Below are 144,179 nucleotides of genomic sequence, written 5' to 3'. Positions count from 1 at the left end.
CAGAACTTAGTCACATGCTACCCCTAATGGCAAGGAAGACTGGAATATGCAACCTGGCTGTGTGTCCAGTAGAAAGAGGATTGAGGCTTGGTAAACAGCTACTCAATCTCCTCAGGAGATATGAAAAATATGCAAAAGGCCAGAATGACTGTTGCTGAGTGAATAAAAGATGAATTCAAGAGATGGGCAAGTGCTAGGGCAGGTAAGGTCTTGAGGTGTTGCTAGGGACTTTGTGTTGTTTTCCTAAGTAAATTGGGATGCTACTGGAGGATTTTAAATAAAGTGATATGCTTAGATTTAAATATTTTAAAAACACCTTGAAATCTCTTTGGAGACTATCTAGAGGGGGTAAGAAAGGCTATGGCAATCTTTCATGGGAGAAGTGATAGCCTGGAGCAGATCATGGCTGTAGTGAAGTGCTGAGAAGTTTGATTTGGAAGATATTTTTGAGGGAAAAACCAACACAAGTTCTGTCAAACTGGATGTGGAGAATGAAAGAGAGGAATCAATGAAGTGTGCTGTTTGTTGTAGGACCTAGGTAAATGGTTGTGTCATTTACTGAGATGGGGAAGAATAGAGAGGGTATGGAGACAGAAGTGAAGGAGTCTTTTCTAGACATTTAGTTTATAAAGCCTATGAAGTAGTCAGCTGACGATATCAAGTGGGCAATTGGATATGGGGAGCTCATAGGGGGAGAAATGGGAGACTGGGGCTGGAGCAATGCAGTGTGTAGTTATCAGTGTGTTGGTATATGAAACCAATACTAACAGACCGCTGTCAGTAGAGAAGAGAAGAATTTTGAGGGCCATGCCCAGGAGTATTCCAACATTTAAAGCTCAAATCATAGGCTTATGGACTCAGAAAAAAAAAGGCTCTAAGAGGTTATGAGGTTCAACCCCTCGTTTATTCAGCAAAGAAATGAAAGCCCAAATGGTTAAATTGCTCATACAAGGTCAATTTGTGCTGCAGAATCAGGCAATAATCCAGACCCTTGGGTTACATGCCTGCTGCTTCTTTATCTATCTTATAATCAAAATAGTAATTCCTGGGATGAAGGATAGCAGAGGGAGAGGATCAATGGGATAAGAGGAAAAGAGAGGAAAACAAACTGCTGGACCGTCCATTTGCCCTTCATCCTTGCAATAGATGCAGAACATATGCTATGTGAAGCACACAGTTTTAGGTGACTTTTGTATTATTTCAACTACGAGGGGGAAGGGAGAGTACTAAACATCAGCCAATACTGCAGGAATATTGCAGGAAACACATTTCGGATTCAACTGAGGGAGAATATGATGAGTTCCTGAAAGACAAAGAAAACTGTCTCCGTTGTCTTCATATTATCAAGCAGAAATTACTCCGTGTCTTCCCTTGTCTGAGGGCTCCGTATGTAGGGTATGGTTGGCGATGAGGGGAGGTGAGGGCATGGCAAGAACATAAAGGAAGCCATGAGGGAGGTGAAAACAGGGAATATTGCATTGAGGGCAGGTCCCACCTAATCAAACTGGGAGGAGGTTAAATTTGGAGACTAAATAATAACTACAGATGCTGGGCATGTTGGCTCACGCCTGTAATCCCAGCACTTTGGGAGGCCTAGGTGGGTGGATCATGAGGTCAAGAGATGGAGACCATTCTGGCCAACATGGTGAAACCCCGTCTCTACTAAAAATACAAAAATTAGTTGGGAGTGGTGGTGGGTGCCTATAGTCCCAGCAACTTGGGAGGCTGAGACAGGAGAATCACTTGAACCTGGGAGGTGGAGGTTATAGTGAGCTGAGATTGCACCACTGCACTCCAGCCTGGAGATAGAGTGAGACTCCGTCTAAATAAATAAATAAATAAATAACTACAAATAGTGATAAGATCAACAGTATACCAAGAAAATATTCAGGATGATAAATAAAGTGCATGTAGTGGAGAGAAAAATGAACCTCACCAGGGAGAAGAGGGAGAATATTCCTATCTGCTGCCTCTGATTATCGTAGTGGGTGAACCAGGCAATGGCAAATAATTTAACTCCGTTATTCCTTCTGGATTTGTGAATTGGCAATCTACTGCAGGGTGGAGCTTGCTCTTCCCCTTCATTTTTTTTTTCATTTATATCAGCCTGTACTCACGGGTTCTTATTTTACTCGAGGGGTTACAATATGCTACAGTCATTATTTAACACTCCAATTGTCCTGGACTTTGCCAAGAGGAGCCTCTTTAAGCTGGTTCTTGTGCCCCTTTGATATCCCCATCATTACCCTCTGGCACAAAATGTTTTCATTTCATTATGAATTTTTCTTGCCCTAGCCCTGGAGAGACCCATTTCTCCAAGAAGGCTTGGTTTCTTGTAATGGAGAAAGATATTAAGAAACAAGATGTGACCTCCAGTGCTGTTGCTTCTAGAGTCTCTCATAGGGCAGTGCTAGGAAATCTATGTAAGTATGCACATATATACACCTGTATCTGTATCTGTATCTATCTATCTGTCTGTCTATCTATCTATAATCTATCATCTATCTGTCTATCTATCTATCTATCTATCTATCTATAATCTATCTATCATCTATCTATCTATCTATCTGAAGTCCGTTTATTATAAGCCAATTTGGTCCAGCACTATAAGGCTTATTAGCATTCTATTTTTCTTAATTGTAATTCCCTTATCTGACAGTGAAAAACCAGACTCCCATTATTCTCAAAATATTTATTCATTTGCTGAATCTGCTGGCCACACCAGCTGAAAATAAGGTCCTGGATAAGCTAGTGCCTCCCATCACAATTCAAGCCTCACTGAGTATAGGTACACTGAGTGTACTTTGAACCTGATGAAGGGGAAGGGGAAGGAGGAAGCTGCCTATTATTTGAGAAACTGTCATTGAAGGGGTTTTCTCATGTGCTTCCAGCTATATCCTCCCTGCTTGTTTTTTTCTGGTTTCTCTTCTATTGTCCACTTCCATGGCTTGCAAGGCCATGGCTTGCAAGGTTTGTTGAGACCTTACTGTTACAATTGCCACAGGGTGAACACAGCTTTGCTCTCAGAGCCAGTGTTGCTCAGCAATCTTGCAGCCTCAGGACACAGCGCCCCATGCTCTCTGCTCTGCCCTTTTTCCACCTTTCACCCCTAGGCCACTCAGCCTAAGCTCAGAAGGACAGGGATCCATCAGCTTCTGGCTTTCACCTTGCCCTGATGTCTCTCCATTACTTTCATTAAACAACAAGGAAACACACCAACAAAACCAGTTTTATTTGTTTCTGGGTCTTGTCTTATAATTGTAACTGTAATAGGTTCATTGACTGATGCACACATCAAGTCAATATGTGGAGACACCGGGTTGCAGTAAAGAGATTTAATCATAGGGCCACTGCATGAGGAGAGGGGAGGAAACCTCAAGTCCATCTCCTTGAGGAATTTCAGGTTAGGGATTTAAGGGCTTTGGAGAGGGCCCAGTGTGCAGGTCCTTGATTAGTCAAGAGTGCAAGGTGAAGTTAAGGGGCAGGGAGATGAAGAAGCTGCATTCTCATGCTGCTCCGTTCCTCTGTGGGGGTCTTCAAACTGGTTGCTGGAACTCAGGGCCTGAAAAAACATCTTAAACCTTCCTTAAACAAAAATCTGGTTCTAACGTCAGAGATCCTGTCTAAAGGAACAATGAGGATGCAAATCAATTCCTAAACAGTCTTATGACCCTAGTGTTAGAAATCCCACCTATAGGAACACTGGAGATGAAAATGGTCTTTTTTTTTTTTAACTACCCCCGCCCCCCGCCCTCTGCCCCCTGCATGCCACTACACCTGGCTAAATTTTTGTATTTTTGATAGAAACAGGGTTTCACCATGTTGCTCAGGTTGGTCTCGAACTCCTGAGCTTAAGTGATTTGCCCACCTCGGCCTCTCGAAGTACAGGTTTTACAGGTGTGGGCTGTTGTTCCCAGTCAGTACCCGACTTTTAGCAACAAGGAGGTGGGCCAGAGTGTAGCCTGATTAGTGCCTCATTGTAGCTATATTTCTGTCCAGAACCTGGCATGCAATTCTTGTTAACCCTGTGGGGACAGTTTCACAATTCTAGTGATAGAGACTCAAATCTAGTCTGTTGACTGAGTGGGGAGCAATGCCTTTCTGCTCTTAGTCTCTTAGCTCCCCACTCAGGGCTTCCTCATCCACTCCTACTCCTCTCTGAATAGCATCCTCCTCCCCTCCTCTCCTCTTCCCTCTCCTCTCAATAACAAAGCTCATGCCAAGCAAACTAATGAATGTAAACAGATCCTGGAGGAAAGAAGGTGGAGCAAAGTCTTGTCTTGAACTCAGCCAACCCCACGTCCCTATCTCCCTGATCTGATGTTCTTTTGTTGCTTTTAGCAACACCTGAAGAATAGGTCGGGTAACATCCCATAGCCAGCAATGCCCCGTGGTACTCTGGAGAAAAGCACTCTTCTTCAGAGCTGAGCCAGATACCAAGTGATTCACGCAGAGCTAGGCTGAATGGAGTAACAAAGCTGTGGACTGAGGGGACCCCTTGGATCATACCATGAGATGTTCAGCTTCCATATCTCTTTAATTTATAGCACATTTCCGAGTAATTCCTGTGTTTCGGACACAGTGCCAAATAGTAAAAATGTAGGATTGAATAGCAATAATCTTAACATTAGCAATAATAATAGTCTATTTCCTCAGTTTACTACCTAGATTAAGAGACAGACAAACGAACAAGTAAACGCAATGTATTATATTTTGGGGGATGCCAGAGTTATGATGAAAACACAGAACAAAGGGAACCTGGCAGAGATGGTGAGGCAATGCTTTCAAGACAAGGTCATGGGCATTGGAAGGGGAGTAGAAGTTAGCCAGGCTGAGTATATGACAGAAACAAAGGCATTCAGGGGACGAAAACTCAACACTTGGAGGGGAGGCTTATGTCAATTAGCAAAATGTCAAGAAACCAGCAGAATTGTGCACTGAGGGTCGGCCTGTACAGTGAAAATTGGTACAGTCTTTCTCGAGGACAATTTATGTGTCAGTAGTCTTGGTCTTTGACCCATTAATTCTACCTTTATAAATTTATGCTGAGGCAATAGTCAGAGAGGTAGAAAAAAACTTATGCACAAAAACTGTTTATCTCAGTATTATTTATAATAGCATAGCAACACATTAGAAATAACTTCTTTGCCGAAGAAAATTAGGCATGCATAATCATGGAGTAGAACACTACTCCACAGTGGCTGTGAAGACTTTAAATGTAGTGTTTTAGCTCATGATTAAATCAAATGGGAAGTGTTCATATTTTGTTATTGTAGTACACAGTTGGTTGTTTTCCCAGCATTCAAGTCTCTGCTCCTTCTGCCAAAGTGGCCTCATCTTCCAATTCAGAAATTCAATCCTTCCCTTGGTGAAGCAGCCATGGAATCTGGGAATAACAGACCCTGCTTCTCCCATCCCTCAGCTGCCAACCCGAGGGTGAGCTCTGATGGGCTTAAGCCCTCTAGCCCACCCACTTCCTCAATGGGGAGAAGCACCTCTCCTAAGTAGGGCCATGAGAATAGAAACTAAGGGCTTGTGTTTCATGATTCTTCTCTTGATTCCCTTCTGGATGAAGTGGCATATAGATACCAAGTCTAAAACTGATGTTAAATTAAGTTTAGCCTAAAGCTGGCTCCTAAAACTTTTAAGGTTGGCTTAAAGGTTTCTCTGTGCATAGTGAATTGTGATCTAAATGGATGCTTAAACGACTGCAACCTACTCTTATGTCAGTCTCCAAGTTTTGGCCAATCAAAGGAGGCCAACTATTCAAACTGTGTTCTAATTAGGCAAACACCAACTATAACCCAGTCCGGCTGTTTCTATACCTCACTTCCATTTTCTGTACCTCACTTTCCTTTTACTGTCCATAACTCTTCTTTGACCATGCGGTTGCACTGGAGCCTCTCTGAATCTATTCTGATCTGGGGCAACCTGATTCTTGAATCATTCTTTGCTCAATTAAACTCTGTTAAATTTAATTTGTCTAAGGCTTTTCTTTTAACACTGACAAGACTATTTTTTGCTTTTACAAATACTGAAGTGAGCCTGAGAATGAAGCCAACTGATGGGAAGGGCAAAGGTGACAGAATTGCAGAAAAAATTAGCTGGATTCTTAAAACAGCCCTATTTCGGGGATTTTGTATTACATGAATTAAGAGATTTATTTCATGTTTTAAGCCAGTCTGATTTGGAATTTGGGTTACTTACACATGAGAACATCTTAGCTGATACAGTTAAGTGAAAATAGAAGTAAATTGCAGTAAATGAAACTGCAAGTACACATAGATAATTTCCTACTTTTGTACACAATTTATTCCTCCAAATGTTTTTAGAAGTCAAATAATAGAGGAGGTGACAACTGGGCGGAAGTGGGAAGGTTTACTGTAAGTTGATGAAGGGACATGCAGAGGACAGTGTGAGGACAGAGGCAGGAAAGAGTTTGATGATTACCAGGGACTCAAAGACAACCAAGGTGGCCGAAGGGACTGAAGGTGGGGAGGTGGGGCCAAGTGAGCCTGGGAAAGTTGGGGATCAGACCAGGCACACATTGTCTTTTAAGTTAATTAAAGAGAGGTGTCTTCATTCAAAGAACAATGGCAAGTAAATAAAGGATTTAAATAAGGGGTTGGGGAACCCAAAACTGGGACAGTATGAAGAGAGGATCAGATTTACATTTTGAAAGAGAAAGATAATTCCAGCTGCAGAGTGGAGAATGAATTCAAGGGGAGGGCCAAGATGGAATGAGACAGACATGTATGCTTACATCCCTGCACACAGGGTGGGTAATGGCCGGAGCACATGTGGTTAGTGGAGAGGGAGAGGTGTGGGTGATTGGAAAGCAAAAATCAATGAGACTGCCAGATGGACAGGATATAGGAGGTGAGGGAGACTCCTCTGTCTGGGTCTATAAGATTTAGAACTTATTATCAATAAATAGAAAAGATATGAAGTTTCATATGGTAAGATATTTTGACAAAATTCACATGGAGATCATAGACCATAGTGACACTGCAGTGGGCAGGAGGTGTGGGACATGGTATAGGCCACAATGACCAGAGGAGATTCAGGGAGGAGCAGGGCCTTGAAGGAGTGGTGGAGTTTGAACAGGTGATGAAATTACGTGATTAAAATATTGAAGTGGACTTTTTGCTATCTTAAAGTAAGCAGGAACTATCTGTTATCTGAGGGTGACTGGAAAAGCCCAAGATTTCCTCCAGGCGAGAGAAAAGAAAACGTGGTTCATAGATCAGGCAGGAGGGCAGTGACAGCAAGAATCAAGTTGGTTTCTGCTTGCATCCTACTGAGTCCAGTTCATTGAAAAATGGATTGCGGCCAGGCACAGTGGCTCACGCCTGTAATATCAACACGTTGGGAGGCTGAGGCACGTGGATCACTTGAGCCCAGGACTTTGAGACCAGCCTGGGCAGCATGGCAAACCCCATCTCTACAAAAAATACAAAAATTAGCTGGGCATGGTAATGTGTGCCTGTAGTCCCAGCAACTTGGGAGGCTGACTGGGGAGGATCACTTGAGCCTGGGAGTTTAAGGCTGCAGTAAGCCGAGATTGTGCTACTGCACTCCAGCCTGGGCAACAGAATAAGACCCTATACTCCCCCCCGCCCCCCCAAAATGGATTGCATGCCCATCTTTTGGCAGAGCTAGTCATTTGTGGGAATCTATACCCCAGGATTAGCAGCAGGTCTGTTGGAATTTCGTCTAGAGCAAGGGTTGGCAAATGAAGGCCCAAGGGCCAAATCTGGCCCAAAGCCCACTTTTGTGAATGAGTTTTACTGGACCACAGCTCCGTCCATTCTTGAGTATCACCTAGAGCTGCTCTAGCTACAGTGGTAGGCTTGAGTTTTGACAGAGATTCTTTGGCTCACAAAGCAAAAAATATTTACTATCTTGCCCTTTGAGAGGGAAATTTGCTGATTCTTGACCTAGAGATACTGAGGTACTAGAATATTGCTTCCTAGTGCAACACAATTTTAGAGAGATACACTAATTTAATGAAAAAACTCAAAAATTTTTTATCGAACGATATTTGAGGAGTCAAATAACAAGTATAAGAAGAAAGAAAAAAACTAATGAATATTTTATCCATATTCCTCCTATGGCAGTTAGCTACTATTCATTCGATCTCTCATTCTCCCGATAATTATTTACTGAGTGCATACTATCTGCCACGCACACGGCTAGATGTAGGTGATTAGCTAAGAAGACAAAACAAAGCTCCTTTCCCCTTGGAGCTTTATTCTTGGGAGTGGGGAAGAGAAATAAGAAAAATGAAAGTAAAAATATTCAGAATGTAGATGGTGCTACAAACTGTGGGGAAAAATAGGGCAGGAAAGGAGCATAGATAATGGGGATGAGGATGGTGTATTAGCCCATTCTTGCATTGCTATAAAGAAATACCTGAGACTGGGTAATTTATAAAGAAAAGAGATTTAATTGGCTCATGGTTCTACAGGTTGTATAGGAAGCATGGCTTCTGAGGTGGCCTCTCGAGGCTTTTACTCATGGTGGAGGGTGAAGCAGGAGCTTGCATGTTACATGGTAAAAGCAGGAGCAAGAGAGTCATGGAATGGGGGTAAGGGGATGTGTCACACTCTTTTAAATAACCAGATCTCACGAGAACCCACTATTGCAAAGACAGCACCAAGCGATGAGGAATCCACCCCCTTGACCCAAACGCCTCCCACCAGGCCCCACCTCCGGCACTGGGGATTACAATTCAACATGAGATTTGAGTAGGGACAAATATCCAAACTATATCAGATGGCTAGGGTGGCCTCACTTGACGAGAGAACATTAGAGCAGAGATTCAAGGACGTGAAGGAGACAGCCATGTGACTCTGGGGGTAGAAGTCTTCCACAGAGAGGACGGGAGGGCAAGTGTCCCAAGGCAGGGACATGCCAGCTGGGTTTGCAGAAGAGGAGAAGGTGAGTGGAGCTGTGGTAGAGCTGAAGGAAATGAGATTAGAGAAGTAGAGGGGTCAGATGGTGAGGTGTAGGCACTTTGGTTTTTCCTCTGAATGAGAAAGTAGTCTTATGAATTGTGGACAGTGGAGGAGCATGATCTGCCTTACATTCTGAAGGATCACTGCCTGCTGCTTGAGAATGGACTGTAAGAGTCCTGGATAGAGAATGAGAGCTGGTTAGGAGGCACTCATCCAGGCCAGAGGGGATGTGGTTTGGAATACAGGGATACAGTGCAAATGGCAGGTCCAAATAGGGCTCGTATTTGGATTGGATATGAGGTGTGAGAAAAAGAGCAGTAAAGTATGACTCAAAGTTTTGGGGGCTGAGCAAATGGAAAGATGACGGAGGCCAGTATATGACCAGACTTTGGATGTAGGACTAGAGTTTGAACTTGGACCTGTTCAGGTTGAAATGCTTACTGTGAATCTACACGGAGATGATGAATAGACAGTGGGATGTATGGGTCTGGGGTTCAGGTGAGAGATCCTCTTTGTTTTAGCCCTGGACATGGCTGTTCAAGAAATTTGGGGAAAATAGAAGTCTTAGAAGGTTAAGATACTGTTAAACATGATGCACTCAAAGGCCTGCAGACTTAAGGACTATTTAAAACTTCTTTAAGCACCTAGAGGCACAAGCTTTCTTTCTTTTAATGAAACTGAATTTCGAAAATAGCTTAAAACTAGTTTTACCTAATTAATAAAAATGACTCAACAAATATGACACCGATATTCTATTGCCTGATTTTCTGGGGAAGACCTTCTAGCTGACAATTTAATGCAGAAACAAAAACGAATAAACCAAAACAAAAACAAATTATAGCATATAAAACTATAGAGGGTCTTATAAAATGTAAAGGCATATTATAAAATTTTCTACAAAAAATTAGAATAATACCTTGTGGAGAACCCAAGTGTGGCAGTTTTTATTGAAATGGTGGAAGAGTGAGATGGTTAGCAAAGACACCGTCCTGGTGAGTAACGTTTAGAAAACCATTTCCCAGTTGACATCTGAGAGGCACATTTTTCTCATACCTACGAATCTGGATTTTCTGTTCATTTTTTTTTTTAAATTGAATCCCAATAATGGCGCCTCATACTCTGAATAACACGCCTTAAGGGACACTATTTTCTTCCTGTCTGGTTTTCTCCATTTGCTGCTACCTCCCTCAAACCCATTCAAACTCTGCCTTCTTTGCCTTGTTTTGTCCCATGAGATTCTATTTATTTATTTATTTATATTTTGAGATTGAGTCTTGCTTTGTCAACTAGGCTGGAGTACAGTGGCATGATCTTGGCTCACTGCAACCTCCACCTCCTGGCTTCAAGCAATTCTCCTGCCTCAGCCTCCCGAGTAGCTGGGTTTACAGGTATATGCCACCATACCCAGCTAATTTTTTATTTTTCGTAGAGATGGGGTTTTGCCATGTTGGCCAGGCTGGTCTCGAACTCCTCACTTTATGTGATCCACCCACCTCAGCCTCCCAAAGTTCTGGGATTACAGGTGTGAGCCACCGTGCCCAGCCTTGTCCCATGAGATTCTGACCTCTACATATTACACCTTGTGGTATCCATTGCTTATTGGCTCGTGGCTGGATTGATTAGTGGACGGCACCAACAGATTAGAAGGCAGGAGGAGAGAAAAGTGGCAGTGTTTCTTCCTCTCTTTTCTCCTTGCTCCTAGCTGAGGTTCTGGTAGTGCAGGATGTGTTTTGAAATCCCTGATGGCTGCAGTTCTTGTCTGTCATCCCCTCTCCCATAGTTTCATCTCACTGAGCTTTTGTAATGCTGTTTCCTTCCTTTCTCCTTCAAGCCTGGGGTAGTGAGGACTTCCTGTGGATGACTTCCCTGGATGTCTCAACAACTCTTGGTAGTTACCCTACTCTTGCAATTCCTCTGTAAATAGTCCCTTTATTAAATTTCTTTCAAAATACCTCTTCAGGGTATCGTCTGTTCCTGCTGGAATACTGACCAATACATCAGCTAAGCTTTTAAAGAACCATTTGACAGGTGAACTCTTATTAATTCTACAATTATGGCCCTTAATGGATGCACCCAGAACATTGTGTCTCTACTGAACTAAACTAAACATAAGTTATTGAGCACACCAGGGGTCACTTTAGTTAGTACTAGGGAGAAACAATGAACAAAAACAATGAAGGGCCTGGCAGCTGCGGCTCATGCCTGTAATTCCAACAATTTGGGAGGTTGACGTGGGTGGATTACTTGAGGTCAGGAGTTTGAGACCAGCCTGGCCAACATGGCGAAACCCTGTCTCAACTAAAAATAAAAAATTAGCCAGGTGTGTTGGCACATGCTTGTAATCCTAGCTACTCAAGAGGCTGAGGCAGGAGAATAATTCGAACCTGGGAGGCAGAGGTTGCAGTGAGCTGAGATCTCACCACTGCATTCCATCTTGGGCAGCAAAGTAAGACTCTGTCTCTAAGTAAATAAATACAAACAAAAACAATGAAGAAGAAATCCACAATCTGAGGAAGCCGGAAGCCCAGCCCCTTGTTTATACAACTTATGTACCCATTATTTATCATTGCATCAACACTGTACCCTTACCCTGGCCAGATATCTCATAGCTAAAGTTATATCTCAAGTCAACATCTTGTATGTAGCACGTGGTCTTCAGACACAGCTATTCTGCCATGTTATATTCATTACCATCTTATAAAAAAGTCAAGTAAAAATAATATTCAGTTATAATTATTTTTGGTTTCATTGACATGTCCTTGAACTAAGGTGCTAACACTCAGCATGGAACCCCCTATGTTGATACTCAAACAGAATCGGTATGAGAGTCAGTTTGAGAAGATTTGGGGATAAAAGAGTTAAGAATTTCCAATTGGGTAACACCAAGATGTGTTTTGAAACGTTCCCCTTCACTGTTTCTTACATAATTATATTATTTGTGAGTGAGTTAATTGCCTGATCTCGCTCTGTCCCTCACTACTGTGAACAGAAAGATAATCATTTTTTCTATGCAGTTGATAGGGTTTTATTATATTGAGTTAGAAAAGACCTGAAAAAACAACGCCTTCCTGATTTTTGCCAAAAAGAAAGGCTGCCGTTTATTTCTTAACTACAGTTGTTATTTTTGGTAAATGTCCTCAATAAATAATCATGCTTTATTGCCAAATAACTTTATTTACTTCCTTTGGCATACATTTTGGAAATAGTTTGTTCTGTAGAATACATCAGAAAATAGCCTTGCTGAAAGCTGGGCAATTGATGGGTGCTTTGTGAAGAGTTTGTTTGGGGAAGGGTAGCTATCTAGTTTCTTCTGCCTTAGAATGATTTTCAAATCCAAACTATTCCAACTATGCTTTGTGCAATAAAATGTTGCACACTCTTCTATGAGTGCACACTATTCTATAAGTTGGTGAGAATTAAAAATAACCTCTGTTAAATGTTACTCACCTGCCTTTGGTAGACTTGTCTCAGCAGGATTTTCTTTCACATCGTCAATTTATATGACTGTGCAAAATTCTGTTGCATAGAAGTGCCTCAATATTTTTAACAATCCTATCTGAAAACTTCAGTTGTTTCTAACATGTCCATGTTAATGCTCATGCTCCAGAGAGTATCCTCATCACTTAATCTTTATGCTTATCTATGACTGGCTTCTTAGCAATGCAGCAGCTGGGTCAAAGAATAAGCAAAGCCTGTAAGGCTTTTGAAAATATTGCCAAATTCTCTTTCAGAAAGCGGACTATGAGAAAGTTTGCTTTCTTCCATACCTTTCAACTTGGTCAATATTTTTTAAATTTTCAATTTGTTAGGTGAAAAACAAACCTTCATTTGCATTAATTTGACAATAGTGAGGGCAAAAGCTTTTCACATATTTACTAACCATTTATCTTCCGCACCCTTCCTTCCACCCTCCGTCTTGAGCTCTTTCCCCTCTTACTCCCTCCATCCTATAATTTCTCCCTCCTCTCCTTCCTCCCCCCATCCGTTCCTTCTTTCCTTTCTTCTTCCCTTGAATGACAGGCTCATGCTTCTGGTTCAACTGTAACTTGCTTCCCCAGTATCCATCCCCTGCTTCTTTTTTAGTGAAAATACTTCAATTTTATTCAGGGCTGTCATCTGTCAAATTAAATGACAACAACAACTGAATTTCTCAGCCTACCTTGCAGCTAGGGTTGGCCATATGGCACAGTTCTGGCTAATGAGAACTGGAAGTTGCCAAGAGGAACTTTGGGGAAAGCCCTTTAAAATGAGGGTGGATATGCCAGCTTGTTTCATTTTGCTTTTGCCCTGTGTCTCTTCCTTCTGCCTGATATAAGACTGCATTTTTGCTACAGGTTGTCACCATCAAGTGAGAAGGGGATAAAAGCCACCTGCTAAGGCTGGCACAGCAGGAAAAGCCTGGCCCCTGTCGGCAAGGCTGCGTCATGATGCTCCATAACAACTCCAGACAGCTTACCCCCAGACTTATATTACCCGCAAAAAATAAAAACTTTGTTAGCTTAAATCATCCTAAGTTGGGTTTTCTGTTGGGTGCAGCTAATATAATGTTCTCTGTCTATATTATTGTGGAGAATATATTTTGATTATTGACTAGAAGGGGTCTTTAGACTTAAAGGGTATTAACACTTTATTTAATGAGTGCTGCCACTTTCCAGTTTTTCTTTTCTTTTTGCCTTTTTTTTTGTGGCCTGTTCCCATATTTTAAAAATTTAGTTGTCAAATTTATTGCTGTTTTGTTTAATGGCTCCTGCTTTGGTGATGTATTTGGAAAGACCTGTTTTTTTGAGACAGAGTCTTGCTCTGTCACCCAGTCTAGAGTGAGGTGGCATTATCTCAGCTCACTGCAACCTCTGCCTCCCAGGCTCAAGTGATTCTCCTGCCTTAGCCTCCTGAGTAGCTGGGACTACAGGCACGCACCAACGTGCCGGGCTAATTTTGTATTTTTAGTAGAGATGGGGTTTCACCATATTAGCCAGGCTGGTCTCGAACTCCTGAACTTACGATCTGCTTGCCTCGCCCTCTCAAAGTGCCGGGATTACAAGCGTGAACTACCAGGTCAGGCCAGAAAGCCCTTTTATAAATTTATATGAGTATTCATTTTTACTTTTACATGATTATTTTAAAAAATTTAGTTATCAAATGTATCAGTCTTTTGTTTTATGGCTCCCACTTTAGTGTTGAATATGGAAAGATCTTTAATAAATTTACATGATTATTCATTTATGCTTTTATGTGATTATTCACTTACATTTTCCTTAAAAATTTGGTTTTATTTATTTATTTATTTATTTATTTATTTATTTATTTTGAGACAGTCTCACTCTGTTGCCCAGGCTGGAGTGCAGTGGCGTGATCTCGGCTCACTACAAGCTCCGCCTCCCGGGTTCACACCATTCTAGTGCCTCAGCCTCCAGAGTAGCTAATTTTTTGAATTTTTTTTTAGTAGAGATGGGCTTTCACTGTGTTGGCCAGGATGGTCTCGATCTCCTGACCTCGTGATCCGCCCGCCTCAGCCTCCCAAAGTGCTGGGATTACAAGCATGAGCCACCGCGCCTGGCCTGGTTTTATTTTTTATATATACTAAACTAGAATGGCATATGCACTGACTCCCCTTCCCATACCCACGCAGACTCTGCTAATCGATTATGCCACTCATTCTTAGTGAGCAACAATGTAGGCTGCAAATCTATTTTTACAAGCCACTTTAAATGCTTTCTTGGACAGATGGCGTGTAAGTAAATAAGCAGTTGTAGACCGATCCACTGTTATCTTTAATAATATTGGTAAAGCACCACTGGGGGCAAACAACCTACTAATATTTCACAGGCTGGAAAAGAAGCTGAGAGGAAATCTTTTATTTTTTCTTTAATTGTGTAGCTTCCAGTCTAAACAGAAAGTCAGTACAATTCAAATGACGATATCCTTCAAATGACAAAATTACTGATCCACCTAAAGGAATCAGCAACAATTATTTAGACAGACACATAGGCTTTTTTTTTTTTTTGACCTCTTAGTTTTACAGTATAGGGTGGTGTTGGGTACTCTAAATGTTTATGGAGGATTGGCGCTTGCAGTATTCATAATAGTGTCAATTTAATTGGAAAGGCTTAAGGAAGAGATGACTTTTTCTTTGCAAAACAGCTCAGAAGTAGGAAGTAGTTATTCATGAGTTAAAAGTAATACAAGTCTTCAGGTAACAAAATGTTTTTCAGAAGGACGTGAGGAGCTAAAAGTAAGGGGAATATCAAGAGTAGACCCAGGAAATAAATTATCAAGAGCATGGTATTCGGGAGTGATGCAGATGTTTTCCTTGACTGTCAGTTTGGCCCATTCCCTTCATTCTCCCTCTTGTAACCTGCCGGCCTCCTATTTAACACACCATAAGCTGACGCCTATTACGACTTTTCCTCTCGCTTTTTGCTTAAAATGGCAAACAAAGGGGCACTGCAGGTATAGCTGCACATACAATTTAAAGGAAATATTTTTTAAAAATATGTATTCCATAGTTGCTTTCAGGGCTTAATTTATATTATTGGGTCCTGAAAGGAAATGCTTAGGCAACCTCTAAAACCTTCCTTCTAGTCTGCCACTTTGCTACTAACTGAAGATGAGTGGCTGGCTGCTCTGATGTTATCGATGGTGATAACCACAGCATAAAGTAGGAAGAAATAAATAGGACTGGGCTTTACTGGTTTAACCTCCAGAAGAATCATGGAGCTAAGAAGAGAGGTTGTGGGAGGGGATCAATAGTTGACAAATGAAAAGAGTCTCAGTCAGTTGGAAAGGGCATTTGTTTTCCCATGACGTAGCAGAATAAATCACTTGTAGAATCCAACAACTCAGGATTGTCTTTTGCAAAATAGCACTCTCTGTTTTACGTTACCTAAAATCTTTGAGAACTATAGCGCAAAGTATTTTTCTACATTATATGACTGGGAAAGTAGAAGTACAACAATCCAAATTGATGCTAAAAGAGATGCAAATCTACTATCAGTGTCATTATCCAGATGAAGTACTTACTGTAACACACAAAATTCATGAAACGATGCTAGGTAACATGGAATCTCTTTGGTAAAATGTGATTCCTGTTTTATTGGAAGGGATTCATTTAAGTAAAGAAACTTTTAGCTTACTAGTAACATATGATCTCTATGCTCATTTTGAGAAATTTTTCTGAAATTGTTATGTTCCTGTAATTCTTCATGTAAATCAAATTTATGTTTGGCATTAGGACTCTTGATCGGCTGCATGTAACATAAGCCAATTTGAACTGCTTTTTTGGGTTATTCTACATTTTCCCTTCTCCTAGTTTCCATCCATTCTCTGCTATTGGCAAGTGGCTGGTGTGTGGTTGGTGTCTGGCCACTCTCTTGCTCTATGCTCTGGGATGCTGAGCCCTGTGGACTCAGTCTCTTGGGTCATCATGTTGGTTGACTTCCGTTTGGGCTTGGCAGTGGGAAGGGTTGTCAAATTTGAGAGTAAGAAGAAAGAGAGATCTGGATGCTTCCTTCTTTGCTCTCATTTGAGCAGTAACTACACTCCTCGATCATAGCTCCCACCAGGATAGACAGCCTTTTCTTCACACTCTTGTTCTCGCTGGCTCTCAGAATACATTTTCTTCTCTTATCTTTGGCCTAACAATGGCAAGGGCCTTCAGCTGTTGCTAATCTATGGGCCCTTCGCTGTATTTGTCAGCTGTTATTGTGACAACAAACAACTCCAACGTTTTGGTAGTTTAAAACAATAGGCATTAGTATTTTTCTCATGAAACATCAGAGCTATGGATTTGGCTGTGGCCCAGGTTCAAGTGTCTTCTCATTCTGGATCCCAGGTTGAAAGAATATGACGTTCTCTTGGTATCGGCAAAAACACAAGACAGAGCTCAACTCAAGCCCTACAAGTGCATGTAAAGCTTCTACCTGGATAGTGAAAATGTCAAGTTTAGTCACATTCAAGTGGCCAAAGCATGTAACACAGTCAAACCCGAAGTCAAACCACTGGGGATGTATACTTCTCCCACAGGAGTATTTGAGTGACCTTTGTTTTCTGTTAGGTCTCTAATACAGTTATCTATAGAAAAAATATTTTTAAGGAAAGCTTATTACAATGATACATAGAGCTCCTTTGCTGCACCCAAAGGCAGAAATTGCAGCCAGCCTTCAGGAATGAACCGGAATGAGAGACTGGAGTAGTTTCTGGACTTGCCTTTTCTCCTCTCTGCTCCTTTCTGACTGTTTGCTTCCATTTTTCTCTTTTTGCAGGACAACTTCACTTGCTTCTCTTACTTAGATTTTGGAAAACATTATGTCCAACATCTCGTAAGTGTAATGTTCCAAGATGAACTGTCTGTTGGTCTTCACTCTAAATTCACAGAGAAGGCTTCTGACTGGCCGAGTGTGGGTGAGATGCTCGTTCCCAGTGCTACAGACAGGGCACAATGGGCAAGTCCACACTGTATAAAGTAGCTGCTGGGACCCTACAATGTAACATGGATTATGCTGACATAAAATTAAAAGTAAAGGGCAAGATTATCGACCAGGTGCCCAGCATGTCCAGACCTCTTTTTGCCGTACGTTTTCCTTTGGTGATCGCTGTTTTGTTAAGCGGCATCTACTAAGTAAAATTGGAGTTTTTTGCTTTGCTTTTTTGTTAAGTGCAATATTTATTTTCTGCCTAAAAGAAATCTGGACTTTGTAATATGAAGGCCCTTTTTTTAAAAAAAAATCTTTGATTTTCTCTGTGCAATACGCTAGGTGTAAATTTTCAATTTCTTTTAAATATGGATGGAAAGTAGACATCTCTCTGAAGACAAGGGAGAAGTGTACCTGCAAATATGGATTTCAGCCTAGTAATGAAGATATTCGTAATGATATATCCGGTAATTTTGGAGGGAGAGATTTTGAATAAAAATAATGACATTTAATTATTTACATTGACCTTGGTATGTCTATACAATATAAAAGTAATTGGTAGCAAAAAAAAATACTAAGAGTATTGTAGTTTAAAGTTCTTATCTTCCTTTACTGCTCATAATCTGTGTGATATAAACAACACTGTGAGACAGTTATTATAACTCCATTTTGCAGGTAAGTAAACAAACTCAAAGAGGTTGAGTAACTGGCTTAAATTCATAGCGCTATTAAATGGCAGATTCAAGACGTAAATCCAGGTTGGATTAACTCCAAAGACTGTGCTCATTTGTAAATTATCTAGGATGATGGCCGACCAGAGTAGGCATCAATAAATATTAGCTTCTTTTCTCTGCAAAGTTTCTTTCACTTCTATAATGCTATGATTTGCATGGTTCTTTCATAAAGTGAGTGGAGTGGGATTATGATAATGATAGGTTCTATTTGCCAAAATGGATGTCACAGGGACGCTGAGAATGAGTTGGCTTCCCAGATTCTATTGGGAGTGGGATCTGAGCTTAATCTTCCTAAAACAGATTTGTTATTGAAAAACATTTTTTTTTTAAATTTTCTTAGAGAAAGGGTCTTGCCCTGTCACTCACGCTGCGATGCAGTGGTGCAATCAGAGCTCATGGCAATCTTGAACTCCTGAGTTCAAGTGGTCCTCCCGCCTCAGCCTCCTAAGTAGCTAGGACTACAGGTGTGCACCACCACATCCAGCTAATTTGTTAATTTTTTTTTTTTGGTAGAGGTCTCACTATGTTGCTTAGGCTCATCTGGAACTCCTAGCTTCAATCAATACTTTTCCCTTGGTCTCCCTAAGTGCTGGGATTACAGGCATAAACAACCACCCCCAGCTTGTACTTTCTGTTTTGACCCACCAAGTTTTGCAAAATTATGTTTCAGGGACTAGAATAATTATATTGGACTTCTCTTTATCCTAGGGTGGATAACAAGAAAGAAGGTAGAGGGCATCCCATTATTCACACAATCCTGGGGGTATTCCATTTGTGACTTCATATCCAGCCATGCACTATTTTCCACATAGTTTTCTCAGGAAGTGTTCTTAGTGTCTTTTTATTCTAGTCAAAAGTTTTAAATATCAGATATAATGTTGTATTTATTACATTACCACATAGTACATGATTGCAACTCCATAAAAACTCCATACACACAGACACACAGACACACACACACATACACAAAACTACATATATACACATAGATACACACACAAACACATCCATATATAGATAAAACTGAGAAGAAAAACATAGAACAAATATATTTAATTTATTAGTAATGGGATTATAGGTAGTGTTTTTAAATCAAAATTTTCTTTTTTTTTTAACATTTAAAAGCGATGTATTTAAAGGAAACAATAACGAATTAGTGCGTCACAATGCTTCAACTAGCTAGAATACACACAAAATGGAGCATCCCAGGCAATGGAAGGAAACATTCGTAATAATTTAAAATACCTCCAAAACCCACGCCTGTAATCCCAGCTACTTGGGAGGCTGAGGCAGGAGAATTGCTTGAACCTGGGAGACAGAGGTTACAGTGAGCCGAGATTGCACCACTGTACTCCAGTCTGACTGACAGAGTGAGACTTCATCTCAAAATAAATAAATAAAAATAAAACACTTAAAAAACCTATAATTTAAAAAATATATATTTTTATTGATACCTGATCTTTGTACATATTTATGGGGTACGTGTGATATTTTATTACACGGATAGAATACCTAACGATCAGGCCAGAATATTTAAGGTATCACCTTGAGTATTTACCATTCCTTTGTGTTGGGAACATTTCACGTCCTCTCTTTAGGTGTAGTCACCCTATCCTGCTACAGAACATTAAAACTTATTCCTTCTCTGTAACTGTATGTGCCCATTAACCAAGCCCTCTCATCACCTCCAATACCCTTTCCAGCCTCAGATAACTATCAAACTACATCTTCACCTTCATGAGATCAACTTTTTTTTTTTTTAACTGCCACTGAGAACACAAAGCATACTAATTTATCTCTGCCAGGATAGACAAGAAATGTATACTCTGGCTTGTCTCTGGAGAAAGGCACAAGGTAGCTATGGAAAAGAAGTAGGAAGGAGGCCTTCCTCTGTATACCATTTTGGTACCTTTTGAATTAGAAATTAATGTAGTGCATTACCAACAAGAAGAAAGATAGAAAAAAATGTATACTCGTCTTCCTTGCCTTAGTACGGGAACTGGAATTAGCATGATTCTTGAATTTTTGTTTCCTTATCTTAAGAATTCTCCACCTCTATTTTATATGGATCTTTTGGAAAACACATGTATTTAAGTAAACAACGTCCCTACATATCTTTCAATGCAGTTTAATACCATATATATGACACTTTTTAAGATAACAGATTTATCTGGGCATTGTGAAACATTCAGAAAGTATAAAATATGGAGAACCTATTTTTTAGGTGATGGAACACAAAAACAAGTATAAGTAATAGGCCAAACTCAAAGCTGTGCACATTAATTACTGCAATGCCTAGCATAGACTCAAACACACAATTCAACTAGACAAAGATCAGAGTGTGCTAGAGTATATAGATAGAGAAGATTTTGTGCAATGTTGTTGTTAGGTCATGCCAAGCTGCCGTAACCCATTCATCCTAATATTTTAATGATTAAAGAACAATGTATTTGCTTATCTCTCATATAGCAGTCCAGAGTACGTTTGGGGTTAGTTGAGTGACCCTTTTCCATTACCAGAAAAGTATTCAAACTGGGGATTGCTTTGTCTCTACCAATGTGTCCTCAGGGCATCTATCCCAGTCAGCCAAAGGGAAAGGAACACAGAGAAGCATGGGAACACTCTTGGGTGAGTCCACTCCTAAAAGTGCACACACCCTTTCCTCTCACACTCCACTAGCTGTGGCTCAGCAACAAGGCCACACCACGCTACATGAGATGCAGGGCTAGCCACACAGTTGACTTTCCCATTGCAATAGAAAAGTAGAATGGATTTCGGTGCGCAGCTGGGAGTTTCTATCCCAGATATGGAACATCAGTGATTTTTAGGAATAAAGAAGATGACGAATGGCTTTGCCTAGGCAGGAAAAAGAGTAAATATAACAAGACCATTAAACCTAGCCAGGACTCCATTTCTTTAGCTGATAAAGAAAACTTATTCTAGATGTTTTCTAAAATTGTTTCTGGTTTTTAAATTTCTGTGTTTCTGAGAGCTAACATTCTGTGGGTATTGGATTCAGCTGAAGCAAGGTGCTCATGTTTGAAATGGTGCAAGATAACTCTTATGATGTGGGTAGAGCGGGTCTTGAATAATCAATGAATTTTACTGGAGATTTTTTTTAAAAATCAAGCAACAGATATTGATCAAGTACCTACTTGTGATGGTTAATTTTAAGTGTCAACTTGACTGGGTGAAAGATACCCATATAGCTGGTAAAACATTATTTCTAGGGGTGTAAGGGTGTTTCTGGAAGAGATGAGCATTTAAATCAGTACACTGAGTAAAGAAGATCCACCCTTAGAAATATGTGTAGGCACCATCCTATCTAGTGAGGGCCTGGATAGAACACAAAGGTGAAGGAACAGCAAGTTTGCTCTCATTCTCTTGCTGAGCTGGGATGTCCATATTCTCCTGCCCTTGGACATTGGAACTCCTAGTCTCGGGCCTTTGACCTTGAACCATGAGCTTTCCTGGTTCTCCGGCTTGCAGAGGGTATATGATTGAACTTCTTAGCCTCCATAATTGTGTGGACAAATTCTCTCCATGCATGAGGATAATACATCTTCTCATACATTTTTCTACATGTCATATTGGTTCCATTTCTCTGGAGAACCTTGACTAACATATGATACACTTTACCAGGTGCTGTGGAGAACACAAAAGAGTTAACTCATTATTTTAGATAATAGATTAAGTACTACAGATGCACCTCAACTTATCACGGGGTTACGTCTTGATAAATCCATTGTACTTTGAAAATCCTAAATTAAAAATGCATTTAATATACCTAATCTACTGATCACCACAGCTCAGCCTAGCCTACCTTTAATGTGCTCAGACACATCAGCCTATAACTATAAGGTAAAATAATCTAACTCAAAGCCTATTTTATAATAGTGTGGTGAATATTTCATGTAATTTATTGAATACTTTACTGAAAGTGAAAAACAGAATGGTTGTACGAGTACTCAAAATTCTACTGAATGCGTATGGCTATTGCAACATCGTAAAGTCAAAAAATTGTAAGTTGAACCATTGTATATCAGGGACTGTCTGTATTTATGGGACAGTTGAGTTGAATGTAGAGAAGGGAAGTTTAAAAATGAAGCAGAATGGGGTATGTTCCTAGGATTCCAGACCTCACTATACGGGGTAGGAGATTGGGGTGAAGATGAAATGATCTTTGAGTATCATCTACAAGACTTTTCTGAAGAAAAAATAATCTCAAATATGAACTTGTTTTCCTGATGTCTCTTGCAATTGGCAATATTAAGTTGTCATTCATTGAGAGTTCCGATTAATCAACATTGAGTTTACTTTAGTTTCACTGCAAGTAAGAATGCACGACTCCATCCTCTATATTTTACAGGCCAGTTAATTAATGTAAAATTCTTTATGAGGTGAAATCAAACCTTTAGGCAATCAAGATATTCCCCAAAACATACCAATTCCTATGAAAATACATTCTCAGGTGACATAATCACCTGAAAACTACCCAATGTAGTGTTCTACTGCTGTTAATTCTTACCCAGTCATTTTGCTAATGTATTCCAGGACTCTTATCTTTGGATATAAGGATTTAACCTGACTTACTTTGGATTTATCCTGACTTACTTTTCTGTAGTTTCAGTTTTTAAAAAATTTGTGATCACAGATAAATTATTATCCAAAATATTTTAGGGGGAGGTTATTTCCACCGTTTTCAGGTTCAGTTTTGGCTACTGGGTCCTGTCTTGTTATAAACTCATTGCAATTATTTTCGTTGTCTTGAATACGTGCTTCAATTTACCTTTCTTATGTAACACAAGAGCTGGGACTAGGAGTCAGGAGAAATGCATTTCAGTTGGGTTTGCCATTTACTAGTAGGCACATCATTATCTTGATGGGGACTTGGGTTTTCTTGTATGTCAAATAAGAGGATTAAGAAGGTAGTATAGGTTGCACTCTCTTTGAAATATTACTCTTCTGTATGTTAATATGTCTATACGTTTAAAAGTTCTGTTGCTTTAGTGTTTAAACAGTTTGTGACTGAGTGCAAAATTAGCTTCCATGAATGTCCTTTTTCTCAATAGCAGTACTAAAGGGCAAAAAATGGTTTTGTAGAAACGCATGTATTTGCATGCTTAAGTGGGCTTTGATTTATATTGTGCCAAGTACCATTACTGACAATTAAGTATGCTTTGAAATGAAATTATGACTTAGAAATATATGTGGCATATATTCTACTCCAACTTACAAACAAGCTTATGGGAAACTTTAAAAAAATTCCACAAACCCTGCTAACATCTAAGAACTGTATAAATCGATTTTTGGTTTTTTTTTTTAGCATAGAAATAATGTTCACATCTCTCAACTTTTGAACACCAGATAGTTTTAAACTTCATTATTTCATGTCAAAACAATAATAATCATATGGCAGCTCACAAGTAGAGTTCTTTCTTACTAGATGCCATGCTATGTACAAAATGTTTTATGTGAGTTATTCTTTTGCCCTACTTTAAAATCTCCACAGCCAAGCTGCCTATTTAACATGTATCTAAGGGAAACCTTCATGTTCAATTGGTATCACACACACACACACACACAAACACACGTGCGCGCGCGTGCAGAATAAGCCCTTGTGAGGAACAGAAACAAGGAGAACAGAGTCTTTAAAAAATAACCACCCAGGATTAATGTGACAGATCTAGCAAATTCTTTTTATTTACATAGAAATGTGTACACATACTTTCTCTGTACACAGAAAATTCTAAGTATATATATACATACATGATTCCCACATATTTTACAATAAATAATATTTTACTCTTGTTTCTAGGTGAAAATAAAAAGATGTCTCAAAATATTAATCACCAACCACAAAATTACAAAAACACGTGGTGAACCCAGAGCAAGAACTTCAAGCCTGTACTACCGCACACTAAGCTTAGTACAATGTTTACAAAAGACAAAAATTGAACACTGCAGATATTATTGGTAAAAGGAAAGAAATGAAGATATAAAATAGAGAACAGAGCTCTTGGTTTTTTGAACAGTGTGCTAAGAGTATTTCTTGTTGTTTAGGACTTCTCTTCCTTTAGTCCTGAATTTAATGTTTTACTTTAATTAATATTTTACAGATAAGAAGGGAGAAAGAAGTTAACATCTATTGTAAAAAGACTGACCATTCCATGAGCGTCCTGAGTTCTAGAAGCCTTTTTCTTGGCCAGCCAGACCCCTGTTTCTGTTCTAATTTGACGATCATTCAGTTCTACCATATAGGACTGCTATTCACCCCCACAGGGAAGATGAGAAGGGCACTGACTGTGAAGTGACATTAATTTGGAAGTCATTTCAAAAGTCTAGTAAGCCAGGTATCTTGGTTGTCAGCACTTAATAATTAGAAATGTTTAAATATAACTCTCTATTTCCACATAGAGTTTGATCTCTTATTCAAATATTAACTAAATGCAAGGAGAACTTAATCTGGGAGGCTAGAAATAATGAATCCATAATCCTGAAATTTCCTCCCTCTACTTCCCACTTTTGTTTTCTATGCCAGTCTAGGAAACAAGCACTTTCTCTCAACTTCAGAGCTGTTCTACACATGTGTAAAGAATCACATTATCGAATGAATTGAATAAAGCTCTAAGCTATAGGAGGCATACAAATTTTGTTATTTTTTGATTAATTCCGCAGCATTAGAATTTATCAGAAGAGTCTAAAAGCATCGTGATTTTTGTTATTGTTGAACAAACTTATTCTCAGATTTGCTTTCCCATTACATCAGTATTCAAATTCAGGGGGAATCATAAGAATGGTGACCAACACAGGGCTAAGTGCTTAAATCACATTCCACTCAACTCTAGCTCAGATGATAAGGAACTTGGTTCCACTGTGGCACTGTAACTTCACACACGAATTTTGAAACAAATTTTACCTTTTTTTCTCTCATATCAATAACAGCACAGATGGATGGGGGAAAAGATAGAAATATAAAAAAAAGTTCCAATGTCAAAAACACAATTCATCTATCAAATACAATCTTTTCCTTTACTGCATCTGCTATTTCTGCAGTAACCTTCCAAAACATATTTCAAAGGCAGGCTCATTTCAAGAGCAATGTTTATCACATGCATAATTTTGTTCCTTCTTGTCACATATTGCTATCATTGATGTTTCTTTCAGAGAAACAATAAGATTTCTAGAACTCAGTCATCTTGCATGAAAGTGATGGTTTCATAAACAGTTTAACTTTTTAGATAAAGGTACCTACGATAGAAACAAACAAATTTCACATTTAAAGATGTCTTTTTCTTTTTTAAAATTTGAAAACCTGATAGGGAACTATTGTTCACTGCCAGAAACAAAAGGGATCCTTTATCATAAAGAGCTAGGCTTGTTTCTTGGTCATTCTAATCAAATATATATGTATCCCTCATTTCCACCACAGCAGGAAGATCAGCCAGAAGATAAGTATGGGGTCTCACTATGGTAATTGTAGTCAGGGCAAACCTTTTGCACGAGTTTATAATCAACACTGTAAAAGGCAATGTAAATGCAAATGACCTTGAAGGGCTTGGAGCACAACCAAGACACATGGCTCTGAGTCTGCTCCTGGTAGCAGATCTTGGATGGGTCAAAGTTGCAGAGGGCGGTCTTTTTTGCCCGATCTGTTTTTTCATACTCAATGCGACAATTGAAAGATTTGGATTCCTTGGTCTCCAAGGTAGACTGGGGGGAAACTTCAAATTCCACCACCTTGGAGGGTGGTACCAAGCTCACTGAAACATTGCCCAGGCCTGTTGAATTATGTCGGAAATACACACTGAAGGTTCCATTTCCATGGTCAACAATTTTCCCCGTGATGAGGAGATTGAGTTTAACAGTTTTAATGTTGGAATGAAAGTCACCCCATCCAAACATTTTCTTAAATTTTCCTGTTTTTACTATTGGCCTCCGTTTAGTTCTTGTCAATGGCTCCTGAATCTCCGTGATGTTGGCCAGCCAATCCCAAAAGTTTTCCATGCTGTCTGCATACGCCATGGGGCCGGGCTTGGGCACCGGAGACTGTTTAACAAACAGGCGCAGGGGACTGATGATCCTTGAGTGCACCACGTTGCCGACCAATGTCCCTGGAGCATCTTTATCTTCCCAATCCAGCCCCTCCGTGGCATGCACCACTTCCTTACTGTCACAAAATAGCTGTTTGAAAAGAAGAAAGAGAAATAAACTTTAGGTTAGTGCCGTGACTGCGCACTCAAACTGAAGTCAAAGCGCAAGGGAAAATCTTTCAACGTTATTTAGATTCTTGTTCGACAGCATTTCACACACACACAGCCGGGCTCAACAGCGTAACAAGATAAGCACTTAATTCAAGCAATGGAAAACTATGAGTATGAAAATTAAAAATGGTGAGGTTAAGAACAAAGTATTTCATTTTAATGGGTTGATGTGGTTTTTGTCTCTGTTTCCTGATCTTCACAATTCTATTTTTCCAGATTGGGGGAAGTAGTATATTTTGACTTCTCATTTGATATAATCATTAAATTGTCAACTCTTTTCTTTCAGGTGGAAGACAAAAATAGAATACTGAATGTATCTACCAAGGAGCTAAAAACTGTCAATTATATTGATAAGTCTTTTAAGTATATTTGGAAATATTAAGGGAATTATTACGTTCAAAGGCTTATAGCATGTAATTTCATAGCTTTTTATATAATTCCATCTCAAACTCTGTAACAAAAAAGGCATGTGATGAGGATTAGAAAGTTCTACAAAAAGTTTTAGTTGAGAAAATATAAGTAAAAATTTAGTTGCCTTTATAAAAACAGGAAGTAATGTAGAGAGGTATATTTTGAATTAATAGGTTGTATATGAGTTAATAAATTTTATTACAACTGAATTATATCCTAAGATAATTGCTAAGAAAATGTCATGTACATTGTTTTATGGGTTCCTCAGTATTTTGGTTCAAATCATAGCCACTGAAATGTAAGACTTTATTTGCATTTGATTTTTCTTTTTATTCTTTGTATAGTATGAGTCCCCATGTTTACTAAAAATAATTTAGTTAAGTAGATATGGATTTTGAGGGACAGAATCACTATATATGATGCTGTTGCGTAGAGTGAATATTTATGGATGATTTATAAAAAGTCTGGAAAATAGAGGTTTCTAGTGGAAACACAGCCTCTTATCTCTAATGGCACAAACCACTCTTGTAATGATTCTACAGAAAACTGTCAGCATGATGAAATAGATGAGGAAAGAAGTGAGGCTGTGTTTATGTACTATCTCTAGCCCTTTCAAACTTGGCAAAGCACTTGGTAACAATGGTTTCAGATTATTCCCAAAATTATTGCTTTCAATCCAATTTTGAAAATAAATGAAAGACATAGCCTGGATTATAAATACTGCATTTGACTAGATGGCATAGTTTGATAACATGAGGTTATCTATTGTATGTTCATAAAAGTTTAGAAGCTTAAATCCCAACAGGGCTTTGTGAAAAGTGTTTCCGCCTGTGTCTAGTCCCCAAATCACTAAGAATCCAAGGACTCAAAATGTATAGATAGGTTTCTTTAAAATTATTTTTTGCCTTGGTAAGGATGGGAGGGTGCTACAACATATACTTCTCCCTTTGGTTAATTTCCTGGAAGCTTTTCTTCCACATTTCTGGAGTTTTAAAAAATTCAGAACAAATTGGTATGATGCATATTCTTACATTTTGAGAATCTAAATCCATATGGCCTCTTCTTAGGGGCTTATACACCCTGAATTGATACTCCTTTCTCTCTCCTGGTGTTGAAAGGCTGGCAGATTACTCTGGATTTCTGGCTCAAAGTATTTCTGATACTGTAACTACAGCTTTCTGATTTTGGGCAGTTTTTTTCTCTTTTATTGGTATATAATATTTTACATATTTATGGGGGTACACCTGAGTATTTGATACATGCATAAAATGTGTAATGATTTAAGTCAGAGTATTTAGGGTATACATCATCTCGAATATTTATCACTACTATGTATTGGGAACATTTCAAGGCCTCCCTTCAAACTACTTTAAAATATACAACACGTTGTTGCTAACTATAGTATAGTCACCCTACACTGCTGTTGAACATCAGAACTTGTTTTATTTTATTTAAAAAAATGGGATTAATTTTTTTTTTTGGTAGAGATGGGGTCTCAGCTTGATGCCCAGGTGGTCTCAAGCTGCTGGCCTCAAGTGATCCTCCTGCCTCATCCTCCTTAAGTGTTGGGATTACAGGTATGAGCCACCGTGCCTGGGCTAGAACTTATTTCTTCTATCTAACTGTGTTTGTACTCATCCATCAATCTCTCTTCATTTCCCCCACCCCACCCTCAAATGCTTCTCAACCTCTGGTACTATCAAAATTCTCTATTTCTATGAGATCAAGTTTTTTTAGCTTTTACATATGGGTGAGAATATGTGTCTGCCTTATTTCACTTAACATAATGACTTCCAGTTCCTTGAATACTATTTATTTATTTTTAGAGACAGGATATCACTCTGTCACCCAGGCTGGAGGCATAATCAGCTCACTGCAACCTCAAACTCCTGGGCCCAAGTGATTCTCCCTCCTCAGCCACCAGAATAGCTAGGAATACAGGTGCACACTACCATGCCTGGCTAATTTTTTTTTCTTTCTTTTTTTTTTTTAGACAGTCTTGCTCTATCGCCCAGTCTGGAGTGGAGTGGTGCAATCTCAGCTTACTACAATCTCCACCTCCAGGGTTTAAGAAATTCTTGCACATCAGCCTCCCGAGTAGCTGTGATTACAGGCATGCACCACTATGCCTGACTAGTTTTTGTGTTTTTAGTGGAGATGGGGTCTTACCACGTTGGCCAGGCTGGTCTCAAACTCCTGGCCTCAAGTGATCTGCCTGCCTCGGCCTCCCAAAGTGTCGGGATTACAGGTGTGAGCCACTGCTCGGCTTAATTTTTTATTTTATACAGATGAGATCTTGCTACTTTGCCCAGGTTGGTCTTGAACCCCAGCCTCAAGTGATCCTCCTACCTTGGCCTCTCGAAATGTTGAGATTACAGGAGTGAACCATCATGTCCAGTCCCTTGAATACTCTTACTCATGAAGTGCGCAAACTTCATTCCAATTATTTGGTAATAGCCCATGGAGCTCAACACCCAGACTCTGATTCTGACTTGAGTTTCCTGAGAATGGAGACAGCCTGGTCCAAGTGACCTGTCCCAGCATCTCTCCAGAAAGAGGGCCAAGGATGCACGGGCAGATAAGAAGCTCTTGCTAATCAAGGTCCAATTTCTCTTCTGTGATCATGATTCTTGCTGCCCATAGTCCACTACCTATTTTTCACCTGTTTCCAGTATTTCATGAGATTCACTCTGCTTGGTAAATGCTTACAGACACACCTACCATTTGCAGAACATCTAGTTTACAGGAAGTGCTCCCTTACTTCCCAATCTCTACTCCCTGATTTGGTACAGCTTCTGAACTTCTTCCCTCACTCCCACCTTCATTCTTCTACTTCATGCGATAGAGCCCTTCTGACATTTTCCCCTTCATGCAATAGAGCCCTTCTGACGTTTTCCCCTTTAAGCTTGCTTTTAAAAATATGTCTTGATTCTTACCTTTATATATCATAATATCAATTACTTTATTACAAATACCGTGACACTTTATCAGCAGAACTAAAATACGTTTTCATTCAAAAATATTTTTTTCAACCACAAGTATAAAAATATTCTTTTATCAGCAGCAACATGCTCTCTTTTTCTTTAAAGTGCTTGTTTAATGTTATATGTTCCCCTAAATTTTTTTCTGCCTGGTTCATTTTTCTTGTCTTAGTGCTTTGCCCAATTTTCTCCTCACTTTCCCATTACTGATAAACCCATAAGAATTGAGCCCATCATTCAACAACCAGTAAGTTTTGCTATCATGTAGTCTTAGCTGATCTTGGTGCACTTTCAAATACATGATAGACACCGATACCTTAAGAGATCCTTCTCTTACCCCTAGGACTTCCATTGTGATGGTTCTGAGATTACTCAATAATAATAATAATAGTAATAATAATAACAGTAGGACATTACTGAGACATTTTCAAAGATCTGAAAACTTTCCTGGTAGCAGTTTATGTTGTAAGAGAACATGACCCAAATATATGTGACTCTCTTTAAAAAAATGAAAGTAGAAAACATTCTAAGCTTATCAAACAGATAAATTGAGTGTCATTATTTGCTTTTACAAAAGTTGTTTTATTCTTTGGAAAAGGTTCCCTGTATGAGAATTTGAATTGAAATTAGATTTCTAAAAAAAATCATTCTAACACACTACTGTTCAGGTCCAAACCTGCTCAAAGAGCCCTTGATTTTAAGATTAGTCTATATAATAAAAAATAATAAAATTTAGCTAATAGCAAAGATATATAATGTTTCACTCTTCCAGTGACAGCATTCACTGGTAGTACCTTAGATAAAAAGTACATATATATACATATATGCATATATATATAAATCTATATAAAAACACTTTTTAAAAAAAATTTGGCTTTCCTTAGCACATCATATTTCTAGCTTGTTTTGACAACAACATTAGCCAAGTTGGAAAAACTGTGTACAACCTGATCTGTTTATTACTTTAAAATACACGGACAGTTCTCACAAGTGCTGACTTCCAAATCTAAACCCAAATCTCAAAAAGCTATCTGACAGTGATTTACTGGTGGAAGAATATAATTTAAAGGGCAAATATATTTCTCTATGTCTTTAAACAGCTGACAATTTTATCTCCCCTCCGAACTTTCAGCCTTGGTGTAACTTGTTCAGCCTTCCTCTTGTTATACATCATCACTTTATAACATCACTTTTGAGAGCTCAGGCACCCTTTTCTACACCAGATCTACCTAGATGGTTATATGACCTAAGTCCCCAGTCCACATGCTCAACATGAAGACCTAGTCAGAAGATTGGAGGCTGATGAGCCACAACCCTGCCCACCTCCCCACAGCTTACCCATATATTCCCAATAGGGAAGCAGCCTGATATGATGTTTGCATCATATCGGCGCATAGGATTTATCGCCTAATGGCATCGTCACCCCTTGCTCAAGTGTATGACCTGAACCTCAGTTTTCTCACTTATATCTCCTTTGCTGTTTGGCTGTAAGGACTAAAAGAATGGATGGAAATTACTGGGCCTATTCCTTGGCAAGAGGCATTTGATGACTGATGGCTCTTCCATGGTCCAATGGATAATCTCGTGCCTCCTACTCAAGAAGTGTCTCCATAGGTTTCTAGGAATTCTCAAGCCTCCAGGAAACTGATTAATGGTTAATTGAGCAACTTGTTCAGTACCATGTGATAAATTAATGACCAAGTAGAAATCAACCCTCTCAACCCCAGAACATCAATCAAATGTTACCCTATGTTTCTAGTCTTACTGGCATCTGAGTCACATCCAAATCCCAGGTGAGCTCTCTTTGCCAAAAAAATGTGTTTGTAGATCTTTGAGTCCAATCTACTACATGAATCAGCAAAGGGAGCTGAGAATATAAAGTGTCTGGCAGGTGCCCTCATTCCTGAACAGACAATTTCTGTGATACAACATGCTGGGAGAAGAATGTAGGTGGTTCTGAATCTGTTGGTAATCCACTCTGTCCAAGGCAAGATTGTTAAATGTTATCTACAAAACACGTAGCTGTATATTCCTGGTTACTTTTGTATTTGCTGGGGCTCTTCATGCTAATTTCAGTATCCCTGCTGTCTTTTCCCCCATCATATTATAATAATAATGCAAAAACATTTAACCTCAAGCATAAAATGGAGTTTTAAAAAGGGGAAGAAAGATAAATTGCTGTGCTTTATCTGTTTGAACATTCCTTGATTTCAACACATTTATCAAAGCTTAAGTAATTTATGTCTTGGCAGGGTGTATCAATTTCACAAAGCACACACATTAGCTAGATACAATGATATCATTTTAGCTTTTTCTGCATCTTACAGAAGAGCTCAAAAAGATTAATAAATGAAGAAGCCTTCATCAATTAAATGAAGCAGGTGGAAGGAAGGGAGTAGAGGAATAAGACTGTATTTCATTTTGGTTCTTTTGTTTTTAGGGGGGAAAAACCTGACAGGTTCAAATCATTCATCGTAACAAGCTAAAGTTGAATTTTACCGATAATTAAATGCATTTTTTCCCAAGAGGCAGAGAAGCTGCAATGAATTTTATAGTAGCAGATGTGAGAACTGTCACAAATTATGGAAATAATTTATAAACTAAAAACCATCTTCCTCTGCAAACATTATATCAGAAGAGACTTTTTAAACTGTATTCACTATGTATTTTTTAATAAACATTTTTATTTTGGAATAATTTTAGTTAACAGAAAAGCTGCATAATACAAAGAGTTCCCATAGACCCTGCACCCAGACGCTGCACTCAGTATCCCCTACCGTTAACATCTAACACTATAGTATATTTGCCACAACTATTAAACCAATATTGATACATTATTACTAACTAAAGTCCATACTTTAATTGGATCTCCTTAGTTTTTCTTTAATGTCTTTTATTTGCTCCAGCATCCCGTGCAGGATCCCACATTAAATTTGGTCATCACCAATCCTTAGGTTACAAAGATTCCCAACTTGTCTTGGTTGCAAGTTTCTCAAACTTTCCTTGTTTCGGGTGAACTTAAATGTTTTCTGAAGTACTTGGCAGATATTTTGTAGAATACCCTTCAATTTGGCTTTATTTTATATTTTTCTCATGATTACACTAGGGTTAGGGGTTTTGAGGAGGAAATACACAGAGGTAAACTGTCGCTTTCATCACTCCCTCTCAAGGGTACATGCTAAGCAACTTGTCACTGTGACATGTCACTGTAATATTAATCTTGATCTGGCTGAGGTAGAGCAAATGTATTTTTTTTTAAGGTTTTGCTTTCAGAATTCTCATAAGGTTGCAGATTGTTGTTATCATAACCTTAGTTGAAATTACCTTTAATTCAGTGGCACTTGGTTTAGAATTTTTTTTTTTTAAGTCAGGAATTCCAACATTTCAATTTATAGCTCTTTACAGTATCACTGAATTATCTGAAATAACCTCAGAGTTGTTTAGGAATTCACAGACTATTTCTAAATTATTCTGGCAATTTTATATGTTCTTAATGTGTCTGTCATCACCATTATTCATATTGCTATTTTATTTAGTATTAATTCCTTAAAAATTGCACCCACTTTGATAATTGATAGCTCTATAAAAAAGAGCTTATTCTATGAATATCTTATATAGAATTAGAATTACTTGCTAACTACATTAGAATCAAATATGCTTTCTCAGTTCAGGAGCCCGTCAATTTTCCTTTATTCTACACATCCAGTGAGAAAGGGTCAGTCTTTAGGTGCAGCTTTCTTTGTAGGTCAACTTGCTTATCAGAGGGAAGGGAGCTAATGAAAGAAACAATCACTAAGGATGATTCCATATGTAGTGCTCTGGGTGGTGCAGGACACAAACGCTACTTGGTTTCCTCTGGGTTCTATGACAGTCAGATATTTTCCACGTTTATGGGATAACCCTTTCCTATAGGTTCATCATTGTGATAGCTCCGCTGCTTCTCCGGAACTATGTGTTGGCCTGAATCCTGAACCGCAAGGGGAAAAGATTTCTCCACACTCACTGAATAACGAAAACTAAACAAAAAGCATTTAAAACTTTGAGCTTCTGGGGTTCAACTTCCATTTAATATAAATCATGCCTTTGTCAGAACAGTCCTAATGGGTGGTACTTTTGTTATTTACAGAGACACCAAGGGAAGAGATATTGCCACCACCCTTGCTGTCCTAGGCCAGTGTTTAACAAGTCTAAATGACACGTTTATTAGCACATATTGACTCTTCACCTACGTGACACCGGGGGAGTAGGAGAGGCCTGAATTTTATTTTATTTTATTTTATTTTGAGACGGAGTCTCGCTCCCTCGCCCAGGCTGGAGTGCAGTGGCGCGATCTCGGCTCACTGCAAGCTCCGCCTCCCGGGTTCACGCCATTCTCCTGCCTCAGCCTCCCGAGTAGCTGGGACTACAGGCGCCCGCCACCATGCCCGGCTAATTTTGTATTTTTACTAGAGACGAGGTTTCTCCATATTGTTTAGGCTGGTCTCGAACTCCAGACCTCAGGTGATCCACCTGCCTCGGCCTCCCAGAGTGTTGGGATTACAGGTGTGAGCCACTGCGCCGGGCCGAGGCCTGAATATATGCCCTTTCTGACTCAGCAAGAAGAGACTAGGTGACATTAACACACCCTATCTAAGAAAATGGAAAGCATACATCAGTTTAGAAATATTTCCACAAAAATACTATTTTATTTTTGCAGGATTAAGTTTATTACATCACTGATTTTGTCTATACCTGCAATCACAGGAATGCTATTGTATTCTAACATTGTAGTGGCAAATCATTGGACTGAGAAGAAAATGTGGAGTGTCCCAATCAAATCAGTGCATTGCAGAAAAAAATCTGTCACTGCGTCCTCCAGTGGCTGAATTTACCCGATCAGAAAAATTGTCCCAGGAGCAAAGAAATGAATGAGAAAAGGAGGGACAGTGAAGCCAATCAGGACAAGCAGGGAAGAGCAAGAGAAAGGAACAGAAGTGCTTTGATTTATTAGAAGGATTTGGCTTCAGGAGCATAAAAATGGATAATGGGTGCTGTAAGTTAACCATCCCAGCACGCTGTGCAAGCCACATTCCCTCTCTGAGCTTGGTTTTCTTAATAGTAAAATGGTGAAAAGCACAAGATAGGGTTGCACTTCAAAGAGATGAAGGAGGCTGCAAAGTGGAAAGTGAATTAGAGTGAGGCTGGTCTACAGGCAGGCATACTTGTAAGGAGGTGAATACTGCACCACAGAGAAGTGAGGAGACCCTCAACCAGGTTCACAAATGTATGCGTTCATTTTTTTAAACACTTATTTGACACACACTTTTCAAACACATTTCAGGAGCCCGCATTTGTGCTGTAGGCACAGAGAGTACACTGCTGAGCAGGACAGACGCAGGTCCTGTCTTCACACAATTTGAAGACAGCAAGGGGGTAAGTAATTCACCTAGTTATGGTTCTCGTAAGGTCCCATCTCTCGTTCTCTCTCTCTCTCTCTCTCTCTCTCTCTCTCTCTCTCTCTATATATATATATATATATATATACGTATATATACATCTCAGTATATCGGAAGGTGGAAATGCTAATCCTAATTAGGGGAACAGGGTAAGCAACAGGGCAGGGAGTGAACAGAATTAAGCAATTAATATCTTTATTTGGATGAGTGAAATGAAATCCAGGACTTACTGGTGATAGTTGATAAAGAATGAATTTGTGACAAGAAAATCAATTGATCTTGGAATTTATACTCCTTTATATCTGGTTCCAAACTGTATACTGATTTGTTTATAATTACTAATGAGAGTGTGATAACATTGTAAGACAACAGTTATATTTTTTTCCTAGTGAAAGGCTAACTTGGTGACTATTTTCATGACCATAAACAGGCTCCGATCTTCAGTCTTTGCTGAATTCCTGACTTGCAGCTATCAGCTACAGTGCTTGGAAGTGATGACCCCAGCAGGCCTGGCCTTTCACCCTTCTACCTCCAAAGAGATTCTGAAGGTGCATAAGATGCAGTCTTGGGTTCTGGGACAGTCAGTTCTTTGTCATGATTATTCTATAGCCCTCTTCTACATAATCAACATAATATATATTAGTGCTACTTGATAATTAGGTAACTATGCTCTGGATTAAAAAGAATACTCTGAAACAATATAGAGTTGTCTTTATGTTTATAGGTGTGTTAAAAATATGCTAACAGACAATAAATGTAGGTAACATCCATGGTTTTCAGAGGGATTACTGATTGTTCTAAATGAAAGGCAAAGCAAAACAACCTAATTTCCCCCCATAATCATAAAATTGAAGAGGCATCTATACTTTAAGAGAATGTTTTCAGATTTCTGTGTTTATACTCAATATAAAATATTTATGTCTTTACTGGTTTAATATGAAGCACTTGCTATAACATATATAATACACAATGTATAGATTGCATAGATCACCTACCACTAAGAAGGAATGTTGTAAGTATTTTATAGTACACCAAAAATATGTAGTCCTCTACTTATCAAAGAAGAAAATTTTGACTTTCCAGGACTAAGCTGAATGAGCTGAATACTCCAAATGTGTGGATTTGCAACAAGCTGGGAGAGAGAGTTGGCTTTTCCTTGATAACAGGACTGGCATATGCTACTAGAGAAAATTTCATACAGATCTGTACAAATATTTTTTTAAACGCATACATTTTTTTAAAGGCAGCTGGCTTATCGGTCTTGGATACCCTATAAGTATTTATTATTGTTGTTTCAGAAAGATGACCATTGCTAAGTGCAAGTTTGGAAGAATAAGTGGTTTTCTGAATGGATTTGTTCATGGTGTTGTTAACGATGGGGTCTATATTGGTGGTCATTAATGATTTCACTGGGGTTATTAATTTAAGCCAAGAACCCCAAAGTGACCACTGTTATACAATCTAGAGGTGGCTTACAGATCCCTTTACAGTTGAGGAATTATAGAACCAATAATAAAAGGTGGTTCAAAGCCTCATTTGAGTTGCTTACATATAGCTTATATAGTTAGATTGCTTTGACAGTACTGTCCTATATCCTGCAGCTAAAACTAAAATGACAAGCTGCTCAGCAGAAAAAAGAACAACAGAAAAAAACCCAAAACCCTGTCATGACCAATTTCATTGGCATCCCATTTGAATATAACAAAGAAAATATATAATTAATGATCAAATTCAGCATACCATTAAATTTATTGCTTGTAAACAAATCTTGGAAAGCATTTCTCTGGGTAGAAATTTTGCAGAATGTCATCCCTGCTGACAAAACAGGAACATGCATCTGCTGGACAGCATACAATGCTGTATTGATGATTAGTAGTATGGCTTGCCCTAGAGTCATATTTCTGGTGCTCCATTACAGAACTGTCACAGTAGATTAAAAGAAGAATGACAAAAAAGGAATGAAAAATGATAGAATCAAACATATATCAATGTACTAATTGTACCTATTAATATTTTGTGGCATAATGTGGCATGGTTCCAAAATTCATTTTGTAAGTTGAAAAACAAATAATTGCTTAGGAGAAGAAAGCTAAACAGTGGACATCCTTTCTGCTGAGAGTGGCAAATTCATTTTACCTTCCAGATATCTTTTAATAGCTACCCTTTACATTATTCTAAATTGATACAGGAACTAACAGGAAACATAAATGTGAAGACAGAAATCTTAGCAGTAAGAGCCAAAAAAACTAGATTGCAATGCTTGGCAGTAGTTTTATTGCTAAGGTTAAATATGGCAATTCTTATTTTATCTTGATGACAGTAATCTGAAAAATCAGTGACACAAACCTCTGCAAAAAATTCAGTACACGCATACATGCATGCATGCATGCATGCATGCCTACACACACTAGACACACAGAAATATCATGTATGCATGCACATACCATAGTTCTCTGTAAATAGTTAGGAGGATAGTGTAAAAGAAAACTTAGATTTTATTTTGTATTAGAAAGCTGAATTAACAGAGCTCTTTAACAAATTACGAACGGGCTGGAAACAAATGTTAAAGATGCTTTGTTGGAAGGGGCTGCTAAATATGATATGGCTGTGTGTCCTGAGTTAAAAAGGGTCAGATCACAGTCTCAATACAAGTTTTGCAAAGTCAAACAAGGTATTCTTTTGATAATCTAGTAGATTGAAACACTCCTTTTGTTGCTAAGGAGTAAGTGACTCAGCATGGCAAGTGGCACTGTCCACTTTCATCATTCAAGTTTTCAATGAGAGACATGAGCTTCACATGATGGGAACGCATAAATACTTCTGGAATATAATGGCCTGAGAGAGACAACATGAATCTGTGTCTTGACCGCTAAAAGTTGGCATTTAAAAAGGAAAGTTGCAATGGAGGGAAGAACAGTCAAGTGAGGAGTAGTAATGCCAGATTATTCTATTTCCATGCCATTTTAGGCAGAGTTTCAATGAGGGATGAGGAGACATATACAGGGAAGGAAGAAGACACAGGTGGTGTGGGTTTGGAAAAGTGACTTTGTGTATGCTTTGTATTTTACTATCCAATCCATTTAATATCTCAGTCTTCAGGCACCATTAATTTGGCAATTAGCACATACTCACTGTGATGGTGAGTTTTATGTGTCCACTTGGCTAGGCTATAGTATCCAGTTAACCAAACACTAATCTAGGTGTTACCATGAAGGGATTTTGTAGATATGATTTATATCTACAATCAGTCCCCTTTTTGTTGTTGTTGTGTTTGTTCATGGTGTTAGCATTTATTTATTGGTTACATTCTTTCACCAAACATGACATTTGTTAATTTAAAATAAATTTTCCAACTCTCTTAGATACATAGTACAGTATTTCACTTAAATGTAAATATTTACAGTGTATTGGGGATTTTTACAAGATCCTACATAAATATGCTACTTCATTATGATCCAACATAAATATGTTTTTTAAGTTCAGTGACAGTTTACAAACTATAAAATATCTATCCACTAACAATATAAAGGCCTATTACTTGTGCATTTGAAACTGATAATTGTGTTAAAAGTATTTTTGCAATAATCATTCCTGACATTTCTAATGAGAATTACAGAGCCTCCACAAATAACCTCATTTGATTCTTACATCTACTTTGTGAGGTATGTAGGGCAGGAAATAGCCTTAGAGAGGTTAAGTGGCTTGTCCAAGGTCCAAGCATTGAGATTCAGCAATAAATCTAGGAATCCGGTCTTTGTATAAGGCCATTGTACTTTCTATAGTAATACTCTAATGGACTCAACACCAAAAACAAACAAAACGAAACAAAAGGTCAAACAACAACAAAAAACTGATTAATATATTTGCCTTATAAATAAAAAACAATTTTTCGCATTATAAAGTAAAAAGTTTATTCTAAAAAATGAAAGAAAACAGAAAAATTAAAGTCTGATAACTGTTAACATTTTAATATTTAATTCATATTTTTTCTCTAATATAAATTATCCATATTTTTATATAATCTTTCATTTTTTTAAGAACAATATACTGTATTTAGTTGCATAGTAGGTCAAATGCTCTGGAAAAAAGATTTTGCAATCACTACAAGTAAAATCTAAATCCAAATCAGGGTCAATTTTATCTAGACCTCTTCCCTAAATCCTAGATGACGCTTCCTGTTTCAGCATTTGCCATCCAAGTCCAGACCAGAAGGAACTGGGACTGTTCTGGGCAGGAGCAAGCTCATTGTCCTCTGGACCTGCTGGAGTGGCTGCCCTGCTCTCTTAGCCCGAGAGTCCCCTTTACATCCATGGCTCTGCCCTCAGAGTCATGCGTCCTTCATTTCTTCCCTTCTCTGTCCATATCAGTCCAGGCCGGCACTATTACTGGCAGTATAAAATTCTCAAAACTTTTTCAGTCTCCTGTGAAATTCACGGGAGTTTAACCCATCAACAAGAGGGCTCTCCACATATCTTCGCTGGATACCTGCATCTCTATTCCTGGTTTCTGCTGAGATGACAGATTGCATCCATGTGTCTTTGGCAAAAGTTGCCCAGCCACATCTTTGGTGTCTTCTCCAGACCAATCAGTTGATTTTAAGTTAAAAAGGTTATTCTTGATTATTGGGGTTGGCCTTATCCAATCAGTTAGAATGCCTTAAAAGCAAAACTAAGGTTTCCTTGAAAAAGATGAAATTGTGCCTCAAGATGGCAGCATCAACTCCTGCCCAAGAATTCCCAGCTTGCTGATCTGCCTATGGATTTTGAACTTGTCAATCCCTGTAATCATGTGAGCCAATTCCTTGAAATACAGCTCTTGAGATATCTACCTTTCTATCTTACTGGTTCTGTATCTCTGGAGAGCCTGTTTGATTTTAATAGATATGCTCATGTGTAAATATCTTACTTTCATAACTCAATTATGCCTGTTGCTTTCTTGTATCCTCCACAGAACCTCGTTATAGATTCACCTTGACTTACCATGGGGTTATGTCCCAATAAACCCATTTTAAGTTGAAGGTATCACAAATTGAAAATGCATTTAAAACGCTTAACCTACTAATCGTCATAGCTTAGCCTAATCTACCTTAAATGTGCTCAGAACTCTTACTTTAGTTGGGCAACTATAGTTGGGCAAAATCCTCTCACATAAAGCTTATTTTATAATAAAGTGTTGAATATCTTATGTAATTCATTGATGTTCTACTAAATGCTTATTGCTTTCATACCACTACAAAGCTGAAAAATCTTAAGTTGAACCAAAGTAAGCTGGGGACAATCTATATAGGGTTACTTGATGGTGACTTAATCACAGGTTTGGACTTAGGGCCAAGTGTCTCTCCATGCTGCTTCCAGAGTAAACCATCAAAGTATAGGTCACCATGCTTGCCACATTGTTTATCATTATCATTTTTGTTTTTTGACTAGGTTCTTCCTCTTGTATATTCCTTGATGGCTGCTACTTGATCTTATTCATCGTATGTCTCCAGCCCCTCTTATCGTGTCTGATTTATAATAAGTACCTAATAAAAATTGAAAAAATAAATCTGACTGGAAGTGTGTAACTTCCTGGACCTCTCACAACTTTTTATTTCCTTAGACCACTTTGGGAAATGTTTTAAATCCTAATTAAAACTTAATCAATAAAGCAGTCAACCAGGAAATATAATGGAAATGAGGGGCGTCTGGAATTATTTGTTAAGGAGATAAAAATCAAAGCCTTTTCTACTTCTCTGGTGATCTCCTAGTGGGGTCTTCTTTCTCTTCTCTCCCACCAGCAACCTCTTCCCATATCTGTCTCAGAAGTCCTGGAAAAGGTTCAACAGGACTGTCCTGGAATTAAGAGATGGTCCAGACCACAGGAAGAGGCACAGTCTCTCTCTTGCCATCATTTCATGTTAAGCTCCACCCATTAGGAATTTGGTCCAGTAAATTTTCTAAAATGCAAATTTGGCTGTGAGATGTCTTTTTTTTTTGTCTTTCAAAAAAAAGCTACTTTGAGTGAGAACATGCGGTGTGGGAATTGAACAATGAGAACTCATGGACACAGGAAGGGGAACATCACACTCCGGGAACTGTTGTGGGGTGGGGGGAGGGGGGAGGGACAGCATTAGGAGATATACCTAATGCTAAATGATGAGTTAATGGGTGCAGCAAAATAACATGGCACATGGATACATATGTAACAAACCTGCACATTGTGCACATGTACCCTAAAACCTAAAGTATAATAATTAAAAAAAAATAAAAATAAAAAAGCTACTTTATTGAGGTATGATTGATGCACAAAAAGTTGTACATATTTTTATTTATTTATTTATTTATTTATTTATTTATTTATTATTATACTTTAAGTTCTAGGGTACATGGGCACAATGTGCAAGTTTGTTACATATGTATACATGCGCCATACTGGTGTGCTGCACTCATTAACTCATCATTTACATTAGGTATATCTCCTAATGCTATTCCTCCCCACTCCCCCCACCCCATGACAGGCCCCAGTGTGTGATGTTCCCCTTCCTGTGTCCAAGTGTTCTCATTGTTCAATTCCCACCTATGAGTGAGAACATGTGGTGTTTGGTTTTTTGACCTTGCGATAGTATGCTGAGAATGATGGTTTCCAGCTTCATCCATGTCCCTACAAAGGACATGAACTCATCATTTTTTATGGCTGCATAGTATTCCATGGTGTATATGTGCCACATTTTCTTAATCCAGTCTATCATTGATGGACATTTGGGTTGGTTCCAAGTCTTTGCTATTGTGAATAGTGCCGCAATAAACATATGTGTGCATGTGTCTTTATGGCAGTATGATTTATAATTCTTTGGGTATATACCCAGTAATGGGATGGCTGGGTCAAATGGTATTTCTAGTTCTAGATCCTTGAGGAATTGCCATACTGTCTTCCACAATGGTTGAACTAGTTTACAGTCCCACCAACAGTGTAAAAGTGTTCCCATTTCTCCACATCCTCTCCAGCACCTGTTGTTTCCTGACTTTTTAATGATCACCTTTTTAACTGGTGTGAGATGGTATCTCATTGTGGTTTTGATTTGCATTTCTCTGATGGCCAGTGATGATGAGCATTTTTTCATGTGTCTTTTGGCTGCATAAATGTCTTCTTTTGAGAAGTGTCTGTTCACATCCTTCACTCACTTTTTGATGGGGTTGTTTTTTTCTTGTAAATTTGTTTGAGTTCTTTGTAGGTTCTGGATATTAGCCCTTTGTCAGGTGAGTAGATTGCAAAAATTTTCTCCCATTCTGTAGGTTGCCTGTTCACTCCGATGGTAGTTTCTTTTGCTGTGCAGAAGCTCTTTAGTGTAATTAGATCCCATTTGTCAATTTTGGCTTTTGTTGCCATTGCTTTTGGTGTTTTAGACATGAACTCCTTGCCCATGCCTAGAAAACCCTAGGTTTTCTTCTAGGGTTTTTATGGTTTTAGGTCTAACATTTAAGTCTTTAATCCATCTTGAATTAATTTTTGTATAAAGTGTAAGGAAGGGATTGAGTTTCAGCTTTCTATGTATGGCTAGCCAGTTTTCCCAGCACCATTTGTTAAATAGGGAATCCTTTCCCCATTTCTTGTTTTTGTCAGGTTTGTCAAAGATCAGATGGTTGTAGATGTGTGGTATTATTTCTCAGGGCTGTGTTCTGTTCCATTGGTCTATATCTCTGTTTTGGTACCAGTACCATGCTGTTTTGGTTACTGTAGCCTTGTAGTATAGTTTGAAGTCAGGTAACGTGATGCCTCCAGCTTTGTTCTTTTGGCTTAGGATTGTCTTGGCAATGCGGGCCCTTTTTTAATTCCATATGAACTTTAAAGTAGTTTTTCCAATTCTGTGAAGAAAGTCATTGGTAGCTTGATGGGGATGGCATTGAATCTATAAATTACCTTGGGCAGTATGGCCATTTTCACGATATTGATTTTTCCTATCCATGAGCATGGAATGTTCTTCCATTTGTTTGTGTTGGTGATGGACTCTTGCTCTGTTGCCCAGGCTGGAGTGCAATGGCGCAATCTCAGGTCACTGCAACCTCCGCCTCCCGGGTTCAAGCCATTCTCCTGCCTAGCCTCCTGAATAGCTGGGATTACAGTCATGTGCCACCACGCCTGACTAACTTTTTGTATTTTTTAGTAGAGACGGGGTTTCACCGTGTTGCCCAGGCTGGTCTTTAACTCCTGAGTTCAAGCAATCCGCCTGCCTCAACCTCCGAAAGTGCTAGGATTACAGGTGTGAGCCACCATGCCCGGATGAGGCATCTTCTTTTAAAGGCTTTACCTAGCTCCCTCTTACCTAGAGCAGTGGTTACAAACTCAGCAGTGGGACCCTTTGTCCACTACAGTACACTTTTGTAGAATTCCATTATATACAAAAGATACCAGTACCATTTATTAATGCATTATATATGAGTTCAGATGTGTAACAACTATTATTGAAAGCTTCATGAATGACAGCAATAAGGATCTTATGACAAAAATGAAACTTGAAATCAGAAGTTACAGATGATCATTGCAGTCATATCAGCTTCAAAACAGTTCATGGCAGCATTTCATACATAAAGTGTCTCTTGACATCCTGATAGACTTGGTCACCACCGCCCCCCCAACCCCTGGCCCAAACTGCCTTTATACTCCTGTAGTGGCACCTGAACTGGTTTGTTTCCTTTCACTAGGCTGAACTCCTTAAAGATGGGGACATCTTCTTATTCTCTGCTGTGTTTCCAATGCCTTGGACAATAAAGCACACATGTTTAATAAACATGTTTCTGAAAATGTGTAAGCCTTCCCACTAAGCTCCAATGCCATTTCAATACTAATTTTATGACTTGGTTAAATTTTCCCCTGGAATTTTTTGTATTGCCATTTCTCCCTGAAATTTCTTGGAGGTTTTATGAATTGGAAAATTATTCTTTGCATGTACCCAAATGACCGTATCATGTTTCTAAATTATTGGGGATCAAAGCCATGAAGTTTAATTGGCTGTGATTTTTTAGGGAACCTGAAGAGAAGAGCCATGCTTGAAGAAGGAACAAAGTGAGAAGTTGCAAACCATTCCTGATGGGGTCCTACTAGCTCTAGCCCTTGGAGACTCAGATATAATCTCAGACTCCTGGCCCCAGAGGAGGAGAGTGGTTGGGTTTGGTGGAGGGGCTCGGTCAGATACAAGAATGGTTCTGGAAAATAAGGGCTGTGGCTTACCCTCATTAACAGGGTAGGGGAGAGAAAGACTACTGGGAGGAGTGTCCTCCAGTGTACATGGGACAATTAGCACAGCATCTACTAAATTGCCAAGGAGGGAGCAAGCTTTTCCAGGAGTGTCCATGTTGAGGTAAAGTACCAAGGAAGAAATTATTCAGATCAGTTCCAGTTTTATAGGGAAATCTGATTATTTCAGACTACAAGTGTTCTGGACCTAAATCGCATAGGAAAATGCTTCATTTCTCACTGTACTGCATTTGACTTTTGTAGGCAAATTTAGCCATTCATTAAATAAGCTGGAATACTTAATATCTAACGGAATAGCCCCAGTGTGTTATTGGGGAGGGAGGAGCAACAAGTGATTCATTAGGTCTTTATGTACAGAGAAATATCAAGACATGAACTCATCGACTTGCAGATTAAACAGTTCACTTTGATGCTCCCTGAACAATTATGATGTACAGATCACACTGGCAACATCTCCTAAAAGGAAGAACTTGCAGTGGAACAAATGGGCCTGTACATGCAGGAAATAGCTTGAGGGGGTGGCAGAGGGAGGAAGTGGTCAGAAAGTAAAGTTATCCAGAAACTCAGAGACAATCTTGAAATGTAAACTTCCCCTTAACAATGTCTGTCCCTTACACGATAATAAGGTCATTTGTGCTGATTTCCTTTCTGATTTTCCTGCTGCAAACATTTTCTACTCCCTTGGCACATGCCTTATCCTTCCCACCTATGCGTCTCTGTCTGCCTTCCCCCATTGGCTCAATCCAGAGCCTCAAGTTCTTCTTGATACCTCCCTTGTTTTCATTCTTGAATTCATCACTAATTTGTATATTCTATCTCCAAATCCATTTTGTATTTGTGTACCTCTGTTCCCCCATTGTCAACATGAACTCTCTCCTGGGTACCTTCAGAAATGCTCATGTCCCATCTCGCCCTTTCAACCTGCTTCACACGCAGCATCTAGAGTGACCTTTATACACCCAGACCATGTCCCTCCACTGTTCACCCTCCTCAGTGCATTCCATTGCACTGATAGTAGAATTCAGACTCATTAAATGGTTAAGAAGGTGCTTCTAGAGATGGCTCCTTCTGGCTTTCCAATGCACAATCCACTCACTGCTATGTACTCACTGTCTTTGACTTTCTCTCAAAAAACTCAGAAATTGAAAAAAAAAACAAAACTCAGAAAACTTTGCTCTTGGCTCTCTTAAGACACATTAATGTTTGGCCTTGTTTCACCATCTCTCACTAGACTGCAAGTTACTTACAGTGCCCTGTAACATCCATTTCACACATATTTGGGGGGCACCCCCATATTTCAGGCACTATGTTGGGCACTAGGATACAATGGTAAGAACGGTTCTTACTCTACGGAGGGGTCTCTAGAGGAGACCAACAGAAACCTTGTAAACAAATGCATTCAGAAAATAAATAGAAAGCATGGAAAGTGCAGAGAAGAAACCCAATACAAGATGCACCAGAGAATAAGTGGGACCCTTTAGATTGGGTGGCCAAAGAAGACCATCTTGAGAAGGTGGCATTTAAGCTCACACAGGGATAGTTAGCCGGAGCTCGCCATCACAACAAGGGAGGAGTGTTGTGGGCAGAGAGGCAGTGTGTGAAGAGCCTTCTAGTCAGGGAAAGTGTGGGGAATTCTGAGAATTGCATGACACTAGTGTGGAGAAAGGGCACAAGGTGATTTTGGAGAAGTGGGCAGGGGTAAGAACATTTAGATTATCAAGGTGAGAATCTCAGTTGAAGGAAACAATTAATATGTACTTGTTGGGTTTCCAGGAGGTGACTATTCCAACTGCAAAATTCTTCAACTTACAAAATCGAGGCCCTTAAAATTAAGAGACAGTCTAGAATTGAAGTCTCCACATTCCCAGTTGAGTCTTCTTTCTAGTATCACTATAGGGTGTTAAGTACCAACGATTCTATAGCATCTGAAAATGACTGATGACTAGTACATCTTCTATCACGCACAGATTGCATGTGAGAGACATATATTAATTGACAGTCTTTTATCAGCATGTGTGAATGCTTCTGATAGTTTTCCTGAGTCTATCTTCATTCTAAAAGCAAATATTTCTCTGTGCCTGAAGGCTGCCTCTTTCCTAATCTCCCTTTGCCTAATTAGCCCCTTATGTTTTCTACATCAGGGAAGTTAGTCCTCACTATTGGGAGAAAGTTATAATTTTCTGGTACATGCACTCTTGGAACCTGAGCGACAAGGTACGAAGTCTAATCACGTTGCTGGAAAGACCACACATGGAGGCCCTGAAATACATGGAGATGGAAAGGGGCCCAGATGAGTGCAAACTGCCAGCCATCCCTTCCAAAGACCCAAGTATGTGAGCAAAACCATCTTGAGCCCTCCAGATCAGTTCAGCTGTCAGGCGAGTATCACTAAGCAATCCCAGTCAATGCCCTTTCCAAAAGCAGAAGTGGAAGAACCAGCCAACTAAGCCCTATCCAAAGTTCAGACCTATAACATCATAAGATGTAATAAAATGGTTGTTGCTTCAAGACATCAAATTTTATGGTTAATAACATAACCAAAATATAGAGGGTGTGTGTAACTCTATGAAGTGAGGTGATAGCATAGTAGCTACAGTGTACAGGTGCTAAAGAGGTAATCAGAGATTTGCCCTATAGATGAGGTTGTCTGAATGTGGAATGACCTGCAGAATTAGCCTGCAGAGTTCAGCTCTGAGTCATTCTGATTTAAGGAGCTCACACAAAGCCTGGGACCCGCCTAAATTCTGCCTCCAAGATTTCATGGTTCCTGTTGAGGCAGGTTCTTGAAAAATCCAGACCCAATCCCTGATTTTTCCTGAACACTGTCACACTGTCACTGCTGGTATGAATTCCACAGGATATGAAGGTCATGCTTATACCACCAAAACATCAATGCTTGTTTATTATCAGCCACTGCAGTTCTGGTCAATTTTTATATTTCAACAATATTCAATATATGTGTAAGGGAAGCTTTAAAACAAGCCTCAAATGATAAGCAACCCTCTCTCTGTTTTGTTTTGCCTAAAAATTCTTATCTGTCTTTTGGGTCTTCACCAGATACCTTTCTGCCATGAAGAGAATTCTTTAAGATTAATCCTAAATGTCCACTAAAGATGAAAATGATGGAGCAAGTATTGTTAACGTGGGCCAAGAGAAAGCAGATGAAATTAATAATTGTTAGTTTTAACTTATTTAATAAGTTCACAACAGGCATCATTCTTTTGCATAGCATATTTGGTCTTTAGATATCTCTCACTTCTCATCTGACTATGACCTAATTTTAAAACGTGTGTGCCTCAAAATACCTGGAGATTTCTAATATTTATAAAGAAATCACATAAATAGCAGAGGATAGCAGAGGAGAAAGCAGTTAGAAGAGGCCTGGCTGTTCTCACTTCTCAATTCATCACTAATTCTTATACTCTGTCTCCAAATCTAAGCTCAGTCAGTTGTCAGAATCTCAAGAAAGCCTTTTGTTCATATAAATTAAACTTTTTTCATTTCATTTTACAACGCATGTAAGTTATAGTTCCATTTCATGCATACTTTTTTAAAAGAAGATTCAAACAAGCTATTAATGGATTTCTAACCTTTAAAAACACTCTGCTTTCCTCTTTTCCGTATTATTTCTTTCTTAATGCCTTTGCTTGATTTTCTTCATGATTTGCTCCATGAATGTGTTGTGCTCCTCATGCTTTACCTCTCAACATAACTGAAACACTTAGGAGTGGCCATCTGTTCGGCCATCATTGTCAATTACAAGAAGGCTAAAGAATGTAACTGCTGATCCCCCATTTCCTTACCGACTACACACTTACAAGAGAGAACTTGCTGTTTCGAAAGCATGGGAGTCCCTCTATCACCTGACTTTGGTCAGATTGAAAACATAAACTAAGACTTATGTTTAGGAGTAGGCTGGTTTGGTTATGGAAAAGATCAACCCACATGTTCTGCCATGTGAGCCATCAGAATTAGCGATTAACTTCTGAGACAGATGATGAGAATTAAGAACAGGATATTCAGAACCCACAAGTCTGATTGCCTAGCTTTATTGTGTGAATTTCTGCAGTATCCTCCATGAATTACTGGTATAAGTTTGCCATATAAATTAGAGATTCTTGATGGTGACTATGTCTTGATTTTTTTTTCATCAAAGATGTGACTCTCTAGAAGCAATAAACTATAAGAGAGCTGTATTGGTGTACCTGCAGGGATGTCCAGCATTAGCCAGGTGAGATTCACAGTGGTTCACTGTAGGTCTGAGTATGGAGACAGTAGGTAGGCAAACCGTGGCTTGGGAAAAGGATGAGATTTCTAACCATGAGGACTGCCCATCAACAGAACAGCCTGCTCCAGCCTGCTCCACCTATGACAGTGTTATGGGTTGAATTGTGTTCTCAAAAAGATATGTTGAAGTCTGTTAAAGCAAAATTAAAATGAAAACCGGGCCTGAAAAATTCCTGGGCAAACAAAACCTGGTAGGCTTTAAAAATAGCCTTTATCTTGCTTAAGCTGCAAACATGAATAAAACTTGGGTCATTTCTGGTAGCTGCTCGTGTTAAAGAAAAATGAAACTTAACCTGAAACTTAACCTCAGCCAATCAAGAGCAGCCAACTAAAATATATAATTATATGATCGAGGACTTTCCATCAAGACAAAACAAAAAAGGTGATTTTAAAAAACTGTAACCAGCCAAATAATTGCTTTGTCTTATTTCCATATTCACCCGGTAAATATTTTCCTCTAATGCTTCCTCAGTGGAGCACTATACCTCTTTTGGTTTGATGCCTCCCAATTGAGGAACTGTTGTTTACACAAATTAACTCTAAATTTCTATTTTGCTTTGGATTTTTCTTTCAACAAATCCTAACCCCGGGTACCTGTGATCATGACCTTATTTGGAAACAGGGTCTTTGCAGATGTAATCAAGATAGTTATTATGGTAGACCCTAATCCAATTTGACGGTTGTCTTTATAAGAGGAGAGAAGCACAAAGGTAGACACCATTGACTCTGTGAAGACAGAGACAATCTCTAAAGATGGAGTCAGAGATTGGAGTTACGCTGCCACAAACCAAGGAACATTTGGGGCTACCAGAAGCTGGAAGAGGCGAGGAAGAACCCTGGCCTAGAGGCTTCAGAGACGTCATGGCCCTGCCAACACCTGGATTTCAAACTTGTAGCTTGCAACCTATGAGGGAAGTTCTGTTGTTTTAAGTCACCTGGAATGTGGTTTGTAGTATAGATGGTCTCTGACTTACGATGGTTCAACTTACAATTTTACGATTTTCTGACTTTATGATGGTGTGAAAGTGATACACATTCAATAGAATATCAATAAGTTACACAAGCTATTCAACTAGTCAGCGACACAATCACAAAGGTAAGCAACAGATATTCTAGAATGCAGTGCTCCCAGATTATTTTGCGGGCTATTGCAAGTGTTTGGAGCAGGTGTGAAAATCATAGAGTGTACTACATACACCTAGATGTGTGGCCTACTACACACCTAGGCTATATGGTATGTAGTAACTGTTGCTGTACTGAATACGGTAGGCAATTGTAACACAATGGTAAGGACTCATGTATCTAAACATGTCTAAACATAGAAAAGGGACAGTAAAAATATGGTGTGATAATCCTATAGGACAACCATCATATATACAGTTCGCTGTTGACTAAAATGGTATTATGCGGTGCATGACTATATCATTGCCTGGTGAGAAAAATAAGTTGCATAAATAGGAAATCCAAGAATACCAAGGGAAAAGAATTCCAAATCGATATTAGTGGCTAGATGAAAGACTGATAAACAAAAATGGTTTTCTAAATTTTAATATTGTGTTAAAATGTAGTTTGAAAAAGATACTGTTCACAATAGCAACATAAATTTTAACATATGTAGGAACAGCCTTAGCAAGAAAGTTTAGCATTTCTATGAGTAAATTTATAAAACTCTGCTGAGAGGAAAAAAGTCTACACTAAATGAAGACACCATGTGCTTGCTTGGGAAGAACGAATAATGTGAAGATATTACTTCTCCCCAATAATGTGAAGATATTACTTCTGCCCAAATAAATGTATATATTCATGTATTTTGGTTCAAAAACTCCACAAATTTTTTTGAGAAGTGTAAAAACGATTTTTATTCAGAAATAAAAGAATAATATTAAATATTTCTTGAAATCAGAAACCTGACTAGTGAGGTTAAAATGCAAACAACAAACTGATAAACTATTTGATATAAACATGGTAGAAAAAAGCTTAGTTCCCTTGTCAGATAAAGAGATTTTACATATTATCAAGAAAAGATGTAAAAATCAAAATGGGAACATAGGCAAAGGAAAAAAAACCACATAATTCATAGAAAAGATATACAAATAGCCAATGAATACTGTGGTAAGCAGATAAGTATCCATTTAAAAATAATGACAAGGCCAGGCATAGTGGCTCACACTTATAGTCCTCCATTGTGAGAAGCTGAGGTGGGAGGATCCCTTGAGGGCTGGAGTTCAAGGCTGCAGTGAGCTATGATTGCACCATTGCACTCCAGCTTGAGCAACAGAGGAAGACCCTGTCTCTAAAAATAAATAAATAAATAAATTGAAACATATTTTCTGACAATTAAGTTGGCATATATATATATATATATATTTTTTTTTAATAAAACAGTCAGTGTTGAAGGTTGGGAAAGTGCCTGGAAGAATAAACAAGTACAATCTTCCCAGAGAAAAATGTAGGCACATGAACCAGTATCCTTAAAAAGTATGATATCCTTGAACCCAGTGTACCATGTCTAGGAATTTACCTTAAGAGAAAAATGATGTTCTGGTATATGGAAATAGATATAACTCAATGGAATAGAATAGAGAATCCAGAAATAAACCCACATATTTCAACAGCTTTTTATCTGACAAAGGTCTTATATCTAAAATATAATAAAGAACTCTTCCAACTTAATAATAATTGAAGACATACCACTCCATGTCAAAAAATGGGAAAAGTAATTGAGCCAAAGAAAATACATTTCACTAAAAATATACACATGGCCCATATGCTCATTATAAAGTGCTCCATCTCATTAGTCATCAGGGAAATGAGACTTAAAACCACATGAGCTAGCACTGAATATCCACTAGAAGGGCTAAAATTAAAAAGACTGGCAGTATCAAATGGTGGTAAAGACATAGATTAACTAAAATTCCTGTATATTGTTGGCGGGAAAATAAAATGTAAAAAGCAACTTTGGAAGGCAATCTGGCAGTTTTGTATAACATTAAAGTACACCTTTACTAAGACCCAGCAGTTTTACTTCTAGGTATTTATCCAAGAGAAATGAGTATATATGTCTAAGCAAATACTTTTACACAAAAATTTATAGCAGCTTTATTTGTAATAGTTCTAAACTGAAACACCCAAATATCCAAATAATGAACCATCAAATATAGATAATTAAATAATGGATAATCAAATAGAAACTAATGGATAATTAAATTAAAAATAGTAAACCTATTAGATAAAAAAGTAATTGTAGAGAAAACATAAATAGGTAATTTCATATAATTAAATAGTACTCAGAATAAAGATAAAAACTGATAACATGCAACAACATGAATGAATCTCAAAAAGATCTCAGAAAATAAGAGTATATGTGGTATAATTCCATTTATATGAAACTCTAGAATAGGCAAAACTCATCTATAGGCAGATCAGTGGTTGCCTTTGATCAAGGGGTTGGTGGTGTTGACTACAAAGGGACTTAAGAGAACTTCTTGAGGACATGAAAAAGTTCTAAACTTTGATTCTGGGGGTGGTTATACATGTGTATACATTTGTCAAAACTTTGAAAATGACTTAAATAATAAACTAAGATGGTTTATTATACTGTATGTAAATTATACCTTTTAGAAGCTTATTAAAAATTTGAAATAAATGATGCCCAGAATTTATGCACTAGTCTGTTAGTTATAGCATTATTCATAATGGTAAGAATATACATTTAATGGAAGTATTAAAAGATAATTTATATGAGTACCCATTAAAATTATGTAAGTAAAGACTATTTAATAATGTGAAAAATAAAATACTATAAGTGGGAAAAAGTGATATACGCTTGTAAAAAATAGATTATATACAGATTTAAAATTATGGCAGGAAATATACAATTCATTAACTGGTTGTCTCAGGATAATAAATTCTTGGTATTTCTTATTTTCTTCTTTGTACTTATCTCTGTTTATTAAACACTTTTTTTTAATTTGGAAAAATAATGCAATATGTTTGAGAAAAACAAAATAAAAATGATAAACTAATAGATAAATCATCACTAGAGAGAATATAAATGAATAATATTAACATTTAATAAAAAGTTCAACGTTACTACTAATTAAATAAGTACATAAACAACAGATACTTTTGTGATTAACAAATTAGCAAATATGAAATATATGAAAACAACAAATATTTTTTCAGAATGAAATACCTACTGCTTGAAAGGCTATTTCACTTTGTTATGACAATATAAATTAGTAAAGCATTTCTGGAAAGCAATTTATAATATGCACAAAAAAACCTTAAAGTTCTTCACTCTTTTGATGTAATAATTGTACTTCTGAAGCGTCCTTAGGAAATTTTTCCTTAGTACCAATGGTGATGAATGCACAGTGATGTTCACTACAATGTTATTTATACTTTGATAAACTGCAAACAACAAAAATCTCTCAAATTTGAAGAAAATTTTAAAGTGATTTTAATACATTTACTTAATAACTTATTATCCAGTATTTTTAAATGATATGGGTTTTAATAATATGGGGAATACTCGTTTCCATAATGTTTGGTTCAAATAGTTACAAAATTGTATATAAGGTACTATTTCAAGTATACTGTATATCCAAATGAATGGAAAAAAGTTGGAATGAATATCCTAAAGTACATACAGGTTACGGCTGGGCAGAAAGGTTTCTCATAATTTTCCCTTTATTTTTAATGCACTTCCCTATTTTGAAATAAGTCAATAATAAACAGGTATAAATTTAATAATGTCTTCCAGTAAGACTCAGGAACTAAAATATTCCCAGATGAAGGTGAACAGATTCAGGTAACTTGCTATTTAATGTAGAATCAGGGCCAGGCGTGGTGACTCAGGCCTGTAATCTCAGCACTGTGGGAGGCCAAGGCAGGAGGATCCTTTGAGCCCAGGAGTTCAAGGTCAGCCTGGGCAAGATGGCTTAACTCGTCTTTACAAAAAATTTACAAATTAGCCGGGTGTGGTGGTGCGTGCCTGTGGTTCCAGCTACTTGGGAGATGGAGGCAGGAGGATTGCCTGAGCCCAGGAATTAGAGGGGGCAGTAAGCTATGATCACACCACTGTATTCCAGCCTGGAAGACAAAGAGAGATTGCATCTCTAAAGTAAATAAAGAAAGAAAGAAAGTAGAATTATTTAGTCTTCTAGTTTCTGGTGAAATTGAAAAGGGTAATGAATTTTGGGACTCAAAATACTTTGATGCCTGGAGAGTAATTAGGCATTTAACAAATTTAGTTTTATATATTGGATTCTTAGCATACCAGGGACATGATGGTTAATAAATGATCATTACACTAAATAGAAATGAAAAAATTATTGAAAATGTATATGAATGTATGTATGTACATAAACATATATACACACATACACAACATAAAGCAATCTCCCCACTTGACCTATAATATAACATGTAACAAAGTTTCAACTATATATGTAGAGAAAATTGGAATGAGTGCAAACCCATTTTGCAGTTATCAATAAAGTACATATCTTAATCTTTGGGGAGCAGAACAAATAAAAGTGTCTATGGAAATGAAAGTGCTGCCCAGGGAGAAAAGAGCAAAGAGGAAGGCTTTTTTTCCTCCCTTATCCAATCACAGTTGACCCCAGGGTAGAGCTGTGAAAATAGAAAAAGTAAAGAAACAACGCAATCTAGATTACCAGTCTATGCCTTGTGAATAATTCATTAAGAATCATCCGTAATAGATTAGGGGGAGAAGCCAAGACCTTTCCCTCTGGCTTCCTGTGCTACTCTCTGTGAAAGCAGCATCCGGCACACAGGATGGTAGAGATGGCCTAGGGGCAGCGGTGAGACTCGATGAACAGAGTTAAAGAAGCAAGTAGGTTAATGCAGGTAGCCTAAGGCGGACATGGGAGTGAGGGCAGGCCTTGCTGGGCCAGGCTTCTGAGAAGGATGGATGCTAGCACAAGGGGTACATTTTCTGCAAGGATTAGGCTGAGTCAGAGCTTTGGGTGAGAACTTTCCTATTTGATCCCAGCCAGTTTGCTGCTGGGGTGCAAAGCATCAGCTGTGAAAACATGTTCATGCGTATTTTCTTGTTAATAGCAATCTTTAATTCAAAAGATCGAAAGTAAATCTATTTTGGCTGCAGGACACCAACATAGATTAGGCTATAAGTCGAAGCTTGTGTGTTAATATGCCTTCCTCAATGCACGTTCAATGTAATAACATAACATTGCTCCGTTCAGGTGTTGAATACATCCTTGTGCTGGGCTGTGCTGTTTGAGGGGGTCACCAAATTCTGTTTTCCTATTTCCCAGTAAGCCATGTAAGGCACGTGATAATATCCTCATGTTGCAGATGAGAGATCAGGGCACGGAGAGTTTAAGCAACGTATCCAAGTTCCCTGAGCAAGTGAACCCTGGAAAATAAGCAGAGCCCAAGTCCCCAAATCCCTTTATCATCCCTACAGAGATGCATCTAATAGCCCATTTTAATCCAGCATTCAAACCATTTTTAACATTATCTACAGCTTTTCCTTTAATTGAATAGGCTGTATAATAACCAAGCCTTTAGGAAAATACATATTTAGCACTATAAACATTTAAAAAATAAACCTTAACAATTCAACAATTATTTTCACCTATCGACATCTGGTTTTGAAAATTTCTACTGTGCTGAAACAGTTTATGATATTACTAACAATTACTGCTGGGTATCAAGCCACATAAATATTTAATGATACCATTAATTTCTGAAAGGAAAAAAGAGAATTTTCACATCAGGTTTAAATGGATATGGAATTTATTTCCCCATATTTTGCATTGATATTTAATTTGAGGTACTTGAATTGAGGCCTCATGTCTGTGATTGATGAGAATTTGTCATGGATCTTTAGGCCTCTCTGTTCACCTTTAAATATGGGCTTCCCTCCCCCTCGTGCAGGACATAAAAATGGGAATGTCCAACTCTACCAGACCAGCACCTGCTGACCATCCGTCTGTTGGACTTCTTAATGTCCTCCCTCCTGCTTGTTTCTTGGATGCCTGAGAGATTTTGCTTTACATTTGCTAGGAAGACTAGTTCATTAAAATACTAATTTTAAACTGTAATTATCTGTTGGTTCATATCGGTGGTTGAACCACAGTGGCGCTGATATCTTCTAACTGCAGGAGAATTTCACATCTGTTCTCATCCCCTGGAGTCTTGAGCAAGATGTGGTGCTGGAAAGGAGGCAGTTTGAAAGAGATGTAGAGAACAGCGTTTTAAGAAAAGCGACAAAGGCAGGCAGGAAGAATTATAAATATAGTAAATAGACTCAATTGTAAAACTATTCATGATAATACCTTCTGGGGAAAAAAGCAAAAGCAATCAAATAGGAAGCATGCCAGGTAATAGTGCTGTTGTCAGCTTGGGAGGATCTTAACTGTGCAGTAGCTCATCTAATTCTAGGAGCGTTTGCAATCTGCCGGCCCAGGTGGGTGAGAAGTGGGGTGGGGTGGGTTATACCTTGTTTTACAATAAAGGTCAAGGATGTCTTTAGCCTGGTGTGGTATCAGCCAGCCTAGGGAATGACCATTGGTTGGCAGAACTGAATGCAGTTATCTGATGTAAGCCATAAATAAGTGAGAAGAAAATCAAAAAGCAAACTGAGAAGAACAGAGTGGGTTTTAGAAAAGAAATAGGAATATAAAGATGGATAGGAAGGAAGAAGAAAGCAAGGGGGAGAAAACACACACCCTGGGGAGGAGCAGCCATATTTTTTGAGCACCAACTACACACAAGGTACTGTAGAAGGCAGGATAAAAAGAAGGGCCGTTCACTGAAGGTTTATTGTATGCTTGGTGATTTGCATCTTTGGGTCAGGTGGGTATCATCTGCAGCGTGCAGATGAGGAGATTGAGGCTTGGAGGGATCAGATTCTGACTTTGAGACCCTGGTTGTCTAATTACTTACTCTATGTCTTTTTCATTATATGATGTTGCTTTTTAATATTTCAGGGAGATGCAGAAATGAATAAGACACACATCCTTCCTTTAAAGAGCTCAAGGTCTTAGTACAAATCATAAAGCAGTGTCATCCATATGCTACGGAAACTTGCCTCATTCAACTGGGGCTCTGGCCTGCATACAGAATCTCCGCTTTGGTAGGTGGGGAGACTCTAGATAACATTTTATTTCCAGGTGAACACCACCCACACAGGCAGTTGGCTTTCACAAGGATCAGGCCCTGCCACTGCCTATCATAGGAGAGGTCGGTTACTCCGGTTTAAGGCAAAGCTAGTGTGGAGGAATATCGGGAGAATTCTCTGCAACACAGAGGCCACTTTATCATTTTCCAGAGACTGTATCTTTTTATTTCCTTCCCCTTCTTTTATTTCCTTTTTTCCTCCTTTTCTTCTTCCTTTCTCTTTCCTTCTTTCTTTCTTACAGGGTCTCTCTCTGTCTCCCAGGCTGGAGTATAGTGGCACAATCGTAGCTCACTGTAATCTCAAAATCCTGGGTGCAAATGTTCCTCCTGCCTCAGCCTTCTGAGGAGCTGGATCTACAGGCACACACTACCACCCTAGCTAAATATTTAAAATTTTTTGTAGAGACGGGGAGTCTTGCTATTTTGCCCAGGCTAGTCTTGAACTCTTGGCCCAAGTGATCCTCTCACCTTGGCTTCCCAAAGTGCTGGGATTTCAGACATGAGCAAAAGTTTCTGGCCTGTTTCTTTTTCTGTTAGTGTATTCCATACTTAGGTCCTGACTTGAATAAAACTATAAATTTGTCCCATAGCCTCTTCTCACCTCGTGGCTTCCACCCCTACCCAACCACTACCAGAAGAAACTACAAAAGATTCAAAATTTTCCTTGAGTTACCTTCCCACCCTCCCAACCCCCACAACAATAAGCTGCATAAATTAACTTGAAGAGAAAAAATGATAGAAATAGAGTAACAAATGAAGCCAGAGGGACTGACTATTTCTTTGACAGAGAGTGTTCAATGCTTCAAATACAGTACAAAATGTTGCTGCCTCCGTCTTCACTGGATGTGAGAACAAAATTGCCAAGTGCTAAGAACAGCAATAACAACAACAACGAAAAGTGAAAGGTTTTCAAATCTTTGAGCAGACAAATAAGCTTTAACAATGGCCAAAGCAAAGAGAAGATAGGGAAGTTTAGGAAGAAGGAAGGCGAAAAGAACTTCTCTACTCTGAGTGTAGAAGGAGGTGAAACAAATGAATGCTAAATCAAACTTAATGACAACTAAATCAAAGGATGTTCTATTGACAAATTAATTTGAAAATCATTTAAGAAAAATTGTGCTTTGGCTTTTATTTATGTCTGCTGGAGTGAATGGGCCATGTTCTCTCCCCTGTATTAAATAGCAAGTATTTAACCCAGGAACTTAAAGTCCATTTTTCTTTTATATTGTCAGGACTCAGTGACTGAACTGTTAATAATTTAGCTAATTGAGTAAAACCTAATGCTTCGAGTGTTGAAGCAGGGAAATAAAAATTCAAGATTTCCTGTAGATATAGGATGCATAATATTTTATGTTTCAGAGATCATCAGTAAAAGAAAATATTAAAGCCATACATACCCTCTGAGAGTCTAACTAATGAACGTCTCCCAGCTGTTGTTGAAAAATCAGCAGCAGCATCAGTACCAATTTCAAGACAAAGCACAGCTGACAGATGTTTGAAGGGATAAATCAGGCTGTACAAGGATTAAAATAAGAAGTCCCCAGGGCCTTCTAAAGGCAGAGGTGCCACAGTAAACTATTTCCAGCCACTTGAGTACAAGTGAAATATGCATCCTGGGGGTCATTATCCAGCAACCCAGTAGGCATCGGAGAGGTTGGCATATTACTAAAGCCTAATATTACTAACGCTCAGGTTCTAACCACACTGAGCTTTAAGTAAGGACAGCTTTTACTGTTATCTCTTTGTTTTAAGGGAGTCTCAAGGATTCTAATTCAGTTACAATATTTGGGACATAATGTGACTAAACGTGAACTTGGCCAATAAAATGAAACATAACAACAGTGATTATGCATGTATATGTTAACTTATGCTTAGCATGTAATACAGTTATTACTCAAATGTGTGATAAATACCTCCTAACTCAGAAACATGCACTTATTGAGAACCCATTATGTGTCTACTCCTGTTTATCCTTTAGCAAGGCAGGTTAGGTGGGATCTTATTTAAAACATAAGAGGTTAGTTCTCTTTCCAAACTTAGGCAATCCCTAACATTCACAGGCTTTTCCTACACCACCAGCCTGGACATGACTTTATTACATCACTTGCTAAATTACATTGTAATGATTTGAACGTATGTGAACTGCATTCCCTTGCCCATACTGGAATGTGAACCTATTGAGGGCAAAACCTAGATCTGAGTCAGCTTTTGTCTCACAGACCCTTGACAATGCCTGGGATACAGGATATTTGATAAAGGTCTAGCCTTTTCCTGTGTGCTTTGGGAGCACCCGAACTATATGTCAATGTTCCTGACTAAAATGTGTCCTCAAGCTACTAAAGTATAAAATACAAGTAGATATACCGTCTTGATACAAGTTCTATGGAAGGTAATGACTGACAGATAACCCAGGTTCTGTAAGCTAGGGGCTGGTCACTCCAGCTTTGTGTTAGAAGCACTGCCCCTTAAAGAAGTACAGTCTGCAAACTATCAGCAGTTCAAAATAGATACTTCTGTGTTTGGAAACTTTTATGGCAAGTTGATATTAGAACACTATTTAATCATGTGTTTGTGCATGTTATAAAAACATCAGATTGGCACCTAAACAACAGCTGGTTATTTATACAGACAGTCTGAGAAACACAGTCCTAGAAAGCTTATGCCATCTCAGACCAATTAAATCAGAAGGAGGGGAACTGGGAGCCTGCACATCTTCAAGGTATTTAGCTCCTTTAGAAGATTCTACTGTAGTGATATTTTAGGGGTTTCTTTTTTGTTGCTTTTAGAGACAGGGTCTTGCTCTCTCACCAAGGCTGCAGTGCAGTGGCACAATCATGTCTCTCTGCAGCCTGAACTCCTCGGCTCAAGTGATCCTCTGGCCTTAGCCTCTTAGGTAGCTGGGACTACAGGTATGCACCACCACACCCAGCTAATTTTTTTTTTTTTTTTGAGATGGAGTTTCATTCTTATCACCCAGGCCGGAGTGCAATGGCACAATCTTGGCTCACTGCAACCTCTGCCTCCTGGGTGCAAGCTGTTCTCCTGCCTCAACTTCCCAAGTGGCTGAGATTACAGGTGTCCACCAATATGCCCAGCTAATTTTTGAATTTTTTTAGTAGAGACAGGGTTTCACCATGTTGGCCAGGCTGGTCTGGAACTCCTGACCTGAGGTGATCTGCCTGCCTCGGCCTCCCAAAGTGTTGGGATAACAGGCGTGAGCCTGTTACTTAGTCTTTTAAAAAAATTTTTTTGTAGAGATGGAGTCTCGATATGTTGCTAAGGCTGGTCTCCAACTCCTGGCCTCAAGCAGTCTTCCCATCACGGCCTCTTAAAGTGTTGAGATTACAGGCATCAGCCACCGTGCCTGGCCAATAATATTATTGACAATAAACATTAAGATCCTTTTTTTCTTCTTGATTTGAGATATGGAATTCTCATATTAAGTATATGTATATTTTAAGTCATGTCTGAGATATTTTGAGACAATAAATACTCATTCTTTTTAAAAAGAAAGCTTTTTATAGGAAAGATGAAACAATAACATGTAGTACTATGCTTATTGTGGCAGTCTAAAGACCCAGACTGTCTTCTGTCTAATCCCTCTTAGTAGATTTTGCTCAGTAACTGATTTTGGTGCTGCCATTACAATTTGCGGAAAGTTCCCATTATCTAATTGAATTCCCTGAATTTATTCTACACTATCACTGCCAAGTTGGTCATCCTGCCTGTCTTTGAATGTGGTGTGACAGGGAGCTAACTATCTCCCAAGGCAACCTATTTTATCTTTAAATTCTCTATTAAAATTCTTGTTTCTACTGAGCTGAAATCTGTCTGCCTAGAACTTTATTCAGTGGTCCTCGTTCTCTCTCTCTCTAGAGTCTTACAGAACAAGGTCAGTGATTCTTCCATAAAATCAACATTCATATAGCTGAGGATGTTTCTATTACTGAGTAAGCCCTTCTTCAGACCAAATGCCTCCACTTGTTAATCAAAAACCATTCTTCAATTCTCATAACCATCCTGGTGACTTCACTCTGATTGTGATCCTGTTCCTTCATATTCCCCATAAAAATGTAATACAATCAATGAATTCCAGAAACATTTATTAAATCCTTATAATGTGAGAAGGATGCAAAGTTGAAAACCAGGATTTCTCCTCTATATGTGTTTACAGTTTTATGTATCAGAGTGTTTTAAGGGAAAACAATCTATGCCTGTGGTCTGACCATTACAGAACATACTATGTCTATTAATAAAAAGATAACAAATATTTACTAAGAATTTTCTCTCTGCCTGTTATCTCATTTAGACCTCACAACAACCCTGAGAGGCAGGTATTATTCTACTATCCTTATTTTACAGCTGAGGGAATTGATACTTAAGGAATTAAGTTGGCAGTATAAGCAAGAAAGTAGCAGAGCTGCTGTAGTCTATATTAAATGATATGCTCTAGAAAACTTAAGAAGTTGTTTAAGGATGTTAACCAATTGGCCAGATTAACCAACGTTCTCCACTGGATCTTGCTGATGCCCAAGTATCCCAAATGCACACAGCCGGTGGGCTGTTCTCTAGGATCTATCCAATTATTTTGAATTTTATGTGAGACAGCTGTTTGTCCCCATCCTGCTTATGCCAGTTATATTTGTCATTTTAATTATGTAACTTAATAAAGTATTAGGCTGATGAATATGAATGAGAAAAAAGTTGTCCTTTATATGAAAATTAAGGCCAGGTGTGATGGTTCACGCCTGTAATCCCAGCACTTTTGGAGTCCAAAGCGGGAAGATTGCTTGAAGTCAGGAGTTTGAGAACAGCCTGGGAAACATAGAAAGACTTCATTTTTTTTTTTTTTAAGTAGCCAGGTATGGTAGCTTGTACCTGAAGTCCCAGCTACTCAGGAGGCTGAGGCTGGAGGATCACTTGAGCCCAGGTGGTTGAGGCTATAGTGAGCTATGATTGCACCATTGCATTCCACCCTAGGTAACACAGTGAGACCCTGTCTTTAAAATAAACTAAAATAAAGAAAAAAAGTTAAGGTGAATGCTTAGAGAAACTTGTTGCAGATGGGTCTTTTAAAAAAATGCTGTTCAATAAATGAGAGCAAGAAAGCTATTAAAAGAGAGAAGGAAAAATGTAAAAATTCTAGAAAGATTTAGATTGATTGGAAGATGTCTTTAAGTACTTGACCCCATGACCAAAAAAAAAAAAAAAAAAAAGAACAAGAAGAAGAAGCAACAGCTAGGAATATTCTTAGATGATTCACTATGGGTTAGTTTTATTTAAATGACAAACTTCAGTCAGGGGATTCATATTCCAAAGGATGATATTCCACATATTGTTATAACCAATCAGAATACACATCAAACAAATGAGAACAAAGGCCAGCCACAAACTCCAGATATGGCCATACCAATGTGTACTTGATATACCCACAAAGGAAAAGGTTTGATCCTACATCAAATAATTTGTGAAAGAATGAACTTTCAGCATTTAAGTTTAAAAGTTTCATGTATGTTGGATATTTTTATGAATCACTTGTGGCCTGATTTGGGGGGAGAAAAGCTTCTACTACAGTATGAGTTGGAACTGGGATCTAAAACTGGGTTGTCTGACCCCAAAGAGCATTTGCTTGACATCTGTGTGTACTGCCTCCAAATGCTTTATGCTATCACTTTCCTCTTACTAAATACCACAGTCTATTAATACAGTCTAGGGTTGCATAAGCATTCTGGGAAGCTTATGCACATTTGGAAAGCTTTTGCCATATTGATGACTCACAACTTTAGTTTATTTTCAACTAAAACTTTTCCATACTTGCTAACCATATATCCTTTATCCTCTGGTGGTGGTGTTCTTTTTGTATCCAAGTGCCAGGTCTTAAAATTATCCCTTGTAACTTTCTTCTCTGTGGATTTGGCTCATCATTCTAGCCTGAGATCCTTTTGAATCCTGTCAGCCAACAGGTCCCTCTCTCTCTAAGCCTCATGTCATTAGCTAATTTAGCAAGTAAGACTTGTGTCTGCCCTTTTAAAATGTGACCTTGTCAGAAGACTCCCTGGACAGTCAAGCTGATTACTACAGATACTCCTTCCATTTCTCTTTTACTGAAATAATTTGTGATGGCAGTCACAAATCTGTCCGTCCCAAGATGCCAGGGCTGCCTCCTCTTAAAGAGTCTCATGTGTGACACTGTGCTTGTCTTGTCCATAACTGCACTTACCCTACTACACAGGGCATTTAATAAATGTGTTTAAATCACAGAATTTCATTGTTTTTTCTGGCATGGGACAACAGGAAAGCCTATCTGGAAAAACAACAGTAAGAACAAGACAGCTGCTACTTTCCTCAGCCGTCACACACGCTACCCACTTCACAACTATCTCCCCGGCCATGAACTTGAACTTGAGAGAAGAATGAGCATTGATGAATTAAGATGTTTTAGAAAGTATCTGAACATACAATTGAGCTGGCACTATTTTGTACCTCAGGATTTGAATATTGCAAAAGACTGTATTGATTGCCTAAATCTAAAAATAATTTCATTAATGGAAGAAGATGTAACGTGATTTAATATGCAAATTAATGCTGCATTCACTGAAAACTATTAAACCAGCTCATTTGGCAATTTGAATGAACATTGCTAATACATTTCCAGAGTTTTCCTTTTCCTCTACAATCATACTGAAAACTCTTGAAAGACAACAAATGTCTTTTAGTTCTGAATACTCTATATAGCAGTCTAGAAATAGGCCAAGCTAATGTGAGGTATAGTGCTTATTATTCTTTGAATGTTGTTCTAAATTAAGGAGACAAGTTGCAGAAAAGTTAACTACTGTGAACTGGAAAACCTCCAATTAAGTAGTTGGATTCCAACCTCTCCTTGACTCACAGGCTGGAGGACATTTATCAAAGCATAGATAGGGACATCGGGACTGAAAACAAGGGCTGATTTAGACAACAAAAGCTCTGATTCACTCTCTCCATGTTGACAAAATATACTCTATACCCACAAACTTAAGCTGTGTCCATGCACACACAAACCAATCTGAAACAAAAACAAGTGAGCATTTAAATTTAGACCAATTATGACAGCAAAAGCTGTGTTCTTTGGCATTCTACCAAACAAAAAGCTTCAGAAACCAGCACTTCAAATACTCCCCTGGTCCACACATGTATTCTAGCAGCAGGGACTGGCAATGGAGCCAATTCCAATCAACGAGGAAGCTATTTAGGTCCCACAAGGCTGACTCTGAGAGTCGCTGTGGGATGCTGGGGTGCTGGCTCCACCCGTGATGGTACAACAGCCCCTTCCATCCTCTCAGGGAAACAGGGGCAGCTGCCCAGGGGAGGCTCACACTGCACTTTCTCTCCCATCCTAAATCCTACAGCAGGCTTCACAGTTTCTCTTTTTATAATTTTATTTTATTTTGGTGAAATAGAGATAGCAAAATTTGTCATCTTAACCATTATTAACAGACTTTAGAGCAGTTTTGAATTCACAGCAAAATTAAGCAGCCAAGTACAAAGATTTCCCATATACCCCTGCCCCCTCCCCACCCACAGCTGCCCCATTACCACCTTCCCCCCCGACCAGTGTTGTGCATTTGTTATAATCAATCCTACATTGACACAACTACCACCTAAAGTCCATGTTTATATTGGGGTTCACTCTTGCTGAACCCTATGGGTTTTGACAAATGTATAATGACAATGTACTCACCATTATAGTACCATACAAAATAGTTTCACTGCCCTAAAAATCCTTTGTGCTTTGCCTATTCATCCCGTCCCCTCCCCAACCCCTAATTCTTTTACTGTCTCCCTAGTTTTACCTTGCCCAGAATATCATCTAATTGGAATCAGTAAATAGTCTTTTCAGATCAGTATCTTAGTATTGCACTTAGTATTGTACATTTAAAGTTTCTCCATGTCTTTTCATGGTTTAATCATTTCTTTCACCTGCGGAATAACATTCCATTGCCTGGATTTACCACAATTTATTTATCCATTCACCTACTGAAGGATATCTTGGTTGCTTCCAAATTTTAACCCCTTTTATGTGTACAATTCAGTGGCATTAGTCGCATTCACAATATTGTGCAACCATCACAACTGTCTATTTCCCAAACTTTTCCATCACTTCAAAAAGGAACTCTGTTAAACATTAAGCAATAACTCCCATTCCTCCCAGCCCCTGGTGACTTACTTTCTGTCTCTATGAATTTACTTATTATTTAATATTTCATGTTAGTGGAATCATACAATATTTGTCTTTTTGTGTCTGGCTTGTATCATTTAGCATAATGTTTTCAGGTTTGTCCATGCTGTAAATATATCAGAACTCCATTCCTTTTTATGGCTAAATAACATTTAATTGTATGTATGTACCATGTTTTGTTTATTCATCATCTCTTGATGAATACTTGGGTTGTTCCCACATTTGGCAATTGTGAATAATGCTGTAATGAAGATTGGTATAAAATATTTGCTTGAGTCCGTTTTCAATTCTTTTGGGTATATATCCAGGAGAGGAATTGTTGAGTTATATGGTAATTCTATGTTTAGCTTTTACAGAAACCGCCAAACTTTTTTTCAGCAACTCCACTATTTTACTTTCCCACCAACAACACACAAGGGTTCCAATTTGCAGCTTCTGTTAAACCCAAGCAGAGTAGTTAGTTCAAATGAAGGTTATCTTGAAGTTACCTGGCCTATTGTTTAGCTGGCATCCTTCCTCCACCCTAGACTCTGTGAGATAAATTTTACTATAAACTATTATAATTTACCTCTCAGGCCTACAGTTCTCCATTAGTTTCCCTCACTAAGACTTCTGTTTCTATGCTCTGGACCTCATTACTCTCCTAACATAACATTGATTCACTCGCCCTCTGTTTTCCACCCTGCTGAAGCAGTCCAACACACCTCTGACTCCCTAACTCATCTAAACCACCAAGGCCAAACCCTTTACCCAAGCTGGCTTCCCCGACTTCCTCAGTCTCTGCCCGACCTTTCTTGGGCCACTCAGCATCTGTTGCTAATGTCCTCCCTGCTCCTTGGTTCACAGTCATCTTTCTGCCATCTTCCTGGAGCCGGATCCCCACTTATAATGAGGTGAGATGCTCCTTTTCACTCTCATATTGCAAAATGTTATCACTACACTATGCTATTTAAAAATCTTACCCAGAGAAGGAAAGCTCACTAATTAATGGACAGTGTAATGGAATTTCCTTCCCGTTTTTATCCCTTTTTTTTTTTTTTTTTTGAGATGGAGACTTGCTCTGTCACCTAGGCTGGAGTGCAACGGCACAATCTCGGATCATTGCAACCTCCACCTCCCAGGTTCAAGGGATTCTCCTGCCTCAGCCTCTGGAGTAGCTGGGATCACAGGCGCCCACCACCACGCCTGGCTGATTTTTATATTTTTAGTAGAGACAGGGTTTCACCATGTTAGTCAGGCTGGTCTTGAACTCCTAACCTCAAGCAATCCACCCACCTCAGCCTCCCAAAGTGCTGGGATTACAGGCATCAGCCACTGCTCCCGGCCCCTGTTGCTCTTATACCTTCCTTTCATTCATCCATTTGCCTCCATCCTACTTGATGCCTTGGCTATCTCATGACAACAGCTTGCAAACCTGTGCCTGCCTCTAAATTGTACTTGAATTGAATCCATCTCTGGTTGCAATATCATATACAGTGCAGATTCTTTTACTCAAACCTGTCAATTGTTCTTTAGTTCCTACTCAGTGATTCAAAAGGATGATTCTAGCAGTTCAGGACTCGCACAAAAGCCCAGTCCACCTTTTCCATGATATCTCCTAACAGACATCTCCCCTCCAGCTCCTGACTGCCCATGCTGAGCACATCCCTTTGTGTCTGGCTCATGACATGGCCTTTGTGGTTCTCATTTACACCGTTCTTTGCTTAATAAACTTCTACATTTTGTTCAAGGATAGTGTTTCCATGATCACTCTAGCTAGAAGTAAAATGAGCATCTTCTGCTGGTCTGGCACAGTTTGTACCATTTGGCTTATGCTTAGTTTGATCTAAAGAGCAACCAGTTAGCTTGGGGTGTCACTAGAAGAGGGCAGATGGCTGGCTGCCAAATGGTCTCATAGCAGGGCACCTTGGGACATTCACCAAGACCAGTATCTGATCTTCAGTTTAGTAGGCTGAGGCACTTAACTTTGAGCAGCACATCCTGGGCAGAATTGCCTCTCAGGAATCGATACACATCACATCAGCTCATGGAACTGATGTGTGTGTGTGTGTGCACGCACATGGCAGAATGCCAATAAATTAATTAACTTACAGCAACAGCTAGAACCTTCATGGATGGAGGTCTGTGCATCACATGAGTAAAAGAGTCTCTCCCCAATGGATAGGCCTAAACTAGAAGCCAATTTAGAATCAGAATTTTTAGTGAGTGTGGAATCAAACAAAATTGCTGGCTTGATGAGTCAAAACAGGAATTTCTCTGTCACAGAGGCTGAACTGCTCATAACCTTAGGCCAAAGATCATTTCCTGTTTCTGGACTTTGGAGTTCTCTCCTCTCTCGGTTGACCACAAGTTAACTCAGTTTTACTCAGAATGGCCAACAATACAATCATCACAACATTGCCCCCCACCTTGGGATACTAAGGAGCCTTCAAGTGCAGTTTTGCTTTCCCGAAATTCTGTGGCAGCACAGTATCTTTGGTTTATCCCCTGACCAAATTCAACCACCAAATATGTCTAAGAATACCTGCTTGATTTAACTCCCAGAAGGCAATGCTTCATTCCCCTCATCCCCTTCCTATGTTCTTGAGAGTTACTTTACTGTTCCACAAAGCATTGGCTACTGTGCCTCTGACCACAAACTCCACTGCGCTATAAACACTTGGGTTCAGCTCTTATCTTCACGTGTGAATGGAAAACTCCATGAAGACCAGACCAAGGCCTTATACCATGGTCTATGCCACACATGGCCTAGCACACAGCAGGCGTTCAGCCAATATTATTGAGAAAAGGAGCAAACAGGGGCTTAGTAAATACTTGTGATAAATTCCTTCCAATTCTTTCTTCTCTCAGCTATATCTAACACTGGTGATGGTCTTCACATGATTTTTAAGTGTTGATTATTCAAGGAAATCTTCTGAATGAAGAAATAAACTAAATTAATTATCCAAAGCTTCCAGGTCTTCAGTAATTGACTATAGAGAAACAGTCCTTGCTAAGTCCCAAGGAGCCTCCTTCTGGGAGAAGCCTGGATTGAAAGGCCATTCAGGATCTGCTTCCCCACTGCCGGTGGTTCTTCTGACATGGATCTGCGACTGGACTCTTGCCAGTTGCCCTTTGGATTTGGGTCTGACCTCCCTTGATTCAAGCACTGAGCCTCAGCAGTCACAGGACAGCATGCTGAATTTTCTAGGAGGATTTGTTGTTGACCCAAACGGTCTGAAGAGGGACCTTTGTACATTGAGAGTGACAGATTATTTGTTACCCCAGCCATCTTTAGAAGCTTCCAAAGGAAGGGAGACAAGATAAAAGCCCAGTGTACTTCACTCAGAGCTTTGCTGCGTGGTGTTGGGTTATTCAGTGTGCTCAGGATTCATCTCCTGATTTCAGTGAGGGAAATAAAATGATTATAGAAAAAGGAAAACATGATATATGTAAAACCCTTTCTAAAGCTGGCTTTAACAGCACTTAAAGTCAACTGTAGAAAACGTTGTGTGTGTGTGTGTGTGTGTGTGTTTTAATTGCAAATTGGTGTGCAAAATCTCTGTTTGCTCAGGATCTCCAGAGACTGCATCATGATGTGTGTTCTGTGATGAGGCCATGGGACCAGGCAATAGAACTGAGACGGGACAGCAGGGACAGAGGGGAGCTTTTCCAGCCTTTTGTTTCACAAGTCACAATGTACTCATCAGGGGAATCCAATGTGTTTCTTATCAAACCTTTCTATTTTCAGAATAAATTACTGAACAATCCTCTAGATACTGATTTTTATCTGCTTGCTAGATAAGTATTAGTTCCTATTGGCACATTCCTATTCAGTGCACCATTCACAAGTTATGTAAACAAAGAAACAAACCAAAAAGCAAAAAAAAAAAAAAAAAAAATTCACAACCAATAAAACAAAACAGAAAAAATCAGCAAGAAGAGCTTCTTTCTTTTTTCTTATTGTCTTAAAAGTGTAGCAGCTTAAATATATGTCCTAATACAATAAATCACCCATTTGTATGGTTATTATTGGTTATTTCAGTTCTCAAAATTCATACTAGAATAAATTAAATTTATTTTCTATCTCTGCTTCTCTCTTGCTGTAGGTACGTGTGTACATAGGGGCAGAGGGCATACTAAGCAAAAGAGCAAATAAAATCTCAGCATAAGATCCCTACAAGTAGGTATATTTTTGTATTATTGGCTCTCTATTTAAAAAATATTTATTCGTATTTTCATTAATTCCACAAATATTAAGCTCCTGTCCTATATCCCACTTAATAATGGATATATCTTTTTAAGCTAAATTTCATATCCTGAATATCTTTGAATTACTAGAAATGGGGTAACTTTTCTCATTAATTAGAGGACTTCCAATTTCCACACCTTAGGAAGAAACTTAAAGTCTTTCTGAAGGTTGTATTCAACGAGTGACTGCTGGACTCCTCTATCTAACACAGAGACAGGAAGCAGGCAGGCTGTGTTCGCTTCCCTACAAATTGGAAATAACACACATTTCTATTACTGGTCTGACAAAAAAAAAATCCAAGAAAAAAGGTACTGAAGATCCAAGTCCACCTTCTGGGATAATGGTGTTAATTTCATTGAATTACTTTGTTCCACTATGTCCTTATAGCAAATTATCTAATTTGTTTCAATGGATTCACGCAAAAGAACACAAGAACAAAAAGTCCAGTGCCTGAAAGAAATTAGACTATGTACCTAAACAACTTGAATTCATGTCAAATAATATAACATATAATGGCATAATATGTGCATATGTATTTTCCAGAACTGATGAATGACATTAATGTATAGATGATAATTCAGCAAGAATGAACTAAAATAATTTCATGAGTAGACACATTATCGTAAATTTCCTGAACATCAATGGGAAAGTGGAAAAGTAAGACTTTGAAGTGAAATTTAAAGCAAAATATGGGTTAATCATGAGTGATGGATGCATTGGTGTTCTATCAACCCTAGGTACTCTCATCCGAGCATGCCGAAAAGAATTCTATTTCATTGTAGATTCACTGCAGTCACTTTGTTTTTTACTTGAATCCCTGGATATTTACTATAATTGACTATAAGCTAATAGCTCTCTTGGCACTACATTTATTATCTATTAAGTGAGTTTAGAGTTTGATTTTTCACTATCAACTCAATATTTAAAAAGCAGAGATTATTTTATACTGGATACATACAACTATTTAGTTCAGTTATTTAGAGTAGAGTTTCTCAACCTTGGCTGCAACTTACAATTATTTGGGGGGAATTTTTTGAGCCCTTCCTCTGGATTTAATTTGTTATAATGTGTGTTCATACATCAGATTTTAAAATAAATGTATTGAATATAACAAACATCGTAATAGCAGGGTGAATTATAACAAAGTGAACATAACCCTGCTTACCAGGGTAAATAAACCAGGGTTTGTTTACCAAGTGCTTTCTCCTCTGAATTGGAGGGGAGAACACCTCTGTGTCACTGGTCACGCATGTGGACAGGTGGGTTTTCCAGGAGGGCACACTGACTAGAAGCAGACAGGAGGCTAGGAATCCTTACAATAGCCAAAGAAGGAGATCCTTATTCTGGCAATAGAGGGCTTTCCTGTTTCTACTTCTGGACAAAGCTGTTTCCTTTATATTTTCCCTCTAGAGGTCTAGAGTCACCTAAATCTCCATTCCTTTTCCCTCCCAGGTCCAGGACGTTGACTAGAATCCCTTCCTAGTCTCATCAGCCACCTCTTCAACAGAGAACAGGTCTTGAATTTTATACCAACGGCAGGAATTCTCCATGCCAGCTATATAGTAGCCTCTGTGTCCTGGGGTGGGGTGAGGGCTAGGGAAATAGCTGGACCAGCTATTCTAAAGTTAATTCTTACATATCTTGGCAATTGCCTGATGATTTACTTTTGTCTTTGGCCTTGTTGACTTTGTGCTTGGAGTTTCTTTGGAAGCTTCTTTGGAAGTTGAGAAAAACTGCTGTTATCTCTGGTATTTCTGGTTGTAGTTTTTCTTATTCTGATTTCTCTCTCCAAAATTTCCTTATACTTCATAGCATACCTAACTCCATTTTTTAAAGTAGCAACATTATGTTGCATTATCTTTATATGGATATATCTTTTTATTATTTCTTGAAACCATGATGCTATGGTCTGCATGTTTATATCCCCCTAAAATGGATGGTAGTAGGAGATGGGGCCTCGGGGAGGAAACTAGGTTTAGATGAGAGCATGAAGGTGGAGTCCCAAGGGTGAAACTAGTGCTCTTATAAAAAGAGGAAGACTAGAGCTCTCTCTCTCTGCAATGTGAGGATTCATTGAGAACACGGCCATCTGCAAAGCAGGAAGAATACTCTCCCCAGACACTGAATCTGCTGGCACCTCGATCTCGAACTTTCCAATCTCCAGAAATATGAGCAATAAACATCTGTTGTTTCCAGAACTGTGAGCAATAAACATCTGTTGTTTAAGCCACCCAGTTTGTGGTGTTGTTGTTACAGCAGCCTGAGATGACTAAGACAACAAGTATTCAGTCCTTTTCTAGATACCTATCCATGTTATCCTGAATAGCCCCTTATGACTGGTTCCACCAAATGGACTGACCTAGCTATTGTTTCTGCTCATAAAGCACAGTGAAAAGCGGCATGATCCAGTGGAAAAAATACTGGGTTTAAGGTTTTGAGGTGATGGTTCTAGTTCCCACCTTGGAATAAACTTGTTAAGGAAGTATGATCAAATCACCTTGTCTTTCTGGGCCTGCTTCCTTGTGTTTAAAATTGAAGGGCAATTGGTTGGTATTTACCAAAATTAATAACACACTTAACTTTTGAGCCAGCAATTCCTCTCTGAAGAATTTGTCTTGCCGGGCGCGGTGGCTCACGGTTGTAATCCCAGCACTTTGGGAGGCCAAGGCAGGCGGATCACGAGGTCAGGAGATCGAGACCACGGTGAAACCCCGTCTCTACTAAAAAATACAAAAAATTAGCCGGGTGTGGTGGCGGGCACCTGTAGTCCCAGCTACTCGGAGAGGCTGAGGCAGGAGAATGGCGTGAACCCCAGGGGCGGAGCTTGCAGTGAGCAGAGATTGCGCCACTGCACTCCAGCCTGGGCAACAGAGCGAGACTCCATCTCAAAAAAAAAAAAAAAATTTGTCTTGCAGGTATAGCTGCACATGTTTGAAATGACAGATGGATAAGATTATTCACTACAGAATTAAAAGAAAGAATTCCTTGGTGTGATATTTGGAACTCACGTGCTTCAAATCAACAGAGAAATAGTGAAATAACAATGATCCATCACACAATGGAGTGCTATGAAGCTGTAAAAAAGAACGAAGGAGCTTTTTATATACTGATAAGGAGAAATATGCAGGATATGTTATTAAACAACCAAAGACAAGGTGAAGAAGAATGTATATAATCATACACCTACCCTATGACCCTGTAGCAACATTCCTAGGGCTTTATCCCACATGAGAATCACCTGGAGAATGTTTAACAGTATTGACGATATGGCATCTCAACTAAGCAACTGTCTTAGTCCGTTCTGGCTATAACAAAATACCGTAAACTGGGTAACTTATAAACAACAGAAACATCTCACAGTTCTGGAATCTGGAAAATCCATGATCAAAGTGCCAGCCGATTTGGTATCTAGTAAGTGCCTGTTTTCTGGTTCACTAATGGTGCCTTCTTGCTCTATCCTCACATGGTGGAAAGGGAAAAGGGCCTCTCTTGGAAAAAGGTCACTAAACCCTTTTGTGATGGTTCTTATCAACTCCCAAAGCCTCTTCCTCCTAATGCCATCACCTTGGGAGTTAGAATTTCGACGTATGAATTTTGGGGAGAAAGAAACATCCAGACCACAGCAGCAACCTGTATGCTTCAGAAATATGAACAAAAGATCAGAAGAAATCTGAGGAATCAAATGGATCCCAAATAACCCTAAAAATTCTAAATATTATCAACAGAAATGTGAGGAATCAAATGGATCAAAAATAACTCTAAAAATTCTAAATATTTTCCTTAGAAAGATTAGGAAGACAACTGTACCTGCAAAACATGCCAAGAAAGAGATTTTTGGAAATTAAAATATGATTGCTGAAATCAAACTCATTAGACCTTTCAAACATTATGATAGAGTCAAAAATCAAGTTATTGATCTAGAAGCTCAAGCAAAGAAATTTCCAAAAACCAAAACCAAAAATGCCATAAGAAATAAAAGAGAAAGTGAAAACATGAAGAATGGGTTCAGGAAGTTAAATAGTTGACTAAAAAAAGTTCTAAGAGATGAGAACAGATAGGAAAGAGGATGGAGGAGAGAATAATAATAATAAATAATGAAATAAAAATATCCTAGGTTTAAGAAAAATTAGATCATTCATATTGAAGTCCTCACCAAGGCTAAGTGAGTTTGATGGGTAAAAGACACATACTTAAACTTTACATTCTGTTGAAATTAGTGAAAAGAGAATTTAAAAAATTTCTAATGAGAGAGAAAACAATGAGGTCACCTACAAAGGAAGGAGAATTAACAACAGATTTCCCTTCAGCAACAGTGGACACTAAAACTCAAAGAAGCAAAGATTGTCAAAAAACAAACAAACAAACGAAACCCTCTCTGGGATAATGACTACGAGTTTAGAATTCCATATTGAAACTACTGTTTTATGTAATGTTTTCAATCATACAAGTTTCAGAAAGCTTGTTGCCCTCACAAGCTCTCCAAAAACATTACTCAAAAATGCTCTCCAGCAGAACAAATGAAAAAGAAATATATAACAAAAGAATATATGAGTTAGAAAGGTAGCAGCTGAATATGACTTGAAAAGGGAGAAAACTAAGAGGAAATAAAAAGAGAAGCCACTGGACCTTGATGCCTGGGGCATTATCCTATGAGTGGCTAAAGTTAAGTGTCTTAACGATATACTTAATTCTCTATAAATCCAATAGCATAACTTGGTTCTGTAGTAAATATTTATAAGAGCATAATCCCGTTAATGCCTTTTAAAGTTGGTTCAAAAGCTTTGAATTAACCTATAGACTACACGTGGAATACATAATCATAGTGCCAGAACAGCAGATAAACGGAAGTAGAAGAGACAGGAGATGAAGTCTTACTAGAGTGTAAAGTTTCTATATCTAGAAGTCAATAGCTACTCTCTAAAGTTGGGGGGTGGGGGAGCAAGAGGAAAATGTAATTTAAATTGTAATGATAACCCTAGAAAAACTACAACACAAAAATACTTTTTTATGTTTATTCCTGGGGAGAGAATCAAAGATACAGTAAGAAAGACAGCTTAACTTTTCATTTTTGATTAACAAGCTCCTTTATTAATAAAATATTACTTAAATAACTCAAAGTAGAGCTATATAATGGAATACTGTGTGGTCTTTGGAAAGAATGAGATATGTTTATATATATTTTTGTGGAAATTTATCCACAATTATATATACTTAATGTAAAAAAAAAAGAATTTGCAAAATAGAGTATCATCCCTATTAAGGTAAGAAAATTCTTTATATGCCTGTGTGCATGTATATAACTAAATGCATTTAAAAATATCAGAAAGGTGAAGCTATAGATTGAGGGCACAGGGGAAGAAAGGAGTCTTTTGGAATTTACTTTTTAAGCTTCTGAATTGTTTCACTGTTTGTAATAAGTAAATATAATACATGATATGTAAATATTACTTTTAAATAACTTTCATACTTTTTAATTACAAAGGTAATTTTCTTAAAAAGTAAAAAAAGCAAGTATATGAATGTATAGTGTTACTTTCTTCAATTAAAACTTTAAATGGGCTGGGAGCTATGGCTCATGCCTGTAATCCCAGCACTTTGGGAGACTGAGGTGGGAAGATCGCTCGAGCCCAGGAGTTCGAGATCAGTCTGGAGTCTGGGTAACACGGCAAGATCCCATCCCCTCAAAAACCACAGAACTTTGAATGTTTAAATATATTATTAAAATTAGTATTTATTTTTTCATAGTCAAATAATGCCAGTATTATTTATTAAACTATTTCCCATGGAATGGAAACACTCTCATTTTCATATTGTAACATCCCACATGTACTTATATATGTTTCTTGGTTTGATTCTATCCCACTGCTCTATTTGCTTTTTCTTGTGCAAATAGCTTTTTATAAAAAAATTATTACTTTAACTTTAAAGCAAATTTCAATATATGGTACTACATGTACCACCTCATTATTCTTTTTCCCTCATACATTCTTGGGAATTCTTGCATTTATTTTTCCATATGAAGTTTCAAATCATTCAATCCTGTATAAAAAACAAATCTACTGAAATGTTCTGGGATTAGATGAAACATGCAGTTTTAAGGTAAAAAAAAAAATTCAAAAAAAAAACAGAGGCTATATGGTTAGATCAGCAGAGGTCAATCACCACCACTGGAAGGACAATGCAAAGTAGGTCTCGTACTGATGGTATGAAGAACAAAAGCAATGACTGGGAGAGAGTCTTGTCTTCTTACATACAATCCTCAGTAACAGAAGACAAGTATGCTTGTAAACTTTCTCACAGGCCATAACGAAACATGAGCATTTAGACAGCAGTGTTCACTGACCAGGGTCATTATAAACTGAACAAACAAACTTAGGTGAAGAGCAGGCATTTCTTCGGCTGCTCTGAAGGGGTGGTGAGAGGCAAGGCCACGTAGTCAAGAGTGAGGGCTGACTGCCCCAGGACTGTTGGTGTGAAGACGTAATTGACAGTCACAAATTAAATCTATTTATGTAACTGCAAAATGGATGACCAGGTCACTGAGGCATTGCAGCTACAAAGAGAGAGAAAAGGCTCTGACAGTGAGGAGCGTGCAGCTCTTTGGGGGAACTGTAATCCTAGGTGCAGAGGAGCCACTGCAGCACAGGGCGCTGGCTCCACACGCACTGGCGCTGTGGCAAGAAAATACGGTTCAGATCCCTGTTCTCCCATTTTCTAGTTATAAGATCTTGGGGTCTCTGAGCTTCAGTTCCTTTATCTGTAAAACATAGATAAATGCTTCTGAGTAGAGCTGTTGTGAACATTAAACCAGATACAAAGCTCCTTGGACAAAGCTGACACATTGGAGTCTCTCAGGAGATGCTAGATATTAATGATAATCCAAAATGCAAAACAGATGGAAATAGGGCAGAGAAGGTAGTATTTAAGAGTGCCCGAAGTAGAAGAAAGTGTGTAAATGTGAAACTGAAGGACGCATTCAGGGCATTATTAAATACTTTTGGATTGTGAAATTAAAAGTTGCCAGAGGGGCTTAGTGTGGTGGCTCAGGCCTGTAATCTCAGCACTTTGGGAGGCCGAGGTGAGTGGGTCATGAGGTCAGGAGTTCGAGACCATCCTGACCAAAATGGCAAAACCCAATCTCTACTAAAAATGCAAAAATTAGCTGGATGTGGTGGCAAGTGCCTGTAATCCTAGTTACTTAGGAAGCTGAGGCAGGAGAATCGCTTGAACCTGGGAGGCTGAAGTTGCAGTGAGCCGAGATTGCACCACTGAGCTCCAACCTGGAGAAAGAGCGAGCCTGGGAAAGCTGAGCCGGCCAGAAGGCTGAGAGGAACACAGGAATTCAATTAGAAAGAGTCTATATGCTGGGTCATGAAATCATGATTTTATATTATAGAAGTTTTTTTTTTAATGGAGCAAAATAAGATTCATGTTTTATAAAGACCCTCCTGACAATAATATGGAGGATGTACTGGAGGAATTTGGAGGTAGGGCTGTGTGGTAAAACTATAGGCAGGAGGATCATTTTATTTTATTTTTTAAGTCACAATGGAAGAGATATGATGTATGTAGGGAAAAAAACTAATTTAGAAATAGAATATCTTTAATAGCTACAGAGGAGACACAAACTGTGGGAGTTAAAGAATCGCCCTTGCTAGGCTCAGCCTCACTTTCTTACCTTTCTTCTCTCTCTTGGCAAACCTAAAACTGATAAAGCTTTAGACTTCCTAGGCTGAGTAACCTTGTTAGCAAGTGGGATAATGCCTGTAAGTTTGCAGGATTTAGATGCAGCAGGTAGATATGAAAGTGTAGTGTGCTTTGAGTATTCTGTCTTTATTGAATTTGCAGACCTACAATAGCAATGGATGGAGCATGGCTATTTTTGCTTCAAAGTCAGTTGCTTGATTCAGTAGAAAGAGCACAGGCTACAGACAGTCAGACTGGGGGTTGAATGCTAACTGCTCTACTTAGGCTATAAGCAGGTAAATTAATTTCTCTCAGAAAGTCTGTCTCATCTGTTAGTGTCTCTCTCATGAAATTCACTAGTAGAAGTAGACAGGACAACAATAAACAAATACATATTAAAGAATGCTACTGGTGGTAAAGAGCAAAGTGAGCAAGAGGATAGAAAGTAACTGAGAACTGCTTTTTATTTAAGGTGGTCAAGAAAGGAATCCATGAGAAGGTCATATTTAAACACACACTTGCAGAAAGTGAGAAAATAAGCTTTGAACACATTTTGGAAAAAGAGAATTCAATGCCCAGAAAACAGCAAATGCAAATGCCCTAAGGCAGAAGAAAGCTCGGATTGGGGGAAGGAAAATCAAGGAAATATGTGTGGTTGGAGTGGAGCCTGGGCAGCGCAGCATGAAGACTCACCCAGTAAGCACTGGCAAACGTCCAGGCCAGGATCTCCTCTAACTGACCACAGGAACAGGAAGCTGTCCTGGGCAGAACAGAGGTACCATCTAACTGGCTTGAAGATCCCTAGGACTGCAGTGTTGAGTGCAGACCGTAGGGGGCAGTGGGAGGAGAGATCTTCCAATAGTTAAGGAATTCCTGCAATGATTCCAGTTGAACAACGAAGAAGGCCCAGTCTAGGCTAGTAGGTGGAAGAGCTGTGCGGTGGTTATATCCTAGATAATGTTTAGAAGGTAGTGCTGATAGCATGTGCCGATGGATTGCCAAGGTGTAATCTTTGCTCAAGAGATTTTGGCTGGTCTTGTAAGAATAAAACAAAGTAAATAAAGTGCCTACAATTACTCAAAAACGTCAGTTCTTTCCACCTTCCTTTGAGGTTCTTTGGCCTCTGTAGCTCAGGCCTCTGCAAGTGCTCAGCATATGCAGAATCTGGTCAAGAGTGGCGCTGGGTGATTTTTCAGCCATTGCCTATTGCCTGCTGTGTCCTTGTCTACTTGTTTTCTGGGTGAACAAAAACAGAAAGGTTTAAGTACCACATTATTTTATATCTATCGCCAGGGCAAGCAAAGGCAAAAACTGCTTGAGACAAGATATTTTCTTTCCCACAACAAGACTGAGGAGATTTATTGTAGGGTTTCACATTAAAGCAAAGCTAAGCAACACAAACAGACAAGCAAGCAAGCGAGCAGACAAACAAAATGGGTGCATTTCTCAAAGCTCAAAGCCCTCATCCAAGGAACTTTAATGAAGCCTTGAAAAGCAAACAGCAGTGGCAGAGGATTTAGTTCCAGGAGGGAGACATTTTGAAAAAATTCATTGAAGATTATACATACTGGAAAATGAATGAAAAATCATGGTTGAGTGTATTTAGCAGAATATTTGGCATTTGAGGGGAAAAAATCAGCCCATTTGGCTCAAACCTATCCCTGAAATCTAGTTCTCAATGATTATGCCACGAGGCCGCTCTTCTCTGAGTGAAGTTTTTATGTTAAGACAACTGTGAGCGGAGCAGCCTTGGTTCTTCCTAATGCCCTGCTTTCCCAAGCTCTAGCTCCATGTGGAACGCTGGCCCTAGTCTTTTCTAGGGTGGGCATCTCACAGGCCCCCTAGCTTTACTTCATAAAGGGAAACTGCCGTGTGGTGGGCCCCGCCTCCTGTCAGGACCCTGGTACTCAATGGAATTGTCACAGTACCATTGTGGGTGGAGTATCATTATTTCCGCTTCTCAGAGGTGGTGCTGGAGAGAAGCTGGGCCACTCGCCCACACCTCACAGCTGTTACATCATGAAAGCAGGGTGCAGCTGAGCTGCCACGGATTCCAGGCTTTTTGGCCTCCCGTAGCCTTCCTTCAAGCACATTCTCCATTGCTGACTGGTATTTTACACTTACTTCCCCCGGGTTATTTCACCATTGCTCCTAAACCATTCAGGTCATAATTTCTTTTTTTTGTTTTTGTTTTTAACTTTTATTTTAAGTTCAGAGGTACATGTGCAGGTTTGTTACATAGATAGACTTGTGTCATGGGGATTTATTGTACAGATTGTTTTACCACCCAGGTATTAAGCCTAGTATCCATTAGTTATTTTTCCCGATCCGCTTCCTCCTCCCACCCTCCACTCTCTGAAAGGCCTCGGTGTGTGTTGTTTCCCTCTACGTGTCCATGTGTTCTCATCATTTAGTTCCCACTTACAAATGAAAGCATGTGGTATTTGGTTTTCTGTTCCTGTGTTAGTTCCAGCTCCATCCATGTCCCTGCAAAGGCATGTCATGGTTTCTCCATACTTTTATCAGGAACAGTTGTAGGCAGAACATTCTATCAACTTTAGGGAATGTTGCATCCATTTAGCATGACTCTGTTTTCTGCCAATCAGTATCATGTCTTCAGAGACTGCAGGATGTGACGAGGCTACGGGAAGTAATGAACTCAGGTCTGATCACCAAACCACTGCTGTCGAATGAGTTGATTGCGTGTGTGTGTCTGTGCATGCCAGTGTGCTGACAAACAATGCAAATAGCCTAATCCCTTTGTGGGGCAGAGCTCAGCAGGTCATTGTTCACTGCTGGATGTCTGTTCTTTTCATCCTAACCATTTTTCCCCTGGAACTATTTATTATTTCTTCCTTTAAGAAAAGAATAGCCTCACAGGGTGTTGACGACACTGAGTAGCTCCTAATATATGACTGCTTCAGTGCAAAGGAGATGTGGCGAAACAATGAAACTCTACTCCTCATAATTGTGTGTATATGTGTGTGTTTTCTTGTCCAAATGTGTCTGTTAGTAGCTCAAGAAGATAAATGTTATTAATCAATTAGTTAATTAAACAAACAGCAACAGAGTGCCTATTCTGCAACATGCTTTATGCTCCATGCTCTCTTTGAAACTTGGCACTCATACACAATTAATACCATTACAGTCTGTGAGTGGAAGAGGCTATGCCAATGGCGACATTTGCTGTGTGCTGTGATTGCTACTGAGCTCTCCCTTATTCTGGTGCTCCACAATTATGGACAACTCAGTATGTTCTGCATTAACAAATGGGAACAGTGAGAAAGATGAACCAAAACATAGCACGATTAAAACAAATCTATATTTGCTTTTAAATGTAGTCTCAAATATAAACAAAAATTGTTTACTTCATAGAAGAGTTAGGAGGACAGTTAGTTATTGGAATACTTTATCCTACTACTTTAATCCTCTGTGAGTTTTAAAATGTGCAGTTACTGAAGTAATTCATTAGAAATATTTACAAAGTGGTTGATGTTTAACTTTTTCAGCTGATGCTTTATGTTAAATGGACACTGAGCTTGCATTCCAAAATAGATAAGACAAACTCATACATTTATCTACCCTCTGAACCCGGATCTTCCCTTACATTGCATTTTACTCAGATCTATCCCAATCTGTAATAGATGTGAGCTTCTTGGGGAAGGATTGAGAAAGGAGATGAATCCATAAAATTAGGATTTCTCACATGAGTGCTGGATTTGATAAATAATTTTTGGCTTAAAGGCAAGTCATTCATTAACAGAAGCTAAAATCATGGTTTCATGAACTAAACTGTTTTCTGAAGAAAACAAAAACACGCACACACATACACACACACACACACACCCTCTAACAGAGCACCAAAGGCCAAATTTTATCAGTTGAGTCAAGGAAATGTGTGTGTTTTTTTTAAATAGTCTTTATTTTACAGAGCAGTTTTGAGTTTACAGCAAAATTGAGCAGCAAGCACAGAGGTTTCTCCCACACATGCACAGTTTTAATTCAAGGTTGGGACAAAAAGATGTTGTACACTTATGTTACATAATATTTGGCATTGTAGATGCACTGATTCTTATTCTAAAGTTTATCCCATGTTCATCTCACCAAACTATGTAAATAATTGTTCTTTGTATTTCAAAATCATCTTCTGACGATGAATTATGTTTTCCAGCTTCAATGATCAGTGGCTTTCTCTGACAGTCTCCCTGTGCTTATTTTCCCCTGCATAAAAAATCCATTTACTGTGCGTAAAGAATTTTCAAATGCACAGGTTCTAAGAAGTATTATCATTGTTCCAGTAATGTCATTCACATTATCTCCATTTATATTCTTGTTTCAGGATGTAAGAATTTGTCTCTGTGCTGCAATTCCTTGACTATATCGGGATATTCTAGGTTTTTGCATACTGACTTTTTCTCTTCAGCATTCATAACACCTCCAACAGTGTGGCCAACTTAGAGGCTTTTTGTTTTGTTTTGTTTTTGAGATGGAGTCCTGCTTTGTTGCCCAGACTGGAGTGCAGTGGCACAGTCTCAGCTCACTGCAACCTCCACCTCCTAGTTTCAAGCAATTAGCCTGCCTCGGCCTCCTGAGTAGCTGGGATTACAGGCGCCTGCCACCATGCCCAGCTAATTTTTTCATATTTTTAGTAGAGATGGGATATCACCACGTTGGCCAGGCTGGTCTTGAACTCCTGACCTGAAGTGATCTGCCTCCCAGAGTGCTGGGATTACAGGCGTGACCCACAGGGTCGGCCTGCCAACTTAGAGTTTAATTAATATAATGTTGATTTATTTCCTCTTAGGTTGTTAACCAAGATGCAGAAATTGTGTTACTATACTTTCCTTAGGATTTCTAGAAATTAAAAATATTCAATCTATAGTGAACTAAATTGCTTAATTTGCAACTTTTTGGAAAAATTAAAAAAAGAAACACACACACACACACACCCTCTAACATAGCACCAAAGGCCAAATTTTATCAGTTGAGTCAATGAGATGCGTGTGTGTTTTTTTTAAATAGTCTTTATTTTATAGAGCAGTTTTGAGTTTACAGCAAAATTGAGCAGCAAGCACAGAGGTTTCTCCCACACATGCACAGCCTCCCCCATTGTCAGCATCCTGCACCTCAGTGGTACATTTGTTACAGGAGTTGACCCTACATTGACACATCATTATCACCTGAAGTTCACAGCATTTATTAGAGTAAACATTATGGTTTACTTCTGGTATTGTACATTCTATGGGTTTGGACAAACATATGGTAACATGTATCCACCATTATAGTATCATACAGAATAGTTTGACTGCCTTAAAAATCCTCTGTCCTCTCTCTATTCATCCCTCCCTCCCTGAGCAGGGAGCCACTGATCTTTTCACATGCATTTTCTAGACGCCATATAGTTGGAATCATATAGTAGAATGTAGCCTTTTCAGATTGGCTCTTTCACTTAGTGATATGCATTTAAGGTTCTTCCAAGTCTTTTCATAACTTGATGGTTCATTTTTTTAAAGTACTGAATAATATTCCATTATCTGGATGTACCACAGTTTACCCACTCACCCACCAAAGGACATCTTGATTGCTTCTGAGTTTGGGCAATTATGGATAAAGCTGAATCCATTCTCAGGTTTTTGTGTGCACATAAGTTTTCAACTTATCTGGATAAATATCAAGGAGCATGGTTGCCAGACTGTCTTCAAAGTGGCTAAACCATTTTGCATTCCTCCAGCAACGAATGAAAATTCCTATTGTTTAACATCCTTGCCAGGATTTAGTGTCAGCATTTTGGATTATGGCCATTCTAATAGGTGTGTAGTGGTATCTCACTGTTTTTTTTTTTTTTTTTTTTTTTTTTTGCAATTTCCTAATGACATATAATGTGGAGCATCTTTTCATATACTTATTTACCATCTGCATATCTTCTTTGGTGAGGTGTCTGTTAAGGTCTTTGGCTCACATTAAAATCTGGTTGTTTGTTTTCCTATTGTTGGATTTTATAAATTCTTTGTATATTCTGGATAATGGTCCTTTATCGGTGCAGGGGGTGGGGGGGGAGGGGGTTCTTTTGCTAACATTTTCTCCCAGTCTGTGGCTTGTGTTCTCCTTTTCTTGACACTGTGTTTTACAAAGCATTTTTAATTTTAATAAAATCCAGCTTAATGAGACATGTTTTCATATTATTTGAACAAAATAAATATGTGCCCACTTTATTAATCTTATTTTCATGAGTGTGTGTACCTTGCCAATCTTTCAGAAGACAAAGGCAGACATTACTCCATGAATGAAAATATAAAGTAGTTGGAGGCTTGAGGTTCTAGTGTCAGGCTGCCAGGGTTCCAATCCTGGCTCCCGTATTTCCTAGGTATGTGACCTTGGGTAAGTTTCATAATGTCTCTGCTATGGACTACACTGTATTCCCTCCAAATTCATATATTGAAGCCCTTGCCTTCAGCGTGACTGTGTTTGAAGATAGCGCCCTTAAGGAAATAATTAAGAGGTTAAATGAGGTCTTAAGAGGAGAAGACACCAGAGTGCGCTCTCTCTCTCTCTCTCTCTTTGTCTCTCTTCTCTCTGTCTCTCTCTTTGAGCATGCAGAGGATCATATGAAGACACAGAGAGAAGATGGCCACTTGTGAGCCAAAGAAAGAGGCTTCACCAGAAATCAACCCTACTAGGACTCTGATTCTGGACTTTCAGCATCCAGAACTCTAAGAAAATACATTTTTGTTTGTTTAAGCCACTTAATGTGTGGCTTTTCTTATGGCAGCCCTAGAAGACTAATATAATTTCTAAAACTGAGTTTTCTGTCTTCCATGTATAACAATAACATGTATCTGATAAAGACTATTTGGATTAAGAAGAATGGCTTTTAAATGATTTGGCATAGGACTTGTCATATAGAAAGATCTCAATAAATGTTAGCTATTATTTTCTTAATAAGAGGGTGCTTACTGTACTGGCATTCAAACAGAAGGCTTTTTACCTGAAACACATTCTTCCTTAAGGCATAAATAATGCTTACAAATGTGTCCTGTAGTTTTTTAAATTCCTATATGAAAATCCTGCCAGAACATCAATGTAGATGCATTTATTCTCTGATAAAAATGTTTGACATTATATAGACAGCAAGCTATGCATAATAAATAAAGCAAAAATTATAGATTAAAATGGCACACATCAGTAAAACATCCAGATGTGCCCTTACAAAGTATTTTCATGACTTCTGTTTTCATCGTCTAGTCTAAACGTCGGGAATCATGCAAACACAGTCAAACTTTTGCTAAGGGCTTACACTACTTCCTGGTACACTACGGCCTTAAACCTTAATAAGGTCTCTTTGGAATCTAATCAATTTTCTAGGGTCAAATAGATTAGGATTTTGCTTCTATTTCTTTTCATACATATTAGCCCACTTATTAAACAAGATTTTCTGGGGAAAGTCATAGATTACAATGTATGGTTCCATTCTCCCAAGCTATTCAGAATTCTCCTGAGGTTTTGCCAATTATTTCATTAGAGAATAAGTTATTCCTATTGTCTTAGAAATCAAATGTATCTCGTTTTTTAAAAAATTAGATTGATATTGAATTCTGCTTATAGTTCTATTCTTTCCTAGAAGTAAAAATAGTTCTAATATCTCCCCAAGTATTTTCTTGGACAAATTGGATTTACTTGTTCCTTAAAAGAAGTGACATTTCTTTTATAAAATGAGATAGGTAGTCAAACAGGTCTATCTTTTCTTTTTTTCATTAGAAGCACAGTTTTCAGTACATGCTTGCATACTAAGTCTATACCTTTAAATGAGGGGAGAAAGTAGAGGGCTTAGAAGACTTGGAGGTAAGTTTCTTTTGTCTTTGATGCTTCCAGATAATTTACTTCTACTTTCCTTGTCCTAATGGAAAAATGTTGATAATAATAAAGGGACCTTTTCTACCTTTGGTTTAGTATTTGAGGGGAGATTTGCTAAACTCCATTTGAGGAAAGTTCAAAAGTTCTTACCTGTCCAAAAAAACTCTTTTGATCTATGTTACTCCTCCTGTCTCAATATTTTCTCGAGTTTTTCTCTCCCCAGTAAATAACACCATGAGTTTCTCAAGCCAGAAGCCCAGTAATGATCCTTCATACCTTCAGTTCCCTCCATATTCACATTCAATTCTTCATCAAGCCTTGTCAGTTTTACCTTCAAGCCCTATTTGGTGCCCACCTATGACTTTATTTTCACTGCCACTACCTTTAGCCAACAACTTTGTTCACCGAAATTGCTCAGTTAGCCTCCTAAGCATCCACTCGGCTTCCCACTGTCTCCTTCTCCTCAACAACTTTAGTGCCTGATACGGTTTGGCTGTGTCCCCACCCAAATCTCATCTTGAATTGTAGTTCCCATAATCCCCACATGTCATAGGAGGGACCCAGTAGGAGGTAATTGAGTCACGGGGATGGTTTCCCTCATGCCTTTCTCATAATAGTGAGAAACTTCTCATGAGATCTAGTGGTTTTATAAGGGGCTTTCCCCTTTACTGGGCTCTAATTCTTCTCTCTCCTGCCACCTTGTGAAGAAGGATGTGTTTGCTTCCCCTTTGGCCTTGATTGTAAGTTTCCTGAGGCCTCTCAAGCCTTATGAAACTGTGAGGCAATTAAACCTCTTTCCTTTATAAATTACCCAGTCTTGGGTATGTCCTTATAGCAGTGTAAGAATGGACTAATACAGTGCCTTTAAAAAATAGAAATCAAAATGTTGCTTTCCTATTTAGCCTTCTAAAATCTTTCTGCTGCATTTAGAACACAATCTGAATTTTTTGCTATGGCCAAAATGTTCTCAAATCATGAATCTCTGCCTACCCTGTTAACATTACTTCTTTCCACAGCAGCACACTTTCCATGGAAGCACACCATTTCTGAGCTACATTGGCCTTTTAGTTTCTCAAGCTGCCAAGCTCCTTCTAACATGCTGCAGCTTTCAAACATGGTCCTGTATATTCTGACACTCCTCTCTTGGAGGGCTTATGATTCCCCTCTTTCAATCTGTGTGGGTTTATGTCTTCTTTGGTCAATAGCATGCTTCTGAAGTGATGTTACATGGATGTTTTTGTCTGCTCAGGCTGCTGTAACAAATACCACAGACTGGGAGGCTTAAACAACAGACATTTATTGTCTCACAGTCCTAGAGGTTAAAAGTCCAAGATCAACGTGTCCATAGGTTTGGTTTCTTCTGAGGCCTCTCTCCTTGGCTTGCAGATGGCCGTCTTTTTGCCGTGTCCTCAGTATGGTCATCCTTTGGTCTGTATTGTCTGTGTCATAATTGTTTCCTCTTACAAGAGTGCTAGTCATATTGGACTAGGGCCTGCCCATATGACATATGACTTTTTAACCTAAGTTCCCCCGCCCCACCCTTTTTTTTTCTTTAAAGAGAGACAAAGTTTTCCTCTGTCATCTAGGCTGGAATGCAGTGGTGCAATCATAGCTCACTCACTGCAGCCTTCAACTCCTGGCCTCAAGTGATCCTCCAGTCACAGCCTCCCAAGTAATTGGGATTACAGGTTTGAGCCTTTGCACCTGACCCTAAATTACCTTTTTAAAGGCTCTGTCTCCAAATATAGTCACATTTTGAGGTCCTGGAGGTTAGGACTTCAACATATGAATTTTGGGGGCACAATTAAGCCCATAGCACTTATGAGGTGTGGTTGTAAATGGCCAGGCATCATATGTTGTTTATTCTTGAAGCCCTGAGCTGCTTGGTAAGAAATATAACTACACTGAGGCACCATGCTGTGAGGCAGCCCAGGAAAGAGATCATTTTTATAGATACTCAGGATGATGGCTCCAGTTGAGCCTAGCCTTCAAGTCATGCTAGCACAAGAGCCAGACATGAGCAAAGTTCTAATAACTCTAGATGATTTCAGTCCCTTGCCTTCCAAGTTATGCAGATGTTAAAAGTCTGTCTTCTCAGCGGATGCTCTGTACAATGTAAAACAGAGAAAAGCCATTTCTCTTGCATTCTGTCCCAATTCCTGACCACAAAACTGATGAGCACAACAAATTGGTTGCTGTTTTATGCCACTGGGTCTGGAGTGGTTTGTAATGCCGCAATAGCTAACTATAACACCATCTTGGGTCTTCACAGAGGCTCTTTGCTCTCCCTGGTATCCTCTTCCCATGCACTTTATTGTCATTCTTCACATTTTGCCTTAAACATCACCTCCTTAGATAGGCCTCCTCTGATTGCCAATGTAAAGTTTCCCCTTTCATTGTCTTACAAGTCCCTGTTCCTCTCCTTCAGAGCTTCCCTAAATATTTATCATTATTTACTTCTTTTTATTTATTCAGTTTCTGCTGCCTCCATTGTGCTGCTTGCTTTTTTAGAGCAGGAACCACTTTTCTTTTGTTCACCCTGCATAGGATGTGCTCTACGTGCTCATAATAAGAGGCTGTGGAATATCTGTTGAATAAATAAATGACTATGAGCTCAGTACTGCTGTGTTCTTGTTAGAAAAAAAATCACTGAAAGCAAACTGATGGGATTTAGGAAAAGCTCGGTCAAATTTAAGCAATACACTTTTATTGTGTACCTGCTCTTGCCAGCTCTAATCTAGTAGATGACAATGCAGTGATGACCCAGGAAACCCAAATGTATAAATAGATCCTCTAGAGAAGAACGCAGTGATAACTCACAAATAATCCTCTGTTGGTCGTCATCTCTCTGGGCTTTGACAATTTAAGGTAAGAGTCATGATTAATATAATGATTGGGCTAAAAATGCTAATCCCTTGGTAGATAGGGCAGAGTTTCCAAGTTCACCAGGAAACACCATGCTGAGCTTTAATCTGTGAACACTCAAGATGACCAATTTTAGCAAACTTGATAGATCTTCTAAAGACTGGGGAGGTCAACCTGCAGACAGGACTGGAGGGCCCAAAGACAGGACTGGAGACCCAGGACCCAAGATCAGCATTCGTTTATATAGCAAGTAGGGCCATTGGACCAGCACAAGCAGGAGACAGTAGAATGGCCCTAATCAAGTCCAGCTTCTTCACAATCCCTGAGAGTCACCTTCTTTTGAAATAATATGTTTTGGGGCCCAACAGTTTTGTAGTGGTTTCTAGCAGACTCTGTCATTATTCACAAGATATACATTGCCTGAACCTTTGATTCATATGCATGCACTTCTGCTGAAATCTGTAAATTATCTCTGCATAGGCTTCTATGGGTGGGCAGGTGTGTATGGATAAGTGGATTAAGAGGAAACAGAAATAACGAAACAGTGACTAACGTGGCAATGCAGGTTAAGGAACTGGCTTACTGCTCCAAGATACCTTGATTTAAATCCACCATATGTCAAGTTGAAAATGGGAAACTATGGACAACATTGCTTTGCAAGTTTGCTGATCTCATACACAATGTGTCAACAGCAGGGCTCTGTGATTAAGGATGTAATCATCTTGGGCAATCAACGACGTTTTTTGAATCCTGTAGAGAAAACTGGCCTATGGAAAGTCATAGAGAAGAGGACAAAGCCGGGAAGCTCTCCTAGTGACTAGTCACACATCCAGCACTGGAAGAGAGTATAAGATGCATCTGGGCCTTTTAAAAGGCACCAGCATGGTTAGGTAAGGAGGACAAGTAGAAACAATGATGTGTGAGATTGCGAAGGAGGGGATTCTTTTCAGGAGATGATCTCCTCTGAAATCTGTCAATGTCAGCCTCAGGCTGTGCACTTCCTTCCAAGTCAGGTGAGTTTTCAGGCTCTCTCAGGCATGTAGACCAAGGCTTCATTCCTGTGCCTAAAAGCTCTGCTGTGCTGGACCTGCTCTTCTCCCTACTTGTCACCTTGGCTTTACGAGACACGCTAAGGTTTTTTTTTCTTCTTCTTCTTCTCCTTCTTTGTCTAGGGTCTTTTAAATATTCCTCCTGCCAATATTCTGATTCTAATGTGTGGCTTTGACCTGTGATTCTGGAGTCCTAATAACTGGCTCTTGGTAATTCTTAACACTGTAGCTCTTCCTGGTTCAATTCCTTATTCTTTCTATTCCACTTTTAGAGGTCTGCTCACCAGTGCTGATTAAGCACATTATGGCACATTTGACTTAAAGCCAAAACTTCTAGATTAAAAGAAAAAATTCAGAGGAAATTGTTTGAACCTGGTAGGAGGAGGTTGCAGTGAGTCAAGATCCTACCACTGCATTCCAGCCTGGGTGACAGAAGAAGACTCTGTCACAAAAAAGAAGAATGAGATATTTGAGGTGGTTATAAAGGGCAGGTCCAGAGTTCACAGAAGTCACTGAGAAGCAGGATTTATGTTGGAGATATTCAATTCAATGAGTCTGACTATCTGTCATATTCTGAACATTGGGGATACAAAGATAAATAAGGCTGAATTTCTGTTGTCTCATTCATAATTTAGAAAGAAAGGCAATGAGGTAAACACAGTAACTATTCAATGTGACAGGTGGTAGAAAGGAAGAAATGGTCAAGCCAGGGAAAGCTTTAGGGAGAAGGGCGTACTTGAGCTGAATTTTAAAAACGAATACCTCCTTGTAGAAGGATGGAATGTGAAATAGAGAGGGTGATCCCGAAGATGGGAATGCCAGCTATAAAGGTGACAGCAATAAGCCAGAGGGAGAACACAGTAGTGATGAGAGATTTTGAAAAGGCAGAACAAACAAGACTTGGTGGCTGATGGGGTATGGTAAATGGGGTGAAGAAAGTATGAAACCAGAATGATTCCCAAGATTTGTGCTTTTGTGCTCAGATGGCTGATACAACCATTTGCAAAGATCTGCCTTATGGTGAGCATGGATAAGAGGAGAGGAGAGAGAATTCAGTGTAGGGTAAACTGAGCTCACAGTGGCTTAGAAACATCTTGATAAAGATGTAGAATGAGGAGATACAAATCAGAAAACTGCTCAAGGGCCAGGGATGTAGATTTAGGGGCCATCAGTCTATAAGTAGTAATTAAAATCTTAATCTGGGGTGTGACCAAACAGGAAGAAGGTGAAGTCAGTAGTTGAGGTAAGGCAGAAAGGCAGTTATATTAGGTAATAAGCATAGATAGGAATGGTGCTGCTCTGGCAAGTCCATGACAATGGATTCCCCTGAACTTGGGGATGTTGGTTTTTATGAGTTATGAGGTAATCAACTTCCTATAATTCCATGAATATGAAACAGCTGAACTACGAGATTGATTCTTGTAGGAGTGTTATAGTTGGGATCTATGATGGTGTTGTATTAATCTGTTTTCTTGCTGCTGATAAAGACATACCTAAGACTGGGAAGAAAAAGAGGTTTAATGGACTCACAGTTCCACATGGTTTGGGGAGGCCTCACAGTCATAGTGGAAGGCAAGGAGGAGCAAGTCATATCTTACATGGATGGCAGCAGGCAAAAAGAAAGTGAGAGCCAAGCAAAAGAGGTTTTCCCTCATAAAACCATCAGAACTTATGAGACTTATTCACTATCACAAGAACAGTATGGAAGAAACTGCCCCCATGATTCAGTTATCTCCCACTGGGTCTGTCCCGCAACACAAGGGAATTATGGGAGCTACAATTTGAGATGAGATTTGGGAAGGGACACAGCCAAACCATATCATTCTTCACCTGGCCCCTCCAAATCTCATATCCTTACATTTTAAAACCAATCATGTCTTCCCAACAGTCCCCCAAAGTTTTAACTCATTTCAGCATTAACTCAAAAGTCCACACTCTAAAGTCTCATCCAAGACAAAGCAAGTCCCTTCTGCCTATGAACCTGTAAAATCAAAAGCAACTTAGTTACTTCCTAGATACAATGGGGGGTACAGGCATTGGGTAGATACAGCCATTCCAAATGGGAGAAATTGACCAAAACAAAGGGGCTACCAGCCCCATGCAAGTCCAAAATCCAGCAAGGCAGTCAAATTTTAAAGCTCCAAAATGATCTCCTTTGACTCCATGTCTCACCTCATCAGATCACACTGATGCAAGAGATGTGTTCCCATTGTCTTGGGCAGTTGTGCCCCTATGGCTCTGCAGGGTACAGCCTGCCTCCCAGCTGCTTTCATGGTCTGGCATTGAGTGTCTGTGGCTTTTCCAGGTGCACGGTGCAAGCTGCCAGTGGATCTAACATTCTGGGGTCTGGAGGAGAGTGGCCCTCTTCTCACAGCTACACTAGATGGTGTCCCAGTTGGGACTCTGTGTGGGGGCTCCCATCCCACACTTCCCTTCTGCACTTCCCTAGCAGAGGTTCTCCATAAGGGCCCCACACTTGCAGCAAACTTCTGCCTGGGCATCCAAGCATTTCCATATATCTTCTGAAATATAGGCAAAGGTTTCCAAACCTCAGTTCTTGACTTCTGGGCACTTGTAGGCTCAACACCATGTGGAAGCTGCTCAGTCTTGGGGCTTGCTCCCTCTGAAGCCATGGTCCATGCTCTACTTTTGACCCCTTCAGCCACAGCTGGAGCAGTTGGAATGCAGGGCACCAAGTCCCTAGGCTGCACATAGCATGGGGTCCCCTGGTCCAACCCATGAAACCATTTTTTCCTCCCAGGCTTCTGGGCCTGTGATGGGAGGGGCTGCCATGAAGACCTCTGACATTCCCTGGAGACATTTTTCCCATGGTCTTGGAGATTAACATTTGGCTCCAGGTTACTTAGGCAAATTTCTGCGGCCAGCTTGAATCCTCCTCCAAAAATTGGATTTCTTTTCTATCACATTGTCAGGCTGCAAATTTTCCAAACTTTCATGCTCTGTTTCCCTTTTAAAACTGAATCCTTTAACAGCACCCAAGTCACATCTTGAATGCTTTGCTGCTTAGAAATTTCTTCTGCCAGATACCCTACGTCATCTCTCGAGTTTGAAGTTCCACAAATCTCTATGGCAGGGACAAAATGCCACCAGCCTCTTTCCTGAAACATAACAAGAGTCACCTTGGCTCCAGTTCCCAACAAGTTCCTTATTTTCATCTGAGACCACCTCAGCCTGGACTTTATTGTCCATATCACTGTCAGTATTTTGGGCATAGCCATTCAACAAGTCTCTAGGAAGTTCCAAACTTTCCCACACTTTCCTGTCTTCTTCTGAGCCGTCCAAACTGTTCCAACCTCTGTCTGTTACCCAGTTCAAAACTGGCTTCCACATTTTCAGATATCTTTTTAGGTATCCTACTCCTGGTACCAATTTAGTGTATTAGTCTGTTTTTATGCTGCTGATAAAGACATATCCAAGACTGTAAAGAAAAAGAGGTTTAATAGACTCACAGTTCCACATAGCTGGGGAGGCCTCACAATCATGGCAAAAGGCAAGGAGGAACAAGTCACATCTTACATGGATGCCAGTGGGCAAAAACAGATTGAGAGTCAAGGGAAAGGAGTTTCCCCTTATAAACCATCAGATCTTGTGAGACTTATTCACTATCATGAGAACAGTATGAAAGAAACTGCACCCATGATTCAATTGTCTCCATCTGGGTCCCTCCCACAACACAAGGGAATTATGGGAGCTACAATTCAAGATGAGACTTGGGTGGGGACACAGCCTAACCATATAAGGTGTCCTTGCTTTTCACTTCCTCATGTCTCCAGTACCCACACATTTTCACATTTATTTCAGAGTTGGTGTGTTTCTGGAATGTCTCAGCCTCTCTCAATCATTCTCTCCCAAGTCAAGAGCAGCATCTTTGGATTATCCAGAGTTGGATGCTCCCTCCTGCTCTTGAAATAGCTGATATCCTCATCAGTATCTATAAAATACATGATTTTCAGGCAACTAAAAAAGTGGAGAGCTTCTTTGAATCATTACATAGTGTGCCATCCTTTGGAAGACATTGCCAGTCTTACTATGTGGTAAATACCTCAGTGATCAACATGATGGAGTTGACTCATTGCCTTGTTAAACAGAACATCTTCATTTTCTTTTTTTTTTTAATTATACTTTAAGTTTTAGGGTACATGTGCACAATGTGCAGGTTAGTTACATATGTATACATGTGCCATGTTGGTGTGCTGCACCCATTAACTCGTCATTTAACATTAGATATATCTCCTAATGCTATCCCTCCCCCCTCCTCCCACCCCACAACAGGCCCCAGTGTGTGATGTTCCCCTTCCTGTGTCCATGTGTTCTCATTGTTCAATTCCCACCTATGAACACCTTGATTTTCATACGTAGAAACAGTCTAGTGTAAAGGAAAGAAAGCAGAGTTTAAATTAAGATTTGAGTTCTATATCTGACTTTATTACTTTCTAAAATTTACTTTCTTCATCTGTAAAATGGGAATAATATATAGCTCATGGAGGTGTACTGGTAATTAAATAAAATGATGAAGAAAGAAAACACTTGGTATAACGAATGACACTTGGTGGACTGATCCCCCAAATGGAAATCACTATTTATAATTTTATTTTGGAAAACATTTTCATCTCCCCTTATTGTGTGCAAAAATCTTTATCTAGCCTTTAGAGATATACCTATTACATCAATCCACTAGGATAAAAGATTTAAAGCAAAAAACTTTGTGATAATTCAAAGGATTTCCATGGCACTGATAAATGGGTCTTTTGTTCAGTATAGATTTCCTCAATCACTTCAATGCTCATTATAGAAGCACCTCTGTTCTATTCTCTCTTTTACAGTTTTGTTCCTACAACAAAGGAAATCAAAGCACTGAAGTTCAATGTGATGTAGGGCAACTCTGATCTAACTACACTGAAACAAAGAGTCAGAACCAAGGGGACTGCCTGAATTTGCTCCCCTTGCTCTGCCTGGTTAATGCCACATGCAGAAAATATGTTATCGCTCATGCCACATATACCACAGCATCAAAGGGCACAAAATTGGATGATTGGGAACTTTGTCTCTCATCAGCCTCTTTGGAGATGGACAGGCCTATAAGACCTTGTCTACATGCAACTCACACAGACTCAATAGACTGCACAATGGAAGTCAACAAGCCCTGAAAGAAATGTTGGCTCGAATAATTAATGAAGTCCTGGGAAACACAGTTATTTGTTTTGAGAAGGGAAAATTCTAAATACAATGGGTTAAAATCCAGCATGGATGTAGGATGGTGAATGAACGTACATATTATTGCTTCCATGGGAAATGTTTTACTGCCTGAAAGCAGAAATTATAAAGCATTGCATCAGTAATAAAAAAATAACAACACCTTTCAACAATACCACAATAATAATAATGATAATGTGCTTTCATTCAACCAAGTAATCACTGAATTCCACATTAGATTAATATACTAGGAGGCTCCGGGAAGAGAAGGAGAACGAGGGCCACAGCCCCAGTGTGAATGAAACCATTAGACATATATAAACAACCACAGGATTTAAAACCAAAATTATAAGTACACATATACATTCAGAAGAGGGAGAGATAGTTACTAGTTGGAATGATCAGGAAAGGCTTCATATGAGAAGCAGCAATGAAATGCAGTGAGGAGCTATTTTGGAAATAGAATACAGAATGAGCTAAGGTGTGGAGGGCATAGAACAGGAGGAAGGGAATGGGGGAGGGAGGAAATGGCAAGTGGTCCTGCATGCCTGCCACATGGGCACCACAGAGGGATCATGGGAGGCAGGGCTGGTGGGACATGGTGGGGGCAGGTTACTGAGGGACTTAGATGCCAGGTTGAGGACGTTTGACCTTCCTCTGCAGTTTAGTTGATGGAAGCCATCTGCTCTCAAGCAAGGAAATAACATCTGATCAAAAGGGCTGTGCAAGCTTAACCCAGCAATAGTGAAGCTATCTCAGGTTCATTTTTTGGAATGAAGTAAGGTCTGTATGGTTTATTTCATGAAACAAAAAATAAACATAAGCAAGCAACAAGATAGTGGCATTGTACAGAATGAATTAGAAAGAGAAGAGGAAAAAACAAACAACAAAAAACAAAAAAACAGAAGTAGGGAGACCAGATAGAAAGCAGGTGGGAGGATACAGTTCTTGACCCTGGAAATTTGGATGTATAGACTTTGAATTGTTTCCGTAATAGCTGTGGTAATTTTGCCCTCATCGCTCTATCTCTGCTCTCTATAATCCTCTTGAGCACAATGGTGCCAGTTTTCACAATGGCGTTCCATATCCCCACAAAAGACACACGCAGACTGGCCTGTGCTGGGGTCAAGATCACACTGACACATTAGGCCCCAAGGCCACCAGTGACCTGGCCACAGGAGATCCTGACCATGATGATGGAGTAGAAAGGGGTGAGGCTAGTGTAGAGTTTAGTCCCTGGGCCTTAGGTAACTTAGGAAGAGAGGGCTGTGGAACTGTTTATGTCTGTCCTTTGAAAAAAAGAGTTAACAACATGAAGTAAAGTATTATTTTTCAAATTTCTGGCTGGAGGTGCTCTGAAATGGTGCTCTGTTCTTTCTGTTTCCTCTCTTAATTTGCCACACAGGTGTCCACTTGTTCTTGAACTTTGCTTGTTTGCTTGCATACCTTTTCAGAAGTTTACCAAAATGTGGTGAGGGGTTCTAGTCACCCTGAAATGAATCCGCTAGTCAAATTAATTTTATCTAGGGTACATTGCTTAGTCCAATTAAGTTACTAAGCCAATCACATCAGAATAAATCAACCATATTGTTACATAATTCTTTTTAATAAACAGAGTTATAATTATATGAAGGCAATTCTGAGGATGCCATATGCTACAGCGCAGGAAACCTAATTTATTTCATTGATTTGGAGAGACAAACTCACTCATGTGTAATAACTTTTATCATCCAAGATTTTAATTCTTATTGCGTTGTAAAGTTTAAAGTCTCCTGCTTGCTTTATAGATCACAGTAAGAATTAGTTTGCAATGGGGCTTATGGGGGAAAACGAGGGTATGTATTAGGTATGAAATGGTATGCGTGAAGCCACGCTGTAAACTCTGCCACAGAAATATGGCGGAAAAGTGCTGATTCTTCCTGCCCTTTTGAACAGCCAATACAGTAGAGATGTGTGTGGGGGTGGGGGGTGGGGTGGGAAAAATACATATTGAAATAGATACTTGAAGTGGAGAACCATACTGGGACAATCCCCTTGCTTCCCACCTCCCTCCACATTTTCCTGGCAAGTAATAGGTGCTATATAAACTCCTGGTAAAAATGACTTATTTTAAAATATAACAGAAATTCCACTTAACAGATCTGAGAAAGGGAATGAAAACACCTTTGTCTGTCAACTTGGCCTGATTCTCTACAAATGCTGTTGACTTTTCAGCTTTGTTGAGGATGGGACCAGGGAAGCATGCAGGGGCGTTAGTCCATGGCAGCATAATGTTCAGTTACTGTCTCCGGCCAAGCAATTGCTGGCAGAGCTGTGGGCATCACTGGCTCAAGAGACTCACACTCATTCATTCAGCCACTTAGACAGGAGCAGCTCAGAAATGCGGGTGGAAGAATGTTCTTGAGAGCTCCTGTGGCTGACCTTTCTTTGAAGAGGTTTTAGAGAATGCTAGAAAAACAGGAAATCATCCTCCATGTTTTCCCCCTCATATTTCCTACTAATGAGTTCTAGAATTGTTTAGTCCAAAAATCCCAGTGATTTTGGGGAAAGATGCACAAGCTGATATCTCATTTAGGAATGTAATTTCCCTGTCTGCAGAAGTAGTTCTACTCATAAATCCTATTTTGAAATAACCTAGAGGCAAATATTACTAGAACAAAATAATGTATATTAAAGCAGAAAAAGTGGCAGAAATTGACGTGAAAGCAAGGTACTTAGTGGATTACATACTTTCTGCAGTGGTTACAACTAATCCTATTCTGGGCTGCTGCCTGAAATAACTAGATATCACCTACATTTGCTTCTATTTCCTTCCTGCCCTTACATAATTAATTAGATGCCAAATTGACAGAAGTAGAGGATCCCCAAAGCAGAGAAAGACCTGTATTGCATTCATTTGGGGGCATTAATGGGGAAAATGTTATTAATAGCATGGTAAAATGCACTATTGCTAATTCACAGTTACAACCTCCACAAAATTGAGCATATTGCTCTCTATTTAGTGGGCTTGCAAAGTCAATTCCATGCCATCATTACCTCATGATTCTAGCCAACTGTCAGCATTCCAAATGAAGGAGATCAACATAAAATTTGGACCAGATTGAATGAATTCATTACCAGGGTATTAATCCCAGGAATAATGAGTCTTGGGCTCAGATACAGATTGTTTTATTGATCCTCCAAAGCTCCAGATGTAGGGTGTCCAGCAGCCTCATCGTGTGAGATGCCTCAGAGCTAACTCTTGACTCTATCTTCAGGGCTCTTTACCGTCATTACGGGCTGGAGCTGCAAAGGAGTATGGGTTTACTCTGGAATCTACATGGGTTGAAATACTGAGGAACCCTGGAATAAAGTGAGGCATTTTTAACACAGCATATTTGGAAATACGCCCTGGAACTTTTTGGAAATTATGGAGCATATTTAGAAAAAATAGGTTGCTTTTGACTAATGGAGAGATAAATTTGGGTCTTATGGGAACATACCAGAATGTATTTCTGACAGGAATTTTCTCACTAATATTTCTGTGGAATGTTCATTTCAAAAACCCTGGTATGACTGTGGAGTCAGAGAAGAGGAGAAGAGTGTCCGGTAACAGCAGTAGATCCCATGATGTATGAAAGTGACAGGTGTACAGGACACCAGCAGGGCAAATGAATGAGCAAGCAAGTCTCCTGCTTGGCTGCAACTGTATCCATTCCTAGCAGGCAGGCATCTGCCCTTGCTGTTGGGCCCAGAACAAGTCAGCTTTATTTGATGAACCCAAATAAAAAGAAATATTGACCTAACTTATATCCTAACTGTAGTTTTGCAAAGTTAACAAAGTGTTTTTGAAGCTCAGCTTCCATAGGTATCCAGGAGGTCTACAGACTGACCTTGAAAACAATGGATTACATCACAGTAGAGATATGGTCGTGATTAAAAATAACAACAAATATTGATTGGTCTCGGATATGGCCACCACAAACAGCAACATTTTTATCCTGCATTTTCACTTCTAAATCCATGTGTATCGGCATAATTTAGTGAGATCACTTCTTATATGCAGGACTATTCCCTCTGATAAACAGCTGTAGCTCATATTTCAAAGAAAAAAATAGCCAAAAGAAACCAATCACAAATGTATCTCAAGAGAGGTATGCTAGTGTCAAAGTGGTTCTTTTGATTGCTTCTAACAAAGGCAGTTAGCCTGCATTAATTACATACAAGGAGAAATGGGTTTACATATACCACAAGTTATCTCTGCAAGTCACAGTCACCTGGGCAGGATCCACCTTAGTAAAAAAAAAAAGACTGAAATTAATGTCCATTAACTGGTGAATGGATAAATAAAATGTGGTACATCCATACAGTGAAATGCTATGCAGTTATTTTTAAAATGAAGTACTGATACCTGCTACAATATGAATGAAACTTGAAAACATTATGGTAAGTGAAAGAAGCCAGTTAATTCAACTACATGTTGTATGATTCCATTTACATGAAGTGTCCAGCATAGACAAATCCATAGAGAAGTAAATTAGGGGTTGCCTAGGACTGGAGAGAGAGCAGGGAGGAGTTGAAGAACAGCTGCTAATGGGTATGGGGTTTCTTTCTGGGAGGTGAAATGTTTTAAGACTAGATAGCAGTGATGATGACACACCTGTGAATGTACTGAAACCCACAGAATAAGACACTTTGAAAGAGTGAATTTTATGGCTTGTGAATTGTATCTCAATGAAGCTGCTATAAAAATGATGGAAGTGGCCAGGCGTGGTGGCTCATGCCTGTAATCCCAGCACTTTGGGAGGTTGAGGTGGGCAGATCACCTGAGGTCAGGAGTTCAAGACTAGCCTGGCCAAGATAGTGAAACCCCATCTCTATTAAAAGTACAAAAATTAGTCAGGCATGGTGGCCTGCACCTGTAGTCACAGCTACTGGAGAGGCTGAGGCAGGAGGATTCCTTGAAACCAGGAGGTGGAGGTTGCAGTGAGCCGAGATTGTGCCATTGCACTCCAGCCTGGGTGACAGAGTGAGACTCCATTTCAAAAAAAAAAAAAAAAAGACAGAAGCTATCCTGTTATTTTCATTAATTTATTATTTTACTTTGTCTTTAAATATCCTACTCTCTTACTCGCTTTAAGAACATTACTCCATTCTCATTATTAGTAGAGGGGTGATTTGGCCAGAAAAAAATTATATGTGTTTTCAGTAGGTATAATGTTATATGGATTTGTCTATTACACTGTACTTTCCTTTCTAAGAATGTTGTCTCCATAAATAAAGTAGGTGACAGTATGTTTCCTCTTACAAGTACAGATAAATAGTCTGTGAAACTGATGATAGGCTTCATAATGGATATGTTTTCTGTCAAAATAAATAAAAGCGAAAACAAAAAAGGCAAGGCTTTTCCAGAGGGAGGCAATGAGAGAGAATAGTAATGCATTGTTATCTTTGGTTCTAGCCTGACTACTTCACATTATTCCTTAAAAAAAATAAAATAAACTGACTGTTCCATTAGTACCCAAAGGCATCTTTTGGACCAATATTTTCTTTGATCAGATCGATGTTTTGACACTGGGTAGGTGTCCATCTGATCCCAGCCTCCCTTCAGTTACTGATGCATTTAATCTGCTATTTAATCTACTATCTTCCCTATGTCCCCCTCCTCCAGGTGCTCCAAGCCTTCTTCCTCTTCTTGAGCCTCTCTTACTTTATGGACCTGCTTGAACATGCTTCCCAGTCACGCTCTCTTGGGCACTGGTCCTTAAGGTCTGCTTTCTCCCACTGTGTGATGAATAGAACTCTTCCTGGCTCTAGCCCCATCATGTAAGGACCACGAATCAAGCTCGTTCTTCCCTGCTTGGGCAAAGGATATCTGAGTGTAGACAGCTGCTTCCAGAGGACTTTTCCCATCTCCATGCCCACATGCTGTGGAAAATGATGTGGGGAATGTTCCTGGAGAGTGCAGGACTCTTAGCCACACAGCCTTTAGGTGCAAGTACAGAAATGTGCACCCAGCTGTCAGCTCTCCATGTGTGGCTGGCAAAGCAAACAGCGGCAGCTGCTGCAATGATGAAAACACGACCTGATTTCCATAACTCCTCTGTGACTGCTGCCCCTAAGACTAACCCTCTCAAGCTGCCCTGCTTGTTTTCTTGGTTGCAGCTGTAGCTGGGCATGCCAGGTGCCCAGCCTACTGGGAAAACTGAATGCATAATGCTTTTCATCTTAATGCTACAAAGGAGAAGTAGAGTGAGGGCCATTCCCTGAAACAGGACCAATAGGTTGTAGGATTTGAACCATATATTAACAAATTGCTTTCTTAAGTCGTTTTACCAATTTACATTCTCACCAGCAGTGCATAAGAGTGTCAACTTGCCTACCTTCTCTCAAAGACATACATGGATATGGAATAGAATCTTTTTGCTAGTGACTATTAGTGAGTTAAGCAAGCTAATTGTGTATTGGCCACTTAAGTTTCCACTTTGGTGCAATGCCTCTGCACATCTTTTTCTTCTTTTTTGGGGGGAGGGGGGTGTTGTTTGCATGTTTTTCTTTATAGTTCTAAAGTCTTATACAAAAAGTTAATTGTATAATACTTTCTAATAACAGAAAAATAGAGAAACATGAAAGAGCATCAAGAAGAGAATCAATAAACAAATTGTGGCATAGTTATATACTGGTACATATTATAGCAATAAAAATGAAAGACATTATGTTTCAAAATGGAAAAATCTTGGAAACATAATGTTGGGTTAAACAAACATTTGCAAATGCCAGGCACATCTACCCAACAATTTCAGGACAGCTGTTATCTATGGAGTGAGAAAGAGAGGAGTTCAATTATAGGGTGGGGGGAAGAAGCAGGAAGGTGGTTTAATTGTATCTCTAATGTTTTATTTAAGAAATTTGATATGGCCCATAAGTACAAAATGATTAAGGAGTCATAACTCCATTGGGTGATAACATGGCTGGTGGCCTAGTCCACCAAGAGATGGTCAAAATAGCCATCCACAGATTCTGGAATTCTGGTGGCAGTGCTGATAGTCATGGGGATAGGAGACAAGGAAGGTGGCAGCACACGGGGGATTTCATCGTCCTGTATGGAAGCTGTCTGAATGGACTAGGTTGGCACCTTGAGCCCATTCTAGGAAGGTGTTAGGGGATGCTGCACATTGAGCCTGCAATAGCAGCCAAGCACACCGAATTCTCAATTTTCAATTTTACTTAATAGAGATGCCCCTGGGTACCTATGGAGACTTCTTCAAGGCCCCCAGCAATCCCTCTGTTATCTGCCTGTGCTTGTTCCCCACTGGGATCTCAAGAAAGGACAAGCTATTCAGTAGAGGTGCAACTTGTGTCCTGTGAAGGGGCAGTTCAGTTTGCCTCCAGGCACCTGGGGACATGACTGCAACTAAGAACCTCCCTTGGGGAGGAACTGGCCAAGGCTTTCCATGCTCCCTCGTTGTGCCTGGCTCCAGCCAGACAGAGGTTGAATGGTGACCTGTATCTGACTTTAGGGTTAGTCTGTGACAGCCCTCAGGGCAACAGGAAGCTTCTTGGTAGGGCCAGCTTCCCCAAAATGCCCCAATGAATGAGGATATTGTCAGTCCTCCCGGAAGCTAATATTTCTTGTAAATGGAATGTCGAATTGAGCACATGGGAAGACATTCAAAAGACTACTGCTCTCTCTTGCTCATAACCTACTTACCTTGGCTTCTCTTACTTAAAGCTCCAAGACCCCACTATCACTGAACAAATTCCTACCATCAATTTCACATTAGAATTCTGTTGGTGTTGTCTACCCCACAGAAGGTCCCCTGCCACCACATACTGCCTTTCATTTTCTTTTTCTCAAATAAATTTTTTCTATAAAGAAAGGGTTTTGAAGCAGAAGACGGCAAAAGAGAAGTGACTGTATGATAAACGCAGTGCCTGGCCCTGATCCTGAAAAGAGGGTACCCTTGTTTTTTCTAAATCTTGCAAGAAGCTTCTTTTTAAATATGTAGATAACAACCCAAATCAAAGTTTCATCAAATACATTATATTCCCCTCCCACCTAAGGTTAAATACTCTGCTATGAAGATAAATCTCAAGATATTTGAACGTTCTCCTATTGATGGACTTTTAGGTAATTCCTAATTATTTGCTATCATACGTAGTGCTGTGATGAACATTCATGCATGTTTATCATGCATCCTGAGGGTGGACAAAGTTGACAATTCAGTTCTTATTAAGCTTAAAGCAGATCAGGCAGAGAAAGAAAATTGATGCCCTTGCCAGTGAACCTTGCTGGATGTCAGGTGTTCTGGTGCTGGTAGTTGCTGGGTACATTGCTTGAGGAGGGGCTGGATATTAGGATAAGAACTCAGAGAGGTACCTGCCCTCATTCTGGGACTGTGCTTTGACACTAACTGGATGGAGCACTGAAGGTCCATCTGGAAAGCTGAATGTAATCCCAAAGGCTGTGAAGGGGCCCCGTGTGGTACACTTGGCCCCTGATTGTGACCTGTCCCCTCCCATGGCTGTCAGACCCTCATGGTATTAATGGATATCTCTGGAAAATGGCACCCTTGCAACATTGGAGGCTCTGCTATTCCCTGGCTGGATCTAGGAAGAGTGGGTGTCAAAAAGGCGGCAATAAGTCTCACTATGCATACGTGGTAGTGTACTTTAGGATCTTTTAACTGAATTCAGTCACTCTGGATGGGCCTATCCTTCCCGTTACAAAGGACTGAGAAGGACTTGGGGAGTCCTCTCTCTTCTTGAAGTCCACTAGCCTGACCACAAAAGATGTTTTCGAAGGACTCATAAAACCTATTGAGGGATATCAACCATCTCTCCAGAATTTGTCTACACTGCCTCCCTTCTCTCCAGTTTCAGTTTACTGCTTCCATCTACCTTGCCTCAGCTCTATTTTCTCCTCCACACCTTCCCTAGAGGCTCTCACCTTCAGGCTCTCTTTGCTCTGATCACTACTTCTGGACTTATTTCTCCAGGATGATTTTAACATCTTCCCTCTGACATGGCTTTTGATGCTAAGTGAGTGGGTCTAGAATTGAGCTATGGGTCCCTTTATCAGCTTTGCAATTTACCGGGGTAAATTACTTCATGTATTCATTTATCTAGTGTTTCACAGATGCTGTCATGTGGGAGGCACTGTGCTAGGTGCAAGTAACACTGCCATGTGTTACGAAGGAAAAAGGACAATGAGCAATTAAAATTTGCTTAAGCTCTCTAGCCTCAGTTTCTAATCTGGAACACAGGAATGAGACAGTTATATCTATCTCGGTTGACTTGGTGAGGACTGCTGTAAGGCTTGCAGTAGTGTTTGAGAATGAAAGCTCATTAGATGTTAACTCGATATCATCATTTGTATCTTCTGCAGGTCAGCACTGCAATGAGGCATCCTGTTGTCCAACAAGGCCACTTTCTAGGCTGTTTCTCCATCATGGTCCAATCTGGGACAATTATAGACAAGAATAGAGTACAAATAACAAATGATGTGCAAAAAATGTGGTAGTGCCTGGAACAATTTATTGCTGAAATGGAAAGAAATAGATTAGAAATAAAAAATGCCTGCATCTGAGATTCTCTCTCTCTTTTCCTCTCTCTCTCACACGCACGCACACACATACACACATGCACACACATACAGTAATACCATGGAAGCTGTATTTATTAGAGAAAGAAGAAATTGTCATATTTAAATAGTAAAAGAAGAAGCTTCTACTTACTGACTATTGGATTAACTTTTAGAAATCAAAGATGGCACATTATTGCAAAGCTAAGAATAAGATGAATCAGCGTACAAAGCAGAGCACCTGAGGTTAGACTAAAAAAGACATTAAAAAAATAAAATTATGCATTGTGATCAGCAAGCTTAAGGGATGCTCTGATTATATAATAAAAAGAATCAAAGAAAAGCAGTTTTGCATTTTTGCTTCTTCACTACTGCTCTTACCAAAGGCACACAATTTCTTATGACTTTAGTTCATCCAGTCCTAAAGTTTTAGGTTTCATTATGGCTTTTATTTCATTAGTGATATTGTTAGGCAAATTTCACCTTGAATTTTAATCCTCAGATGTTGAGGGAGGAACCTGGTGGGAGGTGACTAGATCACGGGGGCAGTTTCCCCCATGCTATTATCATGATAGTGAGTGAGTTCTCAGGAGGTCTAATGGTTTTGTAAGTGTTTGGAAAGTTCCTCCTTTGCTCACTCTTCTCTCTCCTGCTGCCTTGTGAAGAAAGACATGTTTGCTTCCCCTTCCACCATGATTGTAAGTTTCCTGAGGCCTCTCTAGCCATATGGAACTTTGAGTCAATTAAACGTCTTTCCTTGTCTTGGGCAGTATCTTTACGGCAGTGTGAGAACGGACCAATACAACTGGTAAAGTTATTATTAATGATAATACCTTACATTAATGATATACCTTTATGTTTATAAAATTCCTTTTATATACTTTATCTTTGATTATTGATATGTTTTAAACATTTTCCAATAATGGATCCCAAATGTACAAAATGTTCAGTGTAAATTTTTATTTAAAATAAAAATTTTTAATTTTGGGGTACTAAAATTTAAAATAAAAATTTAATACAAGTTCAAGAAGAGGTTTTCTTTATGCTTTATCTTTCATCTGCCTCTTTATCCCAAGCAGAATTATTAGTGTACAAATAAAATAAAGACATTCAAGGTTTTGAAGATAGTTGCAGAAAAAAAGTAATTTTAAATCACAAATAGTTAAGAATACAATTTATAATGTCAGAATAAAATAATAAATTTCACTGACATGAAACATTTCTCTTATAAAAACACCACAACCTAGATGTTGTTCTTTGTAAGAGATAAAATTTAAATGAGCAAATATTCTTCTACAAACTTAAGACCAATGCAAGCGTTTCCTAATATCTGAATAAAAAAGAGTGTGTTACTTATTAAAAGGGACTGTTTTGTTTTTCATTTCAAATGATGCTTAGAAGTCAGGTTGAAGCCAGGAACCTAGGGCCACAGGTGTCCAGTCTCAAATAAGACAAAGAAAATAGCATAGTAGGCATTCCACTGATTAGAAGACATTTCAATTTAAACATCATTTTCTTCTCTGTCTTAACAGAAAATACACAAGGGATACACACGCAATGATGTTCAGGGTGACAGGAGGCTTCTATAGGATAAAAACAATAACGCAGACTTTTTTTACTTCCAAGATACAAGTCTTCTTTATTCTTTTCTGTGATGAAGATTGAAATGATGCTTCTTTTATAGCTCACCATATACTATGCTCAAAGAAGCATTTTTGTGAATGTAAAAGTTGTGTTCTGGTTTTGATAACTCTCGAAGTAAATAGAGTAAGTAACCTGGAATATATGCAAATAATTTCATTCTAAACATTAATACATAGTCCAAATATATACTGGGGCATAAGCAAATGAAGGATTAAGTAATTCATCATTTTGGGGTACTAAAATTAAAAAAAATCTCATGAAATTTTAAAACAAGTATTTATCTAGTAAATAGCCAAATTTTAGATTTACAAACATCATCAGCAAGTAGAGCTGTAAATGTGAACCAACAGATTGAAATCTCATTCCTTTGTCCAGTTATTTATTCAGCAAATATTTATTGAGTGCTGCTATAGCCCAGGAACTATGTCTAGGTATTAGAGACACAAAGGTGAATAAGACCCAGTTCCTACCTATGAAGGTCTTGCAGATAAGTGAATGATGGCAAATCTGCTGGACAAAAATATCACTTTAAAAATTAAATTACAAGTAAAAAGAGATGTATACACAGTCTCAGTAACTTCAAGACAACGACAACAACAACCATAAAAATCTAACTAGTACAGGCTTGATATGGGTAGGATCTGTGTCCCCATCAAATCTCATATTGAATTGTAATCCTCAGTGTTGGAGGTGGGACCTGGTAGGAGGTGACTGGATCTTGATCGGATATTTCCATGTCTGGCTTCTTCTCTTCACTCTGGGCTCAGATCAAATGCCAAGTCATCTAGACCTTCTCTTGCCACCCTCTATAAAGCTGTGCTCTCCTGCTCAACCCCACGTCCCCGCCCCACCCCCACCCCCATCTCTTTCTCATTACCCTGTTTCCTGCATAGCATCCTTTACTGCCCAACAGTCTCCTAGTGACTTACTGCTATTTTCTGTCTCTCTGCTAGAATATACGCTCATGAGAGCAAGTAACTAGTTGTCAAATGAACCAGAATATCTTGACACAGAAGGTACTTGGCAAAAATATTTGTGCGTGGAATCAGTGAGCAGTACTGATCACACTCTGAGATCCAGCTACCCACAAAAACCCAGATAAGAAAGATAATATTTAGGGAAGATAATTTTAAGAACAAGGTAACTATATACTTCTCTCAGTTGTCTAATATATCCTCAACTTAAAATTTGGAATGTATTCCAAAATACATGAACTACATTATAACATCATCTCAAATAACTATGTGCTTTGAATTGCCATTTATTATTATGGCTTCAATACTTTTATTGAAGATTTTATGAGAAACAACCATATAAATTTTATTTCCATATTGGCTGTGAAACTATTGTGAACAATTTTTTCCTTTTACCTCCTTAAAATATACTAATAAATCCATTCAGGCTTTGTAACAAGGGAAAGTTTTGCCTCTCTGAGAAACTGGTATGTTCCCTCTTCAAACGAGACATAATATAATCATATTTCCTTATTTTTCTTGGCCACCAGATAAAATAGTGTCAGCTTTCATGATGAATTATAATAACTGTATTAACCTTTATGGTTAAAGTATTTGTTTATTCCCTCATAATTCTGTTTAGATTTTTTAAAATTAATTTTATCGTATTTTTTCCAGGGTGTCTTCAATTCTTATTTGAAAGGTGGTAAGTAATACTGAATTTAAATTGTAATGGTAAGTCCTAAATGTAATACTCAAAGTGCTCAATACAGAACTGAGTAACAGACATTGCTGAGACTGTGGAGAGATAACTCTAGGAATATTTGAGATGCTTAAATTACTTTGAATTTGGTTTCAAAAATACATTGAACTATGAAATAGAGGCCCAAAAGGATAAGAAATAAATTTTGAGAATAAAGCAATGAAGAATGATTTAATTTTAGCTAACAACATTATTAAAGGCTTCCTGTATCTAACAATGCGATAAGGCAACGTAAAGAGAGAAAGTCCACATATGATTTCTTTTACACTCAAATCTTATTTACTAGGCCCAGGATTCTGATAAATCCCTCATTTTCTCTCAGCATCAGACTCCTTATCCCTAGATTGAAAGAAAAACACTGTCCCGGTGGGGTCGTGATAGGGATTGAATGAGATAATAAAACTCAGGCATCCAGTAGAGTTCTTGGCACAGAATTAATAATGGAGAATTCAGGAGAGGGTCTCTTATCTGATGCCATTAGGTCTGGCACTGGGCCAGTTCAAAAGAGACATCTTCATCTGAGACATGTACAATCTTATACATCGTACTGTCTTACACATTTTAAACATACTTTTAATGTCAGAACAGTTTAAAGTTTGCATAAAATTGTCAAGAAAGCAGAGTTCCCATATACACCACACCTAATTTCCCTAGTTTCAACATCTTATATTAGTGTTGTATATTTGATATTATTAATAAACCAATATTGATATATTAGTATGAACTGAAGCCCATACTTGGTTCAGATTTCCTCAGTTCTCTCCTAAGGTCCTTTTCCTACACGGGATCCCATCCAGGTACACATTCCATTTAGCTGTCATGTCTCCTTGACTCCTCTCGGCTGTGGCAGTTTCTCAGACTTTCTTTGTTTCCGACGACCTTAGCAGTTTTGAGGAATGCTGGTCAGGTTTTTAAAGAATGCGCTACAAGTGGAACTTGTCTGATGTTTTTCCCATGATCAGACTGGGATTACATGTTTGGGGGAGGAATACTACATAGACAACATGCTGTTTTTAATCCACTATATTAAGGATATATAAAATCAACATGACATTACAGTTAATTTTAACCTTGATCATCTGGATGAGGTATGGCTGTCAGCTTTCTCCATTATAAATTTATGTTTCCCCTTTTCATACGTATTATCTCGAAGGAAGTTATTATGCACAGCCCACGCTGAAGTTATGTTTCCCCTCCTTGAGGGTGAAGTTATCTATATAAATCATTTGGAATCCTTCTGCATGGGAAACTTGTTTATTATTCGTCAATTGTTTATTCAATAATTTATATCAGTAAGAATACATGGTTATTGATTTTATACTTTGGGTTATAATCTAATATTAATTTACTCTGTTGTTCACATTGCCCCAGATTTGACCTCTGAGGGTTCTTTCAGTTGGCTCCTGTGTCCTTGTGACATTGAGGGTTTGCTTGCAGTTTGTGTTAGTTGATAATTTTGTTTTTGAGCATCTCCTTACTTTCTGGCACTACAAGACACTCTAGGACCACGTCGTATATTTTCTGCCCAGATTCTAGAATCAGTCATTTCTCCAAGAAGGCTTAATTATTTTCCTGTATGAAAAATGGTATTAGAAACCAAAATCTGGTTTCTAGGCATGCTCATTGCTACTGGAGTGTTTTGTTTTTAGGCCCTCTCAGCTGGTAAGAGCAAGAAAATATACATGTGTATGCTAACTTGTAAATATATACATGTATCTATAAATATTTTTATGTGCAACCATGTATATCTACATTAAACTAAAACTGAGTGTCTACGGATGTCTCCAACTCTAATTCATTACCAAATAGATCACTGTAGCCTCCTCCCCTTGATATCTGTAAATTCCAGCTTCAGAGTGACAAATCTAGCTCCCACTGTACACCATACATTGACTTAATTGATTTATTCCAGTATTCATGTATCATGATACAAGAATTGTTAACCTACAACTCCATGGAAAATAACTTTATTAACTAGAGTACAGTACTTATATACAGTTTCTTGCCATTAGTTTTACAGACTCCACTCATCATTCATATATACAGTTACTTAGATCAGGAAACATCACCCCCTCCCTATCCTCTTCAGTGAGGTTATTTCAATTTTTTTTTTTTTTTTTTTTTTGAGGTGGGATGTTGCCATGTTGCCAGCTCACACTCCTGGGCTCCAGTGATTCCCTCCCATCCCAGTCTCCCAAATACCTGGGACTACAGTTTCAAATAATTTTAATACAGTTAGGCTATTTTGTCATATTTGTATTTCATCCTGAAATCCCCCAGCCTCTTTATTGATTTTTTTTATTTTTTTATTTTATTTTATTATTATTATACCTTAAGTTTTAGGGTACATGTGCACAATGTGCAGGTTTACATATGTAAGGATTCAGTCGCCATGCTGGAAAATCATATGGACTTTAACAAATGCATAGCATCACATATCCACCATTAGAGTATCATATAGAATAGTTTCACCAGACTAAAATACAGCCTGTCCTTCACTATCCAAACCTTCCTCTTTCCTCTGAACCTTTGGCAACCATTGATCTTTTTACCATCTCTATAGCTTCACCTTTTCCAGAATGTCACATAATTGGAATTATAAAGTGTGTGGTCTTTTAGACTGGCTTCTTTTACTCAGCAGTATGCATTAAAGGTTCATTTATACATTTTTATGGTTTGGTAGCTCAAATTGTTTTTATCACTGAGTAGTATTTCACTATACGAATGTACCATGGCTTGTTTATCTGTTCAACTATGGAAGCACAGCTTGTGTGCTTCCAGTTCTTTGTGATTATAAATGAAGCTGCTATAAACATTTGCATGCAGGTATTTTTTTATGGAAATAAGTTTTCAAACTTATTGGGTAAATACCTAGGAGTTCAATTGCTGGGTCATATGATATAAATATATTTAGCTTTATAAGAAGCTGTCAAACTGTTCCAAATATTACAGTCAAGCTATATTCCAAAATTGCAATACAATTTTGTGTTTTGATCAGCAGTGAATGAGAGTTCCTGTTGCTTTACATCCTAATCAGTAATTGGTATTGTTAGACTTTAGGGGATTTTAGGCATTCTTATATGTGTTGTGGTGTCTTCTAGTTGTTTAAATGTTCAATCACGAATGACAAATGATGTTAAGCATCTTTACATATGTTTATGTGTTATCTGTACATCTTCTATGATTAGGTTTCAGATCTTTTGGCCATATTTAAATTGTATTTTACTGTTGAGTTCTAAGAATTCTTTGTATATGTTGCATATAAGTTCTTTATCAGATATATATTCAGCATATATATCTCAATATATGGCTTACCTTTTCATTCTTTTAATAGTGCTTTCACTGAGAAGTTTTTAATTACAATAAGGTTCAAGCTGTCAAATTTTCTTTCGCAAATTGTGCCTCTATATGACCCAAGGTCACATAGATTTTCTCCTATGGTTTTTTTCTAGAAGTTTTGCAGTTTTGCATTCCAAATTTATGTCTATGGTCTGTTTTGAATTACTGCTGTGAAAGGTGTAAGTTTTATGTCTACATACATATGTTGCATATGAATGACCAACTGTTCCAGCATCATTTGTTGAAAAGGCTATACTTTCTCCATTGAATTGCCTTTGTTCCTTTGTCAAAAATCAGCTGACTATATTTGCGGAGGTCTGTTTCTTGGTTCTCTTTTTTGCACCATTGATCTATGTATCTATATTTGTTTTTGTTTAACTAATACCTTTGAAACAACAACAACAAAAAAAACCCACATGTTAGAAACATGCTTCCTAACAACAAAATTCTGGGAAGATATATATAGAACAGAGAAAACCATACCTCATCCACTGCACGGAGGTCCCTGTTTTGGAGCGAAAATGCTGTCAGGGTCCTGAATAAATCATGTATCATTAAAAATCATAATGTGTCTAGAGGATTCTCTAAAAGTAAGTAGAACTAGCTCCCTTTAGGCTAGTGTTTCTCAAAGTGTCATCTCCTCTCAAAAACTGCATTAAAAGTCATTAGATGATGCTTAAAAATTAAAATCAGGTTCCTGGTGGTTCCTGGCACCACCTTAAAACCATGGTATCTATCTCCCAGGCAGAAACCCAAGAATCTGCGTTTTTAGAAACTATCCCAGATCACTGCGTACTAAAAGTTGTGAACTGCTTTCTTAGATTAAAATACCAGACTCATGGACGGAGTGGACAGGCTGGCAGAGTTCCCAGTCAAACCAGGTGTGGACTCTGTGTCTGAAGTCAAATGCTGGTGGGAGAACAATCATTTCAACTCCAGATAGAAAGTGAGCTCAGAGGAAAAGCTTGAGCTCCCTTGGGCAAGCAAACATCCCCGGCCAGAGCAGGCACTGATTAAACCCAGGGTCTGCACGTACCCTCCTCCAACTGATTAATAACCCTGCCAGGTAAGCATCTATCCTATAGGGATTTTCAGGGTGCCAGAGTTCGCTCTGCCTGAAGCTCAGCAAGCTGTAAAAATCCAAAGATTTTGTCGAAACCCATTGCCACCATCTGCCCCCACCCTCATCTCCATTTGAGCATATCCAGTCCACCTCAAGTCTCCCCTACGTAGGCTCTGCCTAACTTCAACTAATTCTTTCACCAGTGCATTCTCTGAAGGGTCCCATTGCTAACCCCTACATCAAATGTTTTGTCTGATCTATGTCATCTGATCTCACGAATCACCAATGGCTGTCAACTACTCTAGCAATGGGACAAACCTGATGACCATTTCCCTGGTCAGGTCCCCAACAGTCAGGGGCCAGGACACACTCCTAGTCACATTTATGCATCAGAGCTTTTCAATGTCATTTGGCTACATTTCTTTATAGGTTTGAGATTTCTTTGACTTACTAATGCATCTGCTGTGCCTCCTGTTGGTTTCAAGCAAGAAGCTGAAGCATGTTCGGTTGCACAGAAAGGAGTGCTATTCTGAGAGAGGATGTAGAAAATCTGAAGGGGGTTTCCGTGCCACTTGAAGCTAAGAAAGCTGGTTTGGCCTTTGGTACCCAAGTACCCCTTCTCCCATCCCCAAAGTTCACTAAAATAAAGTTGGGAAAGTGGTTTTTCTGGCCCCTTGCAGATATAAGAATATTTAACTTTCAAAGATTCTGGTTGAAGTACATATCTAGAGCAAAATATGTTTTATCTTATGCATCCAAAAGGCAGGCGTCCAAAGCTAACCATTTAAAGTACTAATCAGTGTTCACGGAGGATGTCAAGGGAGTAATGCTAAACACACAAAAACATCATATTTCAAAGAGTACAGAGTCACAAAGGCAGAAGTCTTAGATTAGGCTGGTTAAAATCGAGTAGCATAAGCATGACTGAAACTTAGATAAGTTTGTGCATTCTCAGAGAAAGAGCTTAGCAGGAATTTCTTTTGGAAAATATACTAAGCAGATTCAGAACTGAATGTGAGTGAGGGAGAAAGGAGCAGGTGTGAGGACAAAAATCACAGGTTTTGTTTCTATTATGACACTTCTGGCTTGTCCCTGATATATCTGGAGATGAGAAGTTAAAATACACTTTATTACATTATCAACAGTGGTCAACTTGAGGTCATAGGCATTCACATTTGTTCTTTCTCCAGATTTTGCACCAATACTAGCACATCACTTGCCATGGTTTAGACATTACCCAGAAGCTCTAGCATCCCAAAATTCTTGATAAAAATATTCAAAACTCTCATTAATAGCATTCAAAGATCACAGCCCTTGCCCACTGCTGGCGCACTAATATAATACGGCTCTTCCATTGCAGGCATTTCATTTAATAATATCTTGGGCACAGTTGCTTTGGTTCCACCTCATTTCAATATAAATCCAAAGAAAAACAAAATAAAATATTATGGAAGGAATTTGCTTAATGACTTGGTCACACGCCTTCACCATATCAATTCTGGTCTACTAACTAAATATGGTACAAAAGATGAGAAGGGTTTATTATACCCTAATATTTTTCTTGTTCAAAACCCAGAAGTCAAGTTGTTCTTGGATGAAAATGCAAGTCTCTTCTCTGACAGCCTAAGATAGGATGTTGTGGATGACAGCCTAAGATGATGTGCCTTCATCAAATGGAGACAGTGGGCTGTGTCTGGCTTAAACCAGAACAGTCTGCAGATGACACTCTTCAACTGAAAGTAGATCTGTCCCCTTTATCTACTGGAAACAAGCTTGCTTAGTATAGTGAGAAGAGGAGCTATTCCATACAGACCAAGCTTGGCTCCTTAAGCCAGACCACACCTATGTATTAATATATGCATAATTATGTTTCATTGTATCTACTTTCGTATACAGGAGAGCTTATTACAAATAAGTTACAGTGCTTATAAGTAGGTGAAGTGATGACTACTAAAATCATATCTGGTCTTTCCAAAATTTTAAAGTTTAAATCATGAAATAATCACTTTAATTAAGACTAAAATAAAAATCTGATACATGATGATTGGAATTTGAAAAGACAGTAAATTAAGCTATACTAAGAAAGTGTCCTTAGCATATAAATATCAGCAAATTAAACCTATAACCTCATCAGAAAAATCATAAATCAATGAAGTAAGGAGATCAATGGAGGAAAGCACTAAAATATCAGAATAAACAAAAAATCAGAAATTTTGATCATAAATTTTAAATTATTGACTGCATAAATCCTTATTTTCATAATATTTTCCTATCAAAGAACTGAATTTAAACTTTAGAAATAATATTTTTCCTATACTAATTAATTATTCCTCTAATTATAAAAATACATTAAAAAAATACTGCATAGCATATTGTAGTAGAAACAAGTGAGTCTGTAATAAATATTATAAAGTCTTAAAATGTGGATGTTGTTGACTGAATATCAAACTTTTGTGGCAGTATGTATTTACTTCCAAAGGGCAAACAATGGAATCAACCAGTTCTCTGGCTACTGAGCATATCCTTTCTTTGTCCTAGTAGAGAAAACAGTTAAGCTTGAGAGAATCAGGTAGAGAAAGTAACAGTCTATTTTAGTACAGTGCTTTAACTTAAGCGTAGAAGTCTTGTTCCAAAGGATCTTTATGACCACACTATAAGGAAAGGAAATAAACTCAGAGCTTCAAAACAAAGGGGCTTCGGGCACACTTTGAAGGAAATCAGTGACACTGAACCAGCAGACTAAGGGATTAGATGGAATATGCCACCCCAAAGTTTTTCCCTGCAATCTGTTACAGGTAGTATTCCAGGAGCTCTGAAGCATAACCTGTCAAGGGAGTTACTGAGTGATTTCTCTCAGTACATCCATTCATTCATCCATTCAAGCATTTGTCTGATGCTTACTATAAGGATGGCTGTGATATTGCAGAAACTGACATCCACATTCTTTGTGTTCGTACATTTCACTTGAGCTAAGTGAAATACACAAAGATGTGCACCCACAACTACAATACCATGAGATAAATGCTACAGTGGAGTTATGCACTCAGTGTGCAGCAGACCACAGAGAAACACTTAACATACCTTGGGGGAAAGGTCTGCAAATGCTGGAAAACCCTCTCATGACCTAAGGCATTCCCCTTCCTGAGTCACTGGCAGTCTTTCCCTTTGTGCTGGCTTATATTCCACCCTCCAAAAGAATCATGAACTCACAAAGCCAAAGGATACTTAAGAGAAAATCTGATCCAGGGATCTCCAAACCTGGCTGGGCCCCAGTATCACCTGGTGCTTTGGTTCCAGCCCAGAGATACTGATGTAGCATGCCTAAATGTTCTGAAAATGCTTTCTTGCTACGGCTGTTGTAGCTGGCCCATGGACCAGCATTTGGGAATCACTGAATCCAATCATCTCAATTTGCAGAAGGAAGAATTTAGAGGAAATTAACATCCACAGAATTAAAATGACTTCAGCAAATTAGTGTTGTAGGCACATTAGGACAGCAATGGTGGAAAACCTGGCAAAGGAATTTTTAGCGCAAATATTTTCAAAAAATATTCCCAAGGCTTCTGATATAAATCATATCTAATAGGACTGTCTGTCTCTATCTATCTATCTATCTATCTATCTATCTATCTATCTATCTATCTATCTATCTATCATCTATCCATCCAGCCATCTATCTGTCTATCTATGATGGTCACAAATTATATAAGTGGTAAGAAAACTTCAAGAAAATGAAGTTTAGTAAAGGCACTTGTTGCAATGAGCTACAAATTAGCTTTGCTCTTCCCAGTAAGAAAGTTATAAATGAAAACACTGAATTGAAACTCTCATTCTTAAAAATACCTGATTTATCAGGAAGAAATAATTTGCCCCTAAAAATATTTTCTAAAGAAAAGCTTAGCATAGTGCCATGACTACTGTAGACACTTAAAATATTGAGTGGACGAATAAAAATATGAATGCAAGTATTAACAGAAAATGTTTTTCTATGGCCATTTCCTACATTAACCTTTGATAGAAGCTAAGAATACATTGGTAAAGAAGGACTTGACTTATTTAGGGATGTGTACGGAGAATGGTAGTAGCATAATTAGGTCTATAACTTTCAAGGCAAAGACAAGCAAATAAAAAAAGCTGCCTTTTGTGTAGTGAGAAAGTTCAGTAAGAGAGTGTTACTTGTGTGCCTGCATGTGTATATGTATAAAGACAGGCACAGGAATGTGCTGGCCTGTGCAGGGTACTCCAGCACACTCACTGTGAAGGGTACAGAAGCCTATGTGCAGATTCATTCTCCATATAAATAAAGGGATAGAGCAGCAGCCCAGCTGTGTTCCACTGTGGTTCACAGACACGATCACAATAAGGTCAATATTCATGCATAGTTAAAATTTTGTGAAAATATATTTCAAATTTTAACACCACCAGGGATTCCGTTTATGTTTCTATTACCATGTTTATCTCTGGAGGTTAACATGCAACTCTCATAGGGTATCTTCATAGATACATTTTTTAAAAACTAAGAATTGCCTTAAAGGAAAAACTTAACTAAAAATGCATTCCAATATAGAAGAAAATGATTCATACCATTTATAAAAATAGAGTAACTCACAGTTTACTTTTCAGTAAACTTGAAAATCTCCAATTTTTCAATAAAAAGGAAATGCAACCTAGCTCGTAAGAGTAGAATGTAATAGCTGTGAGCTGCTTTTTATCTCAAAAACATTGAATCAAATTTTACACTTAGAACCACTGCACTCGTTTTCATATCAAAAATATAATCTGGGTTTGTGATAAACTCTTTGAAGAGTGGAATCCTACTATATTTTAATTGTAACAAATTTGCATGTCAAGTGTGATGAACTTCACGTTTTTATTAACCAACCAATATTTGTGATTGCCAATTTCAGTTTTATTTGCTGTCTTCTACAAAGTAATTTTTCTCTCATTACTTCATTTTAAAATATGGAAATTAGAAGGCTTTACTAAAACTTTCAGAGCCAGCCCTAACAACTGGTAATATCTGAACCTGACACAAAACGAAATGTGTGACAGTGTGTGGTAGGAAAGGAAATCTTGTCCAGGCAAGGAATATCAGGGGGAACATCCATCATTTATTACCCTCAAAAAGGAAAATTTGTCCAACAGAGATGTGTGCACTGGGCACGGTGCCTGACAGAGTTGGCACTCAAAGATATTGGTTGAATTGAACTGAACCAAAGGAAATTTGTCTGAATTAGAAAAACTAAAATGTTAAGAAAGAAACTAGGTCTAAGCAAAATGCTGACCCCCTTCCTAACATTTCAAAGACAAAGCATTTATTTGAGAGAGGCTGAAGTGGTCACTTGGTTCAGCTTCTCGCATAGCCAGAAATCACCTATGGCAGGTTTCTCACCCACTCCACGTCTCAATTGGGCTGTTTTTGCTCCCCAGGGGACATTTGTCAATGTCTGGAGACCTTTTTTTGGTTGTACAAGTGGGAGAAGGTGCCACTCGCATCTGGGTAGGAGCCAGATGTGTTATTAAGCATCCTAGAATGCACAGGATGGCTCCCAACAACAATAAACTATTTGGCTCAAAATGACAACAGTTCTGAGGTTGATACACCCTGCCCTACAGCATGATCCAGCAGATGGCGTCTGCTTTCCCACTTTCAGAAGTCAACTCATGGCCACAGGAGCATGACTTTACCACTGCTGGACAGCTTTCCCTGCTGAAAAGACCACTTTCATTTTGAAATTTATGGAGTAATAAACATTTATCCAAAGCACTATGGAAAAAGAAGCATATTTTGAGGTCAAACAACACAAAATATATATTAAGGTCAAAATGCTTTTTCCATATGCTAATTTTAAATTTAATTTTAATTTATTTAAATTATAGAAGAAATGAAAGCACAAAGTAAACAAAGATGCATGCTGGATTTTTGTTGATTGTATTATTTTTAATTCTTCCAGTATTTGGTAACTTTTAAGGCTTGTGTCTATTTCTTAATTTATTAACATTAGACGGCTTCTATTAACTTCTTATTATATAAGATAAGGAACCTGGCATTCTTGCCCACTTTTACCTCTTGTGTTCCCTTCACCTCCAAATTTTTATCATTTTAGTTCATCAATATTTGTTATATTATACTCTGTTCTTAAGCAACATCTAAATCATTCATGCTTTGAATATAAATCCACTTCAAAAACAGCAAACTAATAAATAGCACTTATAAAGCTGATATAACTTCACTGGAACCCCCTACAGAGTCACTGTGTGGCCTGACCACAGAAAGAAATGGAACCCCGTGCTTTCCCAGGACCAGAGACTGAGTCACACTCAGACTAGAGTGCAACTGAGTGCCTCATCATCCCTTTGTTCTATCTCTCTCTTGCTTTGCAGCACCTCTTTGAGGATTTCCCCAAATGGAGAGAGCAGTGGCACCCCTGAGGCCCTTGCATGCCCCAAATACCATATTTTATTTTAAGTTCTGAGATACATGTGCAGAACACGCAGGTTTTTACATAGGTGTACATGTGCCATGGTGGTTTGCTGCACATAATCATTTTTACCTTCTCTAATTTTTTCCTCTTCTGTCCTTCATATTTGATTATTTGGCTATTGATTCAATATCTCCTACCCTACAAACTGTAAAGATATCATTTTGTTGTTAATAAGATATAATGTTTTTTTCCTAAGTAATCTATCTTGTTTTTCTGAAAGCTTTTAGAATTTTCAGATTTTTCATTTGAGTGTGGAAATTTCACCAGTTTGTTATTTTTAAGTCAGGCTATTCAACACTGTGTCTTTGACCATGTCCTTCCTCTCATTGCCTCTGTCCTCTTTTTCTGGAGCTCTTCATTGGATTTTCTGGATTTATCCTCCGTGTCTCTTCACACTTCTCTCATATTTTCCATTTTGGTCTTTTTGCTCTCTTCCATGGGAGATTTCCATGGCTGTACCTTGTAGTCCACCAGTATGTTCTTTATTATCTCTATTATTTTCAGCCTTCTCCTTAACTTTTTGTCAGTTATAAATTTCATTTCTAATAATTATTTATTGTTCCCCAGTTGATATTTCTTAATAGCAACCTGTTTTTATTTTCAGCATACAATATATTTTTGACTCTCTGAGAATACTAATTGGGCATTTTAAAAATTATAATTAGTTCCTTGTATTATTGCTTGCCTCCAAGGTAAGTTGTTCTGTTTTCTCTCTGTCCTCTTTTTCCTGACGATTTCTCTTAAGTGTCCAGTGATCTCTGGTTATCTATGACTATTTATGAGTGGAGATCATGTGGATTAATGCGAACAGCTGGAATGGGTCTTCTCTGCAGTTGTCTGGGTCTCTTTCTCTAATAGAGTTCCTTCTTTAGTGAGAGTGCTAATCACAAGTTTTCTAACGGGAACATCTAGTGTGGATTCCCTAGGATATGCAGAACTGTTCATCAAAGTGCCCTGCCCTTCTCAAGCTAAGGCGTATGACCCAAGCCAACCAGGCTTTCTTAACCTTAAATGAAGTGAAGCAAGGATTGTAGAGACAGGGAAAAAATGGTTGACATTTATTCATTATCTTGGCTAATTGACAATTTCCTGATACACATACCCTGGATTCTGTTCTAGACATGCCTGGTTCATACCCTTTCTGTGAGCTGCCCCATTTTAATAATTTCTTCTATCCTTAAGATAGTCAGAATCAGTTTCTGTTGCTTGTGCACAAAGACCCCAAGTTAATACAGACGGAAAGGAAACTGACATTTGTTAAGCTAATGTTACGGGCCAGGTATTTTACATTTTTTGTAAGTAATCAGCAAAACCCTCTGAGATAGCTATAACTACCATTATTTTATAAGGAAAGAAACTGAGATTTAGTAAATTTATTAGCTTGTCCAAGATGCCAGAGGAAGCACCAGAATCCAAGTCAGTCTGACATCAAAACCTACGCTTTTCCCTCCACACTGAAATATTCATGGAGCATTGAACATACAGGCCCCGCCACAGTTAAGGGTATGTGATAAATATTGGAGGAGAGATTTAAGGCTGGGAAAGCCAGGAAGAAGAATTTAGACTCACTGTGCTCAGAAAAAGAGAATTGCAATCTCACTCTTAATAGTGTAGTGGTATAGTAAATCAAAGGAGAATTTAAGAAAGATGATTCTGTGATATGTGGGATGAATTAAAAAGGCTCATGCTGGAATAAGATAAACCAATGAGGAGGCTGTGATAGTGATGACATGGCTGGGGATGGAGAGGAAGAGTGTTTACAATGGGATTTGGAAGGAAATTTCATAGGATTGTGTGACTGAATGGTTATTATAGGGGATGAGGAAAGATGAGCCAAAAATGACTACAAGATTTCCAGTTGCAATGAAGGAAGCTGAAAGAATGCATGCATTTGCATTTCCCTCCCTCCAAAAATCCCAGTGAAATGAACTAGAAATGCAAAAACAAGAATAAATGCATAAGGGTGCTAGAAAGAGAAAAGGATGCCAAAAGAGTCCATAAAATCAGAATCCCCAGAAGACAAAAAGAAGAGTAAATCAAAATAATGGAAAAGCCAAGCATGCTGAGCAGCCTGTAACCAAACAAAGGCAAAGGAGAACCACACCTGGGCAGGACACTGAAGGTTTCTCCCCATGTGCACCCAATTCCCACCACCCAGCTTAGTGCAGCAGGACTTGGGCGCGAAGCAGGCACCAAGGCAGCTACCAGGAGGCTCCCCTGAGCACAAAGCTGCTGGGGTTTTGGATGCTCATCCCTTACCCTGAGGCTCCATTCAGTTTGGACCTCTTAGTAACTTATCTATGAAATTTGACCCTGAAGTCTTCTATTTATGCTGCTAAACATAGAACGAAAATGAAGGCACTCCCCCAGCTACCATTCTTACAAAACAATTAATATAATACAAACTTGAAGGCAAAACAGGGCGCAAATTCACAGTGTGCAGTAAGTTTTTAAAAATTAAAGTAATAGTATATATAATTTTGTGTGAAACAAATTTAAGGATACACAAACATGCACAATTTTAAAGTTAATAAAAGGGATTCAATAAGGGTTGGTTGAGGAAAAGACCTGAGTGGTAAGTAGTCATAAAGGAAATAAAAAGTTTATAAAAGACTTCTTTTCTCAAAACAAAAAGGCCCAAATGGATTAGAATGATTCCCAACAAACTGTCAAAGAAAAAGCAATTCTCAAAAATTTTAACACTTCCCAGAAGTGAGGGGGAAAATATAGAAGTCTTTTTAATTCTAATCCCACCATAATCGTTATACAAATATCTGGCATGTTTCACTTTAGTTATATTTCATTTGTGAATATAGCCAGTGTTTCTAAATAAAATGCTAAAAACACATACATAAAATCAAAATAAAAATTAACAAATAATAAACTTCATACTTAGTAAAGTTTATGTTAAAGTTGGAAACATGAGAACATGCTTAATTTCAGAATTATTCAATAATATTTTGAAGGTTCTATACAGTTCGCTAGGAGAATAAATTTTAATATGAGACATAATGTTCAATAAAAAGAGTCAAATAAAAGATTATTTGCAGGTGATATGATTGTCTAGACATAAAATCCAGGGGAATCAAATAAAAAATATTACAACTAATAATCGAGTTCAGAAATAGAACAGATACAAACATAAATATACAAAAATAAATAGTTTTCCTTACATTCCAGCAAAAACCAATTTTAAAATGTCAGCCATAAAAAAGATACCCATAACAACCTCATAAGGTATAAAATATTCAGGAATAATAAAGAACAATTGTGCGTGAGCAATATTAAAAAGAAACTATAAAATTTAAAGGCTGTAAAAAACTGAAACATAGGAAATTATTTAAAAAGGCAATTCACAAAATAAGAAATACAAATGGTTATTAAATGTGAAAACATGCTTTATATTCCTAATAAGTAATACAGTATACAATACATGTTAAAAACAATGAAGTACTTTCCCTTAATAGATTGCCAAAAATATTTTTAAAAATACCAATATTCAGGTAGCGTGATACAGGCATGCACATACAATGTAATACCTTATATTGGTACAAACATTTGGGAAAACATTTATAATTATCAAAATTCAATATATACATTCTCAATATTGAACCAACATTTTCAATCCTAGGAATTTGTGTTACAGGTATACTTACAACTATATTAAAGAATTCAAAACAATTTAAATATTAATTAGAAACTGATAGAATATATTATGGCATATCAATGCCATGAAATACTGTGAATCTTTAAAAATATAAGTTGCTCTATCAAAGTAGCCAAAATATACTATTGCATGAAAAAAGCTTATTATGGAACATGGTACCGTGCATGATATACTTATTATAAAAGCATACGTATCTATAATACCTGGAAAGACATAAATTAAAGTATTAATAATGCCCTGAGTATAAGGTATGAGGTGGCAGAAAGCAGGGAGGGGTGAGAATGGCTACTTAAAGAAATTCTGAGTATTACTAAAAAAAAAAAACTTTAAACAGAAATCTTAGGTGGAGTTCCCCAGAAGAACAGGCTGAAGCAAGTATTTGAGGGCTATTGATTTAAAACAGAAGCACTTCCGGGGAAGCCTGCTAAGGGAGCACGGCAGCTGGTGAGAGAATGGGAAAAACGTCATGGAAGTGCGTGATCTCAGGCAAAGTCTTGCGGAGGGTAGCTTCAGCCTGCTTCTGCAGGGATGACCCAGATTATCTGTTTCACCTCAGTTATACCTGGGAGCTGTCCAGAGTCGGGGCAAGGGAGCTGGGCTTTCATACTCTGACATCTGTCAGTCATTAGTCAAGAGCTTTCCAGGGGAAGTGAATGGCACCTGTGGCTCTGAATGCATTCTGGCAAAGTGCCTCCCCAAAAGAAATCTGGGTGGAGAACCAATAACATCCACTACAATATTACTTTTATAATAAAATACATATTTTCATTAAAAGAAAGAAAAAGAGAGCAAAAGCCATGTGCTACTAGTAAAGTAAAATTACATATTAATGCTCTCAAAACACAAGTCTGGGCTAGACAGGTTCCCACACCCACTTGCTTGTCCTCATATTCCTACCTGTCCACTAGAAAACCAGGGTTTAGCAGCCCGTGAACCCACACTTTCTCTCTCCTTTTTATCTTTTCCATCTGGAGTGGTATAGGTGAGATCCTGAGAAGTTAGAGGAACTCTCAAAACCTCTGCTGATCCTAACTGGAGCCACATTACTTGGCTACTAACTTAACATGAAAACGGCATTAAAGCTGAGACCCTTGGCAACTAGGCTCCATGAGGTTAAATTCTATTTATTTATTTATTTAGAGACAGAGTTCCACTCTTGTTGCCCAAGCTGGAGTGCAATGGCACGATCTTGGCTCAACGCAACCTCTGCCTCTTGGGTTCAAGCAATTCTCCCACCTCAGCCTCCCAAGTAGCTGGGATTACAGGCATGCGCCACCACGCCCGGCTAATTTTGTATTTTTTAGTAGAGACGGGGTTTCTCCATGTTGGTCAGGCTGGTCTCGAACTCCCGACCTCAGGTGATCTGCCCACCTTGACCTCTCAAAGTGCTGCGATTACAGGGGTGAGCCTCCGCGCCCAGCCCATGAGGTTAAATTCTAAATAGAACTCCAGATTAAAGAAACGCCCCAAGAATTCATTTGTTTTATTCAACTTGTTTGACTTTATGGCAAAGCTAAGATGAATGAGTTGAGGTTTCTAGCTCAGTGGTCACTGAGCAGAGTGAGATGTTTCCTAGAAATGTCCCTCAAATCCATCATCTGGGTGTCAGTGATGAGTACCTAGAAAGATAGCACTCATCACCAAAGTGGACGATTCAAGTTTACAATCTGTGCAGTCTACAGTCTGTCTCTGAAACCTGTGGTGTGCTTTCGTTGCTTCACCTGTAAAATGGATGCAATAACTATTGCTCTACTTACTTTTCAGAGCTGATGCACAGATTAACCATGAAAGAATTTTGCAAACCATGTAGTGCTTTACATCCTGTCACTTGTCTCAGCACAAAGGCTCCAAACATTAAAAATGGGACAGTGGTGATTTCAAGATCCAAATCCATGAACGTTGGAATGCACTTGTTCAGGACAGACGTGTGTGGCCTTGCACATATTGAGTGTGAGTTAACAGTAAAACATCCAAGTAAAACAGAACAGTAGATTATGGAGACACCGGCTTGGAGCCTGAGCAAAAGGGTAGGAATTGAGATACAAGTTGGAGAGTCAGCAACACAGGAGCAACAGGTAAATTCGAGACTTTGGAAAACACGCTTTTGAAAACTTCATATTTTTTTCCATTTCCATAGCCATATTCCTCAAGTCAATCCCAATTGTCTCCTGTTTGAACTATCCAAGTGCAAAACTTCATTAATACATATTCCTGTTATCATTACTACAAAACGTTAAATGATGCTTTATGGTCCCTAGTCATTTATTGTATGCCTTATCCATTGAAAAGATCATACAGATTTTCATACTAAACTGCTTTCAGTAGTTGTCTACACACACAAATGCGGAATGGAATTTGGGAATAGAAATCACATGTGTTTTTAAAACCCATACTACATATGTGTTCTTTCCCTTTGAATAATATACATGATTTCTTAAATTACTGCTTTGGGTGAATAAATATACCTGCTATATAACTCAAATTGATGAGATTTAAAAATTATCATTATATATGATAAAGCTTGAAAATCATAATCTTGCATATTCTTGCATGAAAAGACTTACACAATTTATGTAAATTTTGTTTTTAATGACCTTAGAACCACTTTATGCGGCAAAAAAGCAGCAATATCTCAAAGTCAAGTTTCATTTGTAGAGTCATTTGCGTGTTTACAGTTGGATTGAATCCCAGGACTGGTTAGTCTTTCTGTTTCACTTGGATTTTCTCCTAAGGTTAGGACCATTGGCAATTTTCTCCATCTTTGGCAGGTCTCACATGCCAGTTTTTTGTTTGTTTTATTTTTAGAATTTTGTAACATTTACAAGTGAACTCCTGAAACCATTGCAGTTAGTTAAAAGCATTTCTGATTTAAATAGACTGTATTCTATTCAGGCATACAAAAGTCACTTGCTAGTTTTCTGGCTGAAGAACAGTATTAATCTGTAATGTTGTTTATCTTAATAATTAGAATTTAACTGAGAGTCAATTTTCCGTTTATTTAAATTGATGCAATGACTAGACGTTAGTTTACAATTTAAAATGGTATGGGGGGAGAAAATCCCTGAATGCACCATTTTAATTTAACTTTTTATTGATTTTGCTGATTATATGTTAAATAAGTGCTCATCAATTCTCTGCCTAGTTTTACTAAATTTTCCTTTTCCATAAGCACAGATCTAGTAATCTGTCTTGCAGTGTTTTAAATCTACTTCTAAGTGTATATACATCACTTGTGATGTGGTTAACAGCATAAAATACATGTGAAATTTATATTTAAAACAATTACATTTATATGTAACATATATGTACAGTAACTAAAGATGTAAATCATATGAAGAAAAATTCAGAACCCCTGTAACAATATATTTAAAAGGAGATATGTTAAAAACAAATTTTTATCTACTTTGTCATTAATTACTTCATTTTATAGATGAAAGGTCCCAGGATATTAAACGAACTGCCCAAGACACATACACACTCACAGGTGCACACGTGCACACATACACACACACTCACACACTTGGACCAGCTCTATTTTGTTGACTGCTATGTTCTCACTGCTTGCTCTAGTCTCAGTGTAAAGTCTGGATCAAAACAGATAGTGAACAAATATTTGTTGAATGTTCGACTAATTCAGAAATAGACTCCAAGTCTTTTGACATGAAATTCATTGTTCTTTCCAAAACATGAATGGAAACATTTAAAATATCCTTCTCTATCTTCTAGTCTTACTGGGAGAATAGAATGTGATAATTGTGTGAAAGAAACTTAAAATTATGTAAGTGTATGGAAATCTAAGTCAGCCTTATTATCATTATAGTTTAAGTTTATAAAATGTCTCACTTCTCTTACCATTTAAGAAAGGAAAATTTAACTAGAATGGCAATTTCATATATGTGCTGCTGAAGTGAGCACAAGAATGGCAATTTTAGATACAACTATTTGATCTTTGTGAATGATCTGACTAGGAAAAAGAAAAATATTTCCTACAGCATTTGGGTTTAAGTAATGGAAATTTCATTTTTAATGGTAATTCTATAAGGAAAGATAATTCCTTATTATATACCAATCTTACAGCATAATGAACCAAACACTTGTTTGAGAGTTTTAATCTAGATTTTCATAAGTTAAAAAATAACATAAAATAGAAGTTTTCAGTCAATCACATCTTAAAATTCTTTAATATGAAAATCTATACCACAACTTATACTGTAAATTGCTTTAGATTCCTTTTTTATTTAGCAGGATTTTGAAATAAAGAATAGAGTTGTCAATACCATTAATCAAATCACAACTAATAAAAAAATGCATTAGTAAATAAAGACTTATAAAAGGGCACCTGATTTTGGCATAATTAAAAATACTTGTGAAGAAATAGTGTTAGAAAATCTTACGGCAGTACAATATATATGTTAACTGGGAAAAGTTTATCTAAAATCATTTAAACATACCCCAACTTAAATTATAACCATTGTGGAAGTCAAAACCATAGCATTGTGCCTGCTAATTTAGTTACAAAGTCAGTAATATAGAAATTAGTTTGTTAAATCACCATCCTGCATACTATAAGGGTACCCAGAGAGTAACCTCACATGGGGAGCACTCAAAATCATTTGGACCAATTTTTTAAAGCCGTTTTGAAATAATTTACTTCCAAATCAAGATATTAAATGCCAGCTTCTAACCAGCAATAATGCTTATGGCTAAGATAGAAATGAGATTCTTTATAGAAACGCTGACACAGCGTTAACTGTAAGCACTTGAGTGTGCAGCTATAATTCTTTTTTCAAATCTTTCCCAGTAAAGCTTCAGGTAAAAGAGTCCGCAGAATATGTAAACTGTAAGAGACATTCTAGAGCTTTTACAAAATCACAAACCTGTGACACATTTATGTTCATCTTTGATTGCTACCACTAAACGACTAAATCATTCAAGGTGTATTGATTAGGTCTTTAATAGATAAAACGTGGGCAATGTCTTATATAAACCAATATTTCTTAATACATTTGATTGGCAAGAACTACACATTTTAAGCTGACAGTGGAAACCTCTAAAAGATTTTTCAAAAAAGCTTTCTGCCTTATTTAGCATTCCAATTATTAATCAAAAACAATAAAAAAGAAAACATTATGAAAAAATATAGAACAAAGATTAAGAAAGCTTTTCTTTTCCATTCGGAAACTAAACAATAAAATAATTTCCCAAGCAGTCAGTTTTCTGTATGGAAGGCATTTAAAACCGGACCAGATAACATAATATCAGAATAAACCAAGCGAATACAACTTGTACTGGGAGGTGGGTGGCTGAAACCAAGCATTTAATTGTCTAATCTTAATTTTCATTTTTTAAAATGTCTAAAATAATGATGCTTATAATGAGGAGTTACTTTTAATGCACAGCCAACTCTAAGTCATAACAATGATATAGTGGTTTTTTTTTTTCCTCCACATTGTCATATAGCCAACTATTCATCCGGCACTGGAAAATACTATTTTGATGTTTACTGATCAAGGCTGTATGAGGAAAATTGTCATTTTTGAATGGAAGATAGTAAAGAGTTATCAATTCTTGTAAGTACAGAAGAAGAAATAAATAGAATCATCAGACTAAACAAATATTAAAATTATTAGTTTTAATGTAAGTACCCTTAATAAATTATGTGATACTAAAAGGATGAACCTAAAATTTTACCATCTTTCATCACAAGGATCTGACTTTATAGGATTCTAAAAATTTGCCAACTTACATTGTTTTTAACTAATATTTTATTTTGTAAACTCAGCGTTGTATCACAGTAAAACAAGTTGAAATGTGTAAGAAACTGATTTTTTAAATCAGCCCTAAATTTTATCTTAAACATTAGCTAATCATTCATTTAAATTAAAATTTATTCTTTTTATAATCTTCTTTTTACTTAAAGGCAAAAAATCACACTTATTACCAGTTACAAATCATCATGCAAATCTGTAAACAGTTGACATCTGGTGAAGTCTTTACCTGGCATCATGATGAAACAACACTCATTTTGTTATAATATTCATTTCAAATGCTAATTTTTTCTTCATTAGATGGCAGAAAAGATATAACATGCTCTTAATATTCTTTATAAGAGTATGTTGCTGAATAAGAATTTTTAAAACAGGAATACGTTCAAGATGGATATTTAAATCTTGCAAATAGTAATCCCATTAATTAGCTATAGCAACCTGTCTGTTAAAAGCACTATACACAGGCCAGGAAAATTGGGCAAGGACAGGTAAGAGACATACATTCTTCCTAGGCTACCTGCAGTATTTATCAATTCCGCTTACTGTTTTCTTAGAAGTTTTAAATATCACATAAACAGGTAAAAAAAATTCTAGTTATTGTGACTGTATTATATATATGTGTATATTATATATGTTATATATAACCATAGTTAGTGACTTATTTGGCCTCAACTCCCTGTGACTGCTTTCAGAAACAAACACGTAATTTTCATATCACTAAATGTTCAATATGCCCAAATGAATATATTATTCTTTTAAAATATTTAATATTTTTTAAAAGTATGTTCTTCAGGCTGGCAGTGCAGATAGAAAAGTAAAATCCAATTTCGACAATAAAGTAACTTCACTCGTCCCTCACCAAAAAATTTAAAAAACAAAAAAAAGCCTTATGTCAGCAAAAGGCAGATTTTCTTAGTACATATGGTTCCTAGAAAAGTAAAAGACTAGTTTCACATCTAGAAAACATTTTATCCCCTTGCTGTTAGGATTTAACAAAGAAGTTCAATATCAGCTGAAAAAGGTAGAACAAAACTATGAGCCATCCAAATGAGCAAATCACGATCTGTCCTTTTTGAGACCTACTGGAGTGGGGCATATGGTGGGACTGGGGAATATTTCAATTTAGATCTGCTCAGCCACTCTGTTTTCCCTTCACATTCTAACCCCCTTGTGTTATAAGGCTGGCAACAGCTCTAAGAATGTGGAGAATGTAAACAGCCTTTTATTGTCCAAAGGGATGGCAGCGTAAGGAATGTGTGCTTATCAACAGGGCTGCAGCTCCCCACCTCACTTACCATGATAAAGTGCTCCAGGAGAAAAACATTACAACGCAAGCACAATCCCAAAATGGATTAGAATTTGACATAAGCTTTTTTAAAGGCGAATCAATCAATCCATGCTGTAATATTAGAATCTAGCTCTTAAGGAGAGCATATAATCCCTGCAAGATGTATTTCCTATTCCTTATTGACTATGGTGGTGTGGGAAAAAAAAATCTAACATTTCCAATATAGTAGCTGGGAGGAGAACTTTTCCCCGACACGTGCCCAAATATATTTTCTCATCTTTAAGAGCCTATCACAGTGCTTACGGAGCAGATACACAGTTCATGTTTATTAAATGTAAAATTAATGAACTAAGATTCATGAAGATATTCTGAAGACCCCACATAAATACCTGATTTCCCCAGGCTTTTCCTTACACACACCATACAAATGCTGCTTTGTTAGATCACCTTTTATTAGAATCCAGACTAAAAAATTTTAAAGCAAGGGATACTAAAGATTAATGTGGCATATATTTTGGATTCATAATGCCTAAGATGTAAAATGTATTTTAACATGGAGTATTGTAGACAGCCAGTATGTGATGGCTCATTCAAGGATATTTGGGCATATCATTGCATTTTCTTCTTGATGCCATTGAAGAATTTCTGAGTTAACGCTGTGCAGGTGAAGCTAATCTCTACCGTAACAAGCATGGACCATGGGCATCTCAGTGGTCTCTCCACCATTTAGAGTTCCTTCCACCCTCAGAACTTGCAAAGTGCCTCTGCCTTAACAATATCATACATATCATAAACTTTCAAAGTTACTTGATTTTCCCCCTAATAGGAAAAGAAAGAGACAAAGAGAACGAGAGAGCGAGCGAGCGAGAGAGAAGAGATTGTCATCTTCTAAGTGCTTGGGCGAAGTCTTAAATATGAGGACCAAAGAAACTATGGCATCAGGAGAAAGCCCTCTTAATAGCACCCTAACAAGGCAAGAGCTAAGTGACCAGAAGAAATCCATCACAGTGGCTGACCCAGCCAAAGCACTCCCCTGCTGTAATTTTACTTTGAAAGTTTCTTCTTGAAGGTCTTACTTTGGTTTTCCCTTAACTATAATTAGCCATGCATATAGAATATAGGCGTATATCAGGAGGAGGAGAGCGTGGCGCCTCGCGGGAAGAGCGAAGAGAGTGACAACGCGAACCCCAAACCACATTTTAATACGTTTCTTATTCCTCAGCGCCCCGGAGCCACCCAGACCAGGCGGGAGAGGTCTCCCTGAAAAGACAGCTGCGAGATGCCCGAGAGGGGGCTCCTGCGCGAAGCTGGGCATGAAAGTTACATCTTGTGTCCCCAGCTGGCAGAAAACCCCATCCCAGTCCCTAGCGCCAGACGGAAAACGAAGAGAAATCCAAGCTGTCCCCCAAATCCGTGTTTTTGCCTAAGTTTTCCACCAGAAAGGCGCCACTACCTGGCTCTGAGAAGGCGGATGCATGCACTATGCTGTGTTTTGGAAGAAGTGTCTGTGTGCATCTGGGCAAAACACCACGTGGAAAATAAACACCACCAAGCCTCTCAAACTGTGAACCGGAGGAAGGTCTTTCTGCCCCTTCTCGTCCTATCAATTTACCTTCCATCCTCTCCTTGACCGCTTATCAATAAACCGCTTCCTTCTCCCGGACCTACTTCCCGGCCACCTTCTGCCTACTTTACCTCAGCGCTCAAGTCCCAACCCGTGCTAAGCCCTTCAGTCGCCTCTAGATCCCCTCTATTCCGTCCTTCAATTCTTCCCTTTCGACCTCTAAGGCAACCCAAAACTCCTTGCCCTCCGCGCGCCCCCAACCCCACTTCCCAAGCAGGCCCAGGCTGGGCTCCAAGTCAGCCGCCTGCGCGGTTTTCCCGCCGAAACGCGTCCCCGGCGCGTGGGGCGGCGCGCGGGCCGGGCACTCACCAGCTGCAGCAAGCCGGGGACCACCACGAGGGGCAGCGGCCGCAGGCGCATGGTGCCGGCTGGCGCGGCTTCTCACGAGCTGCGCGCCCTCGCCTGCCTCTCGCGCATCTCCACTTCGCGGGGCAGGACTGAGGACGCCAGGGACACAGCGCGGCGCTTCCCTCCCAGAATCCGAGCGCTGCGCCTTGCCGCGCAGCTCTGGCCCGGTGGGCGGGCAGGGAAGGGGGAGGGTGGGCGGACCAGAGGTGCCTCTCCCGGCCCCCCGCGCGGCCCTCCTCGGAGGGGGCCGGCAAAGAGCGTGCTGGGCCACCGGAGCTCCGGCACGCGGCGGGGGGCTTCAGTCGCGCCTTGGACTCTCCCGCTTGGCCGTGCTCGGGGTGAGCGCGGGGGTCGCCTGCGGGAGGGAGGCGGCGGCTCGGGCGCTTGGGTGATGGGTTCAGCGCGAGGCTGCTCTCCAGATCCGATCCCGCCCGGCGGATGCCTGGCCGAGCTGAGCACGCCTGGCCAGCCGGTGCCCCAGAGCCCCGAGAGGCCGGGTGCCTCCTCCCACCCCCGCCCAGCAGAAGGCCGGTCCGAGAGGCTCCACCGTGCCAAGCGCCCTGCCCACTGACTGGCTCTCGCTTTGGCTGGGGAGATTGGGGATGGGGGGAAGGAAGGGTTCTCCCTGGGTGGCTGCAAGAAGGAGTGCGCCCGCCTGGAGAGCGCCCAGAGAGTTTAGGAGGGGAAGGCGATTGCAGAGTCCTGGGGCGGGGCGTGGGGGCTGCGAAAGGGAAAGGCTGGGGCGGGGAGGTGAGGCTGGAGCCCAGGACGCCCTGGGAGAGTGCCCTACTCTGCCGCAGCGCCAAGCTCGCAGAGCCGCGGTTAAGGGGTACAAATTGTGCCTGGTGCGGCTGGAAGGATTTCTGGGGTCGGGGAGTAATGGGGACCTCGAGGGACCAGGCGCAGAACTGTGAGAAATGGAGCTAGGTGATGTCCGGTTTACTCCGATTTGGGGATGGTATAGACAGCTAGGTGTCCTGAAGACAGACGGAGTTGCTCCCAGGCCTTCTGCCCGGGCTTTGGAGAAGCAGAATAAAGACAGGATACCCCACCGCAGCCTCCGACTTCAGAAATATTGGACAGGGGTATCTTTGAGGCCGGGCGAAGCTGCGAACCTGATGCCTGTGAGCCTCGATCTCCGTGTTAACAACTCTCCATTGGAGAGATCCTTAACCTTTTACTACCTTTGTGCTGGACACTAGAGTGGAAAAATCAAAGGCAATGGGGCTCACAGACCTGCACTGTTTTTACGGTAGATCAGAGTTGAGGCGTCATTCGTCATTCCTTTATTGAACAGGTGGGAAACCTAAGGTCCAGAGAGATACATTCACTTCTCCAAGGATGAGACTTTAGGCAGTTGCTCCGACAGAATACGCAAGGCGAGACTGCTTCTTACATCTAGAAACGCAAAGCTCTTAGAGAAGAAAACCATGTTGAAGCAAGGGAGTAGAATTGTAATTGATTTCTAGGCTTTAAAAAATAAAACACAACAAAAAGCACAGATTGGGTTGTAATTTTTGGAGAAAAAAAAAGTTTCCTTCTCCTCTGCTTACCACCCCCACCCCAAAATAGAAATGAAGGAGGGTTGTTAAATCTTAGCGGTTGAAGCAGAGCAGCCTTGGTCCTAGGTTTCAAAGGCAGGAGGACTGCTTTGACTAGGGCAAAGTCCTACTATTCCTTTCACTGAGTGTGCCAAGATTGTGCAGATGGGGAGAGAGGCTATTCCAGAGTGTTCTGGGATCCCAGTGTGAATTTGAGAGTGTGTTGTCCTTGAGCCTGCAGGTAGGATATCTTTCCAGTGCAATTCCATTTCCTGTAGGGAGGGAGAGTGGCAAGCAGGGGGCATGCATCCTCCCTAAACCCTTGCTAAGCCTGACTGGGGGTTCCATGGCAAAGGATGCACCAGCTCTATCCCATTTCTGCTTGGTCTCAGACTCTCCTTTTGCCTTGCAACAGACTCAAAAACAAAACCACTGTTTGCATATCCAAATCTATATCTCACCCATTCCACTCCTCATTCCTACAAAAATTCCCTCTTTACCAAGGCTTAGAGCCCTGTTCTACCAGTTCTAGTAAATTATTTTGTCCTAAAAGCACAAATAAGAGGATTTCAAAAACTGGAAGTGTCTCTATTGGTTGATCTTGCCCAACTTTGGGTCCCTGGATAGGGCTGCATCTTATTTACAGACAACCTTTTCGAAACAAAACGGACATAATAGGAAGGGTTTTGCAGAAACAGAGGAACCCCTTTCTGAAGAGGTACAGCTGGAAGGGGAGAGAGGCTAACCGCTTTGCAAGAGGCACTACCTCATTTAGACTTGGTGTCTCTGCCTGAGCTCAGCTGACTCATCTGTAGAGCCAGAAGGGGAGGCCCTGTGTTCATTTGGTACTTTGGTAGTTTGCAATTCTGCTATCACAGGCTTTGTAAATGAGGAGGGCATGATTTAACACATTATTGAAATAAATAACAAAGTTGTTTAATTACTGGAATAGTTCACTTTTTTCCTTCAATTTGTTCTTATTTCTTAGATCATTTCTGTTCTTTTGAGAAACTACATAAAGTTTAAAAGTGGAACCTAAACTCAGACTTGTGCCCTAGTAACACTAAGTATTCTTACAAAGAAACATGCTGAGGGATGTTGAATTCCAAGTTAAAAGCTAAAAAACACTAGTGAACTTTCGTGCCCCAGTGATCAGGCCAGGTAAAAGAGAAGCCTAACAGCCACACTAACCTAAGTCTGGCATTACTGTGTTTATTTATAAAATAACTACTGAACTTTTTGGGTTCCTCCCAAATTTTGCTGTACAGACTACAGTAAAGAGAGAGAAAGAATGGAAAGAAGAAAGGGAGAGAGGGAGAAGAAAAGGATGAAGAGAGGCAGAAAAATAGAAGTATTTAAGACATTGTCCTCCGGCAGCATGCAGTCTGAGAAATATGCAATAAACAAAACACAGTAGACAATACAGCAAAATATAAGTGCTGTTTAGTACAGCTGGAGAAAGGAAAGATCATTGTAGGCCAGCATGAATGCTTCTTGGAAGAGGCGAAACGTGAGTTTGCTCAGCTTCCAAGAATGGCCAGGATTAGTCTACGTGGGAGAAAATGGAGGAGGTCATTCTGTACGGGAGAAACAGAACGAGCAAAGGCAGAGTGGAGGATTTTTATAGGGCATAATTGAGGAATGAACAATAAGCAGCCCAGACTGGCTGGAGAAAATATGTTGAGGAAAAGTGAGAAGAAAGTTAGGTTATGGGCTGCACTATAGAGATCTGGGAATGCCAAGCTAAACAGTTTAGATGTAATCTGCAGGAAATTACGGAGTCGTAAACCTTTTTTGGATTAGACAAGTCATGCATGAAGAGGCATGAAGATATGGAGATGGAATGAGGAGATGGCTGTGGTAGTTGGAAAGAAAGGAATAGAGGAATAGGGAGATGTGGGTACAAGGGCAACAGTGAACAGTGAACTGTGAAAAGGAACTGAACTTGGGGTTTGAATATGTTTAAACTTTTCCAGCATAGTAGAGGAGTGTTTTTTTTTTATCACCGCTTTTTCTCTTTTCCAGTCTATTTAACAACTAGAGAATCAGAACAGTGCTTTCTCATTTTGCAAGGTAGTCTTCACAGTGTGAGGGGAAAGAGAATTTTTTTTTTCTCACACAAACCCATAGTAGAAATTTTACTGCTACATGATCCAATTGTAGTCTTTTAAAAGCAAAGAACATATCTAGGGATATGTTCAATGCTTTGAGATCAAATTTGTCAACTTACGGCTCATCCAGACCATTCGTTTTTTCTGGTGCTTTCCCTCTGTACTTAATTTTCTCATCCTTTACTGTTCGTTAGTATCATTACCAGAAAATAGAGAAGGAAATACTATGCATTTCAGAGTTTCAAGGAAATATTAGATAGTATTCAACTTTCTCACTTTACAGTTAAGAAAACAGGCCTGAAAAGTTCTGTGACTTGCATTAAGTTACCTAGAGATGCTTGGGCAGATCCGTAAATTGATTCAAAGGCCTGAGATTCTGAGTGCACTGCTTGTTCCAGTTCATTACTCAGTCTCAGGTATTTTCCAAATTGGCCAGCAGTTATAACAATTTGTTGATGTAGTCAACAAATGAACCTCTAGCTAATAATAGATGTGACAATGATCTATGAATGGTAAAAGCCTCAGGGTCTATCTTATAATCAGGAAAACAGGTTTGACTATAAGGAGCCTGAAGCATTGATCTGGCAGTAATTTTAAAAGAGTATGAGGGAAAGGGAATGATATGGCATAAGGCTACTGTGTAGCCCTCAGACTCAGGATTCCAGAACATGGTAGCATTTACCCCAAGGACATGGGAAATTCTGAGGAAGGCTTCCAGCTTCTTAGACCTCTGCAATAGAAAACTGGTGGGGTTTTTGGTAACAATTCTTAACAACTATTATAAAATCCCTTTGAGTGGCCACTCTTCTTCAGTAATTGAGTCACTTATTTGATAAAATATGATGCTGTATTGTATTGAATCTCAACACTGATTGCATAATAGAATCACATGGAACTTCAAACATCACTGATGGTGGGCTTGAACACTGATATTTTTCACCCAGGACATTTCAACATACAGCCGTGGTTGGGCACTGCGACTCTACAGGAACTTGGGTTTCTTTTCTCCACCCTCCCTCTATCCTTCCCTTCCTTCCTGCCTTTCTTCCATCCTCTACAGAATTATAGCCCTAATTGAGATACACTGAGGTTTTAACCGACTATCATTAGGATCTATTTACTTTCTTGATTCTGTAGGACCTTCTCAGGCAAGAACTGGACATTTTCTTTGTAAATATTTAGCACAATTGGAGGATTTATAAAGTTTTATTGCATAAATTTATCATTTGTTCCAGGTTTAAACACAATTAACTGATGTGTAGTTAAAGTGCTTTTCTCCCAACCTTTGGTGGCTGCAACACTACCTCTTCATTATCTCTTCACTTGGATGCTGGAAGGAGGTAGCAGGAGTGTGTTGGTAGTTGATGCAACTATCAGTAGTCAAGAGGAGAGGCTAGAGGGGAAGGGAGGCAGGCAGGATCCCAGCAGGCCCTGTGATGAAAGGGCACCTGGGTCAAAAGAACATCACTCAAGACTGACAAGGCAGCAAAGAGCTTCTTCCTGGGTGCCAATATTGCATCTCTACCAAATCAGAATGATTTGGTAAATGACTGATAAACCTGTCATTATCTTTCCATGGGTAGATAGGGATAAACCTGTCATTACCGTTCCATGTGTGTTCCCATGCATTGTCCACGGATGCATGATTATTTAACTGAATAATCACCTTGTCTACTTGTACATCAAATATGACAGCTTTCTTTATAAAGGAATTATTTAACCTGCCTCAAATGTTGCTTCATATATGGAGTGAAGGCAGGGGAAAAGAACCATGGAAGGTTAGAATTAGTACATCTTGTTTAACTTCTTCAGTTTGTAGGTGAAAAAACTGAGGCCCAGAGAGAGAAAGTGATATCCCCAAAGTCACACAGCCAGATTGTGGCAGATCAAGACTAGGCCCCAGGATCAGTGCCTCTTTGGACTATGGTAAACTTACTCTGTGGGGTAGCTGGGAGCTCTGAGTTGCCTATTTCCAGTACCAAGATGATTATGAAAGGACAATGAGGGGAACACACATTTACAAAATAGCATCTTAGCAAACCAAATGCAAATCTCCCAATTTGAGAATACTTAGAGTTCCTAAAAGGGGGAAGACAGAGACCTGGGATGAAAAGAGATTGGAGTAAATGCCATTGCCCCTCTAACCCCCACAATTTCTCATCATGAATGAATAAAGCACTGTTGGTTGCAAGTGCCCAAACACAGCTCAAACCAGTCAAACAACTACAACAGAGGAAATTTAATAGCCTGTGTGAATAGGAAGTTCAGTGGCTGAAGGTAGTTTTAGGCAATTTAAACCAAATTTTAAAATTCTTGAGCAGGATACTGGGGCAGCCATTCTGAGTTTGTGTGTAATTCCCTTAAAGTGGGCTGGGTGTGGCAGCTGGAGAAGGCTTGATGTTAGACCCTGGAGAGCAGAGAACAAAAACCTAACTCCTAGAAACTCATTTGTATAAGAGTCTGAACCCCTGTCACCACTTGACATTGTCTTTCCTGGTTCAGGTGCCTATAGTTTTTCTTTGCTAGGTCTCTAACTGAATGACTCTCATCTTCTAACTTCTTATCCCACATTTCTCTACTTGCCTGGTTCCTTAACACTCATCACCTTATGAAGTGTAGAGCCATACTTGCTGTAGCAGATGAACTGAGGTTGTAACATGTGGATGATGGTTCAAATATCACCTAAGCAGCTCTCGTTGCTATTCTTACTGCCAAAGGAACATGGAGTTGCCCCCTATGCAACAAGGATGTCATCACTTGTCAAAACATAAGCAGCAGGTACCCATAGCAGCAGGTTTAACAACACCAAGGCACTATCCACCAGCTTTAGATAATTATGATTTATTTTAGTTTGTTTGTTTATAGCCAGGTTCTTAGTAATTTAAACATTGCATTCTGAAATGCATGTGACTTTTTCACTGTGCCCTTTAGCAGGATGAATGAGTGCTGCATAGTGTTGCCTTTTGAGTCTTCTTCATTGTTTTTGTGAAATGCAATGGCACAGTGTTCTTCATGATCTCTCCGGACCTCAGCATTACTGTTCAAGTGCTGCTTTCATGCGTTATTTAAATCTGTGTCAAATGTGTGGTACCTTCCCACATTCAAACAGAAGTTGTGTTAGGAAACAAGTCAGCTAATTTTCCTACTCTGATAAAGTACAGGTTTACATGAAGAGGCTACTAAGATTTGGTTTTAAAAAAAATCCCAATTTCTAATCACTGGGGACTTCTATTTTCCTCCTCAGCTGATCTAAAATGAGCTTGTCTGGTGTTTCCCTAGCAAAGTAATAATCACGCTGAGATTTTTTTTCACTATATTTATTGGAATATCTTGGGTGCTATCTACTGGCCAAATGTGGCATTGCCTCATAAAAGGTGAACAGGCAAATTGCCATAGCTCTTTTAAAGATAATTTTGTGTGGGGGCTGAATATATGCCATAGGTTTTAGCACACTTGGGACCTGCCTTCTTGGACAATCTCACTTCCAGACATTGCTCACTGCCTTTGAGATTGGGGGATCCCTTGATCAGAAGTCACACAAGTTGTAATATAAGTGAAGTATAATGGGTAGGCAGATTCCTGCTTGTCCTTCCTTGAAATGGTTGACTATAAATAGCTTAAATCTAATTTGCACTTTGCTGAGCAATGTGAATGGATAAAAATGTTACTAATTTCAAATGAGCTTAGCTATATAGATTCAATAAATAATCCTGTGTCTTCATGTGTACATAAAGGAAAATAAGAAGCTAAAAAGATTCTTTATAGTTATTTTGCACTTAATACTAGGTAGAATGTACATGCTAGTTGATAGTATTGGTCAAAATACTTGAAAATAAACACATAAACAATATTCAGTATAAGGTAAACTCATCCAATTTATGCTAACCAAATCATATTCTTTCCCCAGGAGTTTTTCTTTTTAAGCGTCTTGTAATTTACCCAGAGGAGTACCTTATGCTTTAATCAGATTTGCAGAAAGGAACATATCAGGAGAAAACACGAAACAGTGAAAAACTGAGAGTCTAAGCCAAGTGAGATGGGAGACACAGTCAAAGAGCAGAGGGATCTTACTTACTGGAGCAAAATGAGGGGTTGTGCCATTTAGGACAAATAGCTGTAAGGGAAAAGCCAAGGACATAAGATCAATGTTGATCTTTGGGAGGTAATGAAGAGAAAAGCCTAATATTTCAACATTAACTTAGGTGAAAATCTAGATTATAAGGCTGTACTTAACAGGAACTTAATGCAGGCATATAGATTTAATAATATACCAGAAAATAAAATGCCCTATCTTAATTTCTAAAGTTATTAAAATGCAGCTTATGCCTTTAACTCAATTATTTTAAATTGTTTATTCAGTCATTTGGTGTTATTTTTGCCAGATCCTACTTACTTCAGGTTGTATTCTATTTCAGATTGTAATTGTCAGAATTGAATATCCTGATTCTGGGACTGTATAATATATTTAACTTATTCAGTTTCCTGTATATTATTGAATAATGATAGATGTAAACATTTTGATTGAAATGAGAAAGACCATAAATTAAAATATTCAACTATCATTTTAAACCATTCTGTTTTGGCAGTGGAATATTTTTTAAAGCTATGTTTGTAGGTGGAAGTAGGAATTTTACTTACACTTATTTTTATTTTTGTTTTAAAATTTTTTCTTCAACTTTTATTTTAAGTAAAGAGGTACATGTGCAGGATGTGCAAGTTTGTTACATAGGTAAACCTGTGCCATGGTGGTTTGCTGCACCTATCAACCCATCACCTAGATATTAAGCCTAGCATCCATTGGCTACTCTTCCTGATACTCGCTCTCCCTCCACTCCCAGCCTGGGCAGGCCCCAGTGTGTGTTGTTCCCTTTCATGTATCCATGTGTTCTCATCATTCAGCTCTTACTTGTAAGTAGGAACACACAGTGTTTGGTTTTCTGTTCCTGCATTAGTTTGCTGAAGATAATGGCTTCCAGCTCCATCCATGCCCTTGCAAAGGATATGATCTTGTTCCTTATTATAGCTGAATAGTATACCATGGCGTATATGCACCACATTTTCTTTATCCAGTCTACCATTGATGGGCATTTGTGTTGATTCCATGTCTTTGCTATTGTGAATAGTGCTGCAGTGAACATATGTGTGCATGCATCTTTATAACAGAACAATTTATAATCCTTTGGGTATATAAAGAGAAATGGAATTGCTGGGTCAAATGATATTTCTGCCCCTAGGTCTTTGAGAAATCACCATGCTGTCTTCCACAATGGTTGAATTAATTTCAACTCCCACCAAAAGTGTAAATGCTTTCCTTTTTTTCCACAACCTTGCCAGCATCTGCTGTTTTTTTGACTTTGATAAAAGCCATCCTGATTGGTGTGAGATGGTATCTTATTTTGGTTTTGATTTGCATTTCTTTAATGAGCAGTGATGTTGAGCTTTTTTATATATGTTTGTTGGCTGCATGTATGTCTTCTTTTGAGAAGTGTCTGTTCATGTCCTTTGCCCACTTTTTACTAGGTAATGTTTAATGTTTGTTTTCTTCTTGTAAATTTGTTTAAGTTCCTTGTAGACTCTGAATATTAGACCTTCGACAGATGAATAGATTGTAAAAATTTTCTCTCATTCTGTAGGTTGTCTGTTCACTCTGATAATAGTTTCTTTTGCTGTACAGATGCTCTTTAGTTTAGTTAGATCCCATTTGTCAATTTTTGCTTTTGTTGCAATTGCTTTTGGCATTTTCATCATGAAATTTTTGCCCGTACCTAGTTCCTGAATGGTATTACCCAGATTTTCTTACAGGGTTTTTATAGATTCGGGTTTTAAATTTAAGTATTCCCTTTTTTTTCTTTTTTTTGTGATAGAGTCTCACTCTGTCGCCCAAGCTGGAGGGCAGTAGGGCAATATTGGCTCACTGCAACCTCTGCCTCCCAGGTTCAAGCGATTCTCCTGCCTTGGCTCCCAAGTAGCTGGGGTTATAGGTGCGTGCCACCATGCCCAGCTAATTTTTGTATTTTTAGTAGAGACAAGGCTTCACCATGTTGGCCAGGCTGATCTTGAGCTCCTGACCTCAGGTGATTCACCTGCCTTGGCCTCCCAAAGTGCTGGGATTACAGGTGTAAGGCACCATGCCTGGCCTACATTTAAATCTTTAATCCATCTTGGTTAATTTTTGTATGCGGTGTAAGGAAGGAGTCCAGTTTTTACACCTCAGGTGCTGTATGTATACTATCACATATAACCAATATAACACTCTTATAAGGTAGGTATTAGCTGAAATTTACAATGACAAAGCTAAAGAATAGAGAAATGGAGATAAGGGCAAGATGGCCAAATAGGAACAGCTCCTGTCTGCAGCTCCCAGTGAGATCAACACAGAAAGCGGGCAGTTTCTGCATTTCCAACTGAGGTACCTGGTTCATCTCACTGGGACTGGTTAGACAGTGGGTGCAGCCCACGGAGGGTGAGCAGAAGCAGGGTGGGGTGTTTCCTCACCCAGTAAGTGTAAGGGGTTGGGGAACTCCCTCCCCTAGCCAAGGGAAGCCGTGAGAGACTGTGCCATAAGGGACAGTGCTATCTAGCCCAGATACTACACTTTTTCCACTGTCTTCACATCCTGCAGACAAGAAGATTTCCTTGGGTGCCTGTACCACAAGGGCCCTGGGTTTCCAGCACAAAACTGGGTGGTCGCTTGGGCAGACACTGAGCTAGCTGCGGGAGTTTTTTTCATACCCCAGTGGTGCCAGCAAGACAGAACCATTCACTCCCTGGAAAGGGGCTGAAGCCAGGGAGCCAAGTTGTCTTGCTCAGTGGATCCCAACCCAGAGAGCTCAGAAAGCTAAGATCCATTGGCTTCAAATTCTCACTGCCAGAACAGCAGTCTGAAGTCGACCTGGGATGCTTGGGCTTGGTATGAGGAAGGGAATCTGCCATTATTGAGGCTTGAGTAGGTGGTTTGCCCCTCATAGTGTAAACAAAGTGGCAAGGAAGTTGGGACTGGGTGAAGCCCACCGCAGCTTGGCAAAGCTGCTGTAGCCAGACTGCTTCTCTAGATTCCTCCTCTCTGGGCAGGACATGTCTGAAAGAAAGGCAGCAACCCCAGTCAGGAGCTTATAGCTAAAATTTCCATCTCCCTGGGACAGAGCACATGGGGTGAGTGGTGCCTGTAGGCGTACCTTCAGCAGACTTAAACATTCCTGCCTGCCGGCTCTGAAGAGAGCAGCAGATTTCCCAAAACAGCACTCAAGCTCTGCTAAGGGATAGACTGCCTCCTCAAGTGGGTCCTTGACCCCCGTGCCTCCTGACGGGGAGACACCTCCCAGCAGGGGTCTACAGACACCTCATACAGGAGAGCTCTGGCTGGCATTTGGTGGGTGCCCCTCTGGGATGAAGCTTCCAGAAGAAGGAGCAGGCAGCAATCTTTGCTGTTTTGCAGCCTTTACTGGTGATATTCGGGCAAACAGAGTCTGGAGTGGGCCTCCAGAACTCCAACAGACCTGCAGAAGAGGGGCCTGACTGTTAGAAGGAAAACTAACAAATGGAAAGCAATAGCATCAACGTCAACAAAAAGAACAACCATGCAAAAACCCCATCCAAAAGTCACCAACATCAAAGACCAAAGATATATAAATCCATGAAGAGCAGGAAAAACCAGCACAAAAATGCGGAAAATTCCAAAAAACAGAATGCCTCTTCTCCTCCAAAGGATTATAACTCCTCGCCACCACGGGAACAAAACTGGATGGAGAATGAGTGTGACGAATTGACAGAAGTAGGCTTCAGAAGATGGGTAATAACAAACTCCTCTGACCTAAAGGAGCATATTCTAACCCAATCCAAGGAAGCCATGAACCTTGAGAAAAGATTACAGGAAATACTAACTAGAATAACCAGTTTAGAGAAGAACATAAATTACCTGATGGAGCTGAAAAACACAGCACGAGAACTTCATGAAGCATACATAAGTATCAATAGCCAAATCGGTCAAGTGGGAGAAAGGATATCAGAGATTGAAGACCAACTTAATAAAATAAAATGTGAAGACAAGATTAGAGAAAAAAAGAATGAAAATGAATGATGAACAAAGCCTCCAAGAAATATGGGACTGTGTGAAAAGACCAGACCTACGTTTGATTAGTGTACCTGAAAGTGACAGGGAGAATGGAACCAAGTTGGAAAACACTCTTCAGGATATCATCCAGGAGAACTTCCCCAACCTAGCAAGACAGGCCAATATTAAATTCAGGAAATACAGAGAACACCACAAAGATACACCTCGAGAAGAGTAATCCCAAGACACATAATCATCAGATTCACCAAGGTTGAAATGAAGGAAAAAATGTAGAGGGCAGCCAGAAAGAAAGGTCGAGTTTCCCACAAAGGGAAGCCCATCAGACTAACAGCAGATCTGTCTGCAGAAACCCTATAAGTCAGAAGAGAGTGGGGGTCAATATTCAACATTCTTAAAGAAAATAGTTTTCAACCCAGAATTTCATATCCAGCCAAACTAAGCTTCATAAGAGGAGAAATAAAATCCTTTACAGAAAAGCAAATGCTGAGGGATTTTGTCACCACCAGGCCTGCCTTACAAGAGCTCCTGAAGGAAGCACTGAACATGGAAAGGAACAACCAGTACCAGCCACTGGAAAAACATAGCAAATTGTAAAGACCATCAACACTATGAAGAAACTGCATCAACTAATGGGCAAAATAACCAGCTGGCATCGTAATGACAGGATCAAATTCACACATAACAATATTAACCTTAAATGTAAACAGGCTAAATGCCCCAGTTAATAGACACAGACTGGCAGATTTGATAAAGAGTCAAGACCCATTGGTGTGCTGTATTCAGGAGACCCATCTCACATGCAAAGACACACAGAGGCTCAAAATAAAGGGGTGGAGGAAGATTTGCCAAGCAAATGGTAAAAAAACAACAGAGGTTGCAATTCTAGTCTCTGATAAAACAAAATTTAAATGAACAAAGATCAAAAAAGACAAAGAAGGGTATTACATGATGGTAAAGGTATCAATGCAACAAGAAGAGCTAACTTTCCTAAATATTTATGCACCCAATACAGGAGCACCAAGATTCATAAAGCAAGTTCTTAGAGACCCAACAAGGAGACTTAGACTCCCACACAATAATAGTGGGAGACTTTAACACCCCACTGTCAGTATTGGACAGATCAATGAGACAGAAAATTAACAAGGATGTTCAAGACTTCAATTAAGTTCTGGACCAAATGGATCTAACAGACATCTACAGAACTCTCCACCCCAAATCAACAGAATATATATTCTTCTCAGCACTACATAGCACTTATTCTAAAATTGACCACATACTTGGAAGTAAAACACTCCTCCACAAATGCAAAAGAATGGAAATCATAACAAACAGTCTCTCAGACCACAGTGTGATCAAATTAGAACTCAGGATTAACAAACTCACTCAAAACTGCACAACTACATGGAAAATGAACAACCTGCTCCTGAATGACTACTGAGTAAATAGCAAAATTAAGGCAGAAATAAATAAGCTCTTTGAAAGCAAAGAGAGCAAAGACACAATGTACCAGAATCTCTGGAACACAGCCAAAGTAGAGTTTAGAGGGAAATTTCTAGCACTAAATGCCCACATGAGAAAGTGGGAAAGATAAAAATCAATATCTTAATACCACAATTAAAAGAACTAGAGAAGCAAGAGCAAACAAATTCAAAAGCTAGCAGAAGACAAGAAATAACTAAGATCAGAGCAGAACTGAAGAACTTAGAGACACAAAAAACCCTTCAAAAAATCAATGAATCTTGGAGGTGGTTTGTTGAAAAGATTAACAAAATAGATAGACTGCTAGCCAGACTGATAAAAAGAGAGGACAGCAGAATCAAATAGACACAATAAAAAATAATAAAGGGGATATCACCATTGATCCCACAGAAATACAAACTACCATCAGAGAATACTAAAAATACCTCTACACAAATAAACTAGAAAATCGAGATGAAATGGATAAGTTCCTG

At 38.9% G+C, this 144,179-nt stretch overlaps 1 protein-coding gene across 1 annotated transcript; it reads right to left on the bottom strand.

Annotated features, from left to right (window-relative positions):
• Positions 1-23,783: 23,783 nt before the first annotated feature.
• NXPH2 (neurexophilin 2) lies at positions 23,784-130,665 on the bottom strand. Its single transcript, XM_003267616.3, has 2 exons — positions 130,466-130,665; positions 23,784-26,289 (listed from the first exon to the last, which is right to left on the bottom strand). Exons 1-2 carry the CDS (start codon positions 130,514-130,516, stop codon positions 25,546-25,548), a joined length of 795 nt encoding a protein of 264 aa, XP_003267664.1. The 5' UTR covers positions 130,517-130,665; the 3' UTR covers positions 23,784-25,545.
• Positions 130,666-144,179: the final 13,514 nt, after the last annotated feature.

This window comes from Nomascus leucogenys, chromosome 20, assembly GCF_006542625.1.
Source record: "Nomascus leucogenys isolate Asia chromosome 20, Asia_NLE_v1, whole genome shotgun sequence".
NCBI lineage: Eukaryota > Metazoa > Chordata > Mammalia > Primates > Hylobatidae > Nomascus > Nomascus leucogenys.
This window is presented reverse-complemented; position numbering and strand designations above follow the sequence as displayed.

Excerpts from the sequence above, each read along its gene's own strand:
- NXPH2 (XM_003267616.3), bottom strand. The coding sequence starts at position 130,516 with ATGCGCCTGCGGCCGCTGCCCCTCGTGGTGGTCCCCGGCTTGCTGCAG. Across the intron at positions 26,290-130,465 it reads TCCCCGGCTTGCTGCAGCTG|CTATTTTGTGACAGTAAGGA; the intron begins GTGAGTGCCCGG and ends CTTTTCAAACAG.